The sequence below is a fragment of the Ailuropoda melanoleuca genome, chromosome 19, assembly GCF_002007445.2.
Source record: "Ailuropoda melanoleuca isolate Jingjing chromosome 19, ASM200744v2, whole genome shotgun sequence".
Taxonomy (NCBI): Eukaryota; Metazoa; Chordata; class Mammalia; order Carnivora; family Ursidae; genus Ailuropoda; species Ailuropoda melanoleuca.
The window spans coordinates 31,443,347-31,587,525 of NC_048236.1; positions in this window are offsets into that span (position 1 = coordinate 31,443,347).

Sequence of the window (144,179 nt, forward strand, 5' to 3'; positions counted from 1 at the left end):
CTGGAACCAAAGGTTGACTGGGCAGGGGTGACTGTAGACCTTTTGGAGTAATATCCTGATCGCGGTGGTGGAAATATTTTGATCTTGTCAAAACTCATCTACTTAAGATGGGTGCTATTACTTTATGTAAATGTTACCTCAGGAAAAAAGGTTGAAAATGTTTTTAAACATGTCATTTGTGTACAGCACAGGTATAAAGTTAAATATTTCAGAAGGAGTTTCTCTAATATGCCAGGACTTAACAAAAATATAGCACACATTTTATTTTCCTAAAAATAAAAAGTTATTTGAAGAAAAACTCTTATTACTAAAAACGAAAGGAAAATTGAAGTCTTGAGTCCTCCCAAATGTATACTGCAGTTTCTAGAGCTGTGTAAATAGGCATTTGATGAGGGAGCCCAGAAGTCACTGGAGGCTGTCGGAGTTAGCAACCCACACATAATCATTAAGCATGCCTGTCGTGATCATAATGAAGAAGTGGGTCATGGTGCTGGTATTACTGATTTGGAGCACCCTGAAATTCCTGAAAAAAATGTAGAGATCTCTGAGTGTTAAGAGCTGGGCTCTTGGCTTTAGATACTCTATGGCCAGAAATACAGCACTTGATATCTTTTACATACAGGTTAGTTACTTCCCTGTAAAATACCTGCTCCACACGGTGGTTGAGAGATTAAAGTAAAATGTAGCCGATACCAGGTTCTGATCACTGATAGTAATCACTTGTACAAAAGTACATAAAAATGTGAAAAAATGAGAATGGCATATTACGTAAAACTAATGATTCAATAATTTATTTTTTTATTTTTTTTATTTTTATTTTTTAAAGATTTTATTTATTTATTTGACAGAGATAGAGACAGCTAGCGAGAGAGGGAACACAAGCAGGGGGAGTGGGAAAGGAAGAAGCAGGCTCATAGCAGAGGAGCCTGATGTGGGGCTCAAACCCATAATGCCCGGATCACGCCCTGAGCCGAAGGCAGACGCTTAACCGCTGTGCCACCCAGGCGCCCCTCAATAATTTAGAATTAAGACACATTTTATATATTAAAGAAAACCAAAAAGTGGATGAGTGCATGGGTGGAAATTATGTGCAGAGTAGAGGTGGCTTAAATTTTCATCTTAAATAAAAAGGACACTATTTATCAGATCACGACTCTGACGTAGTCTTAAAATCTTTATGATCTTTAGAATGTAACTGGTTGTTAGGTTTTAAATCTGAAATCTAGTAGAATTAGAAATCGGGCACATATATAATCCAAAACACTGTAGAAAAAATAAAAGCAAAAGCCAACATAATCCACATAGAAAAAGGCAGATAAAAGGGAAATACAGAAGCACATAGAACAGAAAGAGCAAAATAAGATGAAAATTTTAAGAATACATTAGATGAAGCAGATGTTTCTTTTGCATGTTTCTCGTAAAGTCAAACACTCAAGTTACCACATAACTCAGTAATTCCACTCTCATGGATTTATCCATTCTCCAATCAATCCCCACGTGAATGTGCTCAATATAACCAGAGAAGGGCTTTGAAATGAAAACAACTAATTTGTTTTTTTCTTTACTATTATATCTTAGAAAATGCAAATTAATAAAATAGATATTATATTTGAAGATAAGAGTAAATGGTAAAGAGAGGGAGAGAAGTGAGAAGAAGAAGGAATGCAGTTGACCGACAAACTGTAAGGATGTCTGCAATGGGTTGGCGCTAACTTTCTTGAGGAAGAGCCCCATTGCACTGGCAGCCTCTCCTTCCACATGGGAAGGATCCAGGCAGCATGCATCATGCCTCACCAGCCACTACCTTGTCCTTCTGTTCATACCCGGAAGTGTTCACTTCAGTATGTACTTTACTATGATGGGGCATTTTCATCTACCTGTGGCAGAAGAGGGTATAGCTTGCAAAAATCACAAAGGGCCGTCACTGATTCCGCAGCAGATAAGGCAGTTTCTAACCACAGAAATACACCACAGACCTCCGCCTGTGCATTAGGAAAGTAATAAAGGAAGTATTGGGCATCATCCTGCCCTCTAACAGAATACAAACTTTGTGGGCAAGATAGCCTTGTTTACACATATAAAACAAATAAGGGTGTAGGGAAAAGCATAAAATAATAAAATACATAATCGGGTTTGGAAAGGGAGTAATCAGTGTAGGCTGCCCTCCTTAGAATGTCTTCATGGAAACAGAAGTGGTCATGGAGGATAAATGGACTCCAGGGAGTGGATGAGTGAGGAGAACCCAAGAGGTCAAGAGGGTGTGATAGAGAAAAGACAGAGTTCAGGGAATGAAACGTGGATGAATCTAGAAGGAAGACTGTCGCAAACCAGGGTGAACCTCAACATGGCTTTACTGCAGCGCCACGTGGCTCACGGTGGTGTGGGGAAGATGGTATGTGTGAACATACATAAAATATGAATCTTGAAATTAGTAGTTTATGAATAAGTTGTATCCACTGGCAACACTATCTATGTGCTGTGGCTCTTAGCTAAGACAAGGAAGATTAAGGCAGATCTAGAAATGTGGAGCTTGAGTGAGTCTCACGGTTGTCTCACCAATACTAGCCAATTTGCATTGCACAGAAAGAACAGAGTTTTGTGGACATAAGAGACGCCAAATGAAATATACGGGCTGCAAGCTGATGAGCTAGGAACGATGGAAACATTTTTATGAATTTAATAAATCACAAGTAGAGAGCTACATGCAGGTTTGGCGTGGATCACTCAGAGGTAGATCTTTTCTTTTAATCTGTTTTAGTTGTAACAAGGATACCTTAGATCTTGATTCTTCTTGCATGAGTTTTGAAATCTCCCAGAGGCTCTTTACAATTGGAGGACCCATAAAAAGAAATGGGTGGATGCTCAGTCAGACCACAGGAATTCTGCCTTGAAATAAAATGCCATTCTTTCAGCACATGTCTGAGGAACAAGTGAACCTGGCCACATTTTTAATGTTCCAATCATCTTAAATTAATTTTCTACTGTGCCAGGCTAAGAAAAACCCGATACATAGTTCATATAACTTTGCATATTTGAAGTAAATGTTCATCCATGTGCTTTTAATTCATTTACATTTATATCATCAAATATTAGTTTTGTGAGTTTTTGATGTACCACCAACTTTAGCTGCCTTCTCAATAAGGTATGTTTCAGGACTTTTTCCTTTTAAAGACAGGAAGACTTGTTTTGCAAAGACAAATATATGAAGGTTTAAATTTGATCTGTAATTAGAAGATCATGTAATTTGCGTATCTAGAATTACCCCCTCCTTCCCCTAGTACCCACTTAACTGAAATAACCAGATTCTCCAGATACTCCTGCCAGACACTAAGCAACCAAAGGGCTTTGGCAATGACTGTTGAATAAAAACTTAAAAAAAAAAAAAAAGTGGAACTTTCAAAAATACTGACAAAATCTTGACTGAAAATGGCATTTCCCTCTAGTATTTAATATGTCTGAGCATGACGATGCCTAGGCAAATTGTAGAAACTAACACCATCTTGTCTGAACTGTTAAAGAATTTTCGTTAAGGATAAACATTAGCCAGTTCTCGATTTCCTCACTATCTCAGAATGGGATCTTTAAATATCTGATTTACATACTTAATTAGGATCATCATGATTTATTTCTTTGAAGGAGCCGATTTATTCCATTTATTGCCTGTTGAGTAAAGTCGAGCGCTTTACTTTTTGAGTCTAACAAATTCATTCTATAGAATTCAAGAGAAATTTTCCAAATCTGCTGGTGTCTCCTGGGATTCAATCAACAAATCTAAGTTTATCTTCTTCATTATGTTTGTGGTTTCATGCACTTTAATCTTAACCCTTTTTGTCTGTTTCTGTATAGTGAACAAATTCAGAAGTAATTGAGCATGTGAACATATGGAAAGAAAGAGAAACAACTCGATGCTATTTTAGTTTTGAAAAAAAAAAAAGAGATTTTGAACAAGTTTTCTTTGCCAAAGTTTTATTGCCAAATGTTATTTAAAATTATGTATTAAGGGACTGGGGGAAATCTTTAGTGATGACTGGGGGGAAATGTCTTAGTGATAAAAAAAAAAAAGTGGAGGTGAAATGTAGCTTTTCTGACGGCAAACCACATGAAGTGATACCTCTATGGAAAGAATGTATGGAGCTCCTTTTTTCTAATCGGGGACAGCAAGATCTCATGTTGGAAAAGACATGCCTCTCTCTGCGTAAACAAGCTCAGAGCAGAAGTTTATGTGGCGTTTGTAAGTGTAGGACTCAGAATTTAGGAATAAATCATTGCATATTAGTTATCCAGCACATAATGATCTAGGAATCTGGGCTATTTTCTGAAGGTGCTGGCTGTAAACTAAGGGAGCAGCGGATAACCAAAAACCATCAGAAACCAAAGAGAAAACATTAACTCCTTGCTCCCTCCCTTTCTGCCTTACCCTTTATACCTACAAATTAATAATTGCTAATATATGTTGAATGCCTACTACGTGCCAGGCAGTCTTTTAACATTTTGTGGATGTTTGTTGCAAATTTTTGAGAAAACATATTATCGTTCCTATTTCACAAGGAAACCAAGACACAGAGGGGTTAATTAATTTGTTCATGGTGACACAGCAAGTAAGTGATAAAGACAGAACCTGGACTGGCACAGCCAGACTCTAGAATATGTCTTTTAGACACTTGTCCGTACTACCTCTGAATGGTCCCTGCCCATAACAGGGGTTAATATGAGACATTTCCCCCCAAATCACAGAGATATTAACCAAGCTAGATGATGTTCTTGAGGAGAAACATCTAAGAGATAAAACATTTCACATAGGAATAAGTAGGTTCATCCAAGAAGAATTCCAAAGAATAGAATTAAGTACAGAAACTGGGGAGGTCAGACTGTAAACTCAACGGCTCCACTGGAATGTTACCTTTCTTATGAGACTGACACATACCTGGTTAAGTCAGGCTGGGCCCAGGCCAATTCCAATCTGTTTGTTCTGTGGGAGAGCTGCTAATGTATAGGAAATGAGACATTTATGTGAATATTTACTAGGGATATTCACCATTATTTTACCAACTATAACAAGAAGTTTAAAGGACATAAGAAAAAGATAATCTAACCATATTTTTTAGAGTTAGCTCAGTAGTTAAATGAGTAATAAAGTATTACTGTTTTGTAGTCTACATTATCGTGCAGAAGATTCAGTTGGGGATGTAAATTTCCTCTGAAGTGAAGTCAATCTACTGTTTGTTGTTTTTTTGTGTTAGTATTCATCTGTAGCAACTGGGGCGGTTGATACAAGGTCACTTTGAGACAAAAGCTTCAGGGGAAAATGTGTCTCTTATTCTGGTAAGTGTGGTGTTTCTAAGATTGTCATTCAGGAGTTTTTTCTCTGCCCCTTCCCTGTCTCGTTGTGTATCTTTAGTATATCCCAAAGTAAAATTTATTTGAACCCTCACTTATTTTATTATGCACACACGCAGCTCCCACTCTATTCGTCTTTTCTTCTTTCTTCTTCTGAGAGTCTACATTATATTTTTCCAAGTAAATAAAATTATTGTAGGAAAACTTATATACTGAAAAATCTCAATTACGTTCTACTGCTTTAGTAACTTAGAGGTAAGTACTATTTCGGTGTCTATTATTAACGTCCTTATTGATAGAAGAGAATCCTCTTTTACGTTGAGTAACTGTGTTAAACCCTCAAGTATGAACACGGTCCATATGACACCATGGTGCTGTGGCTTCACACTGCAGAGGAGCTCACGTTGCACGTGGTTTGTTCTGAATCAGTGACCTACAGCAGACTGCATTGCTTGCCCCCAATCCTCCCAATCAACTCACAGTTGCCTTAATTTCCTTTCTGGCACTTAGCTATATTTACATGCGCACACACACACACACACACACACATCTTCAGAGTCCTTGACACCTCTGCCCTCCCCTCCCCTCCCAATTTGGCTATTTGAATCAAAGAGAAGAACTTAGCACTATATATACACACACACTACAGATATAGATACACACACATATGCATTGGTCATTGGTACACTGTTCAAAATAGTATAAATTGGGTTTTGTTTTTGTTTTTTGTTTTTGTTTTCGTTTTTTTTTTTGCTTTCATATAGCAATTATATTGTCAGTAGCAGCCAAATTAAGCTTCCATGCTGAAAAGAAGACTGAACAATTTGCTCTGTGTGTGAGATTGAACGGATACTGAGGCTCCAAGGGAAAGGCTTATTTCTTCCTGTTTGCACTTTAGGACCCTGTAACTAGACGAGAGAAAGGCACTCCCACCTCCATCTCAAAACAAGCCCCACCTCTTAGAGGAAAATAAAGTCAAAGGAGCAGGAGTAGGGCCAGGTAGTCTTTCTGTTCTTGTCTTGAACTTGAGTCCGTTCCAGTTTAAAACACTGGGTACTTCTGTTTCACTCTGGCTAAAAGCAGACATGTAATTTGGCTCTAGCCAAAAACATATATGACCCCCAAAGAAGGAAACTAATATTTAACTGGTACACACCACATGTCAGGTGCTGTACTTAGGCAATTTCACCACACAAGAAGGTATCTCATGCTCAAGTCAGAGGAGACAGTTGCTTATTTAGAGTCCTCATAGCTAGCATTGGTCAAAAGTTAGTTCATCTAGTTTGGGTGCAGTCTTAGAGATCTTATCCTAAATTTTGCCAGGTAGAGTGCTTTAAGCCAGAAACTGAAAGACCCGAGAAGTTCTATGACAAGGCAAAGGAGGGAATGTATTGGAAAACTTAGGTAGGAAACTAGGTGCCATCAACTACATTAGAGGGATCCCATGAATTTCTTATCATGGACTTAAAAAGGACCTTTGTGGTCAGATAATTGCCAAACATAATTTTATAGGCAAGGAAAGGTAGCCCAGAGAAGTTAAACAACTTTCTAAACAGCTACATCATGGAAGGCACGAGAATGGTGTTGATCTCCAGTCTACTGGCTCTCATTTCAGTGTTTTCTGTCTTTACCCTCTTTACCCCCTTTACAATGTGTTAGTCACCACAACCGAGGCGTTCTTTTCTTCACCCATAGCCGTGCCTCAGCCACCTGCTTGATCAGCTTATTTGGGTTATGTGATACAGGCTACTTTTCTTTCTCTCCTGTGGGTGAATATTCAGGTTGAAGCTGAAGGACTAAAGCACTGAATTATTGGCTTTCTAAAACACTGATTCAGGATTCAGGTTAGAAGAAAGTTGTAAAAGAAACTTAATAGTCTGGTTGAAAGTCATTAGGAAAAGTAGGTGAGCTCTTTTGACCTGCACTTTGGACTGCATCCTGAAGGTGAAGAAAGACATAATGGAATTGCATATATGAATTCACAATCTCAGAGTAGAGAAGACCTGTGCCTTGTCTTTCTCAAATAGGATTTGCAAGATTGATCGGCTTGCAATGGTGGCAGGAGTGTTTGAGCTCAGCAAGAATACCTCTTTTGAAAATTAGTTTTTTTTAATTTTTCTAGAAAAAATTCAACATTTATTTACATATAACTAAAGGTTAGGGAACGTCTATGTTACATAAGATGATAAATTTATATTTCTACCCTCAAGGTATAGAAGGATGTCTAATAAAAAAGGAACATATCATTCAGACAGTGCTATACTCAGGAAATCTATGTCCTATGTGTTTACCTTTCTCATTGCTTTCATGGTTTTGTTCAGGATATTTTTCTCCTCCTTCATGTAAAATTTCAGCTATTCTAAGACTAATGTGTTAGACTATAATTAATCCACTCATCTTGTCATTAAATTCTATAAACTTCCTGATTATTCCAATTTTTGAAGTTTGTGGCACCTATCCCTAACTTGTTAACTCCAAGTGTTTACGTTGCTCCAGCAAAACCAGCATCCACAAGATTGATTGTTCTACTTTTCTGGAAACCTGTATCTCTGTGCCTCTAGCAACCTTCTTGGCTCCTTCGTTGGCTATCATCCGTATAGTCATATCCTTAAACTTACCTTTAACATGATAATTCAGAGAACCATCTGAGTCCAGCTGAGCTGTGATAGCCCAAACATTTGTTCTGTCACTGCTTTAGGAGGCAAGAATTCTACCACTGAGCCAGTGATTTGCTGTTCCACTACTTTGGGACTTTCATTTATTCTACTTCTATCTACTTCATTTTCTCCCAACCGAGATTGGGCTATTCTGGACTATTCTCTCCTGTTCATATTCTAAACTTTGCACATTCATGGAGGAATCCCAATAACTGCTTTTTCCTTGCCTGGAGAAACCTCCACGGGTGGATATATTGGTCTTTTTATACAGTCATGGTAATCAAACAAAGGAGATCTTAATGCTACTGGACAATGCCAGTATGTTCTCTTACTTTTTTTTTTTTTTTAAGTCAGATCTCATCAGTAATAATAACTACTTCTAAAGATCTGTAATTTCAAAGTTTTGACCCTCCCATTCTCTCTTTATCTCTCTTTCTTGGCAAAATACTTTCCCTTTTTGTGGAAGATACTCTCTTTTTAGCAGAGACTCTGTCTTTTAGGATGCCAGAAGTTAAAACACCTTGAAAGAAACTAATGAGTTCTGAATCAAAATCACACATCTATTTGTGTCTCAACTGATCATGTTTCTCTTTTGACAAAAGCCAGTTTTACCACCTGTGCCTTGAGTCCCATTCTTTTCTACCTTAGAGAGTTAGTGTTTCAATTATCCCCTCATTTTTCTTAATTTTCAATATTTCTTTCATTTTATCCCATCAGTATTTAATCTTCACAACCTTAAAAAGATCTGGCACCAAATTCACTAGTCTCATTCATCTACCTCTAGCTTTTCCTTTCCATTTACTTATGAGCCTCCAAACTGTGGCTACTCCTATTCAGTTGCAACTGTCCCCCTTTGCCAAAACCAATGGATATTGTCCCTGTCCTTACCTCGCTTGATCTCTTGGTAGCATTGCACATGGTTGACCATTAAGTCATACATTTTTGAAGGACAGGGCTTCAGATTTGAATCATCAGTGCCTAGTACAGTGTCTGACACAAAGGAAAGTCCAAGACCAGATGGTTTCATGGGTGAGTTTTGCCAAGCATTTAAAGAAGAAATAAAGCCAATCCTTCTCAAACTCTTCTAAAATGTAGAAGAGGAGAGGACACTTCCAGACTCATTTTACCAAGCCGGTATTACCCTGACACCAAAACCAGAAGAAGACACCACAAGGAAAGAAGACTACAGGTCAATATCTTTGATGGATATAGATGCAAAAATGCTCAGTAAAATATTAGCAAACTGAATTCAGCAATACGTTAAAAGGATCATACAATTTTTTTTTTCTTTTGTGAATCGTGCTTTTGATGTTGTATGTAAGAGATCTTTGCCTAAACCAGAGTCTCAAAAGCTTTCTCCTATGTGTTCTTTGAGAAATTTTGTAATTGTAAGTTTTATCTGTAGATCTATGATCCATTCTGTGTTAGTTTTTGTTTATGGTGCAAGGTATGGGCTGAAGTTTTGTTGTTCTTCTTGTTCATATATGGATAAAACAACTTTGTAAAAAGAGAACCAGCCTATAAAGTTACAGTAATTGATTTAAAAGCACAATAAATAAGACTATGGTATTGGCATAAAGATAGAAAAGTAGATCAAACAAACAGGGTATGGAACCCAGAAATCTATCAAAAATTTACAAATGATTTCAGAATTATAAATGATATTAAGAAGTGTTTCAGAGTAGCAAAAAGCAGAATTAATACTTTGAATTTTAATTATTGACAGGTGGGGCCACAAAAAAGAAATATCATTTAGTGCGGATGATTTCTATTTATCTATCATCTATTTATTTTTTTGATGATTTGACAATTTTATACATTCCCCACAAGTGTAGCTACCATCTGTCCTCTTACTTTGTTATTACAGTATCACTGACTGTATTCCTTATGCTGTGCCTTTTATTCCTGTGACTTATTCATTCCATAACTGGAGGCTTGTATCTCCCACTCCCCTTCACCCATTTTGCTCAGTCTTCCACTCCCTTCCCTTTGGCAGCTATCAGTTTGTTCTCCATATTTATAGATCTAATTCTGCTTTTTGTTCATTTTATTTTAGATTCCATTTATAAGCAGAATCATATGGTATTTGTCTTTCTCAGTATGACTTATTTCACTTAGCATAACACCCTCTAGGTCCATTCATGTTGTTGCAAATGGCACTATCTCATCCTTTTTTATGGTTGAGTAACATTCCATTGTATATATATTGTATATATGCATACACATTTTCCTTATCCGTTCATCTATTGATGGATACTGAGGCTGTTTCCATGTCTTGGCTATTGCTGCAATAAACATAGGGAAGCATATATCTTTTTAAATAAGTTTTTTTTTCCTTTGGATAAATACCCAATAGAATTATTAGATCATAAGGTATTTCTATTTTTAAGTTTTTTGAGGAACCTCCATACTCTTTTCCACTATGGCTGTACCAGTTTACATTCCTTCCCACAGTACATGAGAGTTCCTTTTTTCCACATTCTCACCAACACTCAATGTTTCTTGTTTGTTTTTAGCCATTCTGACAGGTGTGAGGTGGTATCTCACTGTGGTTTTGATTTGCATTTCCCTGATGATGAGTGATGTTGAGCATCTTTTCATGTGTCTGTTGGCCATCTGGATGTCTTCTTTGGAAAAAAAGTCTATTCAGGTCTGCTGCCCGTTTTTTAATCAGATTGTTTTTTTGGTGTTGAGTTGTATAAGTTCTTTATATATTTTGGATATTAATCCCTTATCAGATATATCATTTGCAAATATCTTCTCCCCTTCAGTAGGTTGTCTTTTTGTTTTGTTGATGGTTTCCTTTGCTGTGCAAAAGCTTTTTATTTTGATGTAGTCCCAATAGTTTATTTTTGCTTTTGTTTCCCTTGCCTTAGGAGACCTATCTAGAAAAATGTTGCTATGGCCAATGTCAGAAAAATTACTGCCTGTACTCTCTTCTAGGATTTTTATGGCCTCAGGTCTCCCATTTAGGTCTTTAATCTGTTTTGAGTTTATTTTTGTGTATGGTGTTAGAAAGTAGTTTAGTTTCATTCTGTTACATGTAGCTATTCTGTTTTCCCAGCACCATTTATTGAAAAGACTGTCTTTTCTTCATTGTATAGTCTTGCTTCCTTTGTCATAGATTAATTGACATGTAGTCATGGCTTTATTTCTGGGGTCTCCATTTTGTTCCATTGATCTATGTATCTGTTTTTGTACCAGCACCATGCTGTTTTGATTATTACCCCTTTTTAGTATATTTTGAAATCTGGTATTGTGGTACCTCCAGCTTTGTTCTTCTTTTTCAGGGTTACTTTGGTTATTCAGGGTATTCTGTGGTTCCATGCACATTTTAGGATTATTTGTTCCTGTTTTGTGAAAAATGCTGTTGGCATTTTGATAGGAATTACATTGAACCTGTAGATTGCTTTGAGTAATATGGGCATTATATGATTATTAATTCTTCTAATCCATGAGCATGGAATTTTTTTCCATTTGTTTGTGTCATCTTCAATTTTTCACCAGTGTTTTATAGTTTTCAGAGTACAGGTCTTTTATCCCTTTGGTTAAGTTTATTCTTAGGATTTTATTCTTCTTGGTGCAATTGTAAATGGTGTTGTTTTCTAAATTTCTTTCTGTGACTTCATTATTAGTGTATAGAAATGCTACCAATTTCTGGGTATTGATTTTGTATCCTGCCACTTTACTGAATTTGTTCATTATTTCTTGTAGTGTTTTGGTGTGGAGGACTTCTTAAAGCTAACATAGAACAAACTAGGGAAAGTATTTTTATATTAGGCCAGAAAAGAGTTGGAAATGTGACACAAGTTACTTCATAGCTGTACACACGTTATGTTATCACTCTGTATTTATAAAAGACTATATCATTAAAAATGAAAGTTTTTATATATTGTTTACTAAGTGCTCATCTCTGTGTTAAGGGCTTAGAACATATTATATCAGTTAATTCTCAGAAGATCTATGTAATATAGACAGTTTTCCTGATTTTATTGCTGAGGAAACAACCTTAACAAGGCTTAGTTATTTGCCTTAAATTACAGAGGTTATAGGTGATAGAGACCAGATTTAAACCAAATCATCTGACTCCAGGGTTATTTCTTAACCTTGTTTCCATCCAACCTGGTCTAAAGAATACAACTTGCAAATAAGATCTAAATTCTATATACTATAACCTAAATGTTTGGGTAATGAATGAATAAATGTTTTGGTATTCTCATCTTTAAAGGGCTCACAGTCTCATGAATGTCCTGAGAAACTAAATCAAAAAAGCTAATAATTTTTATCACTGAAGCACAGAGTGTTAAGTGTAATTATTGGGTTTAGAATCCTAACAAAACTGTCATTCAATATTGGCAGAGGTATGGGAATGTTAGGGTTGGCTTCAGAGAGTTGACACCTTTTATGTGATAAGTCAAAGAAGAGCATGAGATACAAAGATCAGAGGCTAAGTCTGTGCCAAGGAAGAAACACAGGATGCACTCAGAAGAGTCTAAACAGATCTTTACAGCTGGACAATGAGAAGGGAAAAATTATGAGAGGTGAGCAAGTAAAAGTATATAGTATCTCAAAATGATATGCCTCTTAGCATATGGTGAGAAGTTTGAATTTTGACCTTGAGAGTGACAAAGGTCACTTAAGGATGTTAAGTTTAGAGGTGATCAGGTGTTCCCTGCTTTTTGAAAGTTTGCATTATGCCACTTTACTTTTATGAAGAAATTACATTAGTACCTGTTTTTGGTAACCAAAAGAAACCTGGAGAGAATTTTTGCTTTTAGGGAAAAAGGTGGAAAACAAAAATAGCATTCAATATTTTTTTTGCAGCAAGCCTGCATGGGAGTCGAGGTTGCTCAGAGCAGCGAGAGGGGCCCCGCCAAGCTCCTTCCCAGGAACTACGCTAGACAGCTCAGCATCAAGCCACCACAGCTTTGAACTGTGTCTGTGAGTATCTGTGCTTTCTCTTGATTTATTTTGTGCATCTGTTACCAAAAAAGATGTGTCTTAAGGTATTAGAAAAGCCTAAAAGGAGTTATTCTGCGAGGTTGAGGAACACTTAAAAAATTTTCCATATATATTAATGATGATTGCTTCTTCATTTTACACCATTTTAGCTTATGAAAATTTTCATAGGAAGACTCTACTCTTGAATAATGGGGGAAACTGTTGTCATATTGTGTTTTATGATAATTAGTATAGAAAATTGGAAAGAAACAAAATGGAGGTTAGGAAGACAATTAAAGGATATTGGAACAATCCAACAGGAAATTGGGGACTGAATTAAGGCAATAGCAATGGGTAATAGCCAAGGGGACACATTTGAATACTAAAAAAGATACATAATTAGTGGGACATATGATTTAAATGGGTTAGGATAAAGAAATTTTGAAGAAAGACTTGCAGGTTTCTGGCATAGATGAATAGTTTTTTAAGTCGGGGAATAGATTTGAGGTAAGAGCATGAGAAGGAGATAAAGGACAAGGTGTTCTATTTATGAAACATTAGATTCCAGGTGTCAGGAAAATTTCCAAAATGGAGATTTGTAAAAGGCAGCTAATTATTACAGGGAGAAATTTAGATAGGATTATCAGGTTAGAAATCAATAACACATGGAAGATTGTCAAGCAATTGAACTCATAAAGATCATCCAAGGAATGTTACAAAGAGGGGAAAAATGAAACGAGTATCTGTGAATGGGACTGAGAAGGGGTTGGTCAAAACAGAAGGAAAATAAAGATTGGCTTCAGACAAAAACGTACGAAGAAGTTTCGAAAAGAAAGGAGTGGTCAATGCATCAGAAACAATTAAAGACTGAGTTATATTTATTGCATTTGTCAAGTAGACCACCACTGGTGACATTACAGAAAAGATTTGTGAAATGGTGAACATGGAAGCCAAATTCCAGCCAGTAGAGGTATTAAAGTCTAGATAAAAATCCAGGATAAGAGGGGTGCCTGGGTTGCTCAATTGGTTAAGTGGCCAACTCTTGATTTTGGCTCAGGTCATGATCTCAGGGCGATAAGATCAAGTCCCTTGTCGCCTCCGCCTGCCCCCGCACTAAGCAGGGAGTCTGCTTGAGATTCTCTCCCTCTCTCTCTCTGCCCTTTCCCTCTCCCCTCTCAAATAAATAAATAAAACTTAAAAAAAAAAAGTCCAGGATAAGATAATTTGACCTCATAAACACACAAAAAAGTTCACAAAAGCACAATAAACAAAGTGAAAACAAGTACATATGGCAAAAACATTAATACATTTAAAAAAACAATCAGCCAATTGGTAAAAAATTAAACACATCAATAGCAAAGTATACAAAGGCTATGAACAGACAGTTCTTTGTAGAGGCAATGCAAATTACCAATAAACAATGAAAAGGTTCTCAACCTAACTAGAGGTGAGGGAAGTATAAATTAAATATTGATGAAAAGTCTTTTTTAAGAAAACCCAATAGATTGAAAACAGTTAAAAAGAAGAATGTTGCCTAGAGCTCTGGTTGCATCAGAGTCCTCTGATACACTTGCTGGCATAAGAACACTTTGCAGTGGAATCTTGAGAACATTAAATCTACAATATCTCTTGACCTTTAAAATGTATGTACTTTTTCTTGATCCAGCAGTCCCGTTTTGGGATTCTATCCAATAGAAATCAAACAATACATATGGTATAATGATCAAGAATGTATACTCAGCTTTGTTCGTGTGGAATGGTACAGGATACAATCTGCTAATTAATAGGTGGTTGAATGAATTATTATGTGTTCATATAATAGATTAGCTCAGACCAATAGAATTTTTTCAATGATGGAAATGTTCTATGAGTGCACCATCCACTATGACAGATATCAGATGTATTTGGATATTTTGAGCAATTGAAATGTGGCTAGTATGACTAAAGAGCTGCATTTTAAAATTTATTTAATTTTAATTAATAAAAATTTAAATTTAAATAGCTACTTGTGGCTAGTCGTATTTGGGATGGCACAGCTACAGTGTATTAGTTGGTTTCAAAAAGTGAGTTACATCTACATATTTTTACTTAGAGAATTATCTAGTTTAAAAATATAGTTCCTAAAATGGGGTAATTTGATCTCATTTTGTTGTTTTTGTAAAACTCAAATGAAAATTCCCAACTGATATTTGTGTGTATTTATGAGATCTAAGACGAATGTAAAAAAATGAATTCAAACTTTTAACAATTTTGGCCTGTGAGTTTTGAGCAAAGGTGTCAAGTGTTACCTCGAGGCCACTGCATTTAATTACTAGTTTGAAACTTGCCAAACTCTTTCCTCTGTGTGTCAATTTGTGAGTTTCAAGATACTGACTTCCCCATCAGTCTGGAACCTGAAGTGAGAAAATGTCAAGAAGCTGTGATGTGGGCGAGACAAAACTTGTTATCTTTCAGCCATTTAGACTGCCCATTTGTTTGTTATGGCAGTTACTAAAACTGCCTGATACATGTTAAATTATAGAGACTATATATGCTCAAAATTGGAGAAAGGCATAGCAATTTAAAATTGTTAAAAAATATATAGAAAGTGGCCAATAGAAGATTGAAATTAACAGAACTTATACAGGAAGGTAGGTAAGACTATCATAAGCAAAAGTCCTCATTTTTTCACAGTGAAAAGACATGTATTCCAGGGCTTGTAAATCAACAAATGAAGACAAAAATGAAACAGTAATCATCACAAGACTTAAACTCAGAAGTGTTTGAAAGAGGTCATCTATTAGAAGTGGGACAGGGTAGGGCAAGGATGAAATCTTGCTTTCTCCTTACTCTTTTCTGAAGTGTACATGTACTGTTTTTGTAAATAGAAAGAATGTAGGCGTGACCAGATATATTTCTCCAGCCTCTCCTTCCTTCTCCAGTCCCTCTTGGATCTGTCCATGAGGTTCTCCATCTGTACACCCAAGTCCTGACCCCTGTCTTACTATCTAATGGAGGCAAAGAACACATGACCTGCAAGGGACTGGCCTGGCCTTAAAGCCATACCTCCGAACTTGCTCCCCAGGTCATCTTGCTGTAATGTCACCTGTACTCTAGTAACCTGGGGACATTTCCAGGCTGCCTGGGTCATCTGTAGATACCAGTATGTGTTTCCTGAATGACTAAGTGAGGTCCTAATCTGCAGGACTAGGGATCAGCCTTCTTCTCCAGTTTTGCCTAGGAGCTCTTACCCGACATACAGTTATCCTGCCATTAGTCTCAGGATCTCTGCTAGTCTGCCTTCACGTGGCTCCTCTTCCTCTGACTTGAGTACCCTCTCCCACCTCTCAGCCAAGGGCAGGGTATACAGCTGTGTAGAGATTCATGGATGGCAGTCTTCCCGACGGACTCCTAGGTTTTGAATGACACCTGGCATTCCCGCCGTAGCACTCTTCATCTGAATGAATGCCATCTCAACCTAGCGCCGGGCAAATCCAGAATGAAGGTGAAGCTGGCACACCTTTAGACACTGTACCAAGGTGCCTGGCAGGCTCCTATAGTTTTGTCAACTTTGCCTAGTCCTCATGTGTGGGTCTCTCTTGGTTCCAGATTGCTGTGACTGGCATGCATATATTATTACTAAGTACTGAGTTATATATGCCATCATAATATATGAATTTTTTTGCATGTTTTTGTGTCAATTTTTAATCAGGCAAGTACTACAAGAGAAAGTCTTCTTAAAATAGAATGAAGCAAAAAGGAAGAAAAAGCTAACACACTGCATGCAAGTCTCGTCTGTTTTGACTAAATCTCTCCTGGCTGTCTCACCTCTTCAAGTCAAATACAGTAATGAGTTTAAAGTGTATGCCTCTAAGTGGTTTGTCTAGAAGTCATTATAGTATTACTAAGTGTGCATGCATGAGTTTATAATGTGTTGATTTCTGTCTCCTCAGGAGCACTAATCATTTGATTTTTAATATTTGACTGCCTGGTAGATGAAAAGAAATATTTTATTCCCATGTTGATTTTTTTCCATCATTGAAAGTGACGATGAATTTTATTTAGTTAACAACCAGTTTTAAAAACTCTTTATTTTAAAATTTTGATTAACTTTTGCTTGTCATATATACGCAGATAGTCTTTCCAGGGTAAACTTCAACCTCTACTTTCATATATTTTTGATAATTCAAAGTGCATCCCTGTCAATCACCCTTTCTTTAAGAATTTTCCTTTCGAGTTTGGAAAGGCTTTTCTTAGTTTCAAGAATAGCTATGGTACATTAATTTTGAAACAATTATAGTCAAGTTTATCACAGTATTGTATAAAATAAAATAGGCATGTGCTAATGTGGTATTAAAATAAAATTCTCAAGTTCTCTGAAGTGGGGGGTGATCAAAAGAAGGTATTGATAAGAAAAGAAAATTAAAATTCTCTCATGCATTAAATTTTAATAATATATGTAGCCCAAGTTTTCTTTTATGCTCAAATGTACATTTATAAGGCAAAAAAATTTTTTGAAAAGAATACGAATAAACATCTGTCTCTTTAATCTGAGATCACCATACAGCCGACTCTATAGAAGACTGAATAAAACAAAGACAATATAGTTTCATGTTTCGAATTACTTTTTGGCCAGATGCAGACCTTTCCATCGCCTAAAAGGATTCAGTGATCTTATTACTCTCTCCTTCCTTGAGCTATTGGCTTGTAAATCCCCTGCCCTGTAGGATTGTACCAGCACCACCGCAGGGCAGGAGCAGAGAAGTGAGCCCATGTCTGCAGGCAGGAGCCAGTCACTTAGGGAAGAAAAGTCGCATTTCTTGCTGGGGATTGCCGGCAGTGGATTCTTCCAGAGGAAGTGCGTTTTTAGGCAGGAGTGGCAGAGAAGCAGTCTCAGGAAGGAAAGAGTGTGGGAGGTGTTTACTTGAATTGATCATTCTGAACTCTAATGAGGGACTCAGGCCTGAGGGAATCCGATGAAATACATTTGTTTACAAATTTTGAACAGCTCTCCAGTATCTTTTTTTTTTCTTTTCCCCCTGATACATAGATTTCAAAAAATATTCTCCTGGAAGTCTCAATTTAAAAAACATTTCCTCTGGGAATACGAACAAGAGACAGGTATTGCCCCTCTACGTTGCTTCTTTTCTCCCTCCCTCTCTCCGCTCTTTCCCTCCTCCATGCAGTGTAATGTTATGAAGTCTCTCTCCTGTGTTAAATTCTTTTCTGCATCCACAATTAAGAGGAAAATAATTATGAAATAAAATAACTCCCTGTTAGCTTAATAACAATCATCCACCTTTGCGGGCTTACCCCAAATCACCTTTCAGTTTCTGCGGTGAAACATTTACCAGGTGTTGTCAGGCATGGCTTTTTAGCTGCATGTTTTTGTGGATCTGGAGACACTGCAATTTTTTGTGCTCACTTGACCTTGATAAAAGACCGAGGGGATTACCTTCTAGGGCCAAGCGTGAATTCTGCTTTTACACTTTTACTTAGTCCTTTCTAACCACATTACTAGTTTTCAGAGATTAGTTACCTTGTTTTGTAAAATTAACCTCTGCTAGTATTAGATTAGGAAAGGTTATTTTTGTTTTGTTTTGTTTTTTTAAAGCAAGTTTATTTATTTTGCAAGACACATTACATCGTGTCTCTTATAATTTTCTTTCAGATTAAATTATCTCCATGTTTCAAAGAAACATATTTTTATCTGGCATGTTCTTGGCCTAATGATAGAAGAAATAAGTTTATTGCTTACATAACCATGTGAATCAGACATGGAAAATACATATTAAATTATCTAATTCATCCTTCTGCCAATTCTGGATTATTCCCTAAAGTCCATTGGTCTATTTTTTAGACTCGTTACATGATTCATTAATATTGTTTTAACTGCGTTCCTTATTTTCCTTATTTATGTGTGAATTGACACAGGTACAGTTTTCTAGTGAGTGTAGCCTTCATTAATATTTGCTGACTATATAAAGAAAATATTAATATTGCTTTGCATTTTTCTAGTTATTCTCCATGTATATACAAAATTTTTAAAAATCTGTACTGTCAGCCGCGTACTGTTATACCTATTATGAGATGAGAAAATTCGGTTCAGAAAAATTATATCTTCACAATGATATAGCTAGAAACTTATCCAATGTGGAATAAGTTCTATGTTTTTAAAATTCAAATTGACAACTGTCTGATGAAAAAATATAGATTGAGAAAACAATTAAAAAGTTAAAGATAGTAAACCCTACTCTGATTAAGGAATCCATTGGAAGCAATCCATGCAGAAGTTTAGAAGAATATAAAACTCATATCACTTTTTTGTTTATCATTTTTACTCTTTTTGAGTTTTGACAAATGCATAGAATTATGTAACCACAACCACCATCAAAACAGAACAGTTCCACCATTCCTCATATTTTCCTCATGCTATGCCTTATCCTGTTCCTAACTGCTGGAAACCGCTGACCCGTCCTGTGTGGCTATACTTTTATGATGAACAGAATGTCATAAATGGAGCCAGACATATGTAGCTCTTTGAAACTGGCTTCTTTCACTGGGCATAATGCATTTGAAATTCATGCTTCTGTGGAATGTCCTTTTTATTGCTTTGCTTGTTCCTTTTTATTGATAAGTAGGATTCCACTGTGTGTGTGGTCATCCATTTCCCAGTTGAGGGACATTTGCGTTGTTCCCAGTTTTTGGTGATTACAACTCAGACTGGTACAATGTGTATGTACATGTTCTTGTGTGCATCTAGGTTTTTATTTCAATTATGCAACGACCCAAGGGTGTGACCGTGGGGCTGGATGCTCAGTATATGTTCAGCATCATGAGAAACTGCCAAACTTGTTTCCAAAGGGACTATTGTTTTGCATTCCTACCAGCAATATGTGAAATTTCCAGTCGTTCTGAATCCTTCAGTTTTCCTTCTTTCTTTCTTTCTTCCTTTCTTGCTTCTTTGCTTGCTTTCCATCTGTCTGTCTTTCTGCCATTTTAATAGCTATATAGTGGTATCACGTTATGGTTTTAGTTTGCATTTCTTTAATGAATAATGATGTGAACCACCTTTTCATCAGTATAACTTCTTTGGAGATGTGTCTTCCAAATTTTTTGCACATTTCATTTTATTGACTTATCGCATTTGTTTTCTTATTACTGATTTTGAGAGTTCTTTGAGTTGTAGATACAAAACCAAAAACTTAGTCAGATGTGTGATTTGCAAATGGTTTCTCCCAGCTTGTGACTTGTTTTTCCATTCCTTAAGAATGTTTTGCAGAGGAGCGCCTGGGTGGCACAGTGGTTAAGCGTCTGCCTTAGGCTCAGGGCGTTATGGGATCGAGCCCCACATCAGGCTCTCTGCTATGAGCCTGCTTCTTCCTCTCCCACTCCCTCTGCTTGTGTTCCCTCTCTCGCTGGCTGTCTCTATCTCGGTCAAATAAATAAATAAAATCTTTAAAAAAAAAAAACCTTTAAAAAAAAAGAATGTTTTGCAGAATAAGAGTTTTAATTTTTATGAAGTTAAATTTAGCACTTTTCAAAAATTTTAATGATCATGATTTTGGTGTCCTGTGCAACAACCCAGCCTAACTCAAGGCCACAAAAGACATTATTTCCTTCTAAAAGTTTTAAAGCTGTATGCTTTACATGTAAAGCAAATTTACAAAATCCAAATTTGAGTGTATTTTTCTAAAAGGCATGAAGTGTGAACTGTTGGTTGAAGGTTTTGTTTTTTTGTTTTGTTTTTGTTTTTTTGCATACGGTTGTTCAACATTTTCAGCATAATTTCTTGAAAAGACTATCTTTTCTTCACTTAATTGCCTTTGCACATTTCAAAACCAATTGGTGATATATTGTGTGGTTTTGGCACAGGCATGTGGCAAAATTAGAGCCAAATAAGGGGAGAGGTTACTGTGAGTTTTCAACAAAAGCTATTCTTCATTGATAGAAAGAATCAAATAAATTGGAACATTGTTATTACACTGGATGCTGTTTTCTTCACCTGGAATATCTGGAAACACACCAGTCAGAATTTATGAATATGTGGCAAGCTAGACAACTTCTATCAGTTCTAGAAGTTTATATAATTTGCTGCAGGTCAAGATTCTAGTTCAAATCTGTCTGAATACTTGAAGCTCTTAAACATTATGTAATTGGAAATGAGTAAATTGTTTTCTTATTTTTCTATGCCTCATATTGTGTTAGAACAAGGATCTTTATTTTTTTCTTACATTATGCTAAAGATTTTTCCTTGAAGAAGATTACCAGAAGTGGCGACGTAAAAATGTTTCAGGATTCTGGATACAAGTTGCCACTTTTTTCTAAATAAATTGTAGCAATTTACACTCTAATTTTAAGGTTTGGGTTTTCTCATAACATTACCAAACATAATTATTAATATATACTAAATGGTATATAGTTATCACATAAAACATAATTTATTATATTTTAAAATGCACTCTGTAGAGTGAGTTTGAATTTTTATATGAATTCATTGTTTTTTCCTTTTCAGAAAAAAACTCACCTTTTCATTTCTATTGAACATTTTAAATAGTAGGTTTTATTTATTTATTTGCCTGAGATTTACATCTATTAAAAACATGAACATTTGATTTCTCATATATCTATAAATACTTTTCTTGGTTTTTCACTTTTTAAAAAATTTTAAACATTTCATGGTCTGTGTAACCACATACACTGTTGTTTCTCTTTCTGCCATCTCATGCTCTTCAGAGGACTGCAGAATTAATGTTCATTTTTTAGCTTCTCTGTGGCTTATCTAGGACTTTGTTTTTGAGAGCTAATTTTTACCAATTATTATTGGAAGCCATGAAGCCATGAAGAATCTGAATTATTTTTACAACTCATCAATAGTTTACAAATTATTAGTAAAGACAATAAATTTATACATATTTTTTATCATATTTATATGATAGACTAACTAGATAGTTTTATGGCAACATATAAACTAGAATTGATCACCTTTGTATTTCTTCTTGTTGACACATTGATAAAATTTTAATATTTCTTTATTGCCTTTTACCAGACTATAAGCACCATGAAGTCAGGGCTTGCATCTTTACTGTTTTCTGATATCAAACAGATTTTTGAATCTGAGTGGTACTCAAGATAATTGTGTTTACAGATACGGGCATATATATGGATGTGTGTGTGTGAATACACACCTATATGTGTATATACCTCTAGGCCTCTGGAAGTACGTAGGTATCTATATGTACGTATCCATACATGCAAGCATATATGCGTGCATGTACACACACTTACATTCTTTAGACTGGCTGATAAAAGGAGATGATGTAAAAAATGCACAACATATTTTTAAAGGTTCTCTAGGCAACATCATTCTGAGATTTGCAGTTTGAGTCCACAATAAAAAAAGGAAAATGAATGAAAATACACTTCATGGGTTTTGCTATCTATCCTCTTCTTCCATCCCTCCAAAATGAAAAAGTGTATTCTTTCTTGCCCATGTCCCCGCCCAGCACCTTACACCTCTCCTATAAGCTCATCTATACCATCAGGGACTGAGGATGGTGACCTAAGGACTAGCACTTGTTTCTCTGCATCAGAGACAGATGCAGACCTTCCCGATATACGAGCCTCCAAGCATCAGTGTCTCTTTAGCACGACCACACTTAACTGGCTCTTTGAGGACATTTAGAGTCCATTTTAGTGTCTGTTGTTACAGCATAATTCCCTTAATTTCTGAGGTTCCCTGTTGAACTGTTTTGAAAGACAGCTGCAACCCTGTCATCCTCTCAGCCCATTACAGCTCCCTAGGTCTTTGCATTCGTGTGAGATCATTCTTAAAACGCCCATGCTTTTGCAATGCTGTTCCCTCATTTTGATTGTAGTTGTATTGTTCCCATGTCAGAAAAGGATTTGGGAAGTCATATCACTGCAGTTACCTACAGAGCATCAGCACAGAGTTGCATAAGGAGCTTTCTTGGTTTTAATTTCAGAGATATGTGGGGAAAAGGGACAGGCAACGTGAGAGAGGCAGGAGATGGAAAAGATCAAGATTTGTGGGGCGAACGCTGGCCATTAATTGACTCTGTGGACTTAGGAAAGTGATTTGTCTTCCCTACATGACAAAATTTTCTCAAACTCAAATAGGAATCATGGCATTAAATAAAATTTCTTATGGTCACCGCATGTAACCAGTTTAGTTATCATGAAAGCTAAAGATTTGCATAGCATTAATTGTTAACAAGGACAGAATGATTTAAAATGTGGGTGTCCATTTTATTGGTGCTGCAAGCTCTAAAGTTTCAAATGAAAGTAGTGTGTTAGAAAACTGCTCAAAATCATGGGGACTTGGGTCATGTCAGTGGGTACGTCTACCGGCTCCGCTCTCACTGTGTTCTACCCCTTGGCCAAATAATATGGTTTCTGTACAACCTAATTGTAGACCCTCTTCACTTCATTCCATGTGGACATCTGTTCTATGGGAGGTAAAGTGGAGGAGGCTGGCCTTAGAGCTTTCACAGTCAGGAAATCATGAACGGTACGTCATCTTACAGAGTAGATGGAGATGGCAATGAGGACCAGGCTCATTAGAAGACAATGAAACAGGATTGCTCTCTCCCTCCCCGACTTCCTTTCCTGTTTTACTGAATTGAGTGCATCCAAAATATGAATGGAAAATGAATTTGCTATGCCCCTCTATCTTCTTTTTAATCACATATTTTTGTGGATAGGGAAAAAAATGGACTGGGAGGAAGAATGAGAAGTTTAAATCCACTCATGTCTTAATGTACCTGAAACGACAGGTTGTCTACCCATGTGGAGAGGGTCTAAAAAGCTTTATCCAGATTTCTGTCTCGAAGGAGAATGTATGTACGTAAAGAAGGACTCTGGAGAAGAAAATCTGGGCTTATGCCTGAGGAAACTCTAAGACCTAGAAACATTGATTCATCAAGCAATGATCTTTAAATAACCACTGAGATCACAGAGATGCCATAGAGTCCCAGGGCGATCGTCAGCATATTTTTGGCTCTTCAAGGAAATTCAAGTTATCATAAATTGCTGTCAAAGTCACTTATAAAGATGCATATATATTGATATAGTATAGGTACATTGTAAATATTATCAATCTAAATACTGTGTTTGGATTCAACAAAACAGTTCCAGTACCCTACAAACCCATGTGTATAGGACAGAGGTCCTTGTTAAAGGGAGAGTAGCCAGCACACCTTGAGACACATACACCAAGACTATCAGTTCATGACTTGTTGATCATAGCCATGTCTGAAGCCAGAAGCCAGACAGCAATGGTCCAGAAAGCCTATCTTAGATTTTTGAGGTATAAGGGTTTCCTCCATCGATGCAGTTTTGAAATTTACAAAACTTGCCTTGTTGCCTTTCTTTTTTCCTCCTCCCCTGCCTATCTCCCAGGGCTAGGCTCTGCTGGGCCAAAGCCCCACACTCTTCTGATGCCCCAGTATCGGTGCTCTGCCAAGATTTTCAATGCCTCATTCCTCTTATAGTAAAATTCTTATTATCAAATATTTGAGGTCATTTGGCATTTATATTATCAGACCAAATATAGTGTACCATCCTCAGGTGCCAGGCAGTGAGCTAAGAGCTTACATTTCGTATCCCATTTGATCCTCACAGCAACCCTTCCAGTGGGCCTGGCTTTCTCTCTGTAGATGGGGAAAGGAAGTGTTCGAGAGACTGAGTGCTTTGCCCACGACAACAAAGGTAGAGGCGCACTGGCTGAATTCCAACCCAGGTCTGTATGAGTTCAAAGCTGATGCAGTTAATCATTTCCTTTAAATATTATATTAATTGTTATTAGATAGTTATAAGAACAACATCGGAATAAGTAAATATGAGAAGATATCTAAAAACAATTACAGATAGTATGTTGAGAAATATCCATCTCTGCTTATAATCATGAGGAGACATAGAACATAAACATTAGGCATAAAGCCTCTGAAGTCAGACTTCTGGTCTCAGTCTTGTCTACACTATTTTCTGGCTGCATAATCTTGGAAACATTAACTGCTTTGATCTCTAATTCCTCTGAAAAATGGGAATCTACCTATCTATCCAATCTCACAAAGCTATTCTGAAGATTGAATTATTTAATGTAAATGAAGCAATAATAGTTTTTGGTCTAAACAAATGTTATGTGTTTTCTTAGAAGCAAATCAAAACTACAAGGTACATTGGAGTAGAATTCAATATAAGCTCTTGTAAGAATATAAGTAAGAATCCAATCAGTACCTTTTTGTGTCTCTTGTTTAGAGCCCAACACAAAGTAACACTGAGAAAACATTGTTAAATAAAATAATGAATGATTTTACACTGACTATGCAAAAAAAGAGAAAAAAAAATATAAAAGACAATAATAAAATGTGAAAAACTAATAAATCCAAAGTAGTGTCAGTGTAAGTTATTATAGTTTTAAAATGCAATTTAGCAAAATATTTTCAAAAGTTACAAAAAATTCATATATTTCACACAATATTAAATTACTGAGATTTTTTGTAAAGGAAAGAAATATAAAAAAGGAAAAACTGAATGAAATAATGTGTTCATTTATGTGTTATTTATAATAGAAACAAAATTTTAGAAAAATGAAGTCAGAATTTCTGAAAAAAAAAACCAGAATCATAATATAATTTTCTAGAATATTGCTTGACCACTAGGCATAGTATAAAACTGCAACTACTTAACACTGAGCATGGAAGGACATATTTTTACAAATGTTGAGTCTACTGAGACATCATACCTTATAAAATTATAGCTCAACTTGAAATATTTGATTTAATTTGGATCTGCTAAAATGTACATTTTGAGATGCTGCATTTTCATGCATTTAGATGCTGATTTCTCTGTTATCAAATCTTAATATTAAGCAGAATGTTAGATTCCATGGTAAATGATATTTTCACCAAATTAACAATCGTTTTTCAACCAATGTCAGGGTCAAGGATAAAGAGGGGCGAGACAAAGAATCTCCAGCAGATTTCAAACATTTTGAGGAATTTTACATCAATTTTAGAGATCTATTTAGCTTATAACATATTACACATTTTTGCATTCTTGGTTATATCACTTCTAAGAAATATTAACTGTCTTGAAGAACGAAATCTTCCCTTTAGGTTTAGGTGGGGTATTTAAAGCCATGTTCCTTGGTATGAGGTCAGACTCTATTGTTTAGCTAAAAACTTTAAGAAAACAAGGGCTAATAAATCATTGGAAATGTCTGGGGTGAAATTCGATTTATTTCCAATAGTTCATTTACATTTCTTCTTTGATTCCACAGAATGTGTTCACAACCAGAATTCATTTTTCAAATTGTGTGAGGATACAATAGGGGCAAGTGCAGAAAGATCATTCAATTGTAGATACACTCCTGTTGTGGAAGGACTATTATTTATCATGACTTTGGTAGACCATATGGTGTCTCAAAATTTCAAAACACTGGCAAAAACATCTGATGGCTGCCAATTTTCTAAACCACCTTGTCATCATAATTTTAGTTTCTGATCATCAGCTCAAAGAATTTTAATGGGAAGAAATAAGAAATGGAAGCAGTGAGGTTTTCTCTTCTCCACTTGTTCTGGCTGTGCCATTGGAACATGTGCAAACATTCTCTTTCTAATGAAGTGTTAGTGATTGAAGTGGGGATTACACACTGTTTCCTATTGTTCTAAGATTACACACAGGGTCCTTAAAACATGATCTAGGGATCAAATGGAAGCCACAGTGACTCCTGACATACTTCTCACAAGAATAGTTTTTATAATGAAATCAATAAAAATCATTATAACAAAAGCTTGTAAAAATTTAAAAAAAATGTGACTTTTTAATTGGGGCTAAGAGACGGATGATCTATCAAATTAATAGCTTCAACTGGTTATAAATTTAGATAATAATCTCAGATCTTTGAACTAAAAAAATAAAATATAAAACAAATTATATTAAACATACCAATTCTTATTATGGATATAAACTTATAACCATTTTTCCTATAAATGTGAACATTTCACTCATTGTCAGTTGCTCAAATTGTTTAATTTTTCTCAAGTAGTTTTGTCAAGTTCAGGGGTCAGCAAACTATGGGCCATGGGCCAGATCTGGCTTACCACTTACTTTTGTAAAAAACGTTTTATTATAATACAAATAAAATTCTAAAATGTGAATTCATGTATATATCTTCAATGGTTGTTTTCATGCTACAACCTTAGAGCTGAGTAGCTGCAAGACCGTATGCCTGCAAAGTTTCAAATATTTATTATCTGTCCCTTTACATAAAAAGTTTCCATTCCCTGATCTAGTTAAGAATGCAACAACTTTCACACCCACATTTCTGTCTTGTCTGAAATAGCAGATTCTAATACTTGACTATGCTAGCTTAAGAAAAGGATAAATTTATTCTTTTTATTTTTGCCTAACATCAGAAAAAAACATATGGTGGAAAATAATACCAGGGAAATTAGATAGATAGGTTAAAGCACTCTCTGGCTGAAATAAAAATATGTGGCCAAATCTTTCCTTGGGAAAGAAAATATCTATATTTTTTACAGAATGAATGTTCTCCTACTTTCTTTTTCTTTACACTTCTTTTTATTTTAAAGTAATTATAATAGCTCTTCTTGAGCTAGAAAATTAGAAGGGAGCCTTTAGCTTATGAATCAAAGAGAAGGAATCCATTCTCATGCCTGAAAAGTGTCCTGGGGATTCTCTGAAGAGTCGGAAACCTTGTCAGCAGAGGAAAAGGTCTCTTAAAATATTCAAGTCAAGTGAAACAAATTCCAGTTGCATCCAAGAAGGCATACTAGATATCAAACTATTTCAAGGGGTAAAATCTTTAAAAATCAGAGGACTGATTTAATATTCCTTTTTCTCATACAATTTATTTGTTGCAATACAATTCATATACTGTAAAATTCACACTTTTAAAGTACACAATTCAATGATTTTTAGTATATTCACTATGTCATATAATCATCACTATCTAAAGTTCCGGAGGATTATCACACACACACACACACACACACACACACACACACACCCACACCCAAAATCTCATATACCATAATGATCATTCCACCCTCCCCGGGCCGCTGACAACCATGAGTATAATCTCTGTTTCTATGGATTTCCTTATCCTGGATATATTCATGTAAGTGGAATCATACAATATATGACTTTTTGTGTCTATCTTATTTCACATCACAAAATGTTTACAAAGTTCATCCTTATTGTGGCATGTGTCAATACTTCATTCTTTTTATTGCTAAATTATATCCCATTGTATAATACATATAAACATATATATATATATATATATATATATATATACTACATTGTGTTATACACACACCACATTGTGTTATTCCATTCATTGTTTGGTAGGCATTAATATGTTTCTACTTTTTGACTAATGTGTGTAATGCTGCTATAAATATTCATGTAAAAGTTTTTGTGTGGGCATATAGTACCAGTTTTCTTGGGTGCATACCTAAGAGTGACATTTCTGGGTCATATGTTAACTCTATGCTTAATTTCTTGAGGAACTGCTGAAGCACTTTCAAATTGGCTATACTATTTTGCATTCCCACCAGCAATGTAACCCATGTCAAAGCTGCTCAGCCGCTTCTCCCTGAGTGAAGTAATGTTTAAGGCATACATGTGAGTGTGTCTGTGCTGTGTGTGTGCCTGTGTGTGTGAGAGAGAGAGAGAGAGAAAGAGGAAGAGATAGAGATAAACAGAAAAAGTCTAAGAAAGAGAAACTTGGTGTTGGTTGGGGTAGATCTTCTAAAGATAGGTGTGAGGAATATTATATAGTGATGAGTTTTGACTATCCCTTTATCATCCAAAATTATTTTATCATTCTAGTGTTCATATGGTTCTGAATTTTCAATCTTAGTTGGTTGCCAATAATCATTTTAAACTTTTTTTTTGAAAAATTTTTGATTGAATTTTTAATTTAAAGGTAATACATGCACATGATTCTTTTTAAACAGTTTAAGCCATCCATAAAAGTTAAACATTTCTTGGACAAAGATGTTTTCACCATCTTCCCTCCTTAAAAGTCACTTCAAGAGAAGATGGATGATGAGAATAGGAATATGATTATATTTTACTGAAATGAAGATGTATCTGTAACTTCAAAACATTTATATGAAGAAAAAAGGGATGGAAGAGTGACAACTGACTTAAAAATTATTGGGGGGATAGAAAAGTGACCTCTCCAGACATTAAAACTAAGAAATAAAAGATGTGTGTAAATGGAAAGGAGTATATTTTATATCATTGTTAAATAAACATAATTATTTACCAATAGAATGTGGGTAGTTGAGCACTGACAACTCTCAAAACTTGGATTGAACACTGACACTCTCATTTCCTAGGGCACATTGAGTTTCCCACAATTCTTGATTTTTATCACAGCAACCTTGCAAAGCACGGGTTTGCGAAGATATGTCAATGAAAGGAATGTAGATATGACATCCGAAAAAATATGGCTGCATTTAATATTGACACTGTGATCTGACTTGAGTTAATATTTTGCTCAGTGGCTGGAAGATGTTGAATATTGCTGGTTTCCTCAAGAGTGTACATATGTTGCAGCACCCTTGTGAGTTTCATGTACTGCATCAAGATGCTTTGGCACGGTCTGTAAAATGTGGTGTTTGATATAGTAATTTATGGCCATAGGTGTTTATGTAAACAAACAAATAATGAAACCAACCTAGCAAATAGAAAAGGAAATTATTTATTCTAGGAAAAATGAAACAAAACAACAACAAAAACTGAGTTGTCATCTAACGTCTATTTATTCTCCATTATAAAGTATGAAAACCATAGAACCCACACTAGCCCTCGACCCCCCCCCCCACTCCCTCAGTTGTTGACAATGATATCACTCCTTCACATCTTTTCAGTGGTTGCCTTTATAACTTTAAATAATTCAATGCTTTTATTTACTCACCCTTCTGTTGCTCCTTTTATTTGGGACACTCTCTTCTATTCTGTGATTGTCTAGTGAGCTATACATCTGAGTTTCTATTTCCTACCGAAACCTGGTTCCCCTCTTAATTAGTTCCATTGTTTCTTGGATTCTGTTTTTTCTTTTTTTTTTCTTTTTTTTTTAAATTTATTTATTTATTTATTTATTTGACAGAGATAGAGACAGCCATTGAGAGAGGGAACACAAGCAGGGGGAGTGGGAGAGGAAGAAGCAGGCTCATAGTGGAGAAGCCTGACGTGGGGCTCGATCCCATAACGCCGGATCACGCCCTGAGCTGAAGGCAAACGCTTAACCGCTGTGCCACCCAGGCGCCCCGGATTCTGTTTTTTCTAACTTCTTTGATTTATTTTTGATTCTTTTTGGACAGTGCAAATTTACTGAACAATTTGGAGGAAGATCATGTTTATTCACACACACACACATCTGGATAAGGACACAAAATATATAATAGCTCACATTAATTTCACTTATTCTGCTGTGTGTTTTAGCAAATTATACATCATTTTGGAATATGCCTGAATTTTATCATATGTTATAATGCTGTTTTGATCTCCATTCAGTCTTGCTTAAATAAGGGTGCCTGGCTGGCTCAGTAGGAAGAGCATGTGACTCTTGACCCCGGGGTTGTGAGTTTAAGCCCCACACTGGGTGTAGCTATTACTTTAAAAAAAAAAATCTTGCTTAAGTAATTAGCACCATTATACTTATGAGAGGTTATCTTATTCTGAGTTGCTTCTTAAATAGATCTATCAAAAGAAAACAATTTCTATCTCTGAGAATGATAGCAATAGGCGTACCTTATAATAAGTATTAGTTTATTTACCACAAAATAGAATAATTATATTCACGCATCCCATTGGAAATTGTTAAAATAGCTATTGTGGGAGGATGTTATGAGGTGAGAAGTTTAGAGCAAAGCTTAGGAAGTGCAACTGTCATTGTCAGAACTGAGAGTTCCGGTAGTCTTTCTTACCCCTTCCCAGGTAAGCGGGATCTGGGAGGAAAAAAATAATGGACTTTTGCAGGATCTAAGATCTTAGCCTTTTGTAAACACTTGCCTAATTGTGCTCTTCTAAGGAAATGCCTCTTCTGTGCTGTAATGGTAAACTTTCCAGAAGGACTCTCTTTTCAGTTTGTTATTTATGGAGTCTCTTACCAGTAATGCACATTTCCCTAAACTGGTCTCTAGGTCTAGTTCCTCAAGTCAAGCCAGGGGACATTTATTGCTTCCTGAGAATTCATTTCTGATTAATTTAACAGTGAATGCTAACTGGGGAAAATAAACTGTAGGAGGCAAATGGATCACCTCTGTTAGACTTAAAAAGTTGTAAGAGCCTTTATTGCCAGAGATAAATATTAAGGGCCCATGCCTTCTCTGCTAAACATTCCCTCTTCTTTCTCTTCCAATCTTTACTCCCTCTTTAATGAAGACATCCCCAAACCCTGATCCAAATGTGCTTTGCTCCAGTGTTCAAAAAGTTGACAGGGGGATATTAAGAAATGGCATCTCAGTGTGTTTTTTCCTGGTTACCACTGCCCAGGGGGAATTGGTGGTCTCATGAACCGAGCTGGAAATGCCTCATGCTCAGCTCTGCACAAATAAACTGACAGCATGGGTACTCAAAACAAGTCATAAAAGGCCGTCTAGCTGTGGAAGAAAATGAGTAGAAGTTAGAGTCACAGTACACTGAGGGAGAAGCCAGGATACGCGGAGGCTACAAGAACTTTAGCTGGTCCCACCTCCGTTTATTCATGGAACTAGATTTAATCAATGACCAAGGTTGTGCAATGACCCTGTTAAATGTCAGCCATCTCTATGTGAGAAAATGACATACTTTTTTATGCTGAGGTTATAACCTACATATTCAACTTCCGATGATAATAGAATATTTTTATTAACATTATATTATGTCTATGAAAATCTAGACATCTCTCTTGAATTTTTTTGACTACTGCCATTGTAGAAATGGGCGGTTGGAGAAGAATGATTGTCTAAACTAACATCAGTGCCCTAAGAAATCGAACTGTTTTCTTCAGCTGTCTGTTCACAAATAAAGATAGGGACCCTAAGTTAGTAAGTGGACAGGTGAGTTGTATGTATGTTCAAGGTGGTGAGAGCAGTAGATACCAGAAGGGCAAGGAAGAGGGGATAGTATTTCAAACCCATTCTTTTCTTCCTACTTTCTTTTACTGCCCTTTAGAATCTACCATCAACAAACTCTATTAGTACAATTAAAGAAACCCCTGAATGTTGCCCATATCCCTCAGAAGTGTTAGTGCACCAGAAGAGAAGAGCATAAAGTTTCCATTGGAAATATTTTAGAGCTTTTATTTAGGAAGATGTACCACTGACTCTAATTAATCATGTATTAAATATTGTACAATTTTTAGTCTTGTTTTAAGAGGCTTAGCCTACGGTCAATTCCTTCACGTGCAATTTGAAAACAAGTGATACTGAGGCTCACTGGGAGTGTGATAGTTAGAAGGTATTATTCATATATGGTGTAGTTGAGCTCAATTTATTCAGATATGGTGTAGTTGAGCTCAATTTAACAAACATTGAAGTTTTCCCATGAACTGGAATGTATTAGTTTTTAATAATAAAAATGACTAATAGAATATAACTCCATATAGGAGCCAAATGTGCATGAATAAAATGCAGAACCAAAAAACATTTTTATTATTAACAAAGTCCAAATTAACAAGCATTTATTGATTCTCTTAACGATTATCTTGAGGACTTATTAATCGTAAGAATGTATATAGAAGAATATAAACACATGGGTTGAAATAAGAAATTTATGCTTTATTTATGTAAGAACATGGCTTATTAAGCAAATCACAGAAAACATAAGTACCCTGACATCATAATAGTAGCTCAGGGAATAAAAGCAATCACAATTGGTGTCTTGGCATCTGTATGGGCAGGTATGACTTCAAATGCAGCCATAATAAGACTTTCTGTGGGCCTTTGCTATTTGAGCAATTTCTTCCAGCATGACAGCTTTTCTCAGTTGGCCACTGCTATTCGAAAAGATGCATACCAGCTTTACGTGTCATTGTGTAGGCATTTATAGCAATATTGTAAAGAAATTACTCACAGGGGCGCCTGAGTGGCTTCGTTGGTTGGGCATGTGCCTTTGGCTCAGGTCATGATTCTGGAGTCCTGGGATCGAGCCCCGCACCGGGCTCTCTGCTTAGTGGAGAGTCCGCTTCTCCCTCGGCCCCTCACCCTGGTCTTGTGCTCTCTCTCTCACTCTCTCTCTCTCAAATAAATAAAATCTTAAAAAAAAAACCCCAGAAATTACTTACAAATACACACACATATAGCATATATATACAAAATTACAAAAGTTTTAGAGAATGGGCTGTGGAGTCATTCTTCTGTGTGAGCTCAGGAAGGTTAAATAATATTATTTATTCTAAGTTTACTCATGTGTAAATAGAGCCTATTGTAATTTAGCCTATGGCTAAGATAAAATAGTTGGCATAATTATGCTTAATATATTTTAAAATGACCTCTTCTGATCTATTAAACTATTTTCTAGTCATTCTCTCCATTTCTTTTCTATTCGATTCTTTAATGTAATTTATACTTTTATATATTTTAAGGTATGTAATTACATTCTTGGCAGAAGCATTGGCTTCACAAGGAGAGTAATGAAAAACCTATTAAGTAGTACTATGTTTATTTTTTTAAATCTAGAAATTTTATTTAATCAATATCAGATTCATATCATGATTTATTCAAAGTGCACTTAAAATAACTTATTCCTTTTTAGTGTTTATTTCAAAACATATTTATGAATGGAATATCAAAAATAAAGCACTCTCAAATTCATTGTCAGAATGAGGCTGCTAAAAATACTCCATTTTTAAATCTTCTCTCCCTTAAGTTAACTTGAAATTTATATTCTATCATCAGGTATAGAGTGTAGGTTACCAAAACAAATATTTTATATATACTATTCTTTAACCTCTTTTGTGTGAATACATCTTATCAATAATTTAATATATAAATATAATGCTATAAACTCAGGACTTTTTTCAGCTCTTTCTTAGCAGTATTTGCCTCCTGGTTACTAGATTGCTTAATGTCATATTGTGTTGTATTGTATATGGTTGTAATTTTGACTAAATAATTGGCCAAAGGATAATTCAGCTTATTTTACTCTGCTAACAACTGCTCTCATTAGCTTCCTCATGGAATCATCTTCTTGAACCCCCCATTGTATTATTCATGGAAGCACTATGTTTCTAAAAGCATAACCTTGAAGACTCATAGTTATGTTGTGAGCCCTCCTGCTTATTTTCTTATTCAGTGAATTTGCATGTTCTTCAGTTGTTCTTCTCCAATGCCATTTGAATCAATTTTGTACTCCTATCTTCCAGTGTTCAGTACTTGTACTTAGAAAAACTCCCAAGTTTCTCTTAGTACCAGACTCTCAGTTTTGATCCAGTTTATACACTGCTAGAGAAATTTTCCTACCTGTGGAATGAAACCAAGCCAAAGGAAAACTAAACTAAAAAATAAATAAACAAACCAACAAGGCTTTCAATTTAAAAGTCTTCCGGGGAGCCTGGGTGGCACAGCGGTTAAGCGTCTGCCTTTGGCTCAGGGCGTGATCCTGGCGTTGTGGGATCGAGCCCCACATCAGGCTCCTCTGCTATGAGCCTGCTTCTTCCTCTCCCACTCCCCCTGCTTGTGTTCCCTCTCTTGCTGGCTGTCTCTCTCTGTCGAATAAATAAATAAAATCTTTAAAAAAATAAATAAATAAAAGTCTTCCAATTGGCAATCAAATTAAAAGTCAGCTTCTTAGATCGACGGTCAATATTTTAATTCTCTTGTTCAAATCTTTCCAATGTTAGGTCATGTGATTTCCATGTATGCCGCATGCCAGAAATACCTACAATGGCAGAGATTGTTGGTTACCTACTAAGTAGACCTTGCTCCTTGCTGAAAGACGCCCATTTTTCTTCAGGAATCACCTTGCACAGTTCCAGGGGATGAATCATGGTGGATTCCTTTTCCTTCTGCTGGAGGTTAGTCTGAGGTGGTTATGTGACTTAGCTCTGGCCAGTTAAATATACAGGAATTCTGCTGTGGCACATTTTGGGAAGATGTTTCTCCTGTAAAAGAGAGACGTATAAGCAACAGTTCCCCCACTGCCTTCCTTTTTGCTTTTTTGTGGAATGAGAAACTGATGGCTGAAGTTATACCAGCCATCTTGTGACTATGAGATAATAAAGGAAGCAAAACTTGATAAGCTGAAGAAAGTGGAATAAGAAGGATGGGGAAAAAATGGATACTGAAAGATACTAGCACTGTTAAATCAACCCTGGAATCTTTTGCCTGCAGATTTTTTTTTTTTAAGATTTTTTATTTATTTGACAGAGATAGAGACAGCCAGAGAGAGAGGGAACACAAGCAGGGGGAGTGGGAGAGGAAGAAGCAGGCTCATAGCAGAGGAGCCTGATGTGGGGCTCGATCCCACAACGCCGGGATCACGCCCTGAGCCGAAGGCAGACGCTTAACCGCTGTGCCACCCAGGCACCCCTGCCTGCAGACTTTTTAATATCTTAGCAGATAAAACTGTTTCTTTAATCTGCACAACACTTTCTATTTTCATTCAAGAATTCAATGCCTGCTATGCACCATGTCTTTACAAATATGGGTTCATTTACTTAGAACTTTGACTTTTCCCTACCCTCATCAAATCTAGCAGTCCTTCAATTTCAGTTTATGCGTTTTCTCCTTTATAAAATCTACTCTGATTCCTTAATTTAAATGCTGACTCTATCTTCTTTAGAGCAAAATTACGTTCTATTTCCTTCTTTCAATTTATTCTATGTTACTGAATCTCAGTAACTAAATGTAGATCTTATTTCCTGCTGCGTAGCATCCTCAAAGAATAATTTCCATATAATAGACACTCACTAAATACATTCTATTCTGAGTCATCAATAATGTTCCATGAAGTCCCATCAGTCTGTGAAAGATATGATCTCTGATCAACTTCGGTTCTCAATCTGGCTACTAGGTAGACATGTGGCAAGAGCAGGGTTTAAGATTCCATTTGGTACAAATCTTTTAATTTTCCAATGGCAAATCCTTTAATCCTTGGTACAAAGTGATAAATTCCTTTAAGATAACATTGTTACCTTTCCTTAGACTAAAAGGATAAAAATTCATAAGATAGGTGAATAATTTTAATTTTTAATATAATTTAATTTTTAATTCTTTTTTTTTTAAGATTTTATTATTTATTCGACAGAGATAGAGACAGCCAGCGAGAGAGGGAACACAAGCAGGGGGAGTGGGAGAGGAAGAAGCAGGCTCATAGCAGAGGAGCCTGACGTGGGGCTCGATCCCATAACGCCGGGATCATGCCCTGAGCCGAAGGCAGACGCTTAACCGCTGTGCCACCCAGGCGCCCCAATTTAATTTTTAATTCTTAATAATTTCTTAAGATAGGACAAGATGTGTACAGATGTACTACACATGCACCCTTCCATGGGTATACATGAGAGTTAAGTGTGTATGCATGTTTTCTGTGTCTATCTGAATGTGATTTGTCTAGGACACACTTTCCCTAATTGAAGTCATTTTCTTACAAAAAAAGGTCTGTAGTAGCCAGTCACAACTTAAGCTTACTATGTCTTCCTTAGACTTGTGAGCATAGATATGAAAAGATACATGTGCTACTTAAAAAGTCACTTGTTTATCTACACGGATTTCTTTTCTTTCTAAAAACAAAACAACATCCAACTATGAGAAGTCCTAGAATGAATCAAAACAAATATGTGTAGTAACAGGCATTATCAGCAGGTATTTTTAATAAACTTTTGCATCATTAGAGTAATCAAAACCAAGCATGCTGAGGAATTTGAGTCTTGGAAAATACTTGGGCTAAGTGTGCAGCTAGAAGAGTAGGCAGCTGAGATATGCATCTGGCCATAATCTTAAAATATTTTTAAATATTTTGTTTGGTAAAAATACATCCTTAAGAGTGCAGATGAGATTCATGCTCAGAAATATTGGGTTAAATGATAGAATTTTCCAAAATTGTGTGTGAGGACAAACTAATAACTAAGTGGGTCCGCATGACTGCTGGGGCTGCGTGCCATGTCTGAGTGCATCTGTTGCACCTGCCTGGATGTATGAAGGGGCTCATGTTGTGTGACTAGTCATCTATGGGTGTGAGCTGTCTGATGAAACCATTCCATCTACGGGGTGCCTGGGTGGCACAGCGGTTAAGCATCTGCCTTCCGCTCAGGGCATGATCCCGGCGTTCTGGGATCGAGCCCCACATCAGGCTCCTCCACTAGGAGCCTGCTTCTTCCTCTCCCACTCCCCCTGCTTGTGTTCCCTCTCTCGCTGGCTGTCTCTCTCTCTGTCAAATAAATACATAAAAAATCTAAAAAAAAAAAATTGAAACCATTCCATCTGCAAGGATTCATTATGTAGTTTATAATTTCATTCTCAAAAGAGAAAAAAAAAGGAAGAAAGCAAGATAAGCTCCTTATTCAAGTCAATAGAATCTCCATATGTCAGTTCCAGGCCACTTTCACTAACTGACTCTCCAACCACTGGAAAGGAGTGAACAGCTGGATTAGCATGGAAAGTGCTGATACAGGAATCCAGAGGTAACCGTATGAACAGCACTGGTCCAACTCACCATCACAGGTAGATGAAGAGTGTGCTTCCTGCCCGCAGAGGGCAAATATGAATTGCTGACTTGATCTCAGAGATTAAGGCATTCACCTTTGTTCAAGTTTTGACTGTTTTAGCATTTTTAGGAAAAGAGGCAGAAGAAAATAGTTCGAAATAGTTGGTAGTGGTAATGGAATGTGACATCAACAAGAACAGAAAAATAAGAAGGCAGGCAAGAGTGGATTGAGCTTCTGACGATGTTCTATGGTGAGGATGCCTAGGCAAAGGATGGAATGCTTACATTTTCACACCAAGTTACAGAGTTTGCTTCATACCAGATTAAACATCTGTTGGGTCTCATTAACTCTGCTGTAACAAAAATTGGCCAATCAGAAAAATCTTTATTGATGAGGAGGAAACAGGAATCTTCTAGTCATTGTCTTTGTTTCTTTCTGATTCTTTAGTATAATTTTCCAAGGGCTCCTGACTTCAAGAAGGTAAATTCCAAAGGTAACTCTGTGACCTCATCTGAGAAGTATCACATCTAAATCCTCATAAGATTACAGCAAGGATCTAGCCTTAGTGGGAAACAGATGACGCAAGCAACAGAAACAGCTTTAAAATAAAATCAGCTTATAAATTTAAAATAGTACCAGAAGCTTTTCACAAAAAGGGGACAATTTCAATTTTAATGTCAGTTGGTAATGATGTAACCTCTCATGTTTAGACAATAAGTCTTTGGTGATGAATTGATGAGTTTATATAGAGAGTTTATACTTATTTCTTTTATCCATTTTTAATATAAGAGTTTAAGGCTTACTTGAAATTAGGTGCTGAAAACTTGAGCCAGTATTTCAGATGAAAGGTATTACCTTTGAAGGTAAAATAAATTAACCAACATCACTTAAGTGTTTTAATGTTTTACTCATTCAGTGGTTAGCCCTAGGAGGAAAGCCCACTGAATTCATATTTCTCAAGAGGATGTTTATGTCTATGTTGGTTTAACATATGTATAGATGAGATTCCATGAATTTGCATAAATATTGTCATTACTTTGTAAAATCTACAAAGACAGACATAATGTTTCTCCCATTTCCTATAGTTTCAGTACCACAGCTTGATGATGAATTGACTTGTCATTTCAAATTGACCTCTATCTAATCATCAGTTACAAAGGTTTTAGAAAGTTTTCTTTTGTAAAAAAAAAAAATCATTATATAATTATTGTTTTGTTTTTAGTTCAGAAATGTGGGAGAAAATTTAGATTTTATATTTAAAAATATAATCTACATCACTTTGACTCAAACTAAATGGAAAAGTGAAATATGGAAGAATATTAAAGATTTAGAAGAGGAGAAGATTCAAAACAGCATGACATGATTAATACTTAGAGAGTTGAATACATTTATTAACATGCACTTTCTAAAAATAATGACATTTTATAGTACTTTTAGGTTGGCATTACTATAATTTTTTTGTTTGCATAATTCAATGAATAGCCTCTAATATCAAAATGTGTGAATCTGTCATGATGATTTCTTTTGTTTTATTTTTAGATTCTCTTAATGTCCAACTTTGAATCATTCTCTTTTTTCCTTGTCCACCTGTTGGATATGTTGATTGATATATGAGCTATTGAGTAGGTGGTTGGGTATATGAATATGAAATTTGGAATAAAGTCTCAATTGGAACTATATATATTTCAGAGTCATCCACAAAAAGATTATTTTTGAAGCCATAGACTATATGAAATCAGTAAGGAACTGAGGGGTGATAGAGCACCAAGACCTGGGCCCTGCAGCATTATGAAATCAGAAATCTGGGATAAGAGGCAGAGTAGGCACAGGAGACGGAGGAGTGAACAGTGAGAAAGGACGTAAAGGACATGGTGTCCTGGGAGTTCAGATGTAGAGAACAATCAACTTTGTCAAAAGTTGCTGACAGATCGGCAATGTGCTGTAGACTAAGAATTAATCATTCCGTGTTATAGAAGTCATTTGTCATCTTGACAAAAGACAAATTTGGTGAATAGTTGGAGTAAAATCAAGAATGGAGTAGGCCTGAGGTAGGATTGGGCAGGAGGTTGGGAAAAGGAAATATAAACAACACTTTTGAAGAGTTTGCTACAAAGCGGATGAAGGAAATGGGGTTGTGAAAAGGTATTGTAAAATGATAGAGCTCTTGGTATAATTTTATATCAATGAAGAGAGAAAGAGTGAGGGAGAGAAAGGAGGGGGGGAAGAGGAGAGGCAAGGGGGGAAAAGAGAAAGAGAGAGAATGGATAATGTATATTATAGAAAAGTAAAATGCTGCCATAGTGATATCCTTAGGAAAGTAAGTAAGGGTAGGATCCTGAACGGAGGAATGGGATTTGGGGAGATGAATGGATAGTTTATGGTGCCAGGTGGGGAGGCAGATGATGTGAGTGCAGATAGGTGGTAGGGGAAATAGGTGGGTGTAGGTGGTGCTGGAGATCTGTGAAGGTTCTCTTCTGATGCTTAAATTTTGTCAAAGAAGTGTGAAAGAGTGTCACTGGCTCAGAGTGAATTTTGGGGTAAGACTCTTCGAGATTTGAGGACAGAAAAAAAAAAGTGTGATAGAGTCATCTGGGGAGAGGAAGAACAAATAGACTAGTGAAATAAAAAGTGATCACTTTCATTTTTATTTATTTATTTTTTAAGATTTTATTTATTTATTTGAGGGGCACCTGGGTGGCACAGCGGTTGAGCGTCTGCCTTCGGCTCAGGGCGTGATCCCGGCGTTATGGGATCGAGCCCCACATCAGGCTGCTCTGCTATGAGCCTGCTTCTTCCTCTCCCACTCCCCCTGCTTGTGTTCCCTCTCTCGCTGGCTGTCTCTATCTCTGTCGAATAAATAAATAAAATCTTTTAAAAAATTTATTTATTTATTTATTTGAGAGAGAGTGAGAGGGCACGAGCAGGGTGAAGGGGCAAAGGCAGAGGGGGAAGCATGCTCCCCGCTGAGCAGGGAGCCCGATGTGGGACTCGATCCCAGAACCCTGGGATCATGACTTGAGCCGAAGGCAGACGCTTAACTGACTGAGCCACCCAGGCACCCGAAAGTGATCACTTCAGTTGATTAAGGACATATTGTGAATGTGTAATGGTAAATGTGCACTTGGTATATTCAGTTATGAAATTAAAATGAGAACAATCAGCACAATTGAGAAATTTTCTCTTAACTGGATGGAGGGCAAGGAGAAGTATAGAATTGGATTCAACAAGGGTTGTGCTTTTGCCAAGAAAGTACAATAAAGTGTGACAAAAGGGAGGAAGTCAAGGGTATAAGCAAGGTGATGATTATGTTAAACCATGGAATTCAAGCTAAATAAAAAGGAGAGAGAAGATATCAAGATAAGGGATGGTGAAAAGTAACAAAGTCAATGGATTGGAGATCCCATTATGTTCTCAGTACTTTGGAATCAGCGTATTATTACAGGAAATGAGATAGAATGATAGAAATTGGTGGTCAGTGAATGGGAGTTGTAAAATTGAGATGACGAAGAAATTGCAGTTATTGTCATTGACAAGAATGACACATGGGGTGTGATCATGGAAGGTGGTAATGTGGAAGTGTAGAGGACAGAATCACTGTAGGAGAGGAATGGATGGAAATGAGAGTAAGATGGAGAAGGAGCATCAACATAAATCGTGAGCCCACAGGAGTACACACAGGAGCAATGCTGGCGATGGGTAATGAGCTGCAAGCTAAGTCACGGGAAAATATAAGGGAGAGACTGGAAAAGATATGAGGGAACCACATGCAGCAAAAATGACAGTTTGTGGGAATATAAATGGATAATATGAGATTTAAAGCAGGCTTATTTTTTAGGGAGAAAGAAGGAAGAATGCCCTGAGAGCAACAATGAACAGCAAAGATATGTACTTCACTTCCAGGCCCCACAAGACGAGCACGGTGGTAGTAACAACAAGCACCACTGATGAAAGTTTTTGGGGAGCTAGGACCTCAAGGAAGAGCTAGTTTTTTAAGAGACAGATTGAGGAGAGAACATTCTGGAAAGGGGTGGAGGATAAAGGGGATTTGTCTAATGCTGGAGCGTGTGTTCTAGAGGGCACAGTAGCAGGGGTATTAGAGAGCCAAGGGATGGGAAAAGTGGATAAAGAGGCTAGCACACAGAGAGTGAGACTTGTCCCCTCCACGGGGCAGGGGACAAGTTTACTAACAGTGTCCTAAGTCCCACTTGAACCCTGGGGGTACAGTTATGAAACTCTGGAAAAAGTCAGTTGTTACTCTGAGTATGTGGGCCCCTAAAAATGAGTATAGAAAGCCAAAGGGGCTTGATCTTAGACCCAACATGCCTGTTTCTTCTCGACCTGTTATTGTTGAATACTTGAACTATGGGATGGCTTTTTAAAAATTTGTTAATTTTCTTGGTAACCACAATTAAAAAAAAAAAAAAACCCAAAACAACAACCCCAAACTACTATTGTATTTAGGCTGCAGGGAGAGAGCCCCTTCGGGGAGGACACTTAGGTGCTGGGGCCACGTGGAGATGCTCAGCAGAGTTCATGGATAAAGTCAGCTCCATGTCCATAAACTTTTTTCTGAAATGGAGGCAGGAGGCATGTACCTATTCTCCTGGTACTGAAAGAATATTTCCCTGCTAAAAAGGTTGGTAGTGAAGTAGAAATGTGATTTCCCGACTTCTTTCTCTACTTTAACAGTAACCTGCCTAACAACAAAAAACTCATAGAACGTTACATTTGCTCCCGCTCTGTGTTCCCAGCTCTATTCCGTTTTTGTTTTTGTTTTGAAACTACTTCCCCAAATAACATAGAGTTTATTTCAACTATGTGTATTTTTTCAACATCATCCTATATGTATCTGAAATGTTGAACTATGCAGAGTTGTTTTTAATTGTTTTAACTATTTCTTACAGTGTCCTCAGTAAAGCTTTTATTGTGGACAGATTTCACTACATCCAATTATAATCCATGAAAAACACTTCACCTGTTAGGTATAAAGTATTAACATCCTTCTTTTTTTTAAGTAATCTCTCCACCCAATGTGGGGCTCAAGCTCATGGTCAGGAGTCCCATGCTGTGCTGATGAGGCCAGCCAGGTGCCCATTAGCATCCTTTTTATATTTCATCTTTAAGTGTTTCTTAAAACATATAGTAATTTCCCATAATATTTCTAAATACTGATGTTTTGAGTACCGGCTTCATATATTATCAAATGCCAGACTTTCATTATCTTGGGGATAACTACAACACAATGATAAAATAAACATTTTTGTACTTAGATTTAATAAGTTTTCTCAATAGTAATGATGTATATACAACATCCTTTTTGCACTTTTGGAAATACTAATATTGTGATAAAAGGACATTTCATGGTTTTTCACATTTATTTCTCATGTTCCCCTAAATTGGGCTATATTTTTTAACCTTAGTTTACAGAGGGAGAAACTGAAGCATTGGGCAACTAAATAATTCATCCAAGTTCTCTCAATTATTTATCCAACGTTGAAGAAGTTGTAAAACAGATTTGAGCTCGATAGACAAACCCCAAAGCCTCAGCTATTCATGAATACAGCACATTTGCTTGTGCTCAAACTAAAGATTACAAGTAGTTTGTTATTTGCATTTTAATTTAATTCTGTTCATGTAATACTAATTAAAAGGCACTGTGTACATTTTATGCGTCAGTCCCTGTGGTGGATGCATTATCATATATAAGACTCCTTTAAGCCTCATTGCACTATAATGTGGGAATAATCCCTATTTTATAAGAAGCAAAACAATTTATTTGTCCAAAGTCACATTCCTGTTAAGTGGAATAGCTGGGAGTCAAATGTAGTCAGACTCCAGACCCCGCAATATCCAGGTTGTAACAAATATATTTTTTCCGGGTCTAATGTCTGAAATTTTATAGTCTCTATAGACAATTATATAACTTCGGCACAATAGCTTTAGAGCAGTCAAATTGGTCAACTGTCAGTTTCTTAAATTCAAAAGAATTTTTTTGGTGGTTTTGTGCAAAATTCTAAAGCTAAAATAAAATGCCTAATTTGCACAAAAGCCCCAGAACATTCCCTGTTTTCTTCATTAGTTTTATCCCAGTGAACATTGTACTATTCCTAACAATTTGATGAAGGCAATGAAGTGAATTAGTCCTCCAGATTGTGAAGGCTTGTGGAGTTATGCCCTTTTGGAAGCATTTTTTGTCCCAGGAATGTCAAAGCTGGCAACTTTTTGATGGCAGTTTGTTTTTCCATCTGTCCCATACATTTAGAACCGTTATGAAGTGAAGAATGGATTTCATACCATGCAAGTAGGCCTTTCTTTTTTTGTGTTGCCAATCCGATTTCTCTAGGGAGGAGTCACCTGTGTGTTGGGCTTCTCTGACTGTCCAGGTGAAATTGTAAAAATTTTTTGACAAATTTTAAGGAAGCTTAAAAGTGACAGACAAATAAATGATGTCTAAATATTGGTGTTTCTGTCATTAGTTGAGGTAGATTAAGCTATGTTGTGGTGACAACTACACTCAGTGGCTTGATGGACAAAGTGTGGTGAAGGTGCCACAGGAAGGCAGATTCCTTTCAGACTGCGCCTTGGGGATCCGGAATGACAGAGCACAAAGCTGCCCGGGCTTGTGAGTGCCACCGGGTTAGGCAGAAGCTCTTCATGCCGTAGCCCAGAAGTGATATAGGCCACTTGTCCTCCCAGTCCCCTGTGAGGTCACACGGTCCCATCATATAAATGAAAACAGGAAACAGGGCATAAGGAAGGATAACTGGCTGTGGTGAGCGTTAGTGATCTCTACTGCAGCTGACAACGCTCTTTGTCCAAAAAATGTGTCTTTCAGTGTTCTAGCCTTTTTGACAGTGCAGATTATACAATGTGCTGTATCGCCCAGATGAGTAATGTAGCTTTGGGTTGTTGGCTAATTTACTTTGAAAGAGAAATCATATCTACCAGTTTTGGGGAATTAATTTACCCAAATTTTTGCTTTTCATATTTGGAAAGATTGTTTATGTAATGTTGTAATCTGAAAAATTAATGTTGCGTAATTTTCTCAATCCAGAGATAACTAAAAGAAGATGTATACATTACTGGTTTTCTCTAAAATATTGTCGTCTCTAACATCTGAAGCATTTCAGGAGTTTTAGGGACCTCTGAACAAGTTATATGTCTCTGGCTGAGTGACTTATCCTCCCAAAGACATATGTCCTTAAATGGGTGCAGGGAAGGTGGCAACATCTCTCAGAGTTGTATTAATTGAGAAAATTCATGTAAAGACCTAAATGTGAGACAGGAAACCATCAAAATCCTAGAGGAGAACACAGGCAGCAACCCCTTCGACCTCGGCCGCAGCAACTTCTTGCCATGCATGTCTCCGGAGGCAAGGGAAACAAAAGCAAAAATGAACTACTGGGATTTCATCAAAATAAAAAGCTTCTGCACACTGAAGGGAACAATCACCAAAACCATGTCTTCAGCATGGGAGAAGATATCTGCAAATGACATATCTGATAAAGGATTAGTATCCAAAATCTATAAAGAACTTATCAAACTCAACACCCAAAAAACTAAATAATCCAATTAAGAAATGGGTAGAAGACTTGAATAGACATTTTCCCAAAGAAGACATATAGGTCGCTAAGAGGCACATGAAAATATGTTCAACATCATGCCTCATCAGGGAAATACAAATCAAAACTACAATGAGATATCACCTCACACCTGTCAGAATGGCTAAAGTTAACAACACAGGAAACAACAGATGTTGGCGAGGATGTGGAGAAAGGGGAACCCTCTTATACTGTTGGTAGGAATGCAAACTGGTGTGGGCACTCTGGAGAACAGTATGGAAGTTCCTCAAAAAGTTAAAAATCTACCTTATGATCCAGTAATGGCACTACTAGGTATTTACCCAAAGGACACAAAAATACTGATTTAAAGAAAAACATGCACCCCAATGTTTATCAACAATAGACAAATTATGGAAAGAGCCCAAATGTCCATTGCCTAATGAGTGGATAAAGAAGGTTTAGTATATATATGTGATGGAATATTACTCAGCCATCAAAATACTATGTAATTGTTCTAAATCTCTACGGATTAGAGAATAAGAAATGTTACATAATTCTCTTTTTACTTAATGTTTAGGGTTGTTTGATGGGTTACATTGTGTCCTTCTCAAAACTGACATACTGGAGACTTAATCCCCAATAGCTCAGAACGTGATCTTATTTGGAAGTAAAGTCACTGCAGATGTTATTGGTTAAGAAGAGGTCACGGTGGAGTAGGGTGGGCTCCTAATCCGGTCCGAATTGGTGTCCTCACAAGAAGAGGAAATTTTGACACAGGGACAACATGCACAGTGAAGAGGATGTGAAGACACAGGGAATACAATCTACAAGCCAAGGGATGACTGAGGTCACCACTCTCAGAAGGAATCAATCCTGCCAACAGCTCAGTCTTAGACTTCTAGGCTCCAGAACTGTGAAACAATAAATTTCTGTCATCTAAGCCATCCAATTTGTGGTACTTTGTCATGGTAGCCCTAGAAAACACGTGCAGGTTGTCATGCATTTCAATCTTCCATGTATCTTAAACTCCATTAGACATGATTAATATTAAAAAAAAAGAAATTATGAATATTGATTTACATTTCCAGCACCTTATGAGGAAATCTTGTAGTACCAGGCATAATATGAGATACCTTACCTCAGCTACTGAACTTGCCCAGATATTAAATTGTAAAACTCTTAAGCAAGCTATATGACTAGATTAATAAAAATGTATTTTTTTTAAATAGAGGGAGTTTCTTATCTCCAACTGTCTAGGGCATTATGTTTTCCAAAGTAATCTGTGTAACTCTGCTCCTGAAGTTTATATGCAGGGAAGAAGTGTACATCTTTGCACTCTTTGTGCCTGGGTGGTCAGCAAAGATTAATTGCTCATCCTCAAACCAGCTGGAGATATAAATGCCTTTTGTTGGCAGTGGGAGGTTTTGTCATGTCAATGGATCTTTCAGTGGATCTAGTTTATATAAACTAAATTTAGATATATCTCTAGCCTTTGGACATCAGAAGGCAGAAGAACATGGGTTCAATAAATAGATATCCTTTTTGGCTATGTAGTAATATCTTAGCTCTTTAGAATTTAGTGTCTATGTGCATTTCACATAGCAACACTTTCTTGGGTCTTTATTACAGTGATTCCTGATTTTTTCAAATGATTTTTCTGTGAGTGTACGTAGATTGTGGAAGCTCGGTGTGAAGTCCTTCGGCCGTGCTTCTAATAAGAGCACTGAAGATTTGTTTTCAGAGCTAGAACTGTTGATACTGTGGCTCTAAACCTGAACTTTAACCACAAATAAAACTCCTCTTTTCAGTTTGCTCCTTCCTCCTCTCTTCCACTTTTCTCCCATTTATATTGTGGCAATGAACACTTGAAGTCATAAAATATCCCCTTAGGAGCAATTGAATGTGTGTCTAACTGGGAAGAGGATGTGTGGACTCTAAATCAAGTTTATTTTACCCAGGAGGTGCTACTGTAATGTTTGTGAGGCCAGAGTACACAAGGCAGAGATCAAACTTGGGAGCGAACCTCTCATCATTACCTTTGTGATTGCCAATTTGAATCTTTCCTTTTTTTTTTTTTGATGAGAGGTTTTAATTTTCTTATTTTTGTGTCCTCAAGTGGAATCCTACAAATATAAATTTTCTTTTTATAAAATGAACAGTTGTAAAAAGAAAAATCCTAATGATACTCATTGTCCCTAACGAGTAGAATTTGATTATCTCCTTTACCTGCCAACCCTAGCTTAATGTCTCCAGTGCTATGTCGTCAAATTGTTATATATTCATTTTGACCTTATCAGTTTCAACTGTGTCTTATTTAATTTGGATATTGTTTTTCATCTCCCAGAATGGAAATCATTCTTTCATGTCACTTGAATGTGCTTTAGCTTTGAGGATGAAACCTCCAGGGTATGTGTTGAATAACATCATGTCTCCTCTCTCAGTTCAAGTCTTTCCAGGGTATGTGTTGAATAACATCGTGAAGATTATGACTTAATTTTCAGCCAGCTGCTGTCCTGGTCTATAAAACATGAATTACCTGTGGTTCATTGTTTTCAAGCTTTAAGATAAGATCCACTTCTGTATTCCATTCTGGAAAGTTATCAATGTCATGATCATAAAAATTAATATATTATAGACACTTCCTATCATAATTCCCTTATTTTTTATAAGAATAGGCTGAATCTCGGAGAACTGTTCATGGTAGCCTATTATAAGTAGTAGAGAGTGACCTTGAACTCTGATCTCCCTTTGCACACACATCACACACATTACCATATCACTCACTTCAAAACTCTGCTAGTGAGGTATGATGGCTCTGCTGTTTCATTTCACTGCTTTCAGTTCACCTAACAACTTGGATGAAATATCTGTTGACTGTAGTAGTTGGGTTTTGAAAATTTTTCAACTGTAATGAAAAATTGGCTCTTCTAAGTTGAGCCAATTTTCCCATTAGTATCTCTTCTGAGTCATTTATAAGATGGTTTTGTTGCCCCTGGGATTATTCTTGGAAGAAACGTTCTCTAATTAATATTCAGTTCTCTAGTTCTGTCACACAAGGTCCAGCACATATGTATATCAGTACATAATAGGCCCTCGGTTAATATTATTTCCTTCTTGCTTTCTCTTCAGTACCTTAAAACCTTCTTATTCATATTTTTTTGCCTCTCTTTCTCCCTTTGGGTTAAAACTCTGATTCCTAACATTGTGAAGAGTGAAGACAAGAAAACAACTCCTATCCTCCTCTCCATCTTCATTATGAAAGTCTATCTTCCTAGGTCTTCTTTTGAAGATTTTTTTTTTAATTTATTTATTTGAGAGAGAGGGAGAGACAGAGAGCGCATGCGCACAATCAGGGGAAGTGTCAGGCAGAGGGAGAGGGAGAAGCAGGCTTCCCAAGGGGCAGGGAGCTCAAAGCAGGGCCAGATCCCAGGACCCTGGGATCATGACCCGAGCCAAAGGCAGACACTTAACGGACTAAGCCACCCAGGCACCCCAAGGTCTTCTTTAATACACACACACACTCACGCACGCACGCACACACACACACACATCATGCTATGGGTTTTTCTCTGGACTTTGTTTCTCTGTATTCTTGCTATCCCTCTCATGTGGAAAATATGTTAATGTTTAGTCCAAGCCTCTTATCTTTTCTCTCATTTTTTATTCTTTGAAAACATCTTCTTCTGGTAAATGATTGTCAAATCTACTAACCTGATCCTGGACTTCAGTTCTATATTTTTCCAACTCTTGGCTTGGCTAATCTTATTATCTTGAAATCCTGCCAAATTCTATATCCTTAAACACTTCCTTCATAACTGTCTTTGCTTTCGGGTAACTGTCCTACTTCTATTTTTTATATATCTATTCTTTACGAGATTCAACATTTCCTTTGAAGACTCAGCCCCCACCAAATAGAGTTGACTATAGCTTGTCTATTTCTTTTATTCGTTTCTTTTTCTTTCTCACTGCTGCCATTATTTCAATTGCCAAGCTTTAAATAGCCACTTGGACTGTTCGTACCTTCAGTCTCCTTCCCTATTTGAATTCTTCTGACATACTGCTGGTATTTCTAACCCAGAACTTCAAGCGTGTACCCTCTTTAGTCAGATATACTAAATGGTTTTTCATTGTCACACTGTAAAATACAGAATCTTTAGATTTTCAGTGAAGACTCTTGCAATCTGTCCTTAAAATCAATTTGTACCTCATGTCCTACTATTTCTCTTTACAGATTCCTCAAGCTGATCAAAATCCCATGATCTGAACTTTGAAAATCTGATTCTATGTGTATAAGGAGAGTTAAAATTTATATGTATCATACATCTACTTATCATCATGAGACACTCCTTTTACATATTAATTGAGATTTGATTTAAGAAAATTCAAACTGCTGTGGAGGCTAGTGTAAGAGATAAATGGCAATAAATTTGGTTGTATTATATTTTTTCTTGATGAAGCTGAACTTATTTGCTAATGTACTAAGTGTCTGAAAACTTGTTCTATGCTTTTCTGTGATCCTTGTGATCAAACTGGAATCTCCCTTGGGTAATTATGGCAGCATTAAAAATTTATGATTATTTTTAGGTTCTAGCATTAATTCAATAAGATGATTGTTTTAATTACTAAAAATTATTGTTTTAAAGGTACCTGAAAATCCTTCTTAACTAATATGGACTATAAAATCATAATCATGGTGGTAAGGAAGCAGCCTTATATAGAACATGCAAATTCTTAATGTAACTTACAGGACTGAATTGCATTTTTCCCTTGTAAAAGAACACTAGGGTAAATAAGACAGTTGAGAACACGGAGCTTAAATAATTTGTCTGAAATTATATAAGTGATTTATTTATAAGTAATGTTAAAGTCAAGATGTGATTCTCAGACCTAAGTGCTTAAGCAGTCTCAACCCCAGACACACAATGCTGGAAAGCATTCCACAGCAGGGACATACAGACTATCGCATCAGACAATTGAGTTCAAAGCCTGCACGTGATATTTATGAGCTATATGTCTTTGGGCAAATTAGTTAACATCCTCAAGCCTCAGCTTTCTCATCTACAAATGAGAAATATCGTAATGACCCTGTAGCATGGATTTTTGTTTTTTGTGAGGATGAGTGGAATAACAAAAATTAAGTATCTGGTACCATGTCTAACTCATAGTAAGTACTCAATAAATAAACTATCATTAGGAAGAATAGTAATAATAGTCAACAATAAAAATATTTTTGTTTATCCTCTTTCCTTAGTTGGAGAAAATTTTTTAAAAGTCAGGTGAGAAAACAGGGAAGATAAGTTATATCAAACTTGAAGGTTCTATGGCCACCTCTTTTAAATGCTTTAATCCTTCAGATTTCTGGAGTGGCAAAGAGAGTTTGGTCTGATATTCTCATTCATACAAACATCACGATACTATGGATGTCTACAATCCTGGCTCAAAGGGGTACATTTTGAAAAAACAAACAAACAAACTTATGTAGGCCCCCAAAACCTCTCCTGCAACTTTTCACTTTTCCCAGTTGGCCTCCCTCCCATCAATATAACAACTAATAGCTCAAGGATATGTGGTGGTGTCACCCAAGATGGATCCAATGTCCCCTCAGGGGGTTCAAAGGATCTTCTGTGAGGCCTTAGACACCAATGACATCTTAGACACAAGAGGCCTTAGACACAAGACATCTATAGCCTTTGGAGAGTTTTAGATGGACTCAGGATATACACCACGTCTGGAAAACAGTAACAAGAATATGTGTGAACTCTGTTCGTATCCTGCGCTAAGTCATTATACTTCCTTTAATCTACATAACAATCTTATTAGGTAGGCGTACAGGTGTGATCCATATTTTACAAAAGAAGAAGCTAAAACACAGAGAGATGAAATAACTTGTCCGAAGTCACACACCTGAAGTAGCAGTCAAATTGGACATGTCTGACTAGAAAGATTTTTTTTTTTTTTTAAGTCTGCTATTATTCTGTTAAGTAGGGCACAGCTTTGGTTTTGGCTTGGGTTCTCCAATGTGTTTGGCTTTACTCAGTCTGAAAAAATATTATAAATACGTAAATCTTACATAAAAACTAGGAGAAAGGTGAAGCTAAACTATCATAAACAACAAAGGTGTACAATTTATCATCACATGGCTCCATTTAACAGAAAAAAAATATGAGCTATTACTGGGCAAGCATTGTTAGCAGTTTATGATCCTGGATAACAAAAGGGAAGATGTATTAACAAAGTTTAGTAGGTCTCAGATCTTTACTGAGGAGGGTAAATGAAAGGGTACAGGATGTTTTCCCCTTCATTTTGGTTGAGGAACCCACTCAAGATGTTCATTGAGTCTTAGAGTTTTAGGAAATTTATACCAGAATTATGAAACTAGACCAACCACTTAATTAGCCTGAATTTGAAAAAAATGACCAGATTCTGCTCATGCTTTGAGCACATCTTAGGAAATACATGGTATAGAAAGGGTTGTACCCAATACTTAATTATGACAAAAATAATAGCAAGGGGATTTATATTCATGAAGAGATGATGAAACTTCCTCAAACAGTTTAAATTTCTTAAACTCTAAAGACAGTCTTAGCATCAAATGCAGTAGCTAAAAACCAGCAAAATAAAATTGCAATATAATTTACACAGTATCTGTCATAGATATAAAACTGGTTTTTCCACAGCAGTGGCAAGAAAATTTTGGTTACCATTCTTGCAGAAAGTCTTTCAGGTCTCCACATCTATTGTGAGTACACCTTCTAAACTATATAACAAACAGTTGAAATAATTTTTCTAATAGCTGGTTTGACCACATTTGACCTGAGCTCTCTGTTGGTGTTCCAGTGCATATAGACAACTTAGCCTGGCATTCAAGATCCCACGTAGCAACTCAGTAACCCGCTTCAGCTTCCTCTTACCTCACTAAGCACCCGCCAGCATGTTTGTGTTGGTTTCTTTTTTTTTTTTTTTAATTTTATATATTCTCCTCTCTGCAGCCTCATTCATGTTTTTATTTCCTTAGGGATTTCTTTAACTGCTGTCTGTATATCTAAACCCTATTATTTACTCACGAACCAGCCCACATCCCTTCTTTTTAAAATTTCTTTTGTGCTCAACACAAATTTTTTTCTTCCCCTCAGAATTAGTGAACTTTATTTTTTATATTACTTACTATTTATCAGCCTTATGCTATTTTGCATCTTATACTCAATTCTTCTCGGTTTATGCTACCAGTTCAAGAGGATGGTGACTATGTATGGTTAATTTTAACTACTTTAAAAACAATACATGATAGAATAATTTATTTTCAGTCTCTAAACAAGGCTTTTTGAAGAGTTTTTAATTTTGATGAAATCTGAATAACTAATTTTTTAATAAATCATAGTTTTGGTATCTTAGCTAAGAATTTGTACTGCACCAAGGCCACAAAATTTCCTCTGATCTTCAAGAAGTTTGGATTTTACTTTTATGTTTTATAATCCGTTTTAAGGTAAGTTTTGTATTAAGATTGAAGCTCATGTTTTGCATGTGAATATCTAGTTGTTCCAATGTAATTTTTTGGTAAACTATCCTTTCTTCACTGAATTGCTTTGCATTTTTTTGAAAATCAGAGTCCCATAGAAGTGTGAATCTATTTTTGGACTCTATATTCTGTTTCATTAATCTCTTCGTCTATCTTGTTGAATACCACACTACCTAAGATGCAGTAGCTTAAATAACTACTGAAATCAGCTAGTTTTAGTCCTTCAGCTTTGCTCTTCTTTTTCAAGGTTGTTTTGACTTATCCTTTGTATTTCCACATGGATTTTGGAAAGTTTGGCAGTTTATATTAAAAAACCAAATGGGATTTTGATTGTTATATTAAATCTATAGTTCAATTTGGAAAAATTGACATCTTGAAAATATTGAACCATGAGCCTAGTATATTTCTCTATTTATTTATGACCTGATTAATTTCTCTGGGCAATATTTTGTCATTTTTACTTCATAAATCTTTCATGACTTTGGTCAAAATCATCCCTACTTGCATAGTTTTGATGCTATTGTAAGTGGTATTAGTGATTAATTTTAATTTGTGATTGTTTATTGCTAGTCTAGAAATACAATTGATTTCTGCCTATTGATCTTGTGCCTCATTTAATAAATCTTGGTAAACTCACTTATTAGTTCTGGTAGCACTTTTCTAGATTGCTTTGTATATTCTACATACACATTTGTGTCATGTATGAATAGTGACAGTTGTACTTCTTCCTTTCCAATTTGGGCGAATTTTATTTCTTTTCTTGCTTTCTTTCACTTGCTAGACCCTTTGGTACAACATTAAATAGGAGAGAGTCAACATCCCTGTCTTGTTTCTGAACTTAGCGGGAAAGCATTCAGTTTGTCACCATTAAGTATAATGTTAGCTATAAAGTTTCCTCACAGGTGTCCTTTTTAGGTTAAAAAGTTTCTTCCTATTCCTACTTTGCTGTGAGTTTTTATCTGGAATACATATTGGATTTTCTTAAATACTTTATCTGTACTTATTGAGATGATTATATCTTGGATTTGTTTGTTTTAGTTTGTTAATATGGTAAATTATATTGATTGATCTTCAAATCTTAAATCAACTTTGCATTCCTAGGATAAACCCCATCTGGTCATGAAGTATTAGTTTTTTATATATTGTATTTGATTCACTTAGATTTTATTTAGAAATTTTGCATCTATATTCATGAGGAATATTGGTCTGTGGTTTTCTGATTTGGGTATCAGGGTGATTCTGGCTCAAAGAATCAGTTAGGAAGTACTACTATAGAACGTACTGGGGAATCCATGTACTCTTGGAGTTTCTTTGTGTGAAGTTTTTCCTTGCTGTTAAACTCAGTTTCAGTTGCTCTAAGAGACATAATTCAGTTATCTATTTCTTCTTGAGTTAGCTTGAGCGAGCAAGGTAAAGTAGCTTGTATCTTTCAAGGAATTTGTCCACTTTATTTAAGCTATTGTAGTTATTAGCATAAAGCTGTTCATAATCTCCTTTTCCTTTAATATATGTAGAACCTATCTTCTCATTTCCATTGTTTACAACAGGACATGTGCTTTCATCCTTATCTTTATTCTTCTGTATGTAACATGTCTCTATTCTCTCACTGAATTTAAGATTTTCTGCTTCTCACTGGTTTTGAGAATTTAATTATGATGGCTGTGGTATAGTTCTCTGCATGTTTCTTCTCCTTGAGATTCTTGGATTTGTGTACTTATAGATTATTTTTCAAATTAAAAAAAATGTCCATTAGTTTTTTTTTCGCCTGCCTCCTTCTTCCCTTTCCTTCCATAGGGCAAATTATACACATACCAATCCATTTGAATTTTTCCTACGTTTCTTTAATGCTGTCTTCATTTCTGTATTTTTTTTAAGATTTTATTTATTTATTTGACAGAGAGAGAGACAGCCAGCAAGAGAGGGTGCACAAGCAGGGGGAGTGGGAGAGGAAGAAGCAGGCTCCCAGTGGAGGACGGAGACCGATGTGGGGCTCGATTCCAGGGCCCTGGAATCAGGCCCTGAACCAAAGGCAGACTCTTAATGACTGAGCCAACCAGGCACCCCTCATCTCTGTATTTTATCTTGGATAGTTCTATCACTATACCATCAAGTTCATTTATATTTTCTTCTGTAATGTCTACTGTCTACTCTGGCATTAATCCCATCAGGGTATTTTTTTTAATCTCAGTTGTAGTTTTCATCTCTAGAAGTTTACTTTTTTTATATCTTTCATATCTCTATTTAAGTTTTAGTATATGCAGTATATTTATAATTCATGCTTAATATTCTTATCTGCTATTTAACATTTCTGTCCGTTCTGGGTTGGTTTTGATTGATCAGCCCTCATTCTCGGTCATATTTTACAGCTTTGTTGCTACCTAGTAATTCCTTTTTGGATGCTAAACACTGTGAATTTTATTCTGTTTGGTACTGAATACTTTTGTATTACCACAGTGTTGTTGAGCTTTGTTTTAGAATGAAGGTAAATTACATTAAAAAAGTTGATTTTTTGTTTTGCTTTTAATATTTGTTAGGCAAGACTAGAACAGTTATTCATCTGTGGCTAATTATTGCCCACTATTAAGGCAAGACTCTTTTGTGTATTCTACCTAGTGACCCATGAATATTGAGGTTTTCCAGTCTGGTTAGTGAGAACAGGTATGATTCCTTTCCCTGTATGAATGCTGAGCAATGTTATCTCTATCTTTCTTGGTAATTCATTCCCCCTGGCTTGGGTAATTTCCTCACACAGATTTGTTGATCACTACTCAACTGGATACTCAAGATGGACCCTCTTCAAAACTAGATCTCTCTCTGCAACTCTCCACTTTCCTCTCTGATACCTCTTCCTGGGAACTCTAGCTGCCTTGTTCTCCCCAGAATTTCAGCTCTGTTTTCTCACCTAAAATAGTTTCCAGTCTCTATCTGGATTCTTTCCTGCATTGTGACCTAAAAAGTCTCCCAAATTAACATGGGGGGCAATTTGTAGGTCTGATTTGTTTGTTTCCCCTTTTGTAGAGAACAGTGTTTTTCCCTGTCCGATGTGTAGTGTCTTGTAAACCCTTTTGCATATGCTTTGTCCATTTTTGGTTGTTTCAGGCAACAGGGTAAATTTAGACTCTTTTACTACAATCTTGGTCAGAATTGGGAATCCAGAACAGCTTTTAGTGTGAGTATCCCTTAAGAAAATGAAATACACATTGTTATCATTTTGTCTGAAATTTACTCACACTTGAAAAGTACCAGGGTTCTTGCTTGTTATAGAAATAATGGTAAACAATTTTTTCTTAGAAACCTTGAAAATAATTGCAGTCTCACACCCTTGGCCTAAAAGAAATCAGGGTGGAGAAAATGAGAATCAGGGAACAGACTAATGATGAAAATCTTAATATATTTAGTCTGTCTCTTCTTTTTGTCTGGTTTTCATGCTAATCTGAGTTTGTGAGAGTTTCCAAACCTACTTGGGATACAGAGAGTCTTCTGTTCCTTTTAACTATTGATATGGATGGGATCTAAGGTAGGGAAATGTAGTACAGATGAACTTAAATGATAAATGATATGGGTCAAATAGACTACTTGAGGCCATAATCAATTTTTGAGGATTATTTTATACTACAGAATGTTTCGATTATTAATAAGATGAATATATCCCAGCACTCTAGAAATGCCAATTGTTTTACTCTGTCTTGGGGGAAGTGCAAGTGATGTGGCTGACATTTGAGAGCAGAAGGTCGTGAGAAGGCCAGTAATGGCGCCACAAATAAGATACCGTGTATATGAGGAAGAAGCCAAAATGGTAATACATTCTGGACCTAAATTCATCTCTTTCTAAGAGCCCTTGTGCTGTGGCCATAATATAAGTGTGGTTGAAGGTGTGTTGGAATATTAATATTAATATCTTATTTTGTAGAGTGTGTTTTGCCGTATGGTTTGTGTTGATAATCTGTTCCTGTTCTCCTCTGAGAAGCTATCATTGTGGATAAATATTTAAATTTTTCCTTTGTCCAGTTCATTACTTTTGTCTGAATGGTCCTGGTTACATTTGCCTGTTTAAGTCAAAAATGTTGAACTTGGGATATGAAAATTTCAGCCTCAGAGTTTTTCGGAACCATAGAAGTGTCACCCTTTCAGCGATGAGGGGGAGGAAGAGGAATGAGTGCACTGAAATGTCAACCCAGGCTTTGGACTGTAAGGGTAGCCTGCCATATGTGCTGCTTTCCAAGTTTGTCCCTCCTACTGAATCTGTGTTTTGAATTATTTTTCCCCTCAATGTGTTAGTTCTTTTTTCCAAGTTGAACCTTATTTTATTTTCCTTGCTAGGGCCATTTTATTATTCCAACATTTCCCATTTTAGTATCATCTGCAGAATTCATTTAGACCCTGTTTACTTCCTTACTGAGGTCTCTGAGACACAGAGTGGGACCAGCCCTGGGTCAGGCCATGCATTCCCTCTCTTCCATGCAGCCCTCATCATCCACACTGGCTCACATAAAGGAGAATTTAATATGCTACAAGATTTCCCTATGGAAGGTGATTTCTTAGGCTTCCCTGTAACATAAACTGAAGTGGAAAATGGGAAGGATAATAACAACAATATGTTTGCCTTTGCAGCTTGGGAATAGAACAATCAATAACATTTACTAATTATCATTCAACACATGTCCAGACCTTGGCTAAGTAGTATGGGTGATATAAAAGGCGGCAAATCTGGGCCCCTTCTTTGAAAAGGATGTAATCTAGTTTAGCAAAGAAAGCATACACACATACAAATATATGCATGCATTTCTGGAACAATGAGAAGACACCGTGCATGAATACACTGACGAGAGGTGCAAAATGGAATTGCCCGGAGAGTGGAAAATACCCACATGGATCATAAAGCTCAGGAAAGATTTGGCAGGGGTGGAAGAGCCTATAGTCCAAGTATTTATCCATAAATTCATACTGTTCTATTCCAGTTATTTATTGAACATCTACTGTATGATTGGAATTCTCCTAGGGGAGAGAGAGTAATAGACACAGCCTATGCCATCACTAAGACTTCAGCTGACAAGAAGCAATCACAATATAGTGTGATAAGAGCTACCAAGACTTTTCATTCGGGGATGCTTTTCCTGATGCTAACAGCCAGGAAGGCAAGATATGATCTGCTTGGGTTGTTGAATTCATAACTTATTGACTCATTTATTCACTTACTCATCTTGAGTATTTACTCTGTGTAAAAAGTAGACTAGACATTATACAAACATGAAGAAAAATTGGACTTGGACCCTGACGGTCAAGATTTCAATGTAACATAGACAAATATACTGGAAATACGTAGTGCAAAGTAGAAAACGATTGCTCCATTTTTACTTGGCTTACATCTCAGTAGGCAACATAAACCTAACAAAACAATTCAGAAACATTTGTGTTATCTGGGAAGGAGGTATTAGTCAGGACGAGTAGCCACACTGGGGGCTTGGTGGAAATCTGGCCTCACCCTGTGAGGAGGAGTATGCAAAAAGCCACCAACCATGCCGTCTCTCCATTTGAAATATTTGAATAGCATGGTTAGTAATCCAAAAAGTATGACAGCAGCAGCAGTTAGTATATATTCAGGACTTACTCTATGCCAAGTCCTTAGTTAATAATTTTAAATTGCAGAATCTCATTTAGTCCTTCCCACAATCCCATGAGATAGTTGCTATTATTTTCCATAATTCACATAAAGTAATCTTGTTAGAAACTAACAAGGCCCCTCCTAGCTAGTAGGGGCTAAGCATAAACTCAAACTTAAGCGTGTCTAAGTCTAAGGTCAAAATTCAAGAAGTAGGCACTGTGATGGGACCAAAGAGGTCTGGCTTTGCACAGTGGCCAAAGGCAATGGTTCTGAACCTGAGGTGCACATTAGGAATGCCCAGGAAGCTTAAAAATACCATTGTTTTAATCCAATACGATCAGAATCTCTAAAGGTAGATTTCAGGCATCAGAATTTCTAAACAGGTGATCCAAACAGCAGCCAGGCTTGAGAACAAATGTCTTTAGATCTTCCCCAGAGCAGAGGAGAAAAACAAGAATCCTAAAAACAAACAATAACCAATATGTTAATTATATTATATATAATCTCCACGGTTATGCTCAGAATTCATATGTACATCCGTAAATAAATTCTGAGAACTAAAACCTACCCCAGGAAATATCAAATTCTCTGCTGCTGTAAATTGTCCTACATTAGGCAAAATCCACACCCTTTAAAGAGATTATTACCTTCCACCAAGTGCCCCAGGAAATCAAAATATCTATGTCTTCGTTGCCCCAGTGGGTCTGACATATTTTTGTATATCAGGGCTCCATAGTATATCTACAAATTATTGAAAATGCTTTTCATCAAGTAGAAAGAATGACCACTTCATTCAGAATATAGGAAGTCTGGAAGACCTAACATCAGATGAGGGTTCTTCAAATGAATACTGAGCTCCCTGCTACAGCCATCCCATGGTCTCCCCTTGCCTTTCCTTGGCACACACCTCAGAGACACATATTGTATAAGCTCAAGAGAAAAGTTCAAACACATACATAAGAGGTCCTGTACGGAAAATAATCTGTGCTGAACATTATTAATGATCCATAGACAAAATAATATTTTCCTACATCCAATGGCTCTCTTAACCTAGAATTTTAAAACACATCCTGATTTCTTCATTTGACAGGTAAAGTGGAAGAGTTGTAGCTATACATAGCCAGGAATATACTGGAAATGAGGAAGCAGGTGGGAACAATTCTACATTGGGGTTATCAAATATTAAAATTTCAATTCCCTTTGTGAAAACTTTGCTTGGTAGATCAAAAATTAAAGTCTCATTCCTTGATGAAGGTAAGAGATCAGGAATAATTGCTGATAGATAAATCAATCAATCAAATTTATCAGATTATACAATATATAAAGGGCACCTGGGTTGGTTAAGTGTCTGACTCTGGATTTCTGCTCAGGTCATGATCTCAGGGTGGTGAGATCCAGCCCCGTGTCAGGCTTCTTGCTGAGTGTGGAATCTGCTTGAGATTCTCTCCCTCTCCCCCCCCACCGTGTGTGTGTGTGTGTGTGTGTGTGTGTGTGTGTGTGTGTGTTTGTGTGTGTGTATGTATGTGTGTGTGCTTTCTCCCGCAAATAAATAAATCTTTAAAAAATTAAAAAAATAGATTTCTATGTCAGGCTTAAAATAATACCTTTCTCTTAAAACAGCCCTATATTCACAGAGTCTACGCATTTTTCTAAACGCTACAAATAAATTTTACATTTTAAAGATGTTAACTAATTCATTCTAGTGAATTACAAGTTTTTAGATCTCTAGCCAGTGCTTTTCCTTGACAATTGAAATTGGTTCCTGGAGTATTATTATTTTAGGCCAACTAAATCTAATGACCTTTCTGCTCTCCAAGTTTCAAGCCACAGATTTCAGGAACAGAGACCAAAGACATGTGTATCCTACATTCCAGCAGGCAAAAGTAGCAAGGAGCTTTTCCTGTGGCTAGTAAAGAGCATGTTTCTTAATAAGAAAATGACTGTTTGAGCCCTGAAAGACATCAAGTCATTTCCTGGCCTGTGTTTCACATGTGGCTTTCTATTATTATCTGATACACTAACTTTGCACCCTTGATACTTCTGGCCTTCATCTCCATCTGCATTCGAAATCTGCACTTCAGCCTCTTTCCTCTACCACCGAATTCAGCTCCTTGCTTCCCATTTCTGACCAAATATTGAAAGGGGATGGAGGACGTAGGAAATGGGAGCACTAATCCAAAAGGAAATTTCCTCAAAGGAAATGGAAAGACATTGTTAATACTTTGGTTTTTACGCAGGGGTCTGGTATCAGTCTCTGTACCACCAAGTTGTCAATTGTCATTGCTTTTTGTTTACAGTCCCACAACGAGCCGAGCCCACTCCTTCCTTTCCTGCCATCAGTCCTTTGTAGTTCAGCCCACCACTTCCCCATATAATCTCCAGCAGTGCTTCTCTGTGAAATAAAGGAACTCAGAAACTGAATAAGAGAGAGGGGAATGGATGGAGCACAGATGGTACATGCATATATACTTTTCTTTCCCATCTCCATTCTTAACTAGCTGTATTTTTTATATTTGACTTCTCTCTTCTTAAACATTTTGGCTTTATTCTTCCTAAAAGATCACTAGTTTATATCTATTTCCAGTTTATAAAATGGGTGCATGGCAGTAGAGCTAGATAGCAAGGGCCATTCATAGCTAATGGAAATGATAACTTACATTGAAGTGTATCAATACAGATTATTCTTCATATATTCTTTAATCAGTCATCAATTTACTGGGTGCCATGGTAATTGCTGTGAGGTATAAATATAAATAAAATCATCTTACACCAAGATCTTAACAATTTTCTAGATGGAGTTGGTAATATATTCCCATTCAAATATCAAAGAGAAGTAGTGTGTTGTAGCGAAAAGAGTACTGGAGTAGGCGATAGAGGAAGTCAGAGCTACCCCAACATCACAATTTCCCAGTAGGGATGTGTTATAAACTGAACTATGCCCCTCAGAAATTTATATGTGGAGACCCTAATCCCCAAGGTAACTGTATTTGAAAGTAGGGTCTTTAAAGAGCTAATGAAGGTTCGATGAAGTCATAAGGATGAAGGCTTGATCCAATATGATTTATATCCTTCTAAGAAGAGGAAGAGACACCAGGGATACATAGAAGAAAGACCATGTAAAGACAGTGAGAAGGCATCCACCTGCAAGCCAAGGAGAGAGGTCTCAGGAGAAACCAACCACTTCCCAAAATACTGTCCTCATTTTCTCTGACAGTTCTTGGTTCTTTATTCTTGACCTCTTTTCCAGACAATGTTTCCTCTGCCTGTCTTTTAAGTTGGAGTATGGCAGGAATCTGTTTTAGGTCTTCTCCTCCCAGTCTTCCTATAGTTGTGGAGGATCTTGAACACTCCTATGGCTTCAGTAACCACCTATTTATAGCTATGGATCACTATACCCAGATTTCTAGTGCAGATCATTCTTTTTTTCTTTTTTTAATTTCAGCTTTATGGATGAATAATTGTACATCGTGGTAATTTGATATATGTATACATTGTGAACGAATTCTTCCCAGCTAGTTAATTAACACATTACCTTGCATATTTATCTCTTTCTCTCTCTCTCTCTCTCTCTCTCTCTCTCTCTTTTTTTTTTTTTGATAAGCACATTTAAGTTCTACTCTCTTAGCAAATTTCGGTTATACCGTATGGTGTTATCAACTACAGCCACCATGTTATACATTAGATTCGAAGACCTTGTTCATCTTACAGCTGAAAGTTGGTATCCTTTTGCCAACCTCTTCCTATTTCCCCCCAGCTCTTAGCCCTCCGTAACCACTTTTCTACCTACCCTGTTTCTGTGAGTTTGACTTTTTTTTAGACTCAACATATAAGTGACACCATGCAATACTTCTCTTTCTCTATCTGGCTTATTTCACTTAGCATAATGCTTCAAGATCCATCCATGTTATCACAAATGACAGAATTTCCTACATTCTCATGGCTGAATAATATTTCATTGTATTTATACACCACAACTTCTTTATCCATTCATCTGTCAATGGACACTTACATTGTTTCCATACCTTGGCTATTGAGAATAATGCTATAGTGAACATGGGAGTATAGATAACTATTTGGTATCCTATTTTCATTTCCCTTGGATATATACCTAAAAGTGGGATTGCTGAATCATATGGTAGTCCTATTTTTAATTTTTGGAGGAATCTTCATACTGTCTTCTATAGTGGCTGCACTAATTTACATTCCCACCAACAGTACACAAGGTTTCCCCTTTCTCTACATCCTCGCAACACTTATTTCTTGTCTTTTTGATTATAGTCATTGTAATAGGTGTGAGGTGCTATCTCACTATAGTTTTGCATTTTCCTGATGATTAGTGAACTTGAGCACCTTTTCATATATCTGTTAGCCATTGTATGTCTTCTTTGGAAAGATGTCTGCCCAGGCCCTCTGCCCATGTTTAAATTGGATAGTTTTGTTTATTGCTATTGAGTGAATGAGTTCTTTATATTTTTTTGGAAAATAACTTCTTATCAGATATAAGATTTGCAAATATTTTCTCTGTAAGTTGAGCTTTAGATCCGTGTAGTTTCTTCTTGATATCTCTACTGTTTTTCAGCTACCTGAAACTGAAAATGTTCAAAAGCGAACCAAACTTATATTTATTTGTTTGATCTCTCCTATTTCCTTGGAACTACCATCTAATCATTTTTTTATGAAGACACCCTAGGGATCACCTCTGATTCCTTTTTCTCCCTCACTCCCCATTAGCAACCAGTAGCAAAGTTTGTGGATTCGTCTTTAAGATATGTGTCTTGAGACTGTACTTATTTTCACCCTTAAGATCATCATGCTCAGGGTAGGTCCCATCATTCATATGATGGACTGTTGGGGACGCCCATATGATCTCCTTGGATCCAGTCTTAGTCCTTCAAATCCATTCTTCACACAAGAGCAAGTTCTGATACTGCCTTTGGGAGGACAAGAATCTTCAGTGTCTTCTCATTGCTCTCAGGATAAAGATCAAAATGATTGATATGCCTTAAAAAGTGTGGTCCCTGCTCAACTATATCGTCTTTTTTTCCATACCTGCTTTGCCCCCATGTGCTCTATGTGCCAGCACAATTCTGTTCTTTCAGGTCTAGTGCCTGTCTATTCTTATTTACCTCCATTTGATATGGGCCTTTTCTTTTGTCTGCAATACATTTTCCTCCTTATTCTGAATAATTTCTCTTCAAATCTCAGGTCTACTTGAGGCTGCATCTCTTTCATTAACCGCCTGTGGCTTCAACTCTTGCTATATACCGGAGCAAGTGCCCCTGCGATGTATATTCATGACATTCTGCACATCCCTTATCATAGCACTTAACACCTTTTGCCAGTTATTTTAATCACTTGCCTTCAGTGGTAGGTCACCATAATATTGCCACTGTTTGACATCATACGTGATTTTTCTGGGTGTCTACCGAATGTAAACCAAATGAACAAATGAATGAAACTCACTGAATGTGTAAACTAGAAATTACAGTGATAGTCCACCTTGTCCCATGGAAACTTCTTCTGAAGACAGATGATACGAAACAGGCATAAAGACTGAGAAACATCATGTGAAAAATAAATAAATAGTAAATAGGATAAGAAGTAAATAAATGTGGCCTTCAGCTAAGCAGAGTGAGAAAATTTTATCTATTTCAGAATATAGTTAATGGTTGAAATAATTCTGAATGATCCTACATTTTAAAACCTATAAAGCTCTCTGTATCTGAGAAAATCCTAATTAAATTATTTCTAAATGGGCATACAAACCTGTGTATAAGCAGATATGCATTACCTGTTTTATGTGTATTATGTGATATTCACAGTGATATAAAATGAGAAAATTGTAAATATATTAGTGATTTGAAAATTTCAACCCATAAATCTGCAGTTATGTTGGGAAAGCACTAAAATTGGAATTTTACTTTCTTTTCAAAAAGTTTTTATTTTTCGAGCCCCAGTGCTTTTCTTGAAAAATTCATTTAGTACCCATTGATTCTTGCATTCCTGAAAAATCTTTCCAGAGACATGATTTCCAGATTCTACTCTAACATTATCCTCTGCAAATTTTACTAGATCTTTTTATATTTGGATGCTTCTGTACTCCTGACCTTTTTCTCCACGAGACTTGCCTGATCTAATAGAATAATGAGTTGCATTTGGAAAAGGTTGTGGGGGTTATCTTACAGCAATCCCATGTCCAGTCACATGCTTTTCTAGCCTTAACTTCAGCACTTTCAGGAACTTGGCACTCTTCATTTCAAAGAGAATTCTTTTTAGAGTTGAAAAGGTTTTGCTCATTACTCTGTGTTACTAACATCTATCTGCTGGTCCTAGATATTTTCTCCTATTGTAAAACTGGTTGTCCATAAGGCAATACTTCTAATTTTTTACACACATTTTTTACACACAGGCCCTTTTAATTTCAATGTAATATTGCCTTATGTAGATGATATTCCCTACCCAGTGTTCTGTATTCTAGACTAAAAGTCTTTAGTTCTTAAATGTGTCCCATTCCTCAGGTTTTGGATTCTGTTATGTTCTGGCTATTCTCAGGATACTCTCTTGTTTACCAATATCTCTCCCAAACCTTCTAGAAGCAGATACAATGTTGTGAAACCGGAATCAAAAGAACAGAACACAGTTCTGAAATTCTCCTGAATTTGATGCGCGCATAGAATGAGAAAGTCACAGGCTTAGGCAATTGTGTGGCTTCCTCCACGTCTCTCAGCAATTGAGTTATAATGCTGAGACCAAAACCTATCATGTAGTGATTTAGCTCAAAGTCTAACTTTCATGACAAATATTGGGTTCTAATTTCAAAGATAGGTTCAAATTAAACTGCTATTAATTCAGGGCTCCCCAGTTTGGAAGTAGCTTTCTGAATCCAAGTGAGAACTTAGCAATTGGTCTTATTCTTCATTCTAGTTTGGTTGATCTAGCTGAGATGATTTTGAGTCATAATTCTGTTGTTCAAAAGAGTACATTGCACTTTTCAGCCAAGTGTGATTAAAATGTAAAACAGGATCAAATCTTATGACCGGCCGGTGGCGAACATTCTCCTGAGCCATAGGACACTATTAATCATTAATGCAATGCAGTTATAATCTGGCATATAGTCACCCAATAACTCTATCAATCTAGCCTTTATTTAAAAAACTCTACAAAGGTATTATAACTAACTGTCAAAATGCTTTGCCTAAATAAGTTCCATTATATATGATTTATTACCCTAATCAGACAGTGAAGGAATTCAGTTTACTATGATTTGTTTTAATGAAAAAAAAAACCATTATTTTCCTTATTAAAAGACTCTCTTTCAGTTTTTTCTTGATATTAGCAGCCCTTCCCCTTAATTGCTCATCTTCTTGTTTAAGGAATATCTACAAATCTGTTTATAGTGTTTCCTATTATTTTTCACAGTCTCAGTTTGTTCTGAGTTTTATTCTCATGGGCACTATTTTTAGATGTAGATACCAGTCTTGTATGTTTATTTCTCCTTTGGTGGTTTTCCATCCATCTGTGGTACTTATCTTTGAAAGGATTGCCTTTGATAAACTGATACATTTTTAATGTCTACATTTGTTTATACTATCTTGAAAGCAAGATCAGGGCTCTGGATTAGGGACGGAGTATTATCTCTTATAGCAATAGCGTTAATTCTCTGTGTCCTACTCTTCCCCTTTGGGGTGATGCAGTCAGGGCCAGATGGATCATGTATGTGCAAGGGAATCCTCTGCTCTACGGGATAGGAAGCCCAAAATTACAAATGTGGGAGTTTACACAGGCTTCACAGTACTTCTTTCTTCCTGAAAAATGGAGAGAAATCTTTGCTCCCTAATGGTTTAAAATTCTTTGAAATTTAAAAAATAACTCTGGGTTTCATCCTTTGAAATGTAAACAAAATACCAAGGAAGTAAATCCTTTAAATCTCTCTGATATCTCTCACTACTCTTCACTCATCTTTTAACTAACTAGTCTTTTCCTTTAATCCAGCTTCCAGTTTTCTTTTCTCTGAAAATCCTAACCGTATAGAAACATGAAAATATTCATTTCTCTACACTGTCCATGAGATCTCTAATCCTTGTGTAGAGAAGTTCCAGTTAAGAAAAGTATGCATATACCTTTCATCATAAAATGTTTAAATAATTAGCAAGCAGATTTTTCATATGAAGAAATAAAGGCTAATCAAAGGGAAGAAATATATTGGGTACATGTGGAAAGAGAAAAATAACACAAATTGTATTCTTTGTTCAAATGAGACACTTGCCTTCAAGTTTTCCATTAAGGTTGATAAGCATCTTGTATTTTTAGATAGCAGTTTCTGGCATCTCACAAAGATACACAATCCAAGTGATCCATGTGAGGCCTAATTAATGCCTAACGATGCCTATGAGGTGGGATCCTTCTTTACTTCTCTTCTGCACATTCTTTAGTGCCTTATCAAGATTGTTATGATTGTCTCTTCCTTCTAACCGTTGTATCTACCACCATTCTCCATACAGCAAACAGCATTTTTTAAAAATGCCAATACAGTCTTTAAAACATCTAAGAATTGTTCGCCATGCTTTAGTCACAGTGGCCTTCTCTGAGATATTTATAACGGCAACCAGACGGGGTCTTTCCACTTCAAGGTTTGTTATATCATTTTTCTGACTGAAATGTGCCTTCAAATGGTAGCCAGCCCCACCAAAGCGCGCACAGTATCTTCTACGTCTTCTCATCTATCGACTCAATAAGTTGTAGCAGATTCGGCTGATTTCCATCAGCAAAAAAAAAAAAAAAATGTGTTCCCCCTTCTGAAACATGGTTGTCATGGGGAAGTAGCGGATTTCCTATCTTCCTTGCAACCAGGTAGAGCCATGTAACTAGTTCTGGCCGAGGAACTATGAACAGACGTGTCATGTGACTCCTCAAGGTTTAGCTGCTGAAGTCCTCCCCCGTGCTGCTTCATTCTTTCTGCGCTTTCTCTATGGTTAGAATGCAGGTGCCCTTGAAAGTAATATACTGAAAATGTCAGTGGCTCCATCAGAATGAGTTCTTGAATATTTGTGTGAACAAGGATGATCCCCCTAAACTGTGTAACTAACCACAGCTTCTACGTGAATAGAAATAATCTATTATCCTTACAACAGTGTACATTTTGGGTTCTATTTTTCATGGCAATTACTCTAACCTTACTGCTAAAGAGAATTATTGCCTTCAACTACTCAGAAGGCAGAGTAAGTGCCTACAAAGTTTGTAACTCTAGAAGGGGTTGGACAGCAGATGTGAGTAGCGTGGGTCATTTGTTATTTACTGCCATTAGAAAGATATTCTACACAAACAATGAGCTTAAGCAAGAATGGACTAATTCATGAACAGAAATAAAAGGATAAAGAGTCTAGAAGCTTAAACATTAGAAAACAAGATTTAAAAAGAACACAAGTAAAGGTTCATCCAGGGTTCTCATTAACAGAGGAATTCAGCTCTGAAAGATTTAAATTAAAAATTCTTCCTTTCCACTCAAGTGTGTTCCTTAATGTGGCCTCAAGGTAGCTGCCATGGAGAGAGACATAGGGGCATGGAAGCAAGGAAATAAATCAGTCTTGAGAATTATGTCTAGGAGAAAATATAAGTTGTGGTTACTGGCACCTGGTACTGACTGGAGACAAGTAAAGCAGAGCCCTACTGTTTTTGAAAGACTTGTATTTCCAAAGAAATGTGAGTCTGGACCAAAGAAATCTTTGACTGTTCAAATCTTATAGCAACTCCTTAGCTATCAAATTTGTATGTGTAACAAGTACGGAGTTGTGAAATCTGTGCAGCCCTCAAGGACATACTCTTCATCAACCCCCGTTAGATGTGGTTCTGAAGGACTATAGGTGAATAACAGAGTTCCTTCCAGATAATAGTATTTAGGTAAATAAAGGACTTTCCATCACTGCTATGGTAGAGACCTTCACAATAACTGCCAATTAGGATGCCTTGTTGCTATGAATGAGTGATTGTTGTATATCTTGTACTCTTCAACATTTTGAATGGTAGTTCTTATTGCTATCCTTGCTCCACCTTATAAAATAGGCATGTGGGGTTGGAGGATGCAAGTAATTGACCTTTTAGTGGTCAATTTAGATAATTAAATTATGAGAAGTCCCATCTGAAACTGATGGGGAAGACAATGCATCTCCTATACAGAGTAGGACTTTGTAGTGAACACAGCAAATAGAATGGATTTTGAATTGCATCCTTGGGAATGGGGTACATAGTAATATTTGTTGGTGACAGAGGTAGATGGTAGAATAAATAGCTGTCTACTAAAAACATGTTTCCTCTTCCATATTACGGAGTTTTCATGGGAAGTAAAAGACAGAATTTCCCACACCCTCTTGCATCTAGCTGACCAGTTCTATCCACAGGGTGAGAGGATAAATCTTGGGTTGCTTCCAAGCCTGGACCATTAAATGTCCCTGGCTTTCTCCTTTACCCTCCATCACTAATTTTTCTCCATTTCAACTAGCTAGAATGGAGACAATTTCCAGGGTGATCTTAGAAGCCATATATTAAAGATGGCAGGGCCTCTTTCAATTTGGTTCTGAAAGATGGCATGGAAGAGGGCTGTTCTGCTGACAAATCACCTGTCCCGTGTGTTATTAGGGCAAGAGCTACATTTCTGTTGTGTTGGAGTGATTATACGTGCCTGAGGCTATTGTTAAATGTGACTTCCTCAGGCAACATTCCTACCCATATATTGCCTATCTTAAGGCCTGTGTGTAGAAGGTGGTCACTATTTTTTGAATGAGCTAATCAATGTGTGTGTGTGTGTGTGTGTGTGTGTGTGTGTTGTACACAAGAAACTCCTCATTTGAGTTTTTACTTTCAACATATTTTCTTTCCTAAAATTTTACCCATTAAAGTTTATTTACAATTTAGATGTACTCTTACTCACCCATTTTCTTTGTTATGTATACTCAGTGAGGTTTCTGTTATTCTCTCAACTCCCAGTGTGATAAATCTGTTATGACCTTTTTCTAATTTTATTGTCTCTGGACAGTTTCTCAAAACTGTTACACACACATATATACAAACACACACACACACACACACACACACACCACAGAGAAGTAGAATTCCTGGAAGTAAGGGTGGAAAAAACCCCTGGAATTACCAGTTCATTCTTTTATCCTCTGAAGAAAATTAATGTAGTCTTAAGCCATGATAATGTGATGGTCTTTCTTCTAATATGATAAACATTGAAGGTTGTTGACATTTTGGCTATAAGAATTTACTTGATTCTTTACAAAAATATCCAGGCTCTTTCTTATTTTACTCTTTTGGCTCAAGCTAACAATGAATTGGCCACAGGTATTGGGAAAGGGTTTTCCTTTTTGTCCTTAGTTCTGTGTTTGGTTCAATGCATTTCTAGAGTTTAACTCCTTCACCATATGAGCTCAGAACTCTCCTAAGAACTAAAAATATAAGAAATGAACAATACAGAGTATTATTACATAAATACTGACTCATTTTAACTTGGAAACTTGTGATATTTATTTTTCATTACAGCAGAAAGGCTCCTTTTAACAGATGTTCTATTTCAAGCCCCAGACAAATTATCATGTCCTTATCATCAGAGTTTAAATGATCCAAGTTGACCATGAGGCCACATTCTTATAATTCACATTTTCAAAAGAAGCAAATCTCAAGCCTTTGATTTTCTCAGTATCTGAAGTAATGGTGAGGTTTGAGACGAGGAGGTGGAATGTGTAACAGTAAGTTAAAGCCCTTTACGGGAGGCAGAGTATTTTTATTGCATAGCAGAAGAATCATGGAACACAGATTCATTCATTAAATGCTTTGTGTGTGATTTGTTTAGAGGTTTTTACTGAATAAGAAACCTTCATTGTAGTAGAACCCAACCAAAGCTCCAAAAATAAGTGTTTCTAAAAGCTATGTCATGGAAACGAAAATCATTCTGGTATTTTGAGGTAGATATCTTCCAAGGAAAAAAAAGCCATTTTCTCAGTAGGCCTACAAGGCTAGTCAAGTCATAGATTTACATGAGAATTTACTAAATGTGAATACCCCAAATTTTAACTATGGAGAATTTGTAGGGAAGTTCTGTACAACGCCTAACATCCAGTAGCTGACCAGTTTTCCCAGTTTGCTTGGGACTGATCACGATGATCTTAACATTCTCCTCAGTTTGACTAAAGACAGGTTTTTTCTGACTCTAGGCCCAGACCTTTTCTTAGAACGCTAACTTTAGAAAACTTTCCGTTGTAAATTTTCTCTGCCTCTTTGAGATGGTAAATCTTCTCACAGCGACTTGACAGTTTCACAACCCAGGAATATCTTTCTGAGGGACCTGACAGTCACCTCTTTGATAACTAACCATCAAGAAAGATAGCACACTATCTGTCTGTTAGTTTTCATGTGGAGGTGGCCTAATTTCAATAAACAAAAACTAGCAAACACAGATGGCCTAATCCCAATGACCAATTTCCTTCCTAATGTCCCCGAATACTTTCCCAAGAGCTTACTCCAAAGCTTAAAATCCTTTCACCTTTGTTTCAGTGTGGATGAATTCATTCTCTCTCCCCTACAGCAGTACTCTTGAATAAGGTCTTCTTTGCTTTCCTCCATCTGATGCATTTTTCCTTTGACAGGACTTTCTCAGGGTTAGGATTAAAAATGCAAGTCCCAGGAACCTTCTCACTGTCTGGGACAGTTAGGCTTGTTTCTTAGCATAACGCTTTCATCCATTTATTGATAGTTTTGAAGCCTGCTGTTCTCTCAGAAGAGCAGGAGTTGTCAAAGACCATGCTGCTGTATGTGGTGGGCTGCCCATCATTATTCTGCTGGATATTATTTTTAGGTGTTCAATCAATATTTGTAAAGTAAATAGAGGTTGTTTAACAAGAATAGAGACACACTAAAGTCATTGAAGCATTTGCCCTCATTATTAGATCCATGCAGAATGCAGGATGACCCTGTTCACTTACTTATTCATTCATTAATTTATTCATCTGCACATTCAACAAATAGATATTGAGAGCCTCCCTGTCATCCTAATAGTCCCTGATCTTTAGTAGTTTACAAACTAGAAGAAGAAATAGTAATGATTCAAAAAACAACAAAAGCAAGAACAATCCTCTCTCTCTGCATCTCTGTCTCTGTCTCTCTCTCTCACATACACACACACACACACACACACACACACACACACTTTAAAATGTGGAAATTCCTCTGGATAAATTTAGAAAGTGACATGAGTGAATGCAAAGTAAGTGTTGACCATAATTTCTGATTTTCACCCTTTACAATCTGTTAAAAGTTCTAAAACTCTTTAGAAGACTTAAGATTTGCTTTTTATCATGACTATTCAAACATTGTCCTGGGTGTGATGAGGTGGCCCAATATATTTCTATCAGTATAATAATTGTTAAAAAGGAAAAAAACATATGTATGTACTGAGGCTCTTACACTAGCTACCGTAAAAATAACTTGGCATATGTTGGAAACCATTTTGGTATCTTGAATTTCAAAGATTTATTGATAATATTAAATAATGAATTTTAAATTCATGTTTTAGAATAGGAAGATGAGTCCTTTGAGAGAGGTTATCTTGTGGGCTAACAGACCTCACATGGCCAAACAGATGGAATTTGCTACGGACATCAGTTTTTCCTATCATTCTGGGAAAGAAAAAGTGATTACTATTCCAAGTAATACAGGAGAAAGAATGATATGGCCATGACTGACTAAGATTTGTGGTTGGAAATATAGGCCACTTCTGTGCCTTTCTTTTGCCACAGTAGGATGATAGTTCAATGTGTGTGTGCGTGTGTGTGTGTGTGTGTGTGTGACCTATAGAGCGCTATTTTTAAATGAGTGGATAGATCTAGTGTTACTATGTGCTGGCTATGACTATTAGAACTTAGGATGCTGACAAATGACTGAAACAAACGTTTTCCAGTTCCTCTGTTCCAGGGTTGGTTAATCTAGCATACTTTATTCAACCTCACAGAGATTCTTGTGGGGTCGTCAGATAGGGTTTGATTAAAAATTTGTGACATACTTTAGCAAAGAGATCAGCTAATAGGATATGAGGTTCACAGTCAGCAAAATTACTATATGTCTGAACATTTGTTAGTCAAGTGCAAGCCTAGGATATGGATGTGAAATTACTATTTGTATTGGCTGGAGTATTTTAATTGCAAATAATGGAAAACTCAACACAAATTAATTTATTGACTTCTTTAACTCAGCAATCCAGATAAAAGATGCTTATGTGACTTGGCACAGTGACTAAGTCACTAACCATCTCATTTTCTCTCTCTCTCTCTCTCTCTCTGTTCCATCTCCCATGGCACTAGTGTTCTTTTTCCAGTTCTAAGTGGTAGCCCCTTGATCTTTTCTTATAATGACTGCAGTTCTGCACCTCATATTATCTGTTCAATTCAGGCAGTGGAAGAAAAATTCTACTTCTGTGTGGTCTTCATGGCTTGAATTGGGTTATGGTTCTTTCTTAAACACCAAACCATGGTGAGGAGATGATTTGACTGGATTAAGTCTGTCAGGCCCACCTCAACAGCATTGCTACTACACTGTGGGGGAAGTAAACTCCCTCTCCAAGTAAGATCACAAATAGACCTTTTGTATTCTAAAGTTTAGAGGCAACTACTAACAGTCCCTATATAATTTATAGAAAGACTGATTAGCTGTCAAATAGACTCTTTCAACATGGCTCATGGACACCAAAATAATATACTTTCAACGTTCTTTCCTTTGCCCGCTCACTCAGTGCTTTCCAGAAAGAATTCTAGGGTTGTTTTCTGGGTTTTCTGTTCTCCTGCTACTTCTCTTATCCACCCAAGGCTTCCCAGTCTCCCTGCCTCTACTCACTGGTGCACACTGAATCCATTTCTTTACTCACACAGCAGCATTTGATGGTCTGTCAGGTAGAATCTCAGTGACCCATTATAACTGGATTCTGCGTCATTATCTAAAAACTACTTTTCCTTTTCTTGAAGATACATTTTCATAAACCATAATTATTTAATTTTTCCTCTTGGAAGGGAGGGAATTTATTTTGAAGTCCTAGAAAAATATTCCCTTTCTATAAAAATGGGCAGAATGATTCCTTAAAATGCTAAAAGAGGTAAAATTAATTTGAGCTTAGTTCTCTACCCTGTTATAATATTACTAAGTTATATCTTTTGTAAGAAGAGATGCAAAGAGAACAGAAGGCTGTGAGTTACAAATTCAGACTAACTTTATTAAATTTTCCTACTTTCAGAGAAGTGAATTAAAACTTAAGATGATAGTGGTAATAGCAAACACATATATAGCATCTATTATGTGTCAGGCAATGTTCAAGCATGTAATTATTTAATTCTCACATTAGCTCTATGAGGTAGGTAATATTATTATCCATATTTTAAATAGAACTATATCACAGAGTAGCCAAGCAATTTGCCCAAGGAGCGTAACTAACAAGGGACAGAATTGAGGTGGGAACCTGGATAGTTTGACTTCAGAATCTGTTTTTACTCTGAACACTATACTACTATGAATGATTGAATTTTTTGAGTTGGTGGTAAGCCAAAAAGTGATTTAGATGAAATAATAGGATAATAGAATATATGGTCAAAGAAAGATGTTTTTATTTATTTTATTCTTTTTTTATAACAGATTAAGACCCAGAATGAGCCTATTCAGGGAGACTTGGAGGCATTTTGTTGACTTTTATAATAATCCTAGAGAATACCAACTATGTGTCCTACCTGGTATGTGAAAGCTAAGGTGGGATCATTGAGTTTGAGGATGTGATGGACTTTCAGATCTGTTAGCCCAATCTCCTATCATTTTTATATCATTTCTGTGAGTCTCCCCAGAGGTTCTCTTTATCTTGTTGTGATAAAAATCTAAGTCTTGGTTAAGAATCTCGGGAAATGGATAGAAAATAAACGGAATTGGTCTTTTAATAATTCTTAAAACTCAACTGATATGGAGTCCATAGGAAAAAAGTAGAAATCAATTAGCCTACATTATATGCTATTTAGATTTGTCCATTCTCCCTAAATGTGCGTATATATAATAATTTTCTGCTCCTAAACTTTTGAATAACTTGAATAAATATATTTGGTTTAGAAAGAAAGAATAAATGTGCATAGGAAAGCATTGAGCTTCATGATTTTTTATGAAAAACAGCCGTTTCTATTAGACATAGGAAATACTTGAGGGAGACATAAAATAAAATATGCTATTTCTGTTTTTTTTCAGTAGTTCAGAAACTAGTTTTCAGCACATGATAAAGTAAGCTGTGTATTTTTGAATGTACCTGTTTAAATGATGATTTCTGTCTTCCAGTCATAAATATCTAGCTTTTTTAACAGGCATACCTCCTAAAGTTTTGAAGTTTCATGTTTATATCTGGAAATGAATCTTTAAGTTGTATGTTGATAATGAAAAACTTGAATTGCATCACTAATGTTGCCAGATGGTTGGATTTACTCCACTCGATAACTTCTAAAACCCATAAAGTGAAAAGTTCCTGTCATATTTTATATTAATTTTAAATTTGTGTGAGTCTTAGAAATACGCATGGGACTAAATCACCTGAAATTCTTCCTCATTTATACAATTCAAAGAATATATTTAATCTAATTTATTGATGGCATTAATATATCCACAAATGTAAAACAAACTACTCCTTTGTCCCGTGGGTTCACCTGCTGCTCCTTAGAAATGTTTCTCTGCCCTACAACTGTTGTTCGATCAGTCAATAAGCACTTCTCTATCTGAGCACTGCAAGTAATCTTCAAGGTTCGTTTATGTGTTGACCCCTTCTTACTCGTGCACATATTATTAAATCAGCACTTCACAAAGCTGACCGGAGCCAAAAGTGTGATGTAAATGAAGTTGGTTTTTGGTCTTCCTCCTTTGTTTTTATTTTGGGCTCTCCTGCTTTAGTGCCTAATTCCCATACCCAAGGTTTTGATGTTACCAAAGTTCTCTCTTGCAAAGTCAGCTGGATTCACTCACCACCCTAGCAGCAGTACTGCCTCTTCTGTTTTCACCTTGCATCCAGCACACCCGCTGGTGTTTCTCGCACTGTCTGGCTGAGATTTTTTGGCCAGATAGATCTCCTGAATCTCTTTACTTAAATTATTGTCACACCGGGTCTACCCCATGTCATCCTTACACAGTTGGTTTCTTTTGCTCCCAGATCAAGACTTTACCCTTTTTTTTTTATTTAGTTGCGTTGTTTGAGCCCGTCATTGGTCAGAGTACTCCTGAAATCTCAGTTTTTTCATTTGATATTTTAGCTATTTCCTTCACCTTTATGCTTTATACAATTTTAATCTTCATGGCTTCTATGCCGTCATTCTTTACAGGAAAGAATGAAGAACAAAGCCGTATATGGAATACTCAGAAACACTATGTTCTAGGTTGACTTCTATCTATTTTTAATATCATTTTTGGATTTGGAATATCAGCCTGTTGAATATAGGCTCAGCAAACCTGTATTGCCTAAGCTTCTCCAAAGAAATATCCCAACTTACTTACAGAATTTAAGTCTCACTGTATGGATAGTATTTCCTGAATTGCCAACTTATATAATATTACAATCCCTGCTAGAGACAGAAATTCATCTTTCTCCTCACTGTAGAGCACAAGGCTTTACATTTAATAAATGCTCAGAGAATGTTGATAGAATAAGTGAAAATGGGTATTAGTTTGAATATGTCATGAGTTATTCCTAATGATGCTTTTTTAAAGGCTTCACAAAACACCTCTATTTGCGTTTCCAGAATTCCAGGACCCTCCGCAAATCTTCATAGTTTTTGAAAATTACCATTTACAATCACATTTCCAGTATTTTTTTAATGAAGATATAATGGATCTAGGCCTAAACAACCAGACTTATTAAAAGGGCTGTTACTCCTTCTAATTTCAAGTTTCTCTTTATTTTTTTAGCCTATCTCTTCTTGTGCAGAATGACAGAAGCTAAATAGAAATTGAAGACCAACCCCTTTCCTTTGCGAAGACTACAACGAGCTCTTCAGATACTGACACTGGTTCTTGTTTGTTGTTTCTTTGCCATACGGAAGTTTTATGAGGCTTAATGGGCATCTTAATTTGCTTATGAAATTCAGCTTATCCTGAGCCTAACTTCCCCCCAACTCTTTCTATGGAAGTTTTGGGGTTTGTTTTGTTTTGTTTTGTTTTGTTTGTGTGTGTATCACTCTTGAGGGCATCTTACTTCATCTAATTTTACAGGGTGCCCGTACGCAGGGCTGAAGTAAAACTGCTATGTGATGCTCAGCTGCACTGGTTGGTTCTTGCTTCTGCTCCAATTGATAAGATTCCGTACCATGCTGATTATTTAATATTTTGAATATAGTCTTGTCTCTTTAAATGCCAGAGCTCATAGAAACTCCCTCAGCAGCCATGCTATTTCTTATAGTTGGTGCATCTTTTTATTACTTCCAGTTCGGTAGCCAGAATTTTCTCTCTTAGAAGCACACTTTTCTCTAAGGCCTCCTGCATAATACTGGAAACTTCTTATAAACGAAACGTCATGCTAGGAATTAAGGAAGAACGCCGTAAGAACACTTTTTTTTCCTTATAGTTCTTGTGGTGTAGGTCATATTTATAGTTACATCTCAATTTTCAAAAACTAAAATGTAAATATAAATTTACATCTGTATTTTTAGAGTCTTTTTTTAAATAATTTTTTATTATATTATGTTAGTCACCATACAGTACATCCCTAGTCTTTGATGTAAAGTTCCATGATTCATTACTTGCGTATAACACCCAGTGCACCATGCAATATGTACCCTCCTTAATACCCATCACCAGCCTATCCCATTCCCCCACCCCCCCTTCCCTCTGAAGCCCTCAGTTTGTTTCCCAGAGTCCATAGTCTCTCATGGTTCATTCCCCCTTCTGTTTACTGCCTCTTTCTTCTTCCCTTTCTTCTCCTACTGATCTTCCTACTTCTTATGTTCCATAAATGAGTGAAACCATATGATAATTGTCTTTCTCTGCTTGACTTATTTCGCTTAGCATTATCTCCTCCAGTCCCGTCCATGTTGCAGCAAATGTTGAGAATTCGTTCTTTCTGATAGCTGAGTGATATTCTGTTGTATATATGGACCACATCTTCTTAATCCAGTCATCTGTTGAAGGGCATCTCGGCTCCTTCCATGATTTAGCTATTGTGGACAATGCTGCTATGAACATTGGGGTGCATATGGCCCTTCTCTTCACTACGTCTGTATCTTTGGGGTAAATACCCAGTACTGCAATTGCTGGATCATAGGGTACTGGACTTTATGTTTGATATGTTGACTTTTTATTCAATATTATGAAAGGTAACATGAAAGGATGTGTTTCTTTGTATATTTATTTTTGGTACTCTTCGCTAAGAAGGTTTTCATGTTAGCTATGTATAAAGTAGCAACTATAACCTTTCCTTCTCCAAATTTCTGAGACACTTCTTTTATTATAGCCAAATGTTTTGGAGACACTATCATTAATCGATTCACCAAGTACTGACAATACTAAGATATTTGGTTTAAAAAAATAAACAAGATAACAACCTGGTATTTGTAACCCATCATTTATTATTTATTGTGTGCTTTTCCAATGAGATAAACGTACTTTTCCTTCCTGTTTTACTTGTGTTTTCTTTTTGAACTAAGAAAGCACCATTTGTAAATCCCGTATCACAAAGTATAATGGAATACTAAAAATATGTACCATGTGTAATTAAGATCGTATGATCATTTTGTTTGTTGTGGTTCTCAACTACTAAATACCCATCAGAATCTTCGTGTGACTATTTTTAGATTATAGTTCAGATCCACTCACTGAATTAGAGTATCAGTAAGGTTCATGTGTAGCAATAGACGATCTTTTAAAAGCTCTGTGATTAAGTCTTACAAGGACCCAGGGTTGAGACCATTGCATGTTCTCATTATGAAAAATTTCAAACTTTATGCATTAATAAACCTTCTTCTCAGTACTTTCTTCTAGGAATGACTTGGTACATTATTAACACTTTATTTCCTAGTTGTTGTCTTTTAAAATATCTGGTTTTAGAGTTTTATTTGATGTTTCCTTTCTATCCTTAAGATTTCTGACTGCGTGAAAGCCTTCTGAGTTAGTTTTAAATATTTTAATAGTCTTATGTTACTTTTACTCTTCTTTACGATGGTTTCTATAGATAATGACTATCTTCATGAATATTTAACCAAAGAAAAGTAATAAACTAAGGTAATTCTCTGCCTAGTTTAATGCCTATTTTATATAGTGATTCATATGGCATCCTTTTTTGGTAAATGTTATGTCTATTAAAATGAAATAAAAATTTTAAAAGCATCTGTTAAACTCTTTCAGAGTAGCTAGAACTCTCTTAAATAATAAAATATATGTTCTTTTTTATTATGGTTATACATAGCATACCTGTTTAGATTGTAAATTATAAATTTCAAATGCTTCATTGTGTCTCTAGTAGAGTATTTTGGACCACACAGAAGGTATTGCTGATAATAAATTCTTTCTTTTTCTTAAATTCGGTTTCATTTTTATTATTAAATTTGAAATCTAAGGGTTTTAGAATAATGCCTTATCCTCAGTGTAGGAGATGTTGACCTGAAGAATGGAATTTGAAATCTGGTTCTGTTAATTCATTACATGAATTGAATGCTCAAAGCTTTGTCTTTATCAATAGTAGAGCAATAATATTAATAATAGTAATAATACCAATCTCACTGTTATTTTTAGAAGTTTCAATGGATAATATAAGTTAAATTATTATGGTTATTGCTTGGCAAATGGCAGGGAACTTGTAAAATATCCACTTCACTACTTAGTACAGTACTTACCATTACTGCTATTAGTTTGAATGAATACGTTCTCATAACCTTATTAGGAGACTAGGGTAGGTAAATGTTCTATTAACTTTATGAGCAAGGGGGAGAAGGCTCACAAAATATGTTTTGTTAATATTTCAGTATGGGGGACTTGCAACCTTCAAACATTGCACTGTTGCACGAAATGACCTTCACAGGTCATTTCGTAAATAGTACTTGAAGTATGCTTGGGTTGTAAGGAGTAAAATGGGTGACATCAGTCTGGCATGACATATCCTGTGGAATCAGAGTGTAACTTTTATTTTCTCATTTAGCTTTCATTGAGTGAAGAATGCAATTTCAATTGAGCACTGAATTGGAGATTCAGAGAACTGGGGTTTTATTACCAGCTCCATCACTGACATACAGTAGGCCATTAGGAAAAAATTACTTTTCTGCTCTGAACATCAGAATTCCCATCTTTAAAATAGAAATAAATTTAGTGGCTTGGAAAATAATGTTGGATTTGGCAAATATAGATACACTCAATATTCTAGAGCATTTGATTTAATGAAATTCATGCTGTGATCATAATGCAAAGAAATAGCAATAAGCATATATATAAATAGTATGCTGATGATGATGCAAGTAAGCACATATATAAATGATGATGATAAATAAATAGATAAACTCCATAGGAAATTGTATCAGTCACTGTAGCCATAGTTTTGAAACATGCTGTGTGGTGTTATGAATATGGAAGAACAAAATTATCTGTCTCCTTCAAGAGCATGGCCAGCCATCCAAATTAACCCTTTCCAGTGTGACCCAAACTGGCATGAGTACCCAGAGGAGCTGACCTGAGTGCTCACGTGTGATCTTGGTTTTTGTAGGCAGTGGTAACATTCAGTATTTGTATGAATGAATATGCGCCGGTGTATGTGAGCATATTTGTAGATCTCCAAACTGGAGACTGAGGGGGTATGTATAAAATAAGACATAAATGAGTTTAGCTCCAGAAAGAGTGGGATAGAACAAGGCAAGGAGAGGAACAATTTCCATCAATGATGGAGTGGTTCTAAACCAATCTTTAAACTCATCAGAAGATTTTGGTAAGAACTAGGGCCAGGAAGGCATCCAGAAGGCTAGAGAGATGGACAGCCAGACACTGCAGAGAATGGATTAATTATTCTCTGACACTTCTGTGGACGTGCTAGGGGGAGAAGGTTATGCATGTGAAGGCAAGTATAATTGCAAACCAGGACGAGACTTTTTCCGAGTCTTTAACCAAAGGGGAAAGAGATTTTAATCAGGTCCAAGCTGACTCAGGTAGGACTAATCAGCGTGAGGTGGGAACTTAATATCCTGAGCAGAAGGGAGCAAGGTATTGGCCACCAGAGAAGGTCAGTGAATAACAAGTATGATGACATTTCTGGTTGTTAATGTCTTTGAATTACTTATGCATCCTATAAACATGAATTTACTTACATGTTTTACATTTTGCTTTTTAACTCACTAGATAGAGCTATATTTAAAAACACATTTATTATTAAATAAGTCTGGAATACTAAATAGACAAAAATATTAAAGAGAAATCTAAAGAGAAGAAGCAATGAGATATCAATATTTTAATGTAATGAATCACAACTCAGAAATAATTGAAAGCAGAAAAAGTGTTTGAAGATCCCTGTTTTTCAAAGAAAGGAAATTCTTTTTGTGTTTTTTAAATAATGGCAGACATAATTGGATAAACTTTTTGTTGTTGTTGTGGTTGTTAATAGGGATGATTCATTTGAATCATCTCAGAAAATATAAGAAAATTCAGACAAGTTAAGCTGAACATAAAAATCATTCATTTTATATTTATTTGTTGAATGCCTACTATGTACCTGTCATTATTCTAAGCACCGGGGTAACAAATAGAACATAGCAGCCCCGTCCTCATGAGCCTTACACTATAGTGGAAGAAAGATAATAATAAATGAAATTAATAAAAATCAATAAAACAATAATAAACAAACAAAAAACAAAGTCTGCAAACCTAGAACTATACTTGTAAAGAAGAATAATTAATTTGTTTGAAAGTTATTTTAAAAAGTAGCCTTCCAAGAAAAGATAATGGATTTAGTTATTCATATTTTTTACCAACTAACTTCTGGGAAGATAGCAGCATGTTTGCTCATCCCCAAACCCGTCTCCCTCACAACCTCTATATATTATGGAATAATATAATAAAAGGAGGCATAAGAACCACCCTCAAGTGAAATCCTTCAGGCTTCCCCTGAGTGTTACAGGGGAGAAAACAGGTACCAAATTTCATTATCCTTGGTGCTCAGGGAGATCCAAGCAACCAGATATTCCTAAGTAAAATTGGCTGGGTTTTTTGTTTATTTGTTTGTTTTTTAACTTGCCAGTGCCAGTCAGTGAAGAATACAATGACTAGTCATACATTTGGGTGTGCTACCTTGATTTATGCTAAGGTACCACCAGTTGTACCCTTCATTGGTTTTGTCCCATCATTGAAAAAGTAAACATCGTTCTTCCATGAGGTCCAAAAAAATTATGAAATTCAAAAACATTACTCAACACTTTGAATATTTTTTTTTAACACTGAGTATTTCAGTGCCGCTTGTGCTCGGTGCCAAACATTCATATGAAACAAGATCTTCCTGGCTGCTTAGTTGGTGCCCATTCCAGATAAATACAACAAACGAGCAAGTCCAACCATATTCGTAGATTCGTTCATTCGTAAAGGAAACGTACAGTTCTGCAGATATGATCTCATCTCTATGCTTGCAATTAAAATTTTAATTTGACGAGATGTGGTAACATTGGAAATTGGCACTGATGTGAATGCTTTGGCTGGTTTTTCATCAGGAGGCATTGAACAATGTCAATAGTCCAAAGCTTTATTAAGCACCATCTATGTGTGCTCTTCTCCATCTAGTGCAATACGGTAACATAATCTGTAATCTATTTCTGTGGCTTTGAAACTCTAGTGTGAAAAGCTGCTGTAAACAGTTGTAGCTGTTAAAGACTTCAACCCAACTGTGTTTTCAATATTTGAGTATTTCTTCTTTAACTTCTAAAGGTTTGGCCTCAAAACGACATTGAAACTTAACTGTCACTATAAAATCATTTGAAAATATTCTGTTTCAAAAGATACAATAACGAAAATTACTAGCATATATAAAGATGAGAGAAATAGCATTTTGTCATAGTTTTATTTCTTGGTTATGGTTTCACCCAGGTTCTTTGGAAAAGATTTTTCTCTTCCATGAATCAAATAACCCTCTACTACGGAAGTTTTATTTTTATTAATCTCAGCATCTTTAGATATAGATGGTACATCTGTAGATTGAGAAAATGAATCCTCTTATTTATTTTTATTCAATAATCATTCCTTAAATATAAGAAAAATCTATTTCTTTGATTTTAAATAAACTATTATTATATTCTAAGATAATAAGCTTTAGATAATACTTAAAAGTTTGGAACATTTTTCAAAAAATTAAAAATATTATTCAAATCCAGACAATTTCACTTCTTTTTGTATTTCCATGTAGGTACAAGGAGACTTTCAGGATTTCAACATAAGATTTATTTATATATTTTTTAAAAGATTTTATTTATTTATTTGACAGAGAGAGAGGCAGCCAGCGAGAGAAGGAACACAAGCAGGGGGAGTGGGAGAGGAAGAAGCAGGTTCCCAGCGGAGGAGCCTAATGTGGGGCTTGATCCCAGGACTCTGGGATCATGCCTTGGGCTGAAGGCAGGCGCTTAACGATTGAGCCACCCAGGCACCCTCAACAAGATTTATTGAATGACAATGACTTTACAAAGATTACAAGAAGTATAAACAGTGATAGTATAACAGTATAAACAGTATATATATATATATATATATATATATACACACACATATATAATATAGTTTATATATATATAAAGTATAAACAGTAATATTCAGAATATTACCATATAAACAAGAATACACCAACACATAGTGTACACATAGTATACACACATAGTGTACACATAGTATACACACATAGTGTGTATACTTCACACATAGTATTCTTCATTAGCAAAAGCAAATGACATCCTACATGGCCTGTGATTTCTGAAAAAGCTGACTGAATACTTGTACAAGAATAAAAGTAAAAAGGCAAATAACATCTTCATATTATTATGGAAATAATTTTGACCGTGAAGAACTCCTGAAATGGTCTTGGGAACTTGCAGGGCTCCCTCAGCTCCCTCAGTTCTGAGAACTATTGTCCTACTGGAAAAAAGGGAGTGGCCCATGAGTACATTAAGCTGAATTATAGAACAAAACTAACAATTACAATTTTCACATTTTCTCTGGCTAAAAATTTTAAATTCAAACTACATTCATATTAATAAATTCAAAGGAATATTTTCCAAAGAAAACATTGATCCACCTATCTGTATTTCTATATACATGTGTGTATCTGTGTTTGTGTGATTTATAAGAAGAAAGTTCTGCAGTTTTATATAACAATTGACTTTAATTATAATAAGAACAGAAATTTAGTTAATTTTTTTGGCAAAGAAGAGTAAATACTAACTTTATGAAAATGGTTTATCATATGAAATCCATGTCTGCTATTGACAGAGATTCTAAAATATTTTCTTAAACAGCATCAAAAAACTGCAAGCACTACATGCTAAGAATACTCCACAATTGTACAAATCATTTCTTTGGCACACATGCCCAAATGTGTCATCAAGATGATAGAGTCAGAATGAAAGAATGGCACTTTTAGAAGCAACGTAATAGTCACTGAATTGTCAAATCGTAGATGCTCTGGTCTGGAAGGAACCCTAGCAACCATCCAGGTCAGTGACCCATCCACAGCTTCCCTGATGGGTTCAGTCTCTGCTTAAATGCCTCTAAATTAATGAGAATGTACAGTTCTCTAGTTTGTCATTTTTATATGGCACCTTTGCTATAAGTCCTTCCTTCTATAGAACTGATATTGGCCTTTTTATTCCCATGTATGCCCTTTCATAATAGTTTGATCCTTGGGACAGAGTAAAACAGTAACGAGTTATGCAAGACTTGAAAGTCACCAAAGTGATCTGACTCCACCCTGTCATAATAAATGCTTGGATTTAATTATCCTTAAGATTTCTTTAGGTTGTTCCTTCTCTTAAAATTGATGGTTTCCTCTCTGTACACATGCACGTGGGGGCACACACACACACGCACACACACATATGCACGCACATACAGACAAATGAATACACACTGGGTGTGTGATCTTATGTTATCTTCTAATCTTTAGGATCCTGATTTCCTTTTCTCTAAACTGTTAAAAATTATATCTACTTTATTTTTTTCACAGGGTTACTTTGAAACAGTAAACATGGTATAAGTGAGAATCCTTGATAAATTGTGAGTACAATGAAAACAACTGGTTTAAAATAAAAATTAACATTATGGAAAAATGAGTAAATGGAAGTAATAAGTAGCATATGCAACAGTTTAGTTAGTCAAAAATATACACAAACGTATTGATATATAAAGTAACAGAATTTGGGGGATTTCTGCCTTTACTATGATAGAATAAATTTATAATAGATTGACTCCTCAACAAATAACAACTACATACTCTGGAGAAAACACATACACACACAAATCTACTCGATGGCCTGGAGAGTGAATAAAAGTAGATGTATATTGGGGGTGAGTTTTAATTTGGAAGAAAAGGCTGTCATGGGTTGAGCTTCCTGTTTTTATGACCTGAGCCTGAGGCTAGCCTCAGTCACAGGTGCAAGGTGGTAAAGGAGCGAAGAACCAGAAGAGAGCCCAGGGTGTCCATGACCTCTGTAGTGTGGGGAAGTCCCAAAGAGGAAAAAGCCAAAAACAAAAAAAAGAAACCCTAAATTATAGACTCTACCCTAATTTCTGATTGACACTAAGACCGTGCTTACGTGGGGCAAAATCAAAGTAGCTTCCCCTAAAGGTGGAAGGACTGAACTGGGAGATCAGCAACACAACCCACTACAGGTGAAACAGAATTTAGAGTTTGGGTCTAATCAATTTAACTATCTGCTAAAATAAACATATCAAGGATAATGGTCAAAAACATACCAAATTGGTGACTTAATTTTATAACTTCAAGAAGTTTGGTGAGCCACTAGTAGAGCAAATACAAACATAATGCCTGGTCACATCAAAATAAATTTGCTTGAAAACCAGAGAGAGAGAGAATCTTGAAAGCAGTTAGAGAGAGAGAAAAAAAAGATTTTAAAGATTGTACCAGAAGACCATGGATCAAATCTTTGAAATACAGAAAGAAAACAAATAAATAAACAAGCCTGTTAAGCCAAAGTTCTCGTCCAACAAAATATATGCTTCAAGAAAGAAGGTGAAATAAAGATATTTTAGGTTAACCAAAAAACAAGGGCAAAAAAAAAAAACAACAACGAAAATCGCCAGCAGGTCTGTACTTCAAGTAGGGCCTTTCTTCAAGCTAAAAGGAAGTATGATACCAGAGGGAAACACAAATCTTGAGAAATGGATGAAAAGAAACAGAAATAGCAAATATTTAGGTATCTATGAAGGATGCTTTTCTCTTAATTTCTTTAAAATAAATATAATGGCTTAAAGCAAAAATTACAACATTGTCTTATGAGGTATAGAATGCATGGTATTGGAATGTATATGGCAATTCTAAGGATTGGCAGTGGGTGGTAAATAGACATATGTTTGATCAGAATGACAGATATACAGGCATAGCTAGACAGAGTAATAAATACAAATTTCTGTGTGTTAGTATACATACATGTATCTCCTGGTTTTGTCCACTGAGAAGGGATAGAAGCAGTAATACTCCACTCACTCACATCCAATTAGCATGTATAATACCCCAGATTGTGGTTCTAAATATCATTCTTAATAAATGGAACCAAGGACATGTAGTTGATTCCAGGTCTGGGACAGAAAAAATACAAGATGAGCAAAAAGCGTATTTTAGTGCCAGAAAATAAGAAAGTGCTCAGAAAAGGCTGGGACCATGTTAAAAGTTCATAGGAAGCAACCTGAAAGAGCTCCCAATGGCCAAATCCAAAACAGTCTGAGAACAAAAGAAATAATGATAGTATAATCCACACAACAAAAATATTCCATGAATACACACGAATATAAGTAAATAATACCAAGGGAGAAGGAGAAGTTCTTTCTTTCAGAACAATTCAATTAATCAATGTATAAGAAATGAAGGAAATAGACACTCTTCATTAGAACTTTTGCAGGAAAGATCAGGGATGTGTGCTGAAATGAGTGGATGAAAGTTTGAGGAGAAGCTGGATATTTGCACAGTCACAAACATCTGCTCCGAGATACCAGCTACGAAAGGAAAGATACTAACTTTACAGTGGAGAGATCCAACAGACATCACCTCGACCAAATGATTGTAGTTACCACAAATAATAAGCCATGTTGACATTATGTAGCCCTTGATAAACTGCACTGAGAAGGAATATCACTTCAGTGTTATTCTAGTCAAGAAGACATAACTACAATCTAATCATGAAATAACATGAGGCAAACACAAATAACCAAGGAGCTGTCTTCAAAATGGCCAAGGCCACAAAGCATAAGGAAGACTTGGAAACCATCACTTCTTGGAAGAGACAAAAGTGAGAGACTGAATATCCAAATGGACAATGGCCAGATCATGTAGAAAGTAGAACTCTGACCTACAATGTACAGCAGCCAGTCTAAGTAGACTACACATAATGGGTAATAAGCGGTCTAGCAAATCAAACTATTAGTAACAATCAGTCCAGAAAGCCAAATAGTACCCCTGTAGCAAAGCAACTGGCCTCCCCAAACCAACATTTAATTAATATCTGGCAGCCTCTGTAATTTATGTCCCAGCTTCTAAATTAGGACCAACTTGGAAAAGCCAAATATCAACCCTGAAGTAATCACATATGATGCCCAGCCACAGCTTCCCTATGCCACCACCCTCCAATCAGGCCATACCTGAAGTCTTTCTTTTTTTCCCTGCATAAGCTTTCACATTCCTCTGCCCATCTTTGCATCTCTGCCAAATGCATGTGATGGTGGCAGACTTCCTTGCTGTCAAGACAGTCAAGAGCTATAGCTCTTACTTGGGTGGTCTTCATTTATTTCCACAAAGGAGACCTGACAACTGAATGCAATATGGGATCTTGGGATAGAAAAATGACATTAGTATAAAAACTGGTGAAATCCAAATAAAGTCTCCAAGTTAGTTAATAGTATTTACCGGTCTTATCATGTTAGTTTTGTAATATGTTACAAAAGATGCTAAAATTAAGGAAAGCTCTGTAAGGGGTCCTTGAGAACTCTCAGTACCTGGGAGAATATTCTGTGTGCCTAGGATTCTCTCAAAATAAAAAGTTAAATTATGAACCTATATAAAAAAGAGAGAGAGAGAGAGAAAAAATCTTTGTAATGTTAGGAAGCAAAAAACCATAAGCCATAAAAAATATATATTTGGCTTTATCATCAAATTTTGTTTTTCTCTTCCAAAGACATGGTTAAGAAAACAAAAACATGGCAAAGATCAAGAACAAATATCTGCAATATGTGTATTTGCCAAAAGACTTCTAACCAAAATACTTAACTTTTACAACTCAATAATGCAAATAGAAACAGCCTTATGAAAATGATTTTAAAAAAATACCTTTACTGACACTCCACAGAATAATATAAAGTAATGGCCATAAGAGCATGAGAAGATGCTTAGCTGCATTAGTCACCAGGAAAATGCAGATAGAAATGCCATAGAACTACACACACATTAGAATGGATGAAATTGAAAAAACTAATAATACCAAGCATTGGTGAAGATTATGTAAGAACTCTTATATACTGATGGCGGGAATGTGAAATTCGATGACTACTTTGGAAAACAATTTTGCGCTCTCTTAAAATTTAAAATTTAAAATTTTAAATGTACAATTTACATATGACCCAGTCATTCCGCTCTGAAATCTTTACCCGGGAAAAACACACAAGATTTGTCTGTGCATGTCTATAGCAGCATTATTCCAAACTAGAAATAACCCAAATGTCCATCAGCAGATGCGTGGTTAGAAAAGCAAGCAAAACAAAACAATTAGAATAAAGAAATTACTGATGCATGCAGTCACATGGATGAATCTCAAAAATCATTTTGCTGAGTGAACAAAGCCAGACATAAAAGAGTACATACTATATAATTTCATTTACATACATACAAAACCTTTCTATTGACAGGAAACAGAACAGTGTTTGGCTGGGTTGGAGATAGAGGAATGGCTTAACTACAGATGGCCACCAGAAATTGTTGGGGCCATGGAAATATTCTGCCTTTTGATTGTGTTGGTGGTTTCATGGGTGTGTACATCTGTCAAAGTTCATTTCGTTGCACACTTGAAATGCATGCAATTTATTGTACCTAAAATATACTTCAGTAAAGTTGATAAAAATAAAAAGAAATGACAATATAATTTAGAATTTGAAGGAGCTTCATAAATCATTTAGTGACCTTCCTTGAAGAGGGGAGCTTGGGTTAGAATCCAGATCTTTTGCTTCCCAATTGATGATGTACAACATATGTATGTCTACATATATGTGTGACAATTCAGAATAGGATAGGATAATCCATAAGACTTTATTGCCTCTTGTTTAAATTCTGAAGGCAACATTCTCAAGTAAGTAATGGCTGGACTGTCTACTATGTGTTTCTTGCTAAGAGGGGAGAGGGAAGGCTCTGGGTTCTCAGAACATATTGGTTTGTCTGGCTTTTCCAGAAATGATAGGAATTCCTATTAGGATACATTTCCAAGACCTGGAAATGTTTTCAATAAGTCATGAGAAGTTTTGGCTCAACCTCCTGTTCAGTTCATGCCTTTTGGGCTTCACAGAACACTCAATCTACAACATGTGCTGGAAACCTGGATGAGGCTATGATTGAAAACTTCTGCTGTCTATCAGCTGCCACTTTGCTTTTTCCTTCATTCAGTGGTCCACTTTGCTTGGGAAAAGTAAACCTCAGAGCAGCAGCAGAGATGGGAGGCAGAGATTAACCCTTCCCTGGTGTTCGAGCTGGCCCTCATCGCCTGTCTTGTACCCAAGATATCTGAGCTACTCTCTGAAACTTCATCCTGTCATCTGCAACACTGCTCAAAAGGAGAAGCATTTGGACGTTATTTTGCATGGCACGCTCCAGCATTTATCTGGAACAAAAAAGTTCGGTTCAGCTCAACATGTGACGAGAGCTGTGGAATGCCCAGAGGGTTACGAAGCACTTTGGGCGCTTCGGGCCTTGTAAGGGAGGCAGATGCAGTAGCCAAGCGCTTTCACTGCGTGCGTGGAGATTCGGGTTGGATATTCATGCTGGAGGCTCTTTCTCCCTGTCAGACAGAATACAACACAACAGAGGCATTTTGACAAAGAAAGGTCTAAGCTTTATCTTGAAAAGTCAGAAAAGGACAAAGTACAAGGATGAACTTCTTTGGTTGTGAGTTTTCTTAGTTTTGAAGTGAATGTTTGGACAACCGAATAACCAGTTCTACTGTTCTGTCCTTTTATGATGATAGCAGTCTGTCCTATTCGATAGGATGATGGGATGGGTCACCTCTATCACCCAACTCTTAGAAATAACTCTGTGTTTCTAAAGTCTTACATGCTGCCAACTTTCTTGCAGGTCGCTGGGATTCTAACAAGGAGTGTCGGTTCCCCTAAGGATTCTATCTTCCTGCATGTGGCTGTATCTGTTCTCAAACTTTTGGCTCATCCTGCTAGGTCTTTACAAAGATGCAGATGCTTCTTAAAAGTGGCAAAAAGATCAAAGAGACTTTTGTGCCTGATGTGCTGGAATGGGTCTGAGTCCTGTTAAATCTAATTTGGACATATTAAATAAAACCAGAAACTAGTGGCTTGCGAAGGTTGCTGGTGAAAGTATGGAGCTTCGAAGGTCAAATTTGCAACATTCACAGGTTGAAAATGCCAGATTTAACTGCATTTTTCTTTTTAATTGTATCTAGAGAAAGAAAACCCACAAAATGGATGCTGCCACACATTATGGCTGATGTGTTTTCTAGTATTAGTGTTTCTGTGATTAATTAGCCCAAGTCCATGGACTGTTGCTTGCGCTTCTTTTATTCTAAATGTGACCAAAGAGTGTATTTACCAATTGTAATGATGGCTCAAAGCAAAATTTAATATACAAACATAAAATGAACATTTGCTTCATGTGAAGCCCTGACTAGGAACTGAGGAAACAAATAGAAGCATTACACACTTCCTACCCACACAGAGGACACATGCTAAAGGGGATAATAAAACACTCGTTTAACTGCAATACACATAAGTCCCATAAAATTGTACAAAAGGTTTATTGAGTCTGAAGAGAAAGAGCTCAAATCCAGTCGATTTAGATAGATTTTATCCTTGATCTACTTAAACTACTTCTAGTGCTGTTTTCTCCCTCCTACCTTCAGGTACCTGCTTTGAGCCTCAGGCTTGATATCAAGGGATTGGGTTTTAAATGATAATTAAGGTATTGGCAGATATGACCTGTCTCAAGTGTGTTTGCATTTTGAAGCTGTAAAAATCCATAGGAATGAAACCATTGGTATGACAGGTATCGGGGTTGATGCGTAGGTCCTTTACTGTCGTCCTAACATCCTTCAACGATTCTATTTAAAGATAACAATAGTGTATCTTTGAATTAGGTGAGCTCTCTGGATGTGTCCTATCATTCTCTGTTTTAAGAGCTCTAGAATGTTAGTTGCTACCTGTGATTTGAACATTTCTCTCTGAAATTTGCCTTGTTCTATTGCAACTAAGCCATAATTTCCTATGATTGAGATGCACTAAATTTTTAATTTAAGTGGAAAGGAAGGAACAAAAAAGGGCTTGATAAATAGATGACACTTCCACATGGAGTCTCGACAAGGGCTCGTGTAAGAGCATCTGGTAAGCAGACTGGACAGAGTTATTCCAATATGAGTGGAAAGGAAACATTGGCTTTTTAAAATATCAGACAAAAAACTGCAGGTAACTAGGGAAAAAGCAACAACTTGAGAACTGGATTCAGGGTCTCTCGATGTGTACTTTTCTCCTATAATCTAAAATTATCCTGGGCACCAAGAAAGAAACCTTATGAGCTTCTTTCACTTCTAAAATTCTATGATCCTATGATCTCATTTTCTGTCTGGGTGAAATTTACATGTTTTATCACTATGTTAAATGAAGCTCTGTATTGGACAGCAAAAGATACTATCATTCATTTGATTTAATAAATATTAACTGAGCAACTGTGCTTCAGACTTTGTCCTCTATGCTGGAGACATAGAAGAGCAAATCGTCAGGCTCTCAGTTGGATTTCTCTCTAGTGAGGATCTAAATGGTCATCAAACATTTAAACCTACAAAAATGACAACATTTGCAGGCCACAGATAGAGAGGTAGGCATTCCATCTTGATTTTAATTTTTTTTTTCATCTTTTTCTCATCGCTTTTGCCACTTTTCATCATCTGGAGTGAAAATGTTTTTCATATTAAGAAATTGATTCTGGGGTGCCTGGGTGGCTCAGTCATTAGGCATCTGCCTTCGGCTCAAGGCGTGATCCCAGGGTCCTGGGATCGAGCCCCGCATCGGGCTCCCTGCTCTGCTGGGAGCCTGCTTCTTCTTCTCCCGCTCCCCCTGCTTGTGTTTCCTCTCTCACTGGCTGTCTCTCTCTCTGTCAAATAAATAAATAAAATCTTAAAAAAAAAAAAGAAAGAAATTGATTCTTTTAAGAGAAAAAACTTTTTAAAAATTCTAAGAAATGGGGCGCCTGGGTGGCAAGGCGGTTGGGCGTCTGCCTTCGGCTCAGGGTGTGATCCTTGCGTTGTGGGATCGAGCCCCACATCAGGCTCTTCTGCTGTGAGCCTGCTTCTTCCTCTCCCACTCCCCCTGCTTGTGTTCCCTCTCTCGCTGGCTGTCTCTATCTCTGTTGAATAAATAAATAAAATATTTAAAAAAAAAATTCTAAGAAATGACTCAGGTACTATCACAATATTTCTAAAAAAAAAATGTGTTATTTATAAATCCTGGGCAAGAATGAGATGCAATGAATGTTTGCAGCATAGTTAAGCAGGCAGCATGTGATAAAACAGCCAAGGGAGGTGACTTCCTGGGGTAACAAAAGAATATCATTTCATTGTAAAATAAAGACTGCCGTAGATTCTGGAAACAAATTCATCAACAATAAGACAAAAGGCTCAAGAATAGGAGTATCCATACACTTTATAGGGGGCAGTAGACAGGCCAGCCCGCTGAGAGAAAGGCTTGTATTGGAGGATAGTTAAGAGAAGTTCTAGCTCTTCAAGACTCCTGCCATTAACCACCCACACATCCTTTTAAAGAAGTTTTCCTTTTTACTGAAAGATGACACCCACCCTGTGATTGCTGCCCCCACCCTCTTGTATCTGTCTTGACCCCCAAAGATCCCTTGATCAGTGAAAGTTATTCCAATTGCTAAGCAGGTGGCCTCCAGGGATAGCCCAGCTTGCTGAGCCATGGCCCAGATAGTGTTGTTAAGTCTAATTTGTGATAGGCTAATATGAATGACTTGGAAACCTGGATGTTACTTAATTTTTTGTTTCACTTTGTCTTAAGACAATAGGAAACCTATTATGAATCTGAATTAAAAAAAAAAAACTTATATCTTCACCTTATCTTATATTTGTATATTACTGAATTTTACAAGAACTATCTGGAGTAAGGACAGAATGCCTGAGTTAAATCCTGGCCTTGATACTCACCAGCTATATGTCATAGAGCAACTTAACCATCTCAGAGAAAACAAACAAACCAACCTAAAATATCATACTTTTAATTACACTATCATACATGTAACCTATTATCATGCTTAAAATTTCCCACTTCCCAATGCCCCAAATTTGTCTTTGATCAAGGAAAGACAGGCCCAAATACTTCTTCACCTCTTTCATCTTTTCTTTTTTAGTTTTTCCTAATTCCATATTGTAACTGGTACAATATTTTGATATTGGAGCAAACTCATCATATCCTATTTGTTGGCATACATTACATAAGCAGCATTTGCAATATCATGAAGTTCTCCAGAAAATTCTGTTGTTTGTCCCCGTAAATGTTAACAAATGGGTAAGCAAGAAAAACAACAATATTTAGAGATAAGAATTTCTGGGACAGTCCTTTGACATTTGGATCAAAAGTTACTTTATTCTTTTTGGTTGTTTAAATCACATGAGCCACACTTAACGTTTCACAGATATTTTCCAGGACACTATGTTGCTTATATATTTAAATTTTAGTCGATATGTTAATTGAAACAGTCATGTTTTGACCATATCAGAATCAGTCTGAATAATATTTCTTACCTGTGATGATAATGAATTTTAGTGAAAAAGCAAGTAACTGCTGGAAGTAGTTACGCCTCAATATTGGATTAGAGAGTTTATATAGCCGGAAGCAAACTCAGACCTGAAGAGAATAAGCATCCTTCCCTGCCTCAGGAATGAAAACAAAACAGAACAACAAAAACATCCCAAAGGTAGCAACCGGCCAATGTCCCAGGGGAAAGCAGAAATGTTTCTTTGGAACCTGTACATTTCAGGCAATCTAATTTAGGTAAAAACCAGAAGAGGCAACAAGCTTCAACATGAAAATGTTAGTTTTTTGTAATGAGAAAAGATATAGCTTATTTTTTACTTCTTATAACAATGAGTAAGTTAAGTTTTATGGGGCTATCAAGATACTTTCTGCTGTATACTTATTAAATGTTCATGAAGTAAATATTAGTGATACACATTGGAAGCAACTAACAAAGCTTTTCTAAGAAAAATGAGGCTGTTGGGTTCTTAAATGATTGTTAGTGTCTCAATTTACTCATTAACAACCAAGTAATTTATTCCTGTCCATTGAGAGAGGTGAGGTATGTGAATATTATTATACAGTAATCCTGTGTTGATATTTGTCATATCAAAGAATGCTGAAACAGAAAATAGTTTAGAACCATTCTAAGTCTTGCCACCTTCCTGAGTTTAGATTTTATAGACTGCATCTCAAAATTGGGATGAGGTACAGAGATAAGGCACCAGAACAAACCTTTTAATTTTGCTACTTTTTCTTTCATGATACCATTAGTGATGTCTTACAGAAATCTGAGATTGCTCAGAAAGTGGTACCGACCCTGGGAATGTTAGAAAATTATGATACTATCATTTGCTTCTTCACTCTTAATTAAAGAACTCTAATTAGCCAGTGTAGTTGTCCGGGAGAGAGAGAAAGAGAGGGAGAAAGAGAGAGGGGGAGGCAATGATCTATTTTAAGGAATTGGTTCATGTGATTAGGGTAGAATCTGGCAAGTACAAACTTCGCGGCGTAGGCCAGTAGACTGATCACCCAGGAAGCGTTGATGTTGCACCTGGATTCTGAAGGCAGTCTGGAGAAGGAATTCTCTCTTTCCCAGGGAACCTCAGCCTTTTTCCAGTTAAGGCCTTCAAATGATGAAAGGTAATCTGCTTTACTCAGAATCTATTGATTTAAATGTTAATCTCATCTAAAAAATACTTTCACAGCAACACGTAATTGACCAATATCTGGATCGGTGTAGCCTAGCGAAATCGACACATGAAATTAACCCTCGTGGCCTCCAGTGGTGCAACTGAATGGCCTATACAGAATAGCCCAATGAAGACTCCCTGGTAAAGGGATGAATGCACATGCTAGAAGAAAAAAAAAAGCTTAAAATTAATGCGTGTGTGTGTGTGTGTGTGTGCATGTGTGTTTATTCATGCACATTTAAAATATGCCTGACATTATATTTTGGCCCAAACTTAGAACAATAAACTACAAAGTTGAGATAACTGCTCAATCAGTATGCACCCATTTTACTGATATGGATAAAGAATACTATTTCAAAACAATAGGACTTCAAATTGCATTTCTATTTCTTTCTCACATGTTCCCTGAGTATTGTACTATTTAGGGTACTGCGGGGTAATGAACTGTAATTGCTAATGGTTCTAATAATTCTTGATTACTCATAGAATGCTTGATGACATATTTATTGGCTATTCCTTTCTCAGGCTTCCTTTGAGTTGCAGTAACTGTGCGCTATCTGACCGTGGAAGCTGATATTCCTGTTAGTAGACTGGAGCTGACGTTTTGTAGTCCTTATCAAAAACAGCAGGTGTTAGAGTTTTCTCTAAGAAAGTTAGGACATATTAAGGGAAGAATGTAAACATAAAGATCCTGTTCGATTTTATTTGTTGTCTGTCATCATGTTTAAATTATAGTGAAATGTACCTGAATATTTTTAATCTAAATGTGGAATTTAAAGGGATCACTGTTGAGTGGGGGTTTCTACATGAAGATTCCAGGTAAGAAGCATTCTCTTAGTATGTGGAAAATCCAGTGCTCCTGTCTGTCTCTCACACTCCTACCACACTCAACAACAGTTCTGACACCAGATGTAGGGTTTTCCCACCATCAAGCAATTCCCCAACACCAGCTGGGTGTCCTACAATTTGACTCAATTCTGACATTATCTCTTTGGAGATAACATCAGATCCTGAAAGACGACTTCGGCCACTTCCATTTTGACATCCATCTGTACTTCCCAAATTGATAACGTTCTTTCCAGCTTATCTCTTAACTCAGGCAAAAGGCCCATGGGCAAAGCATCCTGTAATGGGAACTGAAACTACTCTCTCCTGCGGTAGAACTGCCCAGGCTCTAGGAAGACCCCCCAACATGATTGACCCCAGGGCAATGATCAGTCTGACCTTACTGCCTGCTTGCAGGTATCCACCAACCTTTGTTTTCCTCTGTAATCTAGAAGTATTTTCAGCACTTTGAAATGCTCATCCGCTGTCTTCCTGGTGTTGGCCTCACTGAAAAAAAAAATTCCTTTCATGTTTCACCACCACTCCTCTCTCAGCTTTTGGATTTTGTCAGGGGCAAGTGGCAGAACCTGGTCTATTTAGGATCCCCAGAGCCGGGTGCTCTTGTACCCCTGCACCCCGGTTATAATCCCGCAGGTTAAGGGCTCGGTCCTCTAAGACTCTCCCCACTTCAGATGCCAATTGTAAATAGTAGGTCCCCTTAGGTTACCCACAACTTCTAACTTGACTACAGATTGGAGCTTCCCATGACCTCCTCCCCTTGGATTCAATTATTTGCTATATCAGTGCACAGAACTCAGGGAAACACTTATGTTTATCAGTTTGTTAAAGAATATGATAAAAAATACAGATGAACAGCTAGATGAAAAGGTGTGTAGGAAAAGTATGTGGGAGCACCCTCTCCAAACGTGGCACTCTCCCTGAGTCTCTATGTGTTTACCAACCTGTAAGATCTCTGAACCCTACCCTTTTGGGGTTTTATGAAAGCTTCATTACACAGGTATGGTTGTTAAACACTGACCATTGGTGATTGAACTCAATCTTGATCCTCTCTTTCCTCCCTGTGGGTCAGAGTTTACAGGGTTGGCTCTACTGGGAACCAGCCCAGATCCTTAGTTTACCTACCAGCTTTCCTGAAAGTCACCTCATTAACATACAAAAAACACCATGATTGCTCTTAACACTTAGGAAATTCCAAAGATTTTAGGAGTTTGGCGCCAAGAATGGGATGAAGACCAAATATAAGTTTCTTATTACAAATCACAATATCACACTTAGTAAGCCCAGGGACTATACATAATACTCAGAGTAATAATTCTTGACCTTGTAAATGTTTCTATATCACATTTAAACTTTTAAATATTTTAAACAGTTACTTTGTAGCCAAAGAAGTAAATGACCATGAAATGAAAAATGTGTGAGACTGATTTCCTTTGTGGACTTCCAAGCTGGAGTCTGAATATTTATGGTATGTTCCAAGTTATCCCTTTCTCTTATCCCATCTTTCCTTCCCATGTATGGGGCCAGCTGCTTTTGATGCTAAGAAAGTTGCCCTGAAGATGTTATAACTTCAGGCTCTTTTTAATGTCCTCCCCACCACCGCCCCCAGCAAAGTGCAACAGCCACCATTTTCATAAAGCAAGAAAAGGTGTGAGTGTAGAAGGGGAAAAAGGGGAAGAGGTATGGAGTAAAATGGGACGACATAATTAATAATTGAAGGTCATAGGAGTGATCAGATAGAATGCACCTGGGGTCCTTGTGTCGTGCTTCAGAAAGCTGACATCTGTGCAAACTCTCGTTGTACTTTCCCCACTAGTTTTTTTTTTTTAAATAGATGCTTGAACTGGCGTTTTATTTATTTATTTATTTGCTTACTTATTTATTTTTAGTGTTCAGTAATTCATCAGTTGCGTGTAACACCCCATGCTCATTCCCACTAGTTCTAATACATGTGAAAACTAAGGAACAATCCAACTTCCTGGCTCATAAGTGTTTATAATTTATAGAAATTTTCTAATTATCTATAGACAGAGTAAATGACCTGCTACATCATCTTGCTTTGAAACATTTCTTCTGACTTTCCTGAGGAATCTCATACTTACTGTCCCACTGATCGTCACAGTCATTTGGAGATTGTATTAATTTCCTAGCACTGCTGTGCAAATCACCAAATAGTGGCTTAAAACAGCATAAATTATATTTTCTTGCAGTTCTGGAGGTCAGAGGTCTAAAATCAAGATGTCAACAGGTCTGTGTTCCATGCCTAAGTGACAGGTGAGAATCCATATACTCATCTTTTTTTTTTCCAATTTCTAGAGGCTGCCTGCATTCTTTGGCTATGAGCCCTTCTTCACATCACTCCAGCCTCTTGCTTCGATGGTCGCATCTGCTGCCCACCCTTATCCTCCTGATATAGTTTTGGACTATAGTTGTGAGGTTTGGTGGGGTGAGGTCTGGAGCTGACCACCAAGAAAAAATTCTTGAGATGTCTTTAGTGCAAAATGGTGGTTTTATTAAAACACGTGGATGGGACCCCTGGGCAGAAAGAGCTGCTGCGCTGGGTTGTGAGGGGTGACTAATTATATACTTGGGAGTTGGGGAGGTAAGGAAAAGGGAGGTTTTCAAAAGAACTGCTGTATGCTAAAGAGGACCTACAAGATATTGAAGCCCTTGCCAGCGTCAAGTTAAGGTGGTTTTTTCCTCTAGCAAAGCATTAACATTGAGACAGTTGGGAGTTTCGTGGAGGAATGTTATACTCTGCCTATCACAAGTCCTTGTCAATGGGCTGCAGGTTTTTTTTTTTTTTAAGATTTTATTTATTTATTTGACAGAGATAGAGACAGCCAGCGAGAGAGGGAACACAAGCAGGGGGAGTGGGAGAGGAAGAAACAGGCTCATAGCGGAGGAGCCTGAGGTGGGGCTCGATCCCATAACGCTGGGATCACGCCCTGAGCCGAAGGCAGACACTTAACTGCTGTGCCACCCAGACGCCCCATGGGCTGCAGGTTTTAAGGAAATTTTATTTTGTTTACATTCCCTCTACGTTTGTTTCCCACATCACTGTGGATGGGTAGGTGATGTTAGGGTTCCAGGAAATGGAATCTACGGGTCTCTGGAAGTCAGGCTATTGATAAGAATGCTTTTTTGTTGTAAATCACTAAGATGTTGGTAAACTGAGGGAGACTCATGCCCCGCAGTATATGATCTCGGTTAGTTAACCATCTGTCTTTCCCTCCGCTTAGCTCTAGGGAAGTCAGGAGCGCCTGAGGAATGTCACACGGATCCCACCGGGGAGTGTGGGGGGAGGGCTGCAGGGTGTCAGCATGTGCTTTATCCTCAGCTTGCCTTCTGCTCCCTCATCACTCCTGCCTACTGCTTGTAAGAATCCTTGTGATTACATCAGACCCACTTGGAAAACCCAGGATACTCTCCCCATCTGAAGATCCTTAACTTAATCATATTGGCAACATCCGTTTTAACATGTTAAGTAGCATATTCACAGGTTTTGTGGATTTAAGACACAGCCATGTTCAGGGTCATTATTCAGTTTATCACAGGGATTAAAAGAGCTTGGATTATTATCCATTTTAACAGAGAAAGAAACTGAAATAACAGAGGTCACAGAGAGTTTTATGAAGTTCCACTCCTAGTTAGTGGAAAAAAAAGGACTAGGATCCGGAGTTCTGGGCTCTTAGATCATGGGAGTTTTCTTTGATCCAAGCGGAGTTCCTTGGACCAGGACCCAAGCAGGCACTTCCACTCTGAGTACATTTCTGTGCAGGATAAACCAGGGAGTCAGTGACAATACCTAAAGCACAATACTTTATAGTTAGTTGCCCCTCAGAGTCATGAGGTTTGGACTGGGCACCGTCACCACTGAGACGAGCACGATACTATCACTAAGTTGCGTGTCTAGGATCAGAATTGTGAGGGTCACTAAAGGGCCTGAGAATTTCTCACTGCTGACTTACTACCTTAACAAGTATTTGAGTAATCGAGTAATTTTTATTTTTGTGAAGTTACATGTAGACATTTCCTGAGACCAATAATGGACAAAAAGTTGGGTTGACAATTACCAAGAACAATGCAAAGATAATACAAGGGTCCACATAATCTAAATGTTTATTGACTGTGTCCTACCAATTAGAAAAGTTATAATTAGTGAAGTAAATGGCATTATAATAGGAATAAATTTACAAATGAATCGACTCTTTATAAAGTTAGTTCTCCAAGAACTAAGTACTACTCTGTCCTACTTATTATCTTACTGATTTTTGGATATTATCAATACTAAGTAATACAATGCAAAAACAGTAAAAATCAGTTACAAATGACAATGCTGATTTGACAATACTGAATATTGGAGAGTTGATCAAACCATAGGCAAGATCACTGACAAATTAGAATTGGAATAGTGGGACTGCTTAACACTGATGAAAAATAATAAGGATAATGACAAGATAGAGTTTTCTAAAGAGAATGATTTGATTAATCAAATGATTAACAGAAGCCCTCAGGGAAATTGATGAATATCTCTAATATTTTTGTACTTTTTTTGATTCCGTTGTAAAGACCAAATAGAAAATGAAGGATGTTGTCATTCACAACTTCCATATATGGTGCAATTGAATTCTTTTTAATTTTTGTCCAACCTATGAATTAGGTAGAATTTCAATTATATTTTGAATGTTACTCAATATAAAAACTCACACCATCTTAATTTAGTTTCATTTAAGGTAATATATCATTTACTATTTTTTAATTTATTATTTTCATCTTTATCTTAAACAATTTATTTTACATAGTATTTCCCACTACAAATGACCCTAAGAAAATGACTTTCTGTATTTCAGAGTCTGTAGCCCACCTTTATTGGGCAGGAAAGCATTTGAAGATTTCTAATTTCAGCCACCAGCCTGTGGTTGCAATGCACAACTTGAGGCTGTCAGTTTGGGGCAGTGCATAGAAGTTTTAAAGAGGTAAGCAGGACTGGTGACAGTTCATTGAACTTCCTGAGAAGACAGTTTTCTAGCAGACCTTCTTGGGTCTTATTGGAAAAAAAGTCCTTCCTTCAGGTAATAGACAAATAGACCTCCTAGAGGATTTACAGGAGCCGGAGAAACCCCTTGGAGGTCTCTAAAGTGAGATAGAGCGTGTGTCCACTTTTGACCGTCAGCCATAACACCAGCATCATCAACATGATTCAAGAGAAGGGTGAGCCAGTAAAGTCCTTCAATCATGGTGAGGCCCCCTAGTGGCCCTGACAGACAGAGATGCAGGGCCACGGCACTGATTCTAGGGGAGCTTAATTAGACAAAATCGATTAGAGATGCTGAAAAGACGGTTAACAAGGACATTTGTTGCACAAAACATGGGCTACTAAGGTGTTAATGTACCTATGTGAATTGCTTAGTAAATCTGTGTGCACTTAACCTAGGATATTTTTGGCTTCTTTCAACTATGTTCTTTCATAGTTCATTGAATTCCTCAGTAAGAATAATTTTAGTGGTACCTGAGTGGCTCAGTCAGTTAAGCATCTGCATTTGGCTCAGGTCATGATCCCAGGGTCCTGGGATAGAGCCCTGTGTCGGGCTCTCTGCCCAATGGGAAGCCTATGTCTCCTTTTCCCTCTGGCTGCTGCTCCACCTGCTTCTGTTCTCTCTCTCTGTCAAATAAATAAGTAAAATCTTTAGAAAAAAGAATAATTTTAGATTTCATAAAACAGAAATCGTTGCATTGGGGTGAACACTGTTGATTATTCGGAAGTTTCTACAGTAATGCTCTAGCAAGAAAAGTTATTAATTATTTTTTATTTTTTTTAAAGATTTTATTTATTTATTTGAGAGAGAGAGAACAAGTAGGGTGGGGGGGCAGAGGGAGAGGGAGAAGCAAACTCTCTGCTGAACAGGGAGCCCAACATGGGGCTTGATCTCAGATCATGACCTGACCTGAGCAGAAGGCAGCCACTTAACTGACTCAGCCATCCAGGCTCCCCTAAAGAAAGGTGTTTTAGAAAACTAGTATAGTAACAAGTGAATTTGAAGGCTTGGTGCCTGAACAGGAACTTGTTCCATCTTAAGTGTTTCCATAAAACTTTGCAAACCATTCTGTTACTTCTTTCCCCCACCCCTTCTTTCAAAGTCTCTCCCTCAGTCTCTCTCTCTCTGTCTTTCCACTCTCTCTCTCTTTGCCTTGCTCCTTCTCTCTCTCTCTCACACACACAGACAACACACACGTACAATTTGTTTGTTTAGCCTTCTGGTCCCCTTGCTAAATCATGACTTCCCTAAAGCCAAGAGCTGTGGCCTATTAATGACCTAATTCCAATTCTCTTAATTTAAGAAGTGGATTAAATGAATCCGTGAATTTGAATGATTTAGTGTTACAGTTTCACAGGTGGTCTTGCTTTTTCTTTCTCAGTATCTGGATGCATTCACCTTTCAAATTATAAAGCAACAATTTGTATATAGACACCTAAATCTAATTCTGATAATTAAGCAATGTTTACCTCCTAAAGAGAAGGAAATAAAATCAGATAGTGTTTTATTATCATTTCCAGATTTATGATTCGTTCTAATTGATTATATATAGATTATATGAAAGGAAGACCAAATAACAGTTGAGAGCCTAGGGTCCCATGCTGCTATAAAATTCTAAGTGATAAAACCTGCTGTAATTCATTACAATTTCCCGAGTGTCTACAGTGTATTCGGTTTTTGCTAGAGAGTTTACATGTAATCTTTATACCAAATATGTGAGATATTTGTAGCCCCTCTTTTACAGAAGAGGAAATTAAGCTTAGTAATTTTCCCTGTATCACAGAGAGAAGAGCCTGTAAATGGCAGAAACCCAGAAGTTAATCTCAGGGCAGTTAGACTCTGAAGTAATCTGGTATGTCCTGGGGCTTTCATATTCCTGCAAAAGATACACTCAGTTTGGGATTTGGGAGAGCGCGTCAAAAGGGACCATTCATTGGCTGGTAGAACCTGAGTGGGCGTTTATACATAGAGTCCCCTTTCAACAGACACTTCACCTTTCTGAATTCTGAGTAAAGTGGCATCTGTAGGCACTGTGGACCACAAAATCTTGCTGACTCAGCTGTGTAGTGATGTAGTGGGTTAGCACTCTCATTAAGTACAGAAAGTCTCTAGGCACAGATGACTAAATATCCCTCCCCCTCAATTAGGCCTTTTACATGTGGTGCTCTGGTAGCCTTTCTGCCTCTCTGTTCAAAGTAGAGAGGAGGTTACCCATGTACTATGTTTAGCTTGGATCTGGCAGAATAAAAAAAGCCAAATAATCCTGGCAAATACAGAGACCACTATGTTTGCATTAGTTCCAACTGTTGTTTGAACCTATATAAATAGACTTTTCTTTGTTGGATATAATTTGAGTTTATAGGCTACAGTGTTCTGTTCTTACCTGTAACTCATGTCATTGCAGCCGTGGATCCTCTGCAGAATATGACAGCTGTTTCTGAGTGGTGTGGCCTTGATACTGATGGCTGTTGTCTCCCTGGTTCTGTTAATGAATGCTTTGGGGAGACAATTCAAGGGACCCTTGAAGCGTAGCTGTGTCATGTACATAGTATGTGTGTCTCCATAACGCCTCTTCCAAAAGCATGAGCTTATAAATGGAGATTCTTTTTTTAAAGATTTTATTTCCTTATTTATTTGAGAGAGAGAGAGAGAGAGAGTGAGAGAGAGCACAAGCAGGGGTGAGGAGCAGAAGGAGAGGGACAAGCTGACTCTGCTCTGACCTGGGCTTGATCCCATGACTCCAATATTATGACCCGAGCCAAAATCAAGAGTCAGAGGCTGAACCAACTGAACCACCCAGGTGCCCCAAAGTGGAGATTATCAATGCTTCTATCCCTTCAGGTGGGTGAAAGCTAAGTATAATTCTTAAATCTAACATCTATAGATGTCAGCATCCTGGCATTGTATTTACTGGGACTTTCTCCATTAGCATCACCCTTCCAGACGTTGCTTCTGTCCCCCTCATCACAGGCCCCTTGATAAACCCAGATGCAGACTGAAGCAGGCTACAGACAAGGAACATGCAGATTAATAAGAGCACTTGACTGGCAAGGCTGGAGACTCATATTTCCATTAGAGAGTTAGTGATAATTAGTTGTGTGAACTTGAATAAGTTGCTTAATTTCTCTGAACCTTAGTGTCCTCATCTAAAAATGAGAGACTCAGCTAATTGACACAGAAGGCTCCTTTCAGCTCTGACATCCACTGGTTCTACTGACAAATGGCAAAGAAACATCAATGATTTCTCAATAAAACTTAGAAACTTAAGAGATTTTTTTAGGCTTTCCTTTGGTAATGGAAGTTTTGAGAAAGGAAACTACCAAAGCAGATGTATCCTGAGACTGGGCTCTAAGGAATGGAGTGAACAGGGCATTTCTTCATGTCCTGTACCTGTCTTGTAGCCTCTGCCATTACTGCGTTTTTCCTTCCCTTGCCTCCATAGAGCATCCAGTCTGCTACCCAGAAGTGCCTTACTAGCCCCTCTCCCTTTCCCATGACTCTGCTGTTTTCTTAATCACTCCCCCAGACTATGGCAGTAACCATCCAACTAGCCTCTAACTTTTCAGACTCTCAAAACTCCAGTGTTCTGTCTTCCAGGTTAGAATTTTTTTTTTCTTACTTTTTTTTTTTTGGACATTGAGAGAGTGTGTGAGTGCCCATGAGTGTGGGAAGTGGGGAGGAACAGAGGGAGAGGGAGGGAAAATGTAAGCAGGCTTCACATCCAGTGTGGAGCCTGACACGGGCTCAATCTCATGACCTGAGCTGAAATCAAGAGTTGGATGCTTAACCAACTGACCCACCTGGGTGCCCCAGGTTAAGATTCTTGAAGCAGAATATGTTCATGTCCCTGTCCTGTAACAAAATTGAGCTAAATAAAATCACCAACAGTGGATTCCCACTGACAACAGAGTTGAAGCAAAATGCATTTACCTTCATAATTTGGTTCAAATATTATTTTCCAAAAATAATTCTCATAACTCTTCACACAATATATGTTCCAGAAAACTGCCTTCATGGAATTCCCTACTGTTGTAGCTTGATGTAATGGACACTTCTGTTCTTTCTGAGAAAGTTTCCAGAACTTTTCAACTACATCTTTCCAAGTCTCTGTATACCAAATCATACCCATTCTTTAAGATTTGGCTCAAATATCACTGCATCCTCAAAGTTCTTCTTAATACACCATTTGAAAATGCTATCTTCATTTAATGTTCCATAATATACTTATATTCATCATATTAATATCTCTATATTTCTCTTTTGCACTCATATTGCCTTACAGATAATTGTTCACTAAGCATTTGATGGGTACATAGTCTACCCATAGGTAGTCACAGACAAGTCATCATCCTCTCCAATACCATATTAAGATTTTAAATGGGAAGAAGTAGAACAGAGAAACAGAAACCAGAATTAGAATCCTTGGAAAAGGGGATTTGTGAATGCATATTTGTTTTTATTTTCTTTGTGGACATAGTATTCAACTAATTTTGAAATTACAACTAACTCTAAAAGAATATTTGATATTTTGGGGCGCCTGGGTGGCGCAGCAGTTAAGGTTAAGCATCTGCCTTCGGCTCAGGGCGTGATCGCGGCGTTCTGGAATCGAGCCCCACATCAGGCTCCTCGCTATGAGCCTGATTCTTCCTCTCCCACTCCCCCTGCTTGTGTTCCCTCTCTTGCTGGCTGTCTCTATCTCTGTCGAATAAATAAAATATTTTAAAAAAGAATATTTGATATTTCAATATTAATTTTTATTTATTTTAATTAAATATTTATTTATTTATTTTAGAAAGGGGGGGCAGAGGGAGAGGAGAGAGAATCTCAAGCAGATTCCCTGCTGAGCATGGGGCCTAAAGCAGGGCTCAATCTCATGACTCTGAGATCACGACCTGAGCTGAAAACAAGAGTCAGATGCTTAACTGACTGAGCCACGCAGGTACCCCAATATTTTGATTTTTATTAAAATAACTTATAGCTTCAGAAATTAAGGACTACTATATTCATTTATTGTTAATGGATTTTGCTGTTAATTCGGGATTTAAAATTTCACTGGTTTCAAGTTATATTTCTGTGTAGTAATATCAGTGAGGCTTATGCTGACCACAATCCTACTTTCAGTAAGAAGCCTCTCCTGACCCCAAGCGAAGTATGTTCTTACTCTGCCTTGGAATCCGTTGTCTTTCTTTTATTATACTAGCACATTTGGCTGCAGACAGAAAGAGGTTACGTTCTTGTCTTCCCCATTATATTTTGTCCTTATTCATCATTTTTTTCCAGCCACAAGCTAAAATTATTCTTTGCACAGAGTAAGAAACAACAACAATAATTATAATAATAAGTGATGGATTGAATGTATCTCTTAAAAGGAAGCTTATTTTCCTGTTTTTTATAAAGATTTAAGATCCTAAATAGTTGCTAAAATTTGAGAACTTCTCTTTGTTGCTCATCGGATCATTTCATCGTTTATTTCATTTCTTAGCTGAGTGATCATTTTCCTTCATCTTCAAATAGCTTCTCTGTTTCATAGCACATGGAATATGTGCTTTTGTTTGTGTTTGGCTTGGCACATTGATTTGATTTTCTAGTTCATATAGCTAATATATAAATTATCCCATCCAGGTTCATCCAATACATGTGTGGTCTATTCTGATGTCGCTTTGAAAATAAACAACGCCTTTGCACTGTTTCTGATGAGAATTTCAAGAAAGAAAAAAGAAAACATGCAGATTTTAAAATAGTTAACTTGTGTTTTAAAATTTTATGATTATATTTTTTCTTTATTAGACATTTTAAACATTTTTTTTAAAGATTTTTTATTTAGTTATTCGAAAGAGACAGAGACAGCCAGCGAGAGAGAGAGGGAGCACAAGCAGGGGGAGAGGGAGAGGAAGAAGCAGGCTCATAGTCGAGGAGCCCGATGTGGGGCTCGATCCCAATCGCCGGGATCACGCCCTGAGCTGAAGGCAGGCGCTTAACCGCTGTGCCACCCAGGCGCCCCTATTAGACATTTTAAAAATCAGCTTTTAGTGGGAAAGATTACAATTTCTGTGGGTTGAGACAAAGGGAGTATATATCAGAGGGAGTTTGTTTGAGCATACCAGTAACTACATTTCCTTAAAGGGTGATTCATTTTTTCCTCAGACAATTTATTTTACTTCTCTGCAATTAAAATTTTCTTTTCATGAGAACAATGGAAATGTGTACCAGGAAAAAATTAAAACTACTAGCAATATAAGTACTGTTTGGGGATTAAACTTGGAATTTAAAGTTTTATAATATAATTCCATCCTAATTGAATAAAACCTTTGAGCACTTGCATGCTCTTATCTTAGGAAAGAGCTTTCTCTTCAAATTGAGGAATTGGGGTGATATTTTGCTTGTTTTTCCTATGAGATGGAAGAAATGAGTCATAAATGAAAATGAGATTGAAAAATTACCTATAAGATGTTAATTTCTTTCTTTAAAAGATTTTACTTTATTTATTTATTTGAGAGAGATCATGTAGGAGTGGGGGTGGGGGAAGGGGCAGAGGGAGCGAGAGAGAGGGAATATCAAGCAATTACACACTGAGTGTGGAGTCTAACACGGGTGATCTCACAACCCTGAGATCATGACCTGAGTCAAAATCAAGAGCTGGATGCTTAACTGACTGAGCCACCCAGGTGCCCCAAGATACTAATTTCTTTAATGTTACTTGTCAGAACAACAGAAGAATATATAATCTCACCGGTAATATTACAAAATGGACTAAAACCATATGCCTAAAATAGTATATTTCTGTGTCCACCCCCTCTGCAGCAGAAAGCTGACATTCTTACTTCATTCCCCAGCTAAATGGTGGAGTTCCTAAGGGCTGCTCACACTACAGTTTCTGAAACTGTAGTCACTATGCAGTATCTGACCTCTTTGGGTCCTAGTGACTAGAGACTGCTGTCTATAAATCAATTTAGGAGTAAATCTACCTGCTGTCACTGTTGATGATGCTTATCATGAGAACAACAATGTCCCAGCCAAAGTTGCATTCTCCATTTGCTTTCAAAACCTTAGACCTTTTGGAATCTAGACCAGGGAAGGAAGAATGACCTCACTTGTTGCCTAGTCTGTAAAGCGGTTATTGATTTATGCCCAGATATTGATAAAATCTTCAGTAAAAGAAAAATCTTCTTTTTCTGTCTCTCGACCCTCTTGCAGAATTCCAAAGTCTCTTGTGGAAACATTTCTTTCAATGTTTGTGTTTGTCAATATTTACTTTGTACCTTTTGTGTGTGGGGGTGTGCATGCAGGTACTTTGCTGTGGTGGTGACAAATTATGCTTCTATCGGGGCGCCTGGGTGGCTCAGTCGTTAAGCGTCTGCCTTCAGCTCAGGGCGTGATCCCAGCGTTCCGGGATGGAGCCCCACATCAGGCTCCACCGCTGGGAGCCTGCTTCTTCCTCTCCCACTCCCCCTGCTTGTGTTCCCTCTCTCACTGGCTGTCTCTCTCTCTGTCGAATAAATAAATAAATAAAATCTTAAAAAAAAATTATGCTTCTACCATCCCTACTCATGACCTTTACTGTGTGACTTTATACTATTGATTATATCATCAATGGAAATTTATTCAGTTGTATCAATCAGCTACTGCTGCATTATAAGCAAAAATAGAATATTTTAGCAGCATGGAGCAATTAGCATTAATTTTTCCAGATATGTTAGTCATTGAAGATCAGATGAGTCATACCAGGCTCAGCTACGGGGCTCTGCTTCTTGTTGCAGATTTGTGTGTTTAACTGGAGAAAGGGCTCTGTTTTCTGTTTCTATTATCCTTTTTGGACCACTGCACTCACCTAGGTATATTTTTCTCATTATGCTTCTACCATCCCTACTCATGACCTTTACTGTGTGACTTTATACTATTGATTATATCATCAATGGAAATTTATTCAGTTGTATCAATCAGCTACTGCTGCATTATAAGCAAAAATAGAATATTTTAGCAGCATGGAGCAATTAGCATTAATTTTTCCAGATATGTTAGTCATTGAAGATCAGATGAGTCATACCAGGCTCAGCTACGGGGCTCTGCTTCTTGTTGCAGATTTGTGTGTTTAACTGGAGAAAGGGCTCTGTTTTCTGTTTCTATTATCCTTTTTGGACCACTGCACTCACCTAGGTATATTTTTCTCGTGACAATGGTAAAAATACAAGAGTCAGGCAAAGATGTGCAAGACTTCTCCCCCATTCCATTGCCAAAGTAAATCACATGCCAAGCCCATAGTCAAAGGATGGAAATATACGCTTTGCCAACTGGATTTCCTCTTTTGCAAAACAGCTATTAAAATATACCCCCACCTTTTTACTGGAGTGCCTGTCTCCTTTTCTGCCTGAATTTTAGGAACGTTTTGTATTTTTGCTCAGAATCTATTCTTACATTTTCACCAACATTTAACTCCCATTTTGTTGTGTTTCTATTTAACAAAAGCTCTCTTTTGTTTGCATTAAGGTACTTCTACCCATCCCTTAAAACAAAATACTCAAAGTCATCATCTTCACTAGTTTCTGTCTCTAAGTGACATCATTTTCCTCATTTTTTTTCACATTGCTGGATTTATTTTGCTCTGAAATGAGGAACTCCTTGTTCGAATCAGTGATGTTTGGATTATAGTGATGATGCAAAAGGTGTTCCATGAGTCCATGAATGATTAATTTAGCACAGTCTAATCCATATGGAAGACAAATACATATCCAAGTGTGAGTACTGGCAAAGACAAGCTACTGCCCTCTCCTTAATGGAAATGAGTCCATGTAAACAACATACCCCCAGCTTGTTAGCTGGTTCTCACAGTGACTGTAGCCATACCAGGTGTTCACATTGACCTCTTTATTAATCTGGTTGAGCATTCAGCAGTGACAGTACCTAAATCAGCTGGTGAGAGGGTATCCATTTTTCCGGGCTGTTCGTCAACGCCATCCCAACTACCATGACTAATTTGTACATGGACACATTAATGAGTATGGTAAGTGAAGATAAAAAGAAAAGACTGACAGCCATAGAACAAGTCATATTTTCCACCTGATTTTTTTATATAGTTCAGTAGGCTTTCACAGTCCATTCATATAGAGAAAACATTATCTTCAAATTCTATTTCCACTCTGAGAGGTATGTTTCCAGATATCTTTATCACCAGTCTTCCTATTTTGTTCTTTCCACATCACAGACCAACCTGACAACCCATTATCATTGCCCGTGAATTGGTGTAGGACTCTTAATTATGTTATCTATTTTTCTGGTAAAAATAGGCAGCTACATGTATTACTCAAATTTTGCCCACTGCAAGGCTTTCCCTTCACCACCCTTTGTCAAGTCGCCTGAATGGGCTGCACTGCAACAATATTTCATTAGTTTCTGTGCTACCACATTATGCAGACCTGCCGGTAGAGCCTGACTGTAGGTAACTTCATAGGAATCTGTACGTAGAGGCTGAGGAAGCGTCAGCAATACAACAGGAGAGAGCATAATGCGAATCTGATCTATCTGCTCAAACAACAGACTTGTATCTTCTGACCTGTTAAAGCAATATCACATAGGTCCTTCCACCTAGTGATACTGATGTTGCGTTCGCTTATTTCAAGGCTCATTGGATCATCTACTTTACTATAAAACATCTAGTTTGTTCTAAGAAGGCAAATATATACTAGTCATTTTGTTTTCTTTGGTCATCCTTTCAGTCTCTACCAGAGTTTTGTATCAAATAACTGCATCTCCAAAGGGAATAGTTATCCACATAAGAAAAAATATAGTTTTTCCCCCAAACCTTTGAGGTTTACACTGATTCTTCTATTTGGGTCAACTAGAGGTGCCAAGAAAACATCTTTATTTGCTACAGATACTTTGATTATCATTGGTTCTAGGGGTTTACAAGACTTATGTGGAAAAACCAATCATATCACAGCTTGAATCTGCAGGAGAGCAGTCTCTTGCTCTGGGGTTCACTCACAACTAGCTGATTTATGTTTTAAGTTACATGTGAAAACACCACACACAAGTGTGGTTTATGTTGCTTTCTAAATCTAAACCGGTCTATTGTGTGTTGCACTTTTCAACAACTGGTGGATATTAACGGGTACAGCCACAGGCTTTTTCTTAAAGTAGATATCTGTAGATATCACAGACCACTGAATCTCTAGAAATTTCACTGATATACTAGTGGCTTAATTTTCAGGGAGTTTATCTTCCACCCTCTGACATTCTTGACATAAGGCATCTTGACATCTAGGGTATCTGGTACTTCCTATTCACAGGTGCAATCAAAATGTCATCAGTGTCATGGATCAACATGATGTTCTTTGGGACATTATATAGTTGATGTCCCTGTGGACTGTATTATGACATAAAGCAGGAGAACTAACTTAGCCCTGAGGGAAGACAATAAGGATGTCCCTGCCAGGTAAAAATCAAATTACTTCAGATATGCCTTGCTAATGGAGAAAAGTTTATTTGCCAGATCAATAGCTCCATACCACATGCCACTAGCTACGCTGATTTGCTCCAGTAAAGATACACATCTGGAGGAAAGCTGCAATTAGATTGCCTTTGATTACGTTAATAATAACCTACAGTCATAGATCCATCCAACTTTTGCATTGGCCAGATTGGCCAATTTAAACAAAGATGAGCTGTAGATCATCACCTCTGCATTTTTCAAGTCATTGATGATTAAAGTAATCTCTGTAAAGTAAAATTCATTCAGAAGTGAAGTACTGGATTTGATTTAATATTTTGGTAGGGAGGAATAAATTTAGGAACTTCCACTTGTTATTTCAACTGTACTAGCCCTTAGTCCATGATGAGTCAGGAAGCCAGTTTGTGGATTTTTTTCCATTTGCCAAGTCCAGCTATTTCGACTATGAACATGGGAATTGACATGTGGGGACACCACAGGACGTGTTCACTGATTAACTGGGCCCTGTGTAAGAGACTCAGGCGAAAGCTCCTTTTATCAATGGCCTAAATTTCATATGGACTACAGTACTATTTTGTTTCCACAAATTAACATTAATTCAGAGCCAGTGCCCCTAAAGTCTGGTTGTTAACTCTTTCCAAGTTCACAGTCAGCATATATAAATAGCTTCAGAGATCTTTGGAAATGTCTTGGAGAAATATTTATTTTATACACACACACACACACACACACACACACACACATTAGTTTTTTTCTTGTTGGTGTAACAAATTACCACAAATTTAGTAGCTTAAAACAACACACACATATTATCTTACATTTCTATAGGTGAGAAGTCTGATACAGGCCTCACTAGACTGAAATCAAGGTAGGGTTATGTTCCTTTCTAACAGCTTTAGGGGAAAATCGTTCCTTGCCTTTTCCAAATCTAGTGGCTGTCCACGTTCTTTGGCTCCTGGCTCCCTTTCTCCATCTTCAAAGACAGCAGCATTGCATCTATCTGGCCATTCTTCCAGCTACATCTCCCTCTGACTCTGACTCTGTTCTGCCTCCCCTCTCTACCTCCTTTTTCCACTTTAAGGACTCTTGTGACTACATTGGATTCATCTGGATAAAGCAGAAAAATCTCCCTATTTTAAGGTCAGCTGATTAACAGTCTTAACTCCACTTTGTCATGTAATCTAACAAGTTTCATGGATTAGGACAAGGACATCTTTGTGGGGGATCATTATTCTGCCTACCACAATACTATGGCCTCATTGCAGAGGACTTTCCCAAGGAGATCAGACTCCCCTGTACAAAGGACTGCTAACTGAGTGAGAAAGCCATGACTTTCTATGTTGATAGTTCAAATTAAGAGTCTTCTCACTGTGCCTAGGGACTTTTTGGTTATACAGATGAAGTAATACTCTAGTAAACTATGTTATTCCTTGGCTCACCATAAACAATAAATCACTCTGATCAATTCTTTTATGTCAAAATACTCTAATTTCCACTCTATCCATGATGACTATTGGAAAGTTGGTGGCCACATTGACTCTGATGGTTAGTCACTATTACCTGGACTCCTCTGCTACAGAATTCCATCACCTCTATTAAATTCAGGTACCAATTTTAGTGGCAGAAGCCCTGATCATAATTCCTGGCCCGTAGAGGACGGCCATCATGGAGATTTCGTGAAAGCTATTTCTCTTATTATTTAATTTCTTAGTGTCTTAGGGAATTGAGTGTTTGCTGGGTCCTCTGGTGGATGAGAGGGTGTTCTACTGATACAAAATAACTTCAATCCACAATTCCCATCGCTCTAAGCCTTGATTCCTCCCACGGATTATGCCAGGGAAATTCTGTCATGTAAAAATTTTACTGAATGAAAGCCACCATTAAAACCAGGATTCTGTCAACCAAACTAATGATCTGTTGAAGTCACTTCCAACTGCTTACAGTGACACATTAAACTAAGAATCTTGATTAAAGACACCTATATTAATAAATTTATTCTTCTCTGATGTAACATTCTTCAAATCCCATCCCAGACATGTTCCCTAGGTTCCAGCTGAAATGAATTAGCAAAATATTGCAATTCTTTAGTTGATCAGCTATCTCTTTATAGTGAAGATTCTGCAGTTGTCCTCCTGGGGCATACTGATATTTAACTACTATGGATTTGAGATTAATGAATAGTGTTTGGGTGGATTATAAAGAGAATAGAATACTCTTTGTGAAGTAATCCCATCAGATGAAGCTATCACAGGGGTTTTAATAATGGAAGGGCTAATCTATTTAGATAGGAAAAGAGAGGCAACTTCTGCTGATAAAAGGAGGTCAAGAATATCAGAGCTTACCTAAGACACCCCAATCACCATGATCTGAATTTTACTCACTCCAAATAATGTACTAAATTAAACAAAAAAATTACTTTATTGAAGCTGTGTTTTCAACTTGAGTTTTGAGTTTTAATTTTTTGAATCTAATTCTAAACCATGTATTCTCTGAGGCTACTACAACAGGGATCTGAAAACTGAAAACTATAGCCCATTGCCCATGCAGAGAATGGCTTAGACATTTTTAAAGAGTAAAAGAAGGAAAAGGGAAACATAGACTGTTTGTGGCCCCACAAATCCTGAAGCCTTTACTATCTGACCCTTTCCAGGAAAAAAAAAAAAAGTGCTGAACCTCCAACTAGGAAAAAAAGTAATTATTTTAAGGTTATAGAGAAGGTCTGGGGTTTCAGCTGACACTGTCTTAATCTCAAAATTGAAAATGCAGTGCTTTTTCTGCAAACTCTGGAACAGTCATAAGCTGTCATCCCACCTCCCAGACTTTGTAGTCATTATTACATCTTTACTATCAAGTGAATAGCTACTTAATCTCCTAAAGCCTTACAATCAACTAGCACTTCATCCCAAGCATTTATAGATCATAATTTCATGAAGCTATATATTATGAGTTTACCATTTTTACCAGAAAAGATATCATCAAACTATTTTAAGCTTGGGGTGCTTGGGTGGCTCAGTTGGTTAAGCAATTGCCTTAGGCTCAGGTCTTGATTCTGCGGTCCCTAGATCGAGCCCCACGTTGGGCTCCCTGCTCAGCGGAGAGCCTGCTTCTCCCCTGCCCCTCACCCCGCTCATCCTTTCTCTCTCGCTCTCTCTGTAATTAATAAATAAAATCTTTTTTTTTTAAGTACTTTAAGTTATGAGATACTTCAATGATGGACTCATGTATTGAGACTCTTGGTACCAAGGACTCTATCAGTCAGAATCTGGTCAGAAAACAGAATCCACTACGTGCATTTCAAACAAAGGTAATTTAACATAAGAAATTGATTACATGTATAATGGAAGAATGGAGAAGCAAGCCAGAAATAAGCAACCCCAAAATAAGCTGTAACAGGGATTCCCTAAGCCCTCTAGAGCTATGAAGACAAAGGGAAGAGATGTTATGAGAGCCCAGGGACTGGTCCATCACACAAAAGCTGCAGTTTCAGTGGGCCTGTCTACCAAGAACGGGACTATGGAACACAGGGGTTTTCAGCAGATGATGGACCAATGGGGGTGAGTTGGGAAGGGATACAACTGCTTTTGTTGATGTTGTTTAAAGCAGGTGAGGGGGGATACCCACCCTGTCTTCTCCCTTTCTTCTGTGGTTCAGTCTTCTCTCTACTTGCGTAGACTACAGCTGTTTGGAAACAGGAAGCAAGGAAAGCTGGGAAACGCAATCCCCTTTTAGAGCAAGGCAGAGAAGCATAGGGATTGAATGTGAAACCCAAATAACTGTCATGTTTGTATTTAGCATCAAGCAAAAACTCTCTCAGTAATTCTAAAAATTTATCTGTGTATTCTGCTTCATGATGTATGTGAAATATATATTCGTGATTAATAATTATTTTCCAGCTCATACACTATTACTATTTATTGACTTACTGTACTCACTAGGATTTCCAATAAAATATTATGTGAAAGTACAAGCAGTGGGCATTCTTATCTTTTCACTATTACAATGTGAAAGTTTTTAACATTTCACCATTAAGCATGGTGTTTGCTATGGGTTATAGGGTCTCTGTATTTCTTTTATTTCAATTTTATTGAGGTACAATTTATACACAAAGCCTGGCACATATTTGATACAATTTGATGAGTTAGGACACATACATGTACCTGTGATACCATTACCACAACCAACATAATAAACATATCCATCATCTCCAAACATTTCCTTGTGTTCCTTTGCTCTCTGTGTGTGTTAATGGCAAAAACACTTAACAAGAGTTCTATCCTCATAAATTTTTAAGTGCACAACACTGTATTATCAACTATAGGCACTGTATTTTGCAGCGGGTATCTAGAACTTATTCATCTTGTATGACTATAACTTTATATATCCTGAACAACGCCCCCATTTCCCTCTCCTCCCAGCCCCTGGGAACCACGAATCTATTTTCTTATAAGTTTGACTGTTGTAGACTCCTCACGTAAGTGGAATCATATAGTGATCGTCCTTCTGTGATTGACTTACTTCACATAGCATGTCTTCTAGGTCCATCTGTGGGGTTGCAAAAGGTACAATTTCCTTCTTTTTAAAGGCCTAATGATATCCCATTGTATGTATATACCACATTTTCTTTATCCATTCGTTTATAGATATTTGTGGTTTTCCATATTTTGGCTATCATGAATAATGCTACAATGAACATGGGAGAGCAGGTACCTCTTTGAGATTCATATTTTAATGGTTTTAATACTTTTGGTTATATACCCAGAAGTGAGATTGGGGGATCATATTGTCGTTCCATTTTTAACTTTCTGAGGGGCCTCCATACTGTTCTCCACAGTGGCCGCGCCATTTTACATTCTCATCAACAGTGCACAACTGCTCTAATTGTTCCACTTTGTTGCCAACACTTGCTGTCCTTTGTTTTTGTTTTGTTTTGTTTTTGATAATAGACATCTGAACAGGTATGAGGTGATATCTTGTTTTGGTTTTGATTTGTGTTTTCCTAATGATGAGCAACATTCAGCATCTTTTCATATACTTGTTGATCATTTGCATGTCTCCTTTGGAGAGATGTGGGAAAACTGGCTATTCACATATAAAAGGGTAAAATTGGACTCCTATCTTATACCATATGTGAAAATCAACTTAAAATGAATTAAAAAATTAAATGTAAGACCCTGAAACTATAAAATTCCTATAAGAAAACATAACTTCTGTACACTGTATTTTTCACCTCAAGAATTACTTTATTTACATCTTTGATAATCATTGCTATTGCAGTTGATCTTTTTAAAATAATTCTTTTTTAACCTCTCCAGTCCCTGTTCTCTAAATTATTGCATCCCACATTATTACATATTTTTGCTTATTCTATATAAATGCCATACAAAATATGAATTTCTCCATTGTATTTCTTATTATATTTGTTATATTTAAGCTTTCAGATGAAGTTTGAAAATTGGTATATCATTTTTTTTGCAGTCTTTTTTTTTCACCTTTTCTTATTCATCTCATAATCTTGCCTTTTATTTCATCTTATTTTTTCCTTTATCAAGCTTGATTTCTGTGTTGTATAAGCCATGTCATGCTTTTTCCCACTGAGCATGCAAAATAATTTTCTTAAGTATGAATTTGTGTTCTGTAGTGAAATACTTTAAAGATGTTATCTTTCTCTGAGTCTTCCAAAAAAGGTTTTCTTTTACTCTAAGGAACTTTTTCATAGCTGCTATTCTGGGTTATTAATATTTATAAATTCTTGATCAAAGGAAGATATGACCAAATATTTTGCCAGTGACTTGAGTATATATATAAACCCTTGTTTTAACAAGGGTTTATTCTTTGTCAATCTCAGTGCGGGTGGAATCCTCTTATCATTTTAGAATTGCTGGGTACATTGCTGTGGACCGTTTATTCCTTTATCCTCAGTATCTGACAGGGTTTATTTAACACAATGCTGCTATAATAACTCTCATACTTCCAATACCTGACTCTTTGAGAATCTTAGCATATCAAGTAATTTAAAATCTGTATATACAAGTATATATTTATATTCTGATACTAATGTCTCTTCTCAACATCCATGGCATATTTCATATGAGAAACACATCCTTAGTAACACCAGCAGTAGTATCCAACTCTTTAATAATACGTAAGAGGGAAACTGAGAAAAACCTAACATGCTTGTTTAGAACACAATTATGAAGTAAACCAGTTTTTTTTGTAATTTAAAATATACACATACTCACAAATGTACATGACAAACCATTTCAATAGTATAGTAAAAATGCTCCCAAAATATAGTTATCCATTTTTATTTCCAGAACTTTCCCTCAATCCTGTCTATACACCATCCTGTTCAACTATACTATGGGAGAGGATATTAAAAAAATGTAGCAACAATACAAATATTATTCAACTTTCAGAGAACTATCCAACTTCATTCCATAAATTTACAATTTCAGTCCTGAATTTTACCCTCATTTTAGTCATGAGTTCTTTGGAGAATGTTATGAACTAAAGACTCCTCCAGCACCATCTGGTGTAGATTACTGCAGACGTTACTTGCAGAGAGACAAAGGTCTGTGCACTGACCCTCTGTAGAGCATCTAACCCTGCGCTGAAGAATCCGGGCCGTATCTATGTGCTGTGTAAAACACAAGAATGCTGAAAGTCGGCCAGAGCAGAACAAAGCTTTAATCAATTCACTGTTTCTTGCTGAGGATGGTTTTGCTTCAGTGGGCAGAAATCTGATTATCCATAAAAGGCTAATAGTAAAGTTGTCTCTACCCTCTGATAATGGTTTACTGACTACATTGCTTTTCCTATTTCAGTTTTCTCACTGAAATATGACCTCCTCCCCTCTTCTACTGAAGGTAAAAAAAGGGGGGGGTATGTAACTGGAAATGAGTATCAGGATGAAATGAAAATGAAAGCCAGAATTTATTCATTCTTTCAGCAAAAACTTGGATTGCATGTGGCATGTCAGACATTGTAATAGGCATTGAAGGATCCGAGGATGTGTACATATCTCCTTAACCTCAAGATCGTCCCAGTCCAACGGTGAAGGAAAACCAAGATAAGACAATCCTTAGCACTGCTGTGGGGATATAAACCACGTTTCTTCTATTTTCTTATCAGTGAGATGATAAAGGTGAAAGTACTAGAAAAGTGACTTAAAATCACAACATGGTTTTCCACGTTTGAAATTACACATGTGTGTGTGCATATATATATATATATATATATATATGCACACACACATATCCTTTCTCCCTCTCCCTGTTATTTTCTTCTCTCTCCTTTACTTTTTCTCTACTCTTATTAAACTTGCAACCAAGAAACAAAAGAAAAACTGATGAATTGATTATATTTTGTACACCTTGATAAGGCAACTATGTCACAAAGTATAAGGCATTGGAATAATCATCAAAACTCTTTGAGGTTCTATCACACATCATAAAGTAAAAAGAGAATTAGACTTTAAAATGTAGTGATTTTTTTTTTATTAGGCATCAAATGTTACCAGAGGACAATAAAATATTGGGAATATCAAACAGAAAAAGAGCAAATTGTATTTAATCTAAATCACAATGGTAAAATAAAAGAAATTAGGAAATGTGAGGTGTTTCATGTTTCTTGTTCCTAATCTTTCTTGCCTGTTTTAAAGTGAATTTCCAGTATTCTTCAAAGTATGATGAATTTCTTCAAGAATTATTTTGAAATCATGGAACAGAAAGATGTGTTTTATCCAGTGAACCATGAAATGAGTCTTGGAAGAATAAACTTCCTCTGAACGTTTTGGACTTCTACTAGAACCTTTTCCGAGTCACATCTGTTTTGGTTCAATATAAATTTATCCCATTTACGAAAAGTCACAATCAGACAGAAGGTTCTGGATATATAGTTACTAGTTTTAAAGATTCACATTTATTGATATGTGTTCATTACATAAGGCTTTTTTATAATAAGAATTTTTAAAAAGATTTTATTTATTTATTTGTCAGAGAGAGGAGAGAGAGCACAAGCAGGGAAAGCAGCAGGCAGAGGGAGAAGCAGGCTCCCTGCTGAGCAAGGAGCCAGATATGGGACTCAATCCCAGGACCTGAGCTGAAGGCAGATGCTTAACTGACCGAGCCACCCAGGTGTCCCTAAAGTAAGCATTTAAATTTAGAGAAATCATATGCTTTTGAGTTTGAACTTACCAATTGCAGTGTCTTCTCTAAAACATATTAGTGAATGATTTTACAGTTTACTTAAACATAAAATACTTCGAATTAAAAATACACATAGCAGGGTCTTCCAGTAATGGCTATGTGAAAAGTCAGTGATTCCACCGATAGATAACAATCTCACATTTTTAAAAACTAGAACAAACTATTTTAAAACAACTGTTTTTAGGCATTTGAAAATGGAAGAGTCAGAAACGTGTAGTGTTTACTCCTGCGAGCTGCTGCATTGGACAGGGATGGCAAATGCGTGACTCTGTCATGTGAGGAACCCTGCTGCCCCCAGGTCAGGCAGCGGTAGTAGGCAGTATCTCTGGCTCAAGGTGCACGTAAGCGTCCCGAACAGCAAGTAAACTGCATAACAGTGCAAACACATGGGAGACCCAAGGGAGTGTGGTGCAAAAGGGGACAGAAATCAGAGAGCAGCTGACTTCAAGAGGGAGAACTGCTCCCGGTGAGATCTGCATGGTTGCTGTTCTTGGAGTGTGTTGCCAAGCCCTGTACAGTTTGGGAGGCTTGTGAGAAGAACTGAGGCTCACGGTAAGATGGGGAGCAAACCCCAGAAGCAAAGAAACATCCAAGAGAGTAAGTTTCAAAATCTGAATATAAATTCCGCCTGATCCTTGAATTAATACTAAGCTACACAGGCTCAGGGGAGACCCGCAGGGACCCAAGCTGAGAAAGTAACACTTGGCAGAAGGAAAAACAGCAAGTTTATCAACAGTTGCCCCCCACGCCAGGGAAAGATCTCTCAGTCTGAGTCTTGGCAAGTTAAACACCTACTATAAATAAGGGCAACAATTTTCAGTAGGAAAAAAAAAAAGACCGGATCCCAAAGTCTTCAAAACATATTATTCACAATGACCAATGGAGCATGAACATGGGAACCACACTCAGGAAAGAAAGCAGTCATTAGAAATTGACTCCAAATGGACCCAACTGTGGGAGGTAGCAGGTAGAGACTTCAGAGCAACTATTTCAAATTTGTTCAAAGGACTAGAGTAAGGTATGAATTAAGATTTAAAGGTAAGTTTAATATTAATGACAGAAAGATAGGAAATCACAATAGAGAACTGGAAATTATACAAATGAAATAAATATTTTCCCATCTGAACAACAGAGAGAAGAAAAGATGTTAAAAAAAAGAAAAAAACCAGAACAAAAGATGATTAAGTTAGCAGAGACCTGTGGGACCATATTAAATGGATACTATAATTAGTGGAGTCCTGGGAGGAAAGAGAAAAGGGAGGAAAGGGAAAAAAAAACAGTTTTTTTTTAAGGAAACAATGGCTAAAAACTTCTTAAATTCAGTGAAAAACACTAACATAAATGCAAGACAATATAAATCCAAAGAAAATTTCCCATAGCCACATTGTAGTTAAACCAATAAAAGCCAAACACAAAAAGAAAATATTGCAAGCAACAAAAAAAATGACATAATATATGTAGGAAACAATAACAGTTAATTACTGACTTCTCATCAGAAATAATGAAAGCCAGAAGACATTGAAATGGTGCATTCAAAACACTGAAAAGAAACTGTTCATAGAGAGGCCTATAACTTACCAGACTAATCCTCAAATCTGAATGCCAAATAAATATTGAAACCAGAGAGAAGTTTTTGCTAGCAGAACTCTACTTTAGGAAATGCTAAAAGAAATCATACTGACGGGAAATGGCAGCCATGGGTATACTGAATTATGCAAGAAAAAAATGAAGGGCACCAGAAATGATAAATATATGGTCAATATAAAAGACTACACACATACATATGTATATGTTTCTACATACACATTTACATACATATACATACATAGGCACAATTTTTCTCTAACTTTCGTTGAGACATATCACTGATTGAACAAAAACGTCTCACACTTTCAGATTAAGAAGCATTACTAGAGACACGGTGAGATGTTACAGTGATAAGAGCAATGCAGCAAAAAATATATAACAATTATAAATGTACACTTGGTTATAAACAAAGCTCCAAAATACATGAAGCAAAATTGACAGACTGAAAGGAGAAATAGACAATGTGCCAGTTACAGTTGAAGATTGTAATACTCCTCTGTCACTAACTGAAGGAGTAGACAAATCAGTAAGCGTATACATGAAACTTTAGTCTATAAACTAAGTTACCCTAACTGGGATTTATAAAACATTCCACCAGGTACAGCAGGATACACGTTCTTTGCACAGGTACATGAAATAAATAAATTCTATGCTGTAAAACATGTCTTAATAAGTGTTAAAGAATTAAAATCACGTAGACTGAGCGACAACAAAATTAAATTAGAAACTAATAACAAAATTATACCTGGTAAATCAAGACAATTTGGAATTTAAATGACATACATTTAAATAATCCGTGGGTCTAAGACAAATTGGAAGAGAAAGTAGAAAACATTTTGAACTGAAAATGAAAACATAACATGTAAACATTTTTGAGAAGTGAGAAGTAAAATTCATATGTGTGTGAATACGAGAGAATAAGAAAGGTCTAAAGATCAAGGATCTAAGCTTCCACCTTAAAAAGTTAGAGATAAAATAACTCAAACCCAAAGGAGGCAAAGGAATCAAACAGTGAGAAGAGTAGTAATCAGTAAAATAAACAGCCTAGCTAAAGAGAAAATTCAGTGAAATCAGAAGGCGATTCTTTGAAAAGTTCAGTAAAATTGGAAAAAATCTCTTAGCTGATCAGGAAATAAAGAAAAAAGGCACAAAATAATAACATTACTGGGGCGCCTGGGTGGCACAGCGGTTGAGCGTCTGCCTTCGGCTCAGGGCGTGATCCCGGCGTTATAGGATCGAGCCCCACGTCAGGCTCCTCTGCTATGAGCCTGCTTCTTCCTCTCCCACTCCCCCTGCTTGTGTTCCCTCTCTCGCTGGCTGTCTCTATCTCTGTCGAATAAATAAATAAAATCTTTAAAAATAATAATAACATTACTAATAATAGTAATAAAATTACTAACTAAAATTAGTAATAAAAGAGGGAACATCAGTACAAATCTCATGGCAAAAAGATGATAAATATTATGCACAAATTTATTCCAATTTGATAACTTAGATAAAATCTTTAAAGTTCCTTAAAAGCATAAGTTACCAAAAGTGACTTGCAAGGAAAGAGAAAACATAAACATCCCTATATTTATTGAAGAAATTGAATTTGCAATTAAAATCCATTCACTAACAGAACTTCAGTCTCAGATATATATATAGTGAATTTTTTTCATGCTTTCAATGAATAAATAATTCTAAACCAACTCTCAGAAAATAGAGGAGGAAATATTTTCTGACTCGTTCAATGAGGGCAGTATATCCTGATACTAAATCAGAGAATTATCCCAAGTAAAGATTCCTAAGCACAAATATATCCTATGAATATAGGTTCAAATATCTTAACAAAACTTTAGAAAATCATATCCAGCAACGTATAAAAAGAATGATTATTTAGTAGGCAGCTAAAACTACTATTATCTTTTTTATCTAATATAATAAATCAACACATCCCTTTCAGTTGTTTTTCTCAAGTTCTTTACTTCCGCCCCCCCCCCCTTCTGAGGCTCTAGGAAAGGTCTACGTTATGCCCCTAGCAGCAACCTTCCACTACACCCTCTTATCCATCCTGCATGCTGCTGGTGACCTTATCCTCCTTCTACAGATTATGCAGCATATCATTCTTCTCTTAGAAAACTCTAACCCCCTATTGTCTACTTAATAAAATCTTCACTTCTTAGTCTTTCAACAATTTGATGATAGCCTTATTTCTCATATTTCAGTGAAGAGGTTGTATTTATTGACTTGATAATTCCCAGTTCCACCTTCCACTTTTTTTCTCAACTAGTAAACTTTGGTTGATGCTCTTCCCTTTATCCAGTAATACTCTCCCTGATTTTAAGCTATTATGTTTTATGTATTAAGATTAAGGTAAGGGGCACCTGGCTGGCTCAGTTGGTAGAGCATGAGACTCTTCATCTTGGGGTCATAAGTTTGAGCCCCACATTGGGGGTAGAGTTGATTTTTAAAAAAAAGATTGAGTTGAAATTCAGCCACTTCAATGAATTCTCTTCTGTGATTCTCAGATCATAATGAACACTCTTTCCTTTGAAATTCTATAGCTCTTGTCCTTTGAACCTTTGAGAGGAGCAAAGTAAGGTATAAAAAGCATAGGAATTTGAATCTGAGATTAATTTTCTGAGTTTCTTAAAGACCTAACTATGAAATCATGGGGAAATCATTTGATGCTTTTGAGGATCAAATATTAGAACATATGTGGTAATCCACAGAGCAATATAAAATTATTAATTATAATCATTACTAGTAGATGACTTTTTATATACTCTCATGTGGTATAGTTTTTTGATACTGAAATTCTAATGTTGAATCAGGATGTCTAAGGAATTAAGAAGCCGTCATTTATCATTATACAATAGCATTCAAGAAATATGTATTTAATAAGCATTTTGAAAACTATTCATAGAAAAATTGGTTGATATAAATACAGTGTATATATAGATACATATACATATATACACATGAGACATGTGGATGTATATTATATACACAAGTTAGAAATGGAAGAAGCAGGGGTGCCTGGGTGGCTCAGTCATTAAGCGTCTGCCTTCGGCTCAGGGCGTGATCCTGGCATTCTGGGATCGAGCCCCGCATCAGGCTCCTCTGCTGGGAGCCTGCTTCTTCCTCTCCCACTCCCCCTGCTTCTGTTCCCTCTCTCGCTGGCTGCCTCTCTCTCTGTCAAATAAATAAATAAAATCTTAAAAAAAAAAAGAAATGGAAGAAGCAATGATAATACTTTTCATTATAAAATTAATGTGCAATCTGTAGGTGAAAAATTCTTTTCAGCCCACCTTGGACTAGTAAATTCCATTGGTACTAATTATAATATTTTCTAAAATGTGACCATTAGGATTTCTTTGGTGGCTTCCATATACACTTTTAAAGAATTTGTGAATGATTTTTGGCTTCTTTCAAAAATGTTAACTTCAAAATTTCAGCTATGGTTTTTATCTGCTGCTGAGTTAAGGGTAGAAGATGGAAACCAGTGGGGACTGTCACAGGACTCCTGCTATATTCAGGGTCTTCCATGTTTTCTTTAGTGTAGCATGGTCACGGAATCAAATTCTTCTGCACATGATAACCATGTTTAAAAAATGATTTAAAAATGCACTCCCTTGCAAGTCCATTTAATAACAACAGCAACAGCATAATAATAACAAAAATAATAGCCTTTAGTAATGTGCTAGGTACCATTGCATGCATTTTACAAGTGTGTTTATTTTAATCCTCACATCAGGTTTATGAAATAACTATTATTTCCGTTTACAAGTGAGGACGGCATGGTACAGAGAGCTTAAGTAAACTTCCCAAGGTTACACACATATGTAGAGGAGCCAATTTTTGAGGCCAAGCAGTTTGAATCTAGACTCCAAAGTCTGTGATTAAAATCTTGAGGAAAACCAAGTCATTTTGTAGGATTTAATAGATCACATATGTGTGGCAAATATTAAACCAAACAACCCTATTTTGGCCAGTTCTGTGATGAAGAGAGAGTAGCAATTCAGAAATAATCAGTACAGGGCACCTGGGTGGCACAGTCAGTTAAGCATCCAACTCTCGGTTTTGAATCAGGTCCTGATCTCGGTGTTGTGAGTTCAAGCTTTGTGTTGGGCTCTGTGCTTAGCGGGGAGTCTGCTTGAGATTCCCTTTCCTTCTCCCTGTCCCCCTCACGCTTGTGCTCTTTCTCTCTCTCTCTCTCTCTCTCTAAAATAAATAAATAGGGGTACCTGAGCATATCAGTTGGTTAAAAGGCTGCCTTCGGCTCAGGTCATGATCTCAGGGTCCTGCGGTCGAGTTCCCTGCTCATCAGGGAGTCTGCTTCTCCCTCTCCCTCTGCCTCTCCCTCTGCTTGTGTTCTCTCTCAAATAAATACACAAAATCTTAAAAAAATTAAATAAATAAGTCTTTAAAAAAATGAAATAATCAGTATGATTAGGAGGGTAAGATGCTTCCCTAGAATCTGGGTAAGTTTAAAGAAATGTCGGGTATGATTAAGTTAAGGATCTTGAGACAGGAAGGTTACTCTAGATCATCTGAGTGAGCCCTTTTATGAAGCTATCAAACATACGTTTATAAAAGGGAGGCAGGGGAAGATTTCACACAGAAGAGGAGAGAGTCATGTGACCATAGAGGCAGAAACGGAGTAACACAGCCACAAAACAGGGAATGGTGACAATTGCCAGATTAGATTGGAAGGGCAAGGTATGGACTCTCCCCTTGAGCTTCTGGAGGAAGTGCAGCCCTGCTGACATCTTGACTTGGGCTTAGTGAATCTGGCTTTGGATTTCTGACCTCCATAACTGTAAGAGAATAAATGATGTTGTAATCCACCAAGTTTGAGGTAATTGTTCTAGCAGACATAGAAAACGAGTACACTACCAAATGAGGCTGCAGACAACTAGTATGTAGTCTCTGTTCTCCCTCAGATGTCACACAAGGTGTAAAATAGTGTGAGCCATACTCCTCTTTCCTTTTTTTTTTTTTTAAAGATTTATTTATTTTAGAGAGGGAGAGTCGAGGGAGGGGAAGAGAGAGAGAATCTGGAGCAGACGCTGAACTGAGCATGGAGCCCAATGTAGGGATCAATCTCAGGACCCCAAGATCGTGACCTGAACCAAAACCAAGAGTCCAACACTTAACCAATTGAGCCACCCAGGTGCCCCCATACTCTTTTTTCTTGAGTATTGAAAATTAAAGAAGGATATATTCCCCAGGATACAGGGGAGAATAATACCAGCTATATTACATTCAGCTTGTACGTTGCACCTGTATCTGTCCTAAACAGTGCACAGTTTGTCTTATTTAACCCATGCACCAACTCTAAGGGGATTATCTACTCTGTAAGTGACACAACCAAGGCATTCAGAGGGATTAAATAAATTGTTCAGGTTTACCCACCTGAGACTGGAACTCACTTCTGTCTTTAAACTATGTTTGGTTTAATCATTACATTATAATGACTCTTAATCAGATGCATTGTTTCCTAACAACCCAACCATGGGAAAAAAATGTTCTAGGAAAAATCTGGGCACAATCAGAAAAACAACGATGAAATATTGTTTAAAATTCCCTGACTACTCACCTTTTTTGTACTTTGACATTTGAATAAGAGGTTTCTAGTGAGGGATATAGGAAAAGAAAAGATGGAATATTCTTACTATCCCTTCCCACTTAGCTAAACACTCAAAAGGAGGTACAGAAATCATTCTGAAATTACTCTCCCAGTAAATCCCATAAAAGATAAGACTTTTAGGGGCGCCTGGGTGGCACAGCGGTTAAGCGTCTGCCTTCGGCTCAGGGCGTGATCCCGGCGTTATGGGATCGAGCCCCACGTCAGGCTCTTCTGCTATGAGCCTGCTTCTTCCTCTCCCACTCCCCCTGCTTGTGTTCCCTCTCTCACTGGCTGTCTCTATCTCTGTCGAATAAATAAAAAATAAAATCTTTAAAAAAAAAAAAGATAAGACTTTTAGAAATCTAGATAGATAAAAATATAGGTGATAGTTGGTAGAGATAGAAAGCTAAGTTTGCTAGATAGATTCCTTAATTAGGTAAGTAAGTATGATTTACATTCCATATTTTTTATTGACTTTCAATAAAAACAGACTTCTATTTCCTTGGGGAGATGAATCCAATATATTGGGGGATTTTCAGTCCAACATTCTTTAGACGATGTTCAAAAGTATACTTTTAAACTCTGTTGATGCGCTCTTTCTTCCATGGGATTTGACCTAGCACAATGACACCACACATAAGATGGTTGTGAATTACACCACAAATCTGAGCAAGAATGGTATATTAAACAGTGAGTTTTTTGACATTCTACCTTGCAAGCAAGAGCAAAAGAAAAATGTTGTACTCTCTTCAGAAAGGAACACTAGGAGGATAGTTCTGCTTTCTGTAATCTATGTGGCTTAGTCTGAAGATTACCAAGCATTTGCAGTGTCCGAGAATGTTCTAATAAATTGGTAGAAATACAAACTAATTTTCAATACATTTTAATGTAAATGTACACGTATGTTATATCCTTTTAAATTAAAAAGTATTACTTCTGAGTTAAAAAGAAGTAACTCAATTTTGTTTAATAAAAGTAAAAATCTCTCATGCTGGGTAGATGAGTTTCTGTTATATTTTTGTTTCAGTAATTTATTAGAATCATTAAGTAGTGCTTTACAATTAAAGAATGGGGGCTGAGACCATTTAATTTTAATTAATCAATTTTAGCTTTAATTGACATATAAAATTGTAAGATATATAAACTGTACATCATGATGACTTATCCATGTATCCTTATGAAACGATTCTTACCATCAATCACCTCACATATTTATCTTTTTTGTGTGAGAATATTAAGTTCTTCTCTATTAGCAAATTTCAGTGATAGAATGCAGTGTTATTACCTATAGCCACCATGTTGTACATTAGATCCTCAAAACTTACTCATCTTAAAACTGAAAGTTTGTGCCCTTTTACCATCCTCTCCTATTCCTATCCCTGCTTTAGCCCCGACAACCACTTTTCTGTTGTTACTGCGAGATTGACTTATTTTTTAAAACCATGAGTTCATTATCAGGAGGGTTTCTTTGCTACATATTTATGGTCTCATTATTTGTAATAGTTTTCTTAAAGATGTGTGCCTTAAAAATCTACCTACTTCCTGTTTATTTTTTTCATTTTAACTATTTTGTGGTATATTCAGAAAGGTATAAAGATTAATATAAGCAGCCATTTAAAAGTCATCATACAAGTGAAATAAAATACTTATGGTCCTTTCCCAAGACTATTCTTCTCACTCAATAGTATCATACTAGAAGCAAAAATTATCAGCATTTAGTTGCATAATTACCACGCACTTTTTATTCTTTTCCTATAAATGTATATTTTTATCAATGTACAATGTTGTTTTGTATCTTTTAAAACTTTACAATTTTATTAACCTTACTATGTATATCTTTTTCTAATTTGTGTTTTTTCTTAATAGGATACCTTTAAGTCTTTCTTTCAATTTACTGAGATATAAGTGACATTTAACACTTAAAGTGTACCACGTAATGATTTGAACCATGTATACATATTTCAAAACGATTACCACAATAAGTTTTGTTAATATCTATCTCTTTTTGTAGCTAAAACTTTTTTTCTTGTGATGAGAGGTTTTAAGATCTATCCCCTTAGCAACTTCCAAATATATGATACAGTACCTATTAACTATAGTCACCCTGCTGTACAATACATCCCTAGAACTTAATTGACTTAGAACTGGAAGTTTACTGTTGACAATCTTCACCGACTTCCCTCATCCCAACCTGCCTCTAGCAACTGCCAAACCATTTTCTGTATTTATGAGTTCAGTTTTTTTTTTAATTTCCCGTATTAGTGAGATCATACAGTATTTGTCTTTCTCTGTCTAACTTATCTTACTTAGCATAATGCCTTTAAGTTTCATCCATGTTTAGTCTTAATGCTTATTGGGACCGTAGCGTTAGCTTATCCTTTCTAACTGATGAATGGTAAGCCATTGTGTAAATGTATCACAATTGATTTTTTCCTTCTGTTAGGCAAATTAATGTATTTTCAGATTTTCTATTACAGTCAATGCTGCTATGAACATCATTGTACATTTTTCCAGGAACACATGCACAGAAATTTCTCTAGTGTTTATAGTCTGCAACGAAAGGTTATAGTCAACTTTATTAGATAGTATTAAATTACTGTACTTTACAAAAGCGTTGTGTGAATTTACAAGTTCTCAATAATGTAGAGGAATTCTTGTTGCTCTTATCTACCAGGCCATTTAAGATATTTTTCCCAGCTATGGCTATCGGAGTTGCCTTACCTCTATTGCCTCTGGCTTTTCTTTATTTTTGCCATCCTAATATGCAATACTTGCTGATTTTTGCTTGATTTCTGGTTTAAGATTCTCCTCCCTCTCTCTCTGCCCCACCATCTCCCCCTAAAAAAATAATAAAATAAAATAAAAAATAAATTAAAAAGAGACTATTTAAGAAGAATAAAATATTTTTATTTTATTTTTTTTTAAAGATTTTATTTATTTATTTGACAGAGATAGAGACAGCCAGTGAGAGAGGGAACACAAGCAGGGGGAGTGGGAGAGGAAGAAGCAGGCTCATAGCAGAGGAGCCTGATGTGGGGCTCGATCCCACAACGCCGGGATCACGGCCCTGAGCCGAAGGCAGACGCTTAACCGCTGTGCCACCCAGGCGCCCCGAAGAATAAAGTATTTTTAATAGAACAGGCTAGAAAGGTAGAAAAAACAGGCTTTAAAATGAGATTTTCTGGGGAGTCCCTGGGTGGCTCAGTGTGGGTTGAGTGCCAACTCTTGATTTCAGCTCAGGTCATGATCTCAGGGTCATGAGATCCAGTCCTCCCCCGTCCCATGTTAGACTTCACACTCAGCAGGGAGTCTGCTTGAAGATTCTCTCCCTCTGTCCCTCCCCCTACTCTCTCTCTCTTGCTCTCTCTCTCTCAAATAAATAAATCTTTAAAAAAAATTAAACTGGGTTTCAGTTCTAAGTACTTAATAAAATTTATCTCTAAGCACTTACTAGGTTGGTGACCTTGAACGAGTTGCCTAACCTCTTTGTACTTCATTAATATTTGTATAATGGGGGAAATTATAGATTGTATCTTACAGCACTGCTGTGATTAATCATTGAGATAATATGTATAAATATGTAGTAAAGCTTCTGGCACATAACTGATACAGAATGCTAACAATTAAGCTTATTTCAAAAGTGTTTATTTTAAATAATCTCAAAAAAATACCAAACTGTAAAAAAAAATAGTTCATTTTAGGAGATGAGATGGTAAATAATTTTAGTTTTCTTATAATGCTTTTATGCATCCATTTTTTTCTACAATAAGCACCTATTTTTACTTCTTCTAGTGACTATAAAGACATTTATTAATTATTGTTTAATTCATCAGCAAGTAGTCACAAATCAGTTCATTCAACCTATGGATTAAGTTCTGTGAAGTCCTACCTGAGTCTCTTTAGGTGTCCCCAAATCAGTACAGTTTGCATTTGACAACCCATGATTGGACAGAGGACACTCAGGGATCAATTAGTGAGTATAAGGCCTCTTTAGTTTCTTAAACTGTACTCAGGCAAAAATGGAGCATGTCATCCAGTGGTTTTTTTGGTAAAAAATAACAACTGGGTCTCCAGAAATAAAAAGTTTTAATTTTTATCATTTGTTTATTTCTGTGATATAAATTTACCCACTACGGCTGATCTCAAGCTATCCACATGGTGTCACTGCATAGAGTTGGGAAAAAATGCGGAGTGATACATGATTGTACAGAATTTCCATTGAATAGTTACAATAGATGTAAATAATCTCAAAAGCATGGATAATAATAAAGTGCAGAAAAAGAAGAAGTGATGAGGTTTGGGTGTTACCTTTGTTTTTAATATAATTTACTTAATTGGAAATTTATACAATTTAATTTTTAGTTGTGGCTCTATTTAAGAACTGACTCACAAAATTCCTGAAAATTTAACAATCCATCTTGTAAGCTGATATGAGTCGACCCCAGCACACCACTAAGAGTATCTCTGAAATATATTAGCCCATCCACATACTTTGAATATTTTTTATTTTTAACAATGAAAGCCCATTTCTAAAAATGTGTTCTACTAGTTAAGAAACTATCTTCACACACTTAGAAATAAGACTGACCGTGTTATTTAACAAAATGAGATTTGCTGTTTGACATACAGATTGAAGTATTTACCATTTCCTCTGAATTGTGGTTCTTTCAGATAAAATGCTAGCTAACCATTCTGAACTATGCATTTTTAAAAGTTTGACTCATAAATACTTCAGAATTCATCTCGAGAAGTTTATGAATATTTTAATTAAAATTTGTATTTCTAGATAAATATAGATTTACCCACCATTGTAAAAAAATACGGAGAAATCATAAGCCTTTACCCAGTTTGCTCCAATTATATCGTCTTGCAATATAATAGAACAATACCACAATCAGGATATCTTCACTTATACAGTCAAGAGACATATTTCTGTTACCACAAGATTCCCTTCTATTGCCCTTTACATTCACATACACATCCATGTTACCCCATTCCCCCACCCCCTAGCAACTACTGGTCTGCCCTCCATTTCTATAATTTTGTCATTTCTACAATGTTATATAAATAGAATAATACAATGTGTAACTTTTTATGTTGCTTTTCTTTTTCACTCAGCATAATTCTCTGGAGATCCATCAAATTTTCTGTGTGCATCAATAATTCATTCTTTCTTATAGCTGACTAGTATTCCATGGTGTGAATGTACCAGTTATTTTTTCACATTCATCCTTTGAAGGATGCCTGGGTTGTTACCAGTTCTTGGCTATTATGAATAAAAGTTCTATGAACATTCATGTGCAAGATTTTTCATGAACATAAGTTTTCATTTTTCTGGGAAAAAAGCCCAGGGGTGAGATTGCTGGGTTCTATGGCTGTGCATGCAGTTTTTAAAGAAACTGCCAAACTGTTTCCAGAGTGACTATACTATTTTACATTCTCACCAGCAATTATGAGATCCAGTTTCTTCACATCCTTGCCAGAGCTTGATGTTCTCACTACATTTTATTTTAGACACTGTGATTTTAATTTGTATTTTCCTAATGCTAATATCATTGAGCCTCGTTTTATATGCTCATTTGCTATCTGTGTATTTTCTTTGGTGAAATGTCTTTTCATGTCTTGTGTCCTATTTTTTAACTGGATTGTTTGCAATTTTTTAGTCTCTGAATTTTGAGAGTTCTTTTTCACATCGAGAGATACTAATTCTTTGTCAGGTATATGGCTTAAAAATATTTTATTCCAGTCTGTGGCTTTTTTATATTTTTAACAGGGATTTTCACAGAGCAAATATTTTTAATTTTGATCAAGTCCAATTTCTCAATTTTTCCTCTTATGGGTTGTGCTTTTGGAGGAAAGTTTGAGATTAGTTTATACAGCCCTAGATCAGAGGATTTTCTCTTAAATGTTCTTTCTCTAAGAGTTTTGTACTTTTTAATTTTGCCTTTAAATCCAAGATCTATTTTGAGTTAAACTTTGTAAAAGGTGTGAAACTTAGGTCAATACATATCTCTTTGGTTAAATTTATTCCTAAGTATTTTATTCTTTTTGATGCTATACTATAAATTAGATTTTTTTTATTTATTTATTTATTTATTTATTTATTTATTTATTTATTTATTTTAGTTTTTGGTTTTATTTAAATTCCAGTTAGTTAACATACAATGTAATATTAGTTTTAGGTGAAGAATTTAGAGATCATCATTTATATACAACACCCTGTGCTCCTCATCACAGGTGCCCTCCTTCATACCATCACCCGTCTAGCCCATCCCCCCCACCTCCCTTCCAGCAACCCTCAGTTTGTTTTCTATAGTTAAGAGCTGTTTTATGATTTATCTCTCTCTTTTTCCCCCTACGTTCATCTGTTTTGTTTCTTAAATTCCACATATGAATGAAATCATGTGGTATTTTCTCTCTCTGACTTATTTCCCTTAGCATAATAATCTCTAGCTCCATCCATATTGTTGAAAATGGAAGATTTCATTCTTTTTGATGGCTGAGTGATATTCCAGTGTGTATATAAACACCACATCTTCTTTATCCATTCATCAGTCTGTGGACATTAAGGCTCTTTCCATAGTTTGGCTATTGTTTATAATGCTGCTATAAACATTGGAGTACATGTGTCCCTTCAAATCAGTATTTTTGTGTCCTTTGGGTAAATACCTAGTAGTGCAATTGCTGGGTCGTAGGGTGGTTCCATTTTCAGCTTTTCGAGGAACCTCCGTACTGTTCTCCAGAGCGGCTGCACCAGTTTGCATTCCCACCGACAGTGTAAGAGGGCTCCCCTTTCTCCACATCCTCACAACACCTACTGTTTCTTGTGTTGTTGATTTTCGCCATTCTGACAGGTGTGTGGTGGGATCTTATTGTGGTTTTGATTTGTAATTTCCTTTTTAGATAATTGTTAGGGTATAAAAACACAACTGATTTTCATATTTTCATTTTGTAATCTACAACTTAACTGAGTTGGTTTCTCATTTCTAACTTTTTTGTGTGTGGAATATTTAGTGTTTGCTATATATAAGATCATATACTCCAAGCAGAGACAATTTTACTTCTTACTTTCTGATTTAGATGCCTTTTATTTCCTTTCTTGACTCCTTGCTCTGACTAGAATGTCCAGTACTATGCTCAGTAGAAGTGGTAACATGGGGCATCCTTGTCTTGTTCTTCATCGTAGAAGAAATGCTTTCAGGATTTTACCATTGAGCATGATGTTAACTGTGGGCTCGTCATATATGACCTTGCTTATCTTGAGGTACATTCTTTCTATACCTAATTTGTTGAGAAGTCTTATTATGAAAGGCTGTTGAATTTTGTCAAAGGCTCTGTCTGCATCTATTTTTTTAAAGATTTATTTTATTATTTATTTTGAGAGAGAGAGAGAGAGACAGAGAGAGCGTGCAAGTGGGGGGAGGGGCAGAGGGAGAGAGAATCTCAAGCAGGCTCCCAGCTGAACTTAGAGCCTGACTTCAGGCTCAATCCCAGGACCCTGAGATCATGACCTGAGCTGAAATCAAGAGTCAGATGCTTAACCAACTGAGCCACCGAGGCATCCCTCTGTCTGCATCTACTGAAATAATTTTATAATTTTCGGATTCATTCTGTTTGGTAGTGTACTGTGTTGATTGATTTGTGTATGTCAAGCTATCTTTGCATCCCAGGAATAAATTCCATTTGATCATGATCCTTTCAGTATGCTATTGAATTCGATTTGCTAATATTTTGTTGAGGATTTTTGCATCTATGTTCATAAGAGGTGTTGGACTGTAACTTTCTTATGGTGTCCTTGTCTGGCTTTGGTATTTGGCTTTATAAAGTAATGCTTATAATAAGAGTTTGGGAGTTCTTCTTCCTCTTCAACTTTTTGGAAGAGTTTGAGAAGGATTGATACTAATTGTGCTTTAAATATTTGGTAAAATTCATCAGTGAAGTTATCAGGTTGTGGGCTGTCCTTTGTTGGATGTTTTGGATTACTGACTCCATCTCCCTTATTGTTATTTCTCTGCTCAAGATTTCTTTTTCTTCGTTATTCAAACTTGGTATATTGTGTTTCTAGGAATTTCTACATTCCTTGTAGATTATCCAATTTATGGGTATATAATTATTCATAATAGTCTCATAATTTTTTTTATTTCTATGACATCAGTTGTAATGTCTCCCCTTTCATTTCTGGTTTTATTTATTTGAGTCCTCTCTTTTATCTTAGTCTGACTAAGGGTTTGTCAATTTTGATTATTTTTTCAGAAATCCAACTCTTGGTTTCATTGGTCTGTCTTTCTTTCTTTCTTTCTTTCTTTCTTTCTTTCTTTCTTTCTTTCTTTCTTTTCTTCTTTCCTTTTTTTTTGGTAGCCTGTATTTTGTTTCCTTATGCTCTAATATTTATTATTCTTTTTTTCTGCTAAATTTGGCCTTAATTTGTTCTGCTCTTTCTAGTTTCTTGACAAGTAATATTAGGTTGTTTATTTGAATCTTTTTTTCTTCTTTGATATAAGCATTTATCACTTCCGTCTTAGTATTGCTTTTGCTGCATCCCATAAGTTGTTATACTGTGTTTTCATTTTCATTTGTTTCAAAATGTTTTCAGATTTTTCTTTAGATTTCTTCTTTGACTCATTGGTTTTTCAGGAGTATGTCATTTAATTTTCACATATTTTTGAATTTTCCAATTTTCCCTATGTTATTAATTTCTAGTTCCATACCATTGGGTTAGAAAAGATACTTGATATGATTTGAATCTCCTTAAATTTACTATAACTTGTTTTGTGGCCTAACATGTGGTCCATCCTAGAAACTGTTCTACAGGCACTTGAGAAGAACTGGTATTATGTTGCCATGTGTATGGAAAGTTCTATATGTGTCTGTTAGATCCATTTGATCTACAGTCTGCTCCTTATTGAATTTCCCTCTGAATGTTCTATCCATGTTTAAAGTGTCATATGAAATCTCCTATAATTGCATCGCTATTTATTTCTCCCTTCAGTTCTACTAATACTTGCTTTATATATTTGGGTACTCTGTTGTCGAGTACATGTATATTCATAATTTTTATACCTTCCTGATGACCATTTTATCATTATATGATGTATTTCTTTGTCTCTTGTGACCATTTTTTATTTAAAGCTTGTTTTGTCTGATGTAAATATCATCACCCCTGCTCTCTTTTATTTACTCTTTGCATGGAATGCATTTTTCCATCCCTTCACATTCAGGCGATGTCCTTAGTCCAAAGTAAATCTCTTGTGGACGGCACATAGTTGGGTCTTAATGTTTTTGTCCATTTAGCCATCTGTATCTTTTGACTGGGGAGTTTAATCCATTTATGTTTAAAGGAATTATTGATAAGGAAGGCATGCTGTGGTCATTTTGTTAATTATTTTGTCATTTTTTGCTTTGTCTTTTCCTGTTTTTGCTATCTACCTTTGTGTTTTATTAATTTTTGTACTGATATTCTGTGATTCTTTTCTCTATTTCTCATGTGCATTAAATATATGGTATATATCAAACACATATATATCAAATATCATATGTATCATACATATATATGTATTTGTGGTTACCATGAGGCTTACAAAAAAAATCTTAAACTCTTGACTTTGAATTTTTTTCTTTCAGCACTTTGAATATATCATCCTATTCTCTTCTGGACTGCAAGTTTTATGTTAAGAAATTTGCTAATAGTTTCATGGCAACTCCATTATATGTGATGACTCTTTTTTCTCTTGCTATTTTCAAATTTTTTTGTCTTTAACTTTGACAATTTTATTATGTGTCTGGTGTAAACTGCTTTAAATCTCTCATATTTGGAGTTTCTTGGGCTTTCTGAATCCAGATACCATTTCCTTCCCCTGATTTGGGAAGTTCTGGGCCACTGTTTCTTTAAATAAGCTTTCTGCCCCTTTATCTCTCTCTTCTTCCGAGATTCCTATAATGCCTATATTGTATTAGTTCACTTGATGGTTTCCCATAAGTCATTTAGGTTTTTGCACTCTTTTTATTGTTTCCTTTGTTCTCTGACTGGATAATTTCAAATGACCTGCCTTCCAGCCAGCAGATTCCTTTGCTTTATCAAGTCCTCTCTATTGAATGAACACTTCTAGTTTGGTTATTGCATTCTTCAGCTTCATAATTTCTGCTTTGTTCTTCGTATGGCTTCTACCTTTTTGTTGATATTCACATTTTGTTCATACTCTTGCCTTATGTCATTTATTTGCCTGTGTATTCTTGTAGCTCACTAAGCTCCTTTAAGACAATTATTTGAATTCTTTATCACATACTTCATAGATCTCCATGTCTTTTGTGTTTGTTACTGGAGATTTATTGTTTTCATTTGTTAATGTCGTTTCTCTGTGTTTCTTATAACTTCCTGTTCATATTTGCACATTTGAAAAAGCAACCACCTCTTCCATTTTTAAGGGCTGGCTTCAGCAAGGAAAGACCTTAACCCATCAACCCGGCTAGATGCTGGGAGATTTATAAGCCTTTTTATGGATGCGAACATTCTATTCCTCTTCTTCCTTCCTGGGAGAGAAGTCTCAGGATTATTCATCTTCTCCCAGTCCTTCTGAGCCTTGCTGGATACTGAGAGCCATCCTTCTTTTTTCCTGGGGCAGTACACTGAGATGCCAGGACACTGGGCACAAGTTCCACTTCTGTCCCCCTCTCCTGAAGAAGTCTCATGGTTGTGCTCCTTATTCCAGTTCCACAGATCTGATCCAGCTGCTGAGAACTACACTGTCTTCTGAGATTCATGCCTTCTGTTGAAAAATGCGTCATCTGCTGAGATTTGGAGAGGCTGCTGAGATCTGCACTCTCTGCTGATTTCCTTGCCGGCTGCTAGGGATTGCACTGGCTGCTGGGTGCTGAGCTGGCTGCTGGGGGCCACACCAGCTGCTGAGAGCCACCTATGCCTCTTCTTTGTTTTTAGCTGTTCTGATGCATTCCACCCATGCCAAATTCCTCAGCACTCTGGGTGAAGTAAGACAGGAGAAAATTTCTCAGGCAGCATTCCAAAAGGCTTGGTATGTTGGATGCACGCTTCACTCTCTCTTTTGCCTGCAAGAGTAATCATTGGCAAATGGGATCTTTCTTGCTGCTCACCTCTGCCAGCATGGAGGAGAGGGAAACACAGGTAAAGGTAAATTACTCTTCTTACTTATTTCAATGCAGTTATTCTCAGTCCTGTGCTTTTCTGGGGCACTGCAACTTCTTAGCTAGATCCTAGAGTTTTCGTGAAGGTATTCTGGTACATATACAACTGTTCAAACTTTGGTTTTTTGGGTGGGGCAAGGGTCTGGACTTCCTCTTCTGCCATCTTGCTGACATCAGTCTCCTTTCTCAAAACTTCTTGAGATATGTGTTTGTCAGGGCCCCTCTCCCACTTGTATCTAAAATTTCATTCTTTAGTCCAGAGTGCCTGGTCAAATAAATGTAAGTTCTGCTACCAGCAGTATGTCCTCCCAGTGCTCTTTACTGTCACTGGTATTTTGGGGGGCCCTCTGGGCCCAGGATACCCAGCATGCTCTGATTGTCTCACAGTTCCCTTTGCATCTGCCTACAAGTAAGAGCCTTTGGAGCCTCTCCGAAATTTGTCAGTCGACTCTTTCACTCAGAGTGGGGAAGCCTTTCTTGTAGAAATGAGGGCCTGTAGGGAATTTCTGTTTCCTAGATCTTAATCTGTTAGCTGCCCCCTTTGTCTTTCTTCTGCTTTTCCCACACAGCTTCTCTTCCTATGCAGCTTTCCATACTACGTTTGGGTTGGCCTTGCTTGCTCATTCTCTGAGGCTCATAGAAATATCTTATCAGCAACTTTTGTGATAGATGTTATTTTTTTCTCCTAGTTGTCCTATCTCTTTTTAAGAAGGGATTGGGAAGGCTCACAGTCAGTGCTACTGCTACCATCATGCCTGCCTTCCACATAGTGCTTTTAGAAATAACAATATGAATATTTAAAGGTAGCATAAAACATATGCAACACAATTAAATAGTGTAATACAAAAGTGTAATTTGTTCCATCTAAACACTTCTCTGGAAAAAAGCTGCACAGATCAGACTAGAAGTTGTGAAATTTTACACAAAAAAAGCAAAGCAATATCATGATTTGGAAGATGGATGGTATCAGAGGCCAGAAACTTATTAATTCCAGAGGAAAGACTGGGAGATGCTACCTAACCCAGAAGATTCATAATTGAATTGTGTGTCAGAAGCAATAGGACAGTAATCTGATATGAGTTTGATGAATTAAGGACAGCCAGAAGTAATGTGGGCACAATAGTCAGAGCCCTAAAGTAGTGGATCCTTGTAAATTGAAATTCAGGATGCTGAAAATAATCTATGAGTGTCAAAATGTACTGCCCAAATGACCTTGCCTAAGCAAGTCACCAATGTGTTAATTCTCTTCAGTCTTGAATACTTGCCGCATTATTCAGGCTATTGGACTGCTTCGCTGAAGAGTTCACATTGACGAGCTGCCTCCCCATTTCCAGTAGTTTACACTGAAATGGCTTTAGTCCAAAGACAAAAATTACTACTGCATTTTTCAAGAGGGTAAGATAGGTAGTAACCGATGTTAGGACGTGTCAACACAAACATATGGAAGAAAAATAATGTGTAGTAACTTGAGGAAGTTAAACGAGATGCTTCACATCCATCTTGCAGGTGCAAATTACTATTTGTTTAATTTATTTGTTTTAGTGGGGAGGGAAATGAACAATTCATCATGTAACAACATTAGAGCAAAGTAATATATAATCCATGTTTAAAAACCATAACATTTAGAATCACAAGGATAAATTTGGAGGACTGTTTTAAATAAAACGGTAGAATTTTTAAGATAGATAGATAATATGAGAAGATGCCATCAGGCTGGTGATATTCCAGTGTATAGTTGTTCTGTCCTGTCTCCTACATTTATTCTTTCTAAAATATAGAAACTTTGATACCAGTATCAAAGCTTAAAATCATTGTAAGCATTGTGATTTTGGAATTTCAAAATCAGTTTGGACCTGGCTTTATTTCAGTTTTAAGAAATGTTGTATAAATGATTTATATTTATTTTATTTAGTAAAATTACTCAGATAGAATTTTCACTCTGATAACCTCTCTCAGTATTAAGAGACCTCCATATGAATGTAAAAATGTGTTCACTAATCTTATCATTATATATATGTCTAAAATGTAAACACTCACATGGACTCAGCATGATGTATTGATTCTTTATTCTTCATTATGTCCTCATTCCTCAGTAACTTACATCAAAATTGGAAAAGCCCATGAGATTATTTACATCTATTGTGTATATATGGTGGAAATACTATATACTGAATCTCTTCCCAACTTTGTTTTTCAGTGACATCACATTGGTAACTTGAAGTCAGCCATAGAGGTAGCATTTACACCACAAAATCAACAAATGCCTCAGACAGGGCTTCCTTCCTTCTTTCCCTCCTTCCCCCCACCTTCCTTTCCTTCTTCCTGTCTTTCTTCCTTTCTTGTCTTTCTTGTCTTTCTTTCTTGTCTTTCCTGTCTTTCTTTCTTGTCTTTCCTCCCTTCTTTCTTTCCTTCCTTCCTTCCTTCCTTCCTTCCTTCCTTCCTTCTTGTGCTGGCAATCTAGTTGTTAAGTATTTACCAACAAATCACTAGTTGGGACCAAGAATATTAGATAGCAAATGACAGCAATTAATTGCCAAAGTAAGGTTGACATATTTGCCACAAAGGACAGAAGGGACATATCAATAATGAGAATTCTTTGTTTTCGGGGATTTTTGACAGTGGCTAATTGATCCTGCTGTCCCTAGAAACAAAATAAATGGTTGGTCAACTAGAGCATTGTATGATCTGTATAATAGGAAAAAAAAACTACAAAAAAACAAAAAAAACAAAAACTACTCTATATTAAGCAGCCAAGAACCTGACTTGAGCTTAACAATGGAGACTCACAGCCCTATAAATTTTTAGACCCAGAGCTCCTTGATTGAAGGGGAAATTGAGTTCCTTTGAGGAAAGACCCAGCACCATCATTGCCAATACATATAGTAAATATTCTAGGCCTTCTCCAAAGGCACCTAAGGCCACAATAGAGTGACTGTGAACTAAGGAAGAGGAAATACCCAGATTTTTTAGGTATTATTACACACTGGTTCTGAATCGTTCACAGGCCACAACATTTTACACTAGTCCTTTTCATTAACTGCATGATGCTGATTGGTTCCTATGAATAAGAAGTGCAAATACTTTAGACGCCTTGATAAAACGTACCCAGACTAGACAGTGGAAGATAAACCCCATGAAAGTTGGCTCTCCAACTCAATAACATTTCTAGTGTTGTATATGAAGGGGGAGGTGGCAGTAAATGTCTGGGATATGTTGAGATATCCCTCAGATTGGTGAAAATCAAATTGGTGTACTTCACACAATCTACCTTGAAAAAAGAGGCGTAGTGCTTGGTAAGCTTTTCTGGACTGGGCTTCAGTAAAAATTGCTCTAATACTTGGATTTTTGATCCAGCCAATCCAAGGATACTCAAAATATTCATAGCAATGGGTATGCTCAATGAAATCTCTGTCATCACCAAAAGGAGTATCATCGCACGAACCTCTAGAATTTTGGAGCAATTCAGTACCTCTTCCTGCAGATAACTGACCTCATTTTGGGGAACAGTTTCTGGTTTGCTATTGGAACTTGGAAAAGCCTCAGGTCACCATGGGATGTGAGATTACCATTACTAAGGGAGTGTTATCTGCCCTACTTAGCATAGTTTGGGTGTATACAGCAGAGATCCATCATCAAAAGGAAGTGGTAGAGAAGAGACTGAGCTCAGGAAGGTCCAAGAAGCAGAAGTAAGTTGTATCGGTGGGAGACTCAGGTTCTTTTGACCCCGATTCATCTTAGAGCATCACCTCCCCCACCTCAGACTGTACTTATGATTTATTGCTGTGTTCCGTACAACTGGTTAACTGAAGAAAAAACCCCAAAACTTGAATCAAGTGAACAATTGAGTCTGTGCAATATGCTGTTATAATCTAAAAGGGGACAGCCATAGCAATACAGCTCCAATCAAAGGTTACCCTAAAGTACAGAGGTGAAGGGAAATCCTACCAGTGGAAATACTTTAAGCAGAGCATTTGGTTGTCCACTTTATCTAGAGTGAGAGATGGTCAGAAATATGGAACCACAGAGATCAGTCACCAGTTGTTAATGGCTTGACTGGATGATTGGCGATTTAGAAGGAATAGGACTGGAAGACTGGTTATAAGGAAGTCTGGGTAAGAGGTATGTAGGTGGACATTTCAGAATTAGTACAGATTATAAATATATTTGTGTCTAATGTGAATATCATTCAAAAGGATCCACAACAGAGACGAATCTTAATTACGAGGTGGACAAACTGACAGACTCTGTGGGTGTGTCATTTTCTCTTCAGTTCTGGGTTAAAGAGTCCACAGAGGGAAAAACAGTAGCCATGGAGGTAAGAGTGAAGGCTATGCATGGTTCAGCAATGTGGGATTCTCCTTACAAAGGCTGACCTGGCTAACATTGCTGCTCAGTGCCCAACCTATTAATAGCAGGGACCAACATGGAGCCTCTGTTATGGCACCATTCCTCAGAGTGACCAGCTGGCTGCTCAGTTAATTACATTATGGGTGTGGATTTACCCTCCTTGCCTATAACACTTCTTTTTTTTTTTAAGATTTTATTTATTTATTCAACAGAGATAGAGACAGCCAGTGAGAGAGGGAACACAAGCAGGGGGAGTGGGAGAGGAAGAAGCAGGCTCATAGCGGAGGAGCCTGATGTGGGGCTCGATCCCCTAACACCGGGACCACGCCCTGGGCCGAAGGCAGACGCTTAATGACTGCGCCGCCCAGGCGCCCCGCCTATAACACTTCTGTAAGCACAACCATCCATGATCACTCTTGTGGAAGTCTCTATAGCACTGTTCCTGATCAAGAAACTTATTGCACAACAAAAAAAGTTCAGCAATGGATTCATGGCAATGAAAATAAGTGGTCTTATCACATACACTTATCATCCAGAAGTTGCTGGAGTAACTGAAAGGTGGACTAGCTTACTGTCCTTGCTGACTTAGCCAGGATCCCTTTCAACTCTAATAGTTTTTAAATTTCCATGAATAAGGGATAGCAAGTAGAGCTGAATTTTGTTCTGTCACTTGGAGTCAAGTAATTATCACTTCAATATAAGTTTTGCATCCTCTTCCTCAATATATTTTAAGTTCTATTTGTAAATTCCTGTCCTCCTTTGCTCCCAAGCATTCAAAACTGATTTTAATCTTTTTGCATGTGTTTTAGCTTTATTCTTTTGGCTATCTCTCTGAAATCTGTAGCAGTACAATAGTGCCACAGATCAGTTGACCAGCTTTATGTAGAAATTTTATGTTTGGCAAGCTTTAATCTAGAAAAGCCTGGAGGACATTTGTCATCTGCCAAGTGAGGTCCCCACAGCTTCTCTTCTGCCACATTCAGAAATACCACACTATGACCTCGCACACTCCTGCACTCTGTGATTTCAATAAGATGTTCACCCCACCTCCCCAAGGGTTGTTGCTAATCTTAAAACTGTATTAACATTTTTCACATTTAACTTTTTCCGTCTGATACTTATTTTTAAATATTTGTTTATACCCTGTATTCACATCTCTAAGGACTTGCATGGGAACATCTGTGATTCATGTATTTGAATGGATTTGGGGGAAAACTGAGCCAAGCAAAGGGAATCATATTTATCTGTCATGTTAAGAATGAAGGTACTTATGTATTATTATTTTTACCCATTTTTGTATTTTTAAAGCGGAGCTTACTGAATATCACATATTAAAACAAAGCAACACAAAGCACTCTATTGACGAATGCTTGATTTCTTGCAAAAGGCTTATGATCTTTTGATGTAAAAATTTTAACAGTCAAGACTCTTTTTTTCATTTGAATGTGTTAACATATTTCTTCATAACATCAAAATCCAGTGGCCTAGTATTTGTTTCATATGAAAATAAAATACAGCCATGATAACTTTTTATTGTAAAGGCAATACATTTCCTATATTTAATATTCTAAACATTCATTTCCTTTTTGTTAATTTTTTAGAGTGTGTATAGCTAATAACTGTGCTTATGGGAAGAGCATATATAAATATCACAGATTTATTGCTATGCTAGTTTTATTTAACTTTTACATATAAATTAAACCTGTACTCTGGGTTTGTATATAGTTTCAAATGATAAATGCTGTAGGAAATATTAGTATTAAATCGGCCTGTATTGCCAGATCTTGGTGACTGGTTAAATATATTAATTATTCAAACTGGAACACTTTTTAGAGTAAAGGGAAGTATTGACCTGAGGAAGACAGGATAACAGGTGTACACTGGGAAACGCCCAGACCTCCTGAGACATGGGTTTAGTATAGAAGTGAGGGATAAATTACCCATAAATGTTAAGGATAAAGTCCAGAATTATTTACGCTGATAGACCTATATATCTATCCCAACGCTTCTTTGATTTTGCCGGGTAGAGATAGAATTCCTTTCTTTCAGCTACACACTTGAGTCTCCATAATGTTCCTATCATTTCACTGATAAACAAGAAAGAAAGTGAAGCAACCATTTCATATCCAGGGGTATTTGAACAATTTTCCACAGGGCCTTGATAGGGTAACTTACAGCCTGTGGCGAGAAAAGCACTTCTCTAAGAGAACTCGTTT